Source organism: Cygnus atratus, chromosome Z (assembly GCF_013377495.2).
Source record: "Cygnus atratus isolate AKBS03 ecotype Queensland, Australia chromosome Z, CAtr_DNAZoo_HiC_assembly, whole genome shotgun sequence".
Classification (NCBI taxonomy): Eukaryota; Metazoa; Chordata; class Aves; order Anseriformes; family Anatidae; genus Cygnus; species Cygnus atratus.
In genome coordinates, this window is record NC_066396.1 from 64,636,126 (window position 1) to 64,749,646 (window position 113,521).

The 113,521-nt window shown below is 39.0% G+C and overlaps 2 protein-coding genes across 3 annotated transcripts; one reads left to right on the plus strand and one right to left on the minus strand.

The window, feature by feature from the left end:
• The first annotated feature begins 201 nt into the window (after window positions 1-201).
• PPIC (peptidylprolyl isomerase C) lies at window positions 202-7,900 on the plus strand. The gene is made up of 5 exons (XM_035567029.2): window positions 202-432; window positions 3,494-3,607; window positions 4,062-4,155; window positions 5,773-5,957; window positions 7,333-7,900. The coding sequence occupies exons 1-5, from the start codon at window positions 238-240 to the stop codon at window positions 7,459-7,461; spliced, it is 717 nt and encodes a 238-aa protein (XP_035422922.1). The 5' UTR covers window positions 202-237; the 3' UTR covers window positions 7,462-7,900.
• A 4,421-nt stretch (window positions 7,901-12,321) lies between these two features.
• SNX24 (sorting nexin 24) lies at window positions 12,322-106,958 on the minus strand. Of its 2 annotated transcripts, none has more exons than XM_035567019.2 (7): window positions 106,797-106,958; window positions 57,181-57,264; window positions 51,729-51,833; window positions 20,747-20,841; window positions 18,917-18,949; window positions 17,954-18,018; window positions 12,322-12,885 (listed from the first exon to the last, which is right to left on the minus strand). In XM_035567019.2, the coding sequence occupies exons 1-7, from the start codon at window positions 106,854-106,856 to the stop codon at window positions 12,824-12,826; spliced, it is 504 nt and encodes a 167-aa protein (XP_035422912.1). In that variant the 5' UTR covers window positions 106,857-106,958; the 3' UTR covers window positions 12,322-12,823. The 2 variants fall into 2 exon arrangements, with proteins under 2 accessions (XP_035422912.1, XP_035422911.1); XM_035567018.2 differs by having other exon boundaries at window positions 12,322-13,324.
• Between the last annotated feature and the right edge of the window lie 6,563 nt (window positions 106,959-113,521).

A 113,521-nucleotide genomic window follows, 5' to 3' on the forward strand; every position in this document is an offset into this window, starting at 1 on the left:
GATCCCCATCTTGGTGGGTGAGACATTGAGGTCCCTGACATCAGTTTGCTGAACTTGTTCTGGTGCGTCTCCTCAGCGCTGGGGCCGCTCACAGGGGTGCCCAGCAGAGCCCCTAAACCCAAAGGGCACCACCAAATCCACCCCCTAGCGCCACCATCTCCTCACAGCCCTGTGCCGCCCCGCCCCTCCCCTACACACCCCAGAAGCTAAGGAGGGCCACCGCCGGCCGCAAGGCAGATGGGTGACCCTCACCCCCCCCGCCACATGGCTCAGGAGGAGCCGCCCGGCGGCGAGCGCAGGCGCCGCAGCGCTCCCCTCAGCGCCATGGCTGGCGGGGGGCCGGCTGCGGTGCTCGGCGCCATCGCCTGCCTCTGCTTCCTGGCCCCGGCGGCTGCGGGATTCAGGAGGAGGGGGCCCAGCGTGACAGCCAAGGTGAGCAGCCGGGCGGCAGGCGAGGCCGATCGGGTGGCCCCGGGGCTGCGGCGGCGCCTCCCTCCCTCCCTTCTCCTTCCCTGCACCGCGGGGATTTCCCTGCTAGCCCCGTGCCCATCCCGTCCCGGCGGGGTTGGGGCGGTGAGGCCGGGGGGGTCGAGCCTGGCCGCAGCCCCCGGGGCTGTGCTGCGGGGCTGGGCCCCGGCGCCTGGCTGCTCCCGGGCTGCGGGGGGGGGGAGGCCGCTGGAGAAGGGGGGGAGGGATAAATGGTGTAACTTTCTCCTTTCACCAGTTGGTTTGTTTTAATTATTGGTCCTGGAGAGCCCTCAGCCGCCGGCACGCCTCAGGTTGACGAGTGGGGCGGCACGGTGGTGGCCGGGGGGTCGCACTCGCTGTGAGGGGACAGGGACTGCTTCCCCCGCCCTTCCTCTCCCCCCTCCCCCCCCCTCCCCCCGCAAGTTATCTTCAATTAATGCCTTGCACGATTTGGTCTCACATAAAGTACTTTGCTTCTACCCACCGCCCCCTGGGGTCTCGCCGTATGCCTCTCTCGGTTCCTGCGCTGAGGGACGTGGAGGATTGTCACCTTCAGAGCCTCACAGAGCTCCTTGTACTGTGCCAGTTCTCTCTCTTCCAGGATTTTATTTAATCTTCCCCCTGTGGAAGGCACTCCAGATCTGCGAGCATCCCTGCTGCCCTCTTCTCTGCCTTTTCTAGGTTGGTGGTGTCACTCTGCGACAGGAGCCGGCGTTACGTGCAGCACCCAGGGTGCGAAGGCGCAGTGCGGACGTGTGCCATTGCACCATCGTGTCCTTCTCTTGCCCTCTTCCGCCTTTAATGATTTCTAACATGCATTTCTTTCTCTGATTTTCATGAGCCCAGGGTCAAACTTACTATCAAATGCATTTTCTGAGTGGAAGCCTTTTTAGCTCCCCTCACTGCGGCCATACAGTCGTTTTTCCACATGCAATATGCTGCATTTATCAGGAGCTTGTTTCATTTGTCATCATGTTACCTGGTCAGCAGAAATCATGAGACCTTTCTTCAACAGTCAACTTTTTTTTTCTCAAATTTTTCCCCTCTTATTTAACACTATTTGTCTTTTTTTCATTTTGATGTAAATCCTTTTCTCCCAGTCATGTATGGGTATGTACACCATAACCAGCCTGCAAACAATTTTTATTTAAACAATTTATTTAATTAACAATTTATTTAAACAATTTATTTAAACAATTTTTATTGTAAACAATATTAAATATTTATATAAATATTAATCAGACACATCATGTTTGTTTTCTGAGAGTTTTCAGTGAAGATTCTGGCCATGTGTTTTTGGAAATTTGGGACTGCTGTGCTAACTCACTAAGTGTGCCATCGATTTTTCAGGGAACTGAAGGAGATTTGCTTAGGAGAACATGGCTTCTCAACGCAAACATGACATACTGGAGATATGCACAGGCACATTTTGCAGTGTGTAATTAGGAAGCGCAGTGCTTTCCAAATACCAAGCAGGTAGAACAGGTGTGTGGGGTGTGAATGGGAAGCCAGGAACTTGCTGTTCACAAATGCAGAATAAGCTGAAGCAATGCGATGTGGAAGTACGGGGCTTGCTGCTTGGCCAAGAAGCACTGCCATCTGTGAGGCCTCCTGCCTGGGTTAGGTTTAAGATACATCTTTGGGCTCTGTGGAAGCGTTTGATATTGCTCCTACCTGAGGGCATCGTTCTGTAGCCTTGGTTGTGTTGCCAGATGCTCACGTATTTCAGGCAGCCTTGTACCTGGACAACATCTCCATGGAAAATGAGGTGTGCTTAGAACACCTACACAGGCGGTAGATAACCCGTAGCTAGGGAGTCCTGATGGTAGAATTCAGAGGGGTATACTTATAAGGATGTCAAGAAATCAGTGAAAGTTTGTTGTTAATACTTCGGGAGCCACACATCTAAGAACTATGTTATTTAGTGCCAAGTGCCAAGGAAATGAATGAGGTGTACCAGAAGGAATTTTATTTTATTTTTGTATGTAGCTTTTATAATGTTAGCCAAAAGTTAAACAGTCAAAACCACATGGAAGATCAAGAAACAGTAGAAATGTTTAGTAGGGGAGCATGAAAGAGACATTCACATTGGAGAGCCTCTGGTCATTTATTATCATTATTGAACTAATTTCTTAGAGTTGCAGACAAGTAATATTTGGTCGAGTGCCACAAGGAACAGCAAATACCACATCATAGGAATACACATTGCCATTTCCTAGAAGTTGTAATAGTTTTTATGTAACTTTTTCAGAACTTCAAAATGCCTCATTTCCTGACAGCTGTTCCTGTTTTCAGTAATTGTTGGAACATTTTTGCACGTTCAGTGATGCCTTCAGATATTCTGAACTATATTAAAATGCCTTTTAAGTCTTTTGTCTGTTCCAAGTATGCTTTTTTAGCAACATGTACATAGAAGACTTTAGGCAGTCAGCTACCTAGTGTAGCCTGGTTATTTCTCTGGGCAGCTTTGAATTCTTATGTGGCAAAGTGACATGTTGCTGCAGCAGTAGGGTTTTCTTCCCGCTGTTTGTCAATTTAATGAGTTGTAGGCTTTCCCCTCTACTTAATCACATACATACAAATGCCTAAAACAGTGAAGATTGCGAGTGGATGGCAAACTATCATCTGTGGGACACGTTGGCACTATAGTTCTTTGTCACTATGACACTGGAATGGCAGCATTTTTCTTCTTACCTCCTTTCTTATTTCACGTTTTCCATATGTCTTTAAACACATGCATGTCTGGGAAAAAGCTTCCTGAGTCTTACCTTCAAACCTGTGATATAACAATGCCATTGAGCCCTTAAAAACAATTAGAAATGAAATGTGTAGTCACCAGTTCTCGGACAGTTTGCCTAATCTAGTTTTGGTAGCTAGAAGGAAAACAGCACCCTCAGGGACTGAAGGATGCTATTAATATAGATCCGCCAGAGGCTGTTTCTTACTGTTGTGCACTTTGAAAAGCTTGGTCTTTTTGCTGCACTCATGTTTGTGTCTCTTGTGTTCTCTTCACAAAAACGTCTAGGTCTTCTTTGACGTGAAGATTGGAGACAGAGATGTTGGCAGAATTACAATTGGATTGTTCGGAAAGGTTGTCCCCAAAACTGTGGAGAACTTCATTGTACTGGCAACTGGAGAAGTAGGTTTGCAGTTTTTTTCACCGTGTGCTAAAGTTTGGATATGGGAAATAAACACTTGTTAAATGCCAGTTCAGCTGTGAACTGTCTGTTTTAACTCAGTGGGGTCAGTGCAGGAGAGCCATCCCTGAGGCTGTGCTCTGCTGCGTAAGGCACAAAAGTCCTTGCAGGATGTTTCACAAGATGTAATTATGAGAAGTTGGGTATCAGCATCTCAGTTTGTCCCTACCATGCAGATCTAGCATATGGAGGCACTGTGGTCAGGTGAAGATACCTGCTCTGTGGCACTGCACCCCAGCTGCATTCACCAGCATCTCACTTCAATTTGTTTCTTGCCAATATTTCTCTCAGGTGGTGGTGTATTCTCTGACGGGATGATTCACCATACGCTTATTTCCATATGATCATATAGAACTGTATGTTATAGTCATTAAAAGATTTATTTCATTTTCTTAGAGAGGATATGGATACAAAGGAAGTAAATTTCATCGTGTGATCAAAGACTTCATGATTCAAGGAGGGGACTTCACAGCTGGAGATGGATCAGGAGGTAACACACTCAGTATCTGTCAGTTTCCCTCTCCTTTCTTCAAATGCCTACAGAAAAGATGGGCAAAACAACATTTTCTTTCTTTCTTTCAACTCCCATAAATGAAGAAAACATTTGTTTTGGAAGCATCTAGTACTTTTCCAAGCATCTTGGAGCATAAGCTGAAACTATTTGGATTACCAGATTACATGTAGAGCTTCCTTTGTCCTAAAATTTTGCAGATAGCTCTCTTCTGTCTGACTTGTCCCCGTTCAAGCAGCATGGCTTTGCGTGGTGGGTTGGAGCCCCCTGAGCAGCTGAGCAGCTCTCACAGCATCCTGTCTCCAAAAGATGAACATCTCTACCTTCCCCTGCTCTGGCTTTGCGGCAGTGCTTCTTCCCTGAGGCAGTCACTGCATGTATACATGAACCAGTTCAAGTCAACCTGCAGAAAACTAATCTGTGATGAAAGAGTGGAAGCGCATAGAGAGAAGGCAGGTAGGGGAGGCATAGTTTGTCCTCTCTGTCCTTAGCTCAGCCATTTCTGTGGAACTTTCTGAAATGTGCTGTGGGAGGGAATTTCAAAGCAGGGATAGAGAAATTAGGAAATGAGGGTCTTGCTCTCTCTTTTTTTTTCTTCTGAAATTAAAACTTCTGCCTCCTGAGCCTCTGGAAGAGCAGTTCAGCCAGCCCACTGAGGGCAGTCCTAGTGCAGCATCTCTTGCATTGCATGCATTCTGGCTTCTGATTTCTTCTCTTCCTTTACACACATATTCTTCAGGCGCTACGATTTGAACTGTCTGCATACAGTGTTAGTGATTTCCCCGCTGGGACAGAATGGAAAACACACATTCCTTTTCCTTGCAGCGAACAATGGGGAAGGCTAAAATACCAAAGACACAGTTTTAGCATTAAAGGTAGGCAATGTTTGTTTGCCTGCTAATACTGTTTATTGGGATAGCATCTGGCAGTTTGTTGGGAGCAGTGCCCCTACTGTGCAAGGCACTGTACAAATAAAGAATGCAACAGAGTTCTCTTTTCAAAGCGGTGGTGGTTTAAACATGACTAACGCTTTTTATTCTAAACTATTTTAAAACATCAAAATCCTTACGTAATGTTTGTACAAGTACACACCGAGTCTTTTAGGCTAGCTTCCCTTTGGTCTCTATACATTCCCAAACATGTCTGAAGTAATTTTGTATATTAGGAGGAAAATCTTGTAAAAGGAAATACTAAAATTGTCACAAAATATGGCGACTTTATTTTTAGTGGCTATAATTATGTAATTTAAATTTGTGGAAGAGGTTGAAGTATGCTGTTGTTCAGTGCTGTATGTTAGGAGGACCTTTGAAGATACTGAGTTTGCTTGTTAAATTCAGAGGCATGGTCAGCTTTAAATATTCTCTCCTTATATCTGGTGTTTTATCTTACCTTACTTTTTACACATAAAATGCTTTCAGTTTACGGAATCACTGATGATGCAACAGTGATGTTGCTGGACTTACTCAAATTCATTAATTCATTAATCTTTATATTTTGTATCTTAGATCTTTTAATCTTGAGATCTTGAATTTGTACTTTGCTTTCCCCATTCTTGGAGATTTTTTTTTATATTTATTTTTTATTTTTTTATCACAGGAAGAAGCATCTATGGAAAAAAATTTCCAGATGAGAACTTCAAGCTCAAACACTATGGAATTGGATGGGTTAGCATGGCTAATTCTGGCCCAGATACCAACGGATCCCAGTTTTTCATCAGTGTGACAAAGCCTTCTTGGTTAGATGGAAAACATGTAGTATTTGGCAAAGTCCTTGATGGAATGGTAAGTTAAAGTAATGGTAAGATTAATTGAGGAATATCTGCACAATATCTGTGTTAGCATAACTTGCCCTCAATTGTTCAAGACAGCTTGTTGTTAATCTAATGTGCACATGGTAGAAAACAATGTGAAGAGCTTGAAGCCGGGAGATTTAGAATTGAAAGAAATAGCAGAAGATGATTACAGAAATGGAAACTTAAATCATCCCTTTGGCTTTCACATCTCTTGTTTCAGACCACAAATCACTGAAATCAGCACTGACACCTTTGCAGATTACGAACAGAGTAAGCGAGGTCCCCCTTGTAGTAATGCTGCTAGCCATGAAATAATCGTACTTCTACAAGCTAAAATCTAATTTTGTAGCATGTGCTAATTATGGATAACACTTTCATTGATAGAGTTTTTAGAAGCATGTGCATGTAAAGTATACAAACATATATTCAGATCTATTTAGAAAGGAAGAAATCTATGGTTAATATCCTCAAAATGTACGTAGCAGCAAAACCGATCAAATATATCATTGCAAATAAAATATTTAAGTTTAAAAATATTATTTCCAACTGATTACGCTTCTCCTTTTGAGTTGCTCCATTTAATCTATGTTTTGAAATAAATGGGGAAACATGACCTGCTGCACTGATCAGTTCTGTGGGGAGTTTGAAAATCTCATCAGAACACTTTCCTCCATCCCCTCCTGCGTATTGAATTCAGTCCTCATGAGCTACAGTAGTAGCTGAAAAATTTTGAGGAGAGATTTAGACTAAGTTTTAGTTTAGTTAGATTAATGGGCAGATATCCAAAGACAGATAGTCAATATTTCTAACTGAATTTTGTCCTTTAAAAATACTACTTTAATTAGTTACCTAACATGAGGCCTCTGCCTGTCTGACTGGCAGGCATGGTATACTGCACTTAAAATCTGTGTGTCAGTTACACTGAAGGTAAAAGTAGCCATCAGATTTCTGTAAGCCCAGTTGTGATGTAGGATCAGAAGAACATTTACCACTCATCCTTTATGATCTCTGGATTCAGTTTCTGCTCATAGACCTCAGATAAGACTCTGTATGCTCTAGGCTGATCAGCTGAAAGGATATTTTTAGCTGCTCCTTCGTAATATTTTGTTGGCTTTTTTTTTTTTTTTATAGAAGGGCAAACAGCCTTCCATGTGCTTCTGCCAACTTTGTGTGGGTTCCAGAGTGGCACAACTGGTAATGTGGAAAAAAGTGTCAGTGGGAACTAAACAGGGGAAAGGTCTCAGTTCAGATGTTGCTTAATAAACAGTAATGCTAGGAGCCCTCGGGTGCTTACCTGGTGCCAGACTTGAGCCATTGGCATTTCTGTGACTAAACAGAACTTCTTATTTTTATTTTTCACACAGTCTGTGGTGCACTCAATAGAACTTCAGCAGACAGATGAACATGACCGCCCCCTTCAAGACTGTGTGATTGTGAACAGCGGCAAAATAGCTGTAAAAGAGCCATTTGTAGTTGAAGTAGATGGCTGGTGAGACCAACAGTTGAAATGGAAAGTAAAATTTAATTCTTCGGGGCCCAAATTTTTGACTGACCTCGATTATGCATTGAGTTTTCTCCTTAAAACACATGAGGCTATGTGTAGACAATGCTTATCATTTGCCACGTATATAATAGATAGGGCTGTTTCTGTAATAATTTGATGGACCTGTTACACCTTGAAAATCAAGACATATTCAGCTAAATCCTAAATCTTGCAGAAAAGGTCTCTCATGAAAATTTTAGAAGTACCTCTGTTTTTTTTTCAAGGTTTGAAACAGTCATTTTGTTTTCTTTGGAAATTTTTGCAATTTTTGTTTCCACCTTTTCAACTGAAAATGTTATTTTCTGTAAAAGTATCAGCTTCTTTTAAATACATTTCTTGGGGTGGGGGAATAAAATGTTTTGAATAAATAAACTTGGATTTCAAATGAATACTGAAGAGGGTTTTGTTAATTTTGTTGGTGTTGGTGTTGATGTTGTTTGTTTTTTCCACCAGAGACCTTTTTTTTCCACTTCAGTTGATTCTACAAACTGTGAAGGGGTGCTGCTTCTCAGATGAGGTTGTAAGATTTGAGCAGGGTGGTAAATTTCTCTAATCTTAACTTGTCAGATAATGTCGCTACTGTCTTTCAAAAAAGCACTGTATTCAGATACAATCCTATACTCAAGGAAGAACAGTTCTTTCTATTGTTAAGTAAGATCATCAGTTAAACACTGATAAAAACAGAAGAGTCCATGGTTCTACAGCATGGTGGATTTTGTATCATAGCTAATTATGTTATCTATGGTAAGGCTCAAACACTTTCTTTCAGTTTTATTGTATGTCAGAGATGAAACTTCAGATTCATTATTTTTGTAACGCTTCTTAAATACTCTTACAAGCTGACAGCTTAACTGGTAGCATTTGAACAAGGTTAGCATAAGGTTCCACTTTGGGACAGTTGTGTTAGGCTTTTTAATGCGTTAGACAGTGTTTTCCATCAGAGATACGGACTTCTTTTCTCTTGAGATTTGCAGTATTTTAGAACTTACTTGAGACATAAGAGCTGGCTCCAAGATCTGGTGAAGGATTCACCCATCTGCACCCAAGGTAGCACGCCACTTAACTTAGAAGCGCCTGTTTTCCTGGAAGATGTCCTGCAGCCCATGCGAGGTGTTCAGACTTTGCATGGTGTAGGGTAGGAGTGAGCACTATGCTTGCAGAGCTGCCTACTGGCACCCTCTGCACTTGCAAGTGATCAGGAAAACTCTGTGCAGGGACTTATCAAAGGTCCTCCTAATGTCAATAATGTCAATTGTTGTTACAAAGCTAATTCTGCTGGTTCATCACCGACAGTCCTGGGGCCTCTCCTGAAGGTAAATACTGATGCTTTTTTTCAAGACCTGTGAAGGATTGCTCTCTCTAAAACAGGGCTAGAGGAAAGCTTGAACAGGACCTCCAGATTTGCCTAGTATTATGCAATCAGACTTCCATCTTAACACTGTTCAGTTTGTGCTGTGGATTTGTTTTTTTGTACTAAAATGTTCCAGGTAAGACTCCAGAAAGCATCACTAGGAAGCAGTGTTTGGAAATAAGAGCAAGAACATTTTGTACTCCCTTAGCCAAATAGCTCTCCACTGCTAGCTTTCCTGGAGGTTAATCCTTCAGACAGGAAAGAGAGCTCTACCACCTGAACAAGTCCTGCAGCCACAGTGTTGTGGTTTAGCCCGGCTGGCAGCCAAACACCACACCGCCGTTTGCTCACCCTCCCCCCTCCCTCTCTGGGATGGGGGAGAGAAACGGGAAAGTGAAGCCTGTGAGTTGAGATAAAGACAGTTTATTAAGACAGGAAAATAATAATAACAATAATAATAATAATAGTATTAATAATAATAATGTGTCTTCTTTGCACGGATGAACGTTTACCCCTAATAGTCGAGACACTGGTTTGTACAGGTGGGGAAGAAAATACACTCTCTTTAAGTTGGTGGACCTCTTCGGAAAGTTTCTCCAAAGTATTCTCTTTTAGTTGGTGGCCACTGGTTCGTTCAGGTGGGGGGGAAGATAAATTCTCTTTAAGTTGGTGGAACTCTTCAGAGAGTTTCTCCACAGCCGAGACACAGGCCTGTAGGGAAGAGGAGAGATTTCCTTCGTACTCCCGGAGTTGTTTAGCCATGTCACCCACTGTGGGTTCCTCATCCTCTTTCTAGGTCATTATTGCCAATGAGCTGGCATATGATGATGGTGCACTCCGTACAAACTTCTGCCACATGGGTCGTGTACATTGGACTTCATCTGGATCTGTGGATATTTATGCGTCGTCTAGGTCCTTATAAATTACCTCCCGTACGGCTAATTCCCTCAGGTACTGGATTCCCTTCTCCATGGTGGTCCACTTGACTGGTAGACATACAAGTTCTTCCTTGTAGGGATACCTTTCCTTCACAGCTAACAGGAGACGCCTCCAGAGGCTGTGAGATCGTGCTCCATCTCCAATTGCTTTGTCAATGCTTGCATCTCTAGCAAGGGATCCCAACCGCTTGGCTTCCCTGCCCTCTAATTCCACACCATTGGCTCCAGTGTCCCAGCACCGGAGCAGCCAGGTGACAAGCTGTTCACCTATACAGCGACCAAAATCTTTTCGCACATCTCGTAGCTCACGCTGGTATAGGGTTCGGGTAGTTACTGTTGATTTTTCGGCATCCTCATCCTCATCTTCATCCTCCTGCACATTTGATGGCCCAGCCCCGTCTTCTCCATACCTAGACCTAGCAGAAGACTTCCTGCGTTCTAAACGACCTGAGTCTCTATACCATTTTTTCACCTTTTCTACAGGGGCAACTTGCACTGCTACAGTTCGTTTCTCCGACCCAGCCACAGGGTCTGCCACAGGGGTTGGAGTACCCTCTGCAGGGGCAACTTGCACTGCTACAGTTCGTTTCTCTGACCCAGCCACAGGAATGGGAGCGGCTGCAGGAGCTGGAGTGGCTGCGGGAGCTGGAGCTGGAACGGCCGCAGGGTCTGTCACCAGGTTGATAGTAGCATCAATTGCAGCTCGATAGGCACAGGCCAGACCCCAGCACGCCACAGTGATTTGTGTCACTTTGGAACTGCCAGAGTCATGACACCTTTTTTTCAAGCATTCTACCAGTTTTTTAGGATTTTGCAGTTGTTCAGGGGTGAATGTCCAAAACACTGGAGGTGCCCACTGCCCTAGAAACCTGCCCATATCCTCCCACACTCCCTGCCACTCGCAACTATCCCGCCTCAAGACAGATCTCTGGATGAGATTCCTAAGTAGTTGTTTAACCTTAAACAAAACCTGAAGCGCATTCAGGAGACATAACAACAGGAACATGCTGGTCTGAGTATCCCAAGGATATTCAACATCTTGGAGAGCTACCGTAACTAGCTCGGGGGATAAGAGGGTGGTGAAGGAGGAAGGGAGAGTGAACAGGTAGGAGAAAATATCTTCCCCTGTCCCCTCCAGAGATTGACTCCCTGATGAAAAAAGGCAATAGGTGTAATTGCTAATAGTTTCTGAGATATGGTTTCCGAAGTATAGAGTCGACAACAGTGCTGAGTACAAATACCAGGTTAGAGTCATGACCAGATATCTCATCATTTCATAAGCCATCGTTGCACCACACAGTACCATAACAATCTTAAACCAGGGCCCGGAGAGGATAAACAGCACGACAGGGAGCACATACAGAAAGTAACTTGCTATAAAACTCAGTTTGGGAAACAGGCACAGCAGACTTGAGATTAAGGCAATCAACATTGTGACTAGCAACTATTAAGCAGGTCGAATACTTATACCTATTTTAGTTTAACACACTCTGGTCAAATCTGTCGATATCTCAACCCTTTGGGCCCCACGTTGGGCGCCAAATGGACTGTTGTGGTTTAGCCCGGCTGGCAGCCAAACACCACACAGCCGTTCGCTCACCCTCCCCCCTCCCTCTCTGGGATGGGGGAGAGAAACGGGAAAGTGAAGCCTGTGAGTTGAGATAAAGACAGTTTATTAAGACAGGAAAATAATAACAACAACAACAACAACAACAACAACAATAATAATAATAATAATAATAATAATAATAATAATAATAGTATTACTAATAATAATGTGTACGAAATAAGTGATGCACAACGCAATTGCTCACCACCCGTTGACCGATGCCCAGCCTATCCCCGAGCAGCCGGCCCCCCACCCCGGCTAGCCACCCCTATATATTGTTCAGCATGACGTCAGATGGTATGGAATACCCCTTTGGCCAATTTGGGTCAGCTGTCCTGGGTCTGTCCCCTCCCAGCTCCTGCTGCATCCCCAGCCTGCTCCCTAGCAGGACAGAGCGAGAAGCTGAAAAGTCCTTGGCTTGGTGTAAGCACTGCTCTGCAACAATTAAAACATCAGCATGTTATCAGCGCTCTTCTCATCCTAATCCAAAACATAACACCCTGCCAGCTACTAGGAGGAAAATTAACTCTGTCCTAGCTGAAACCAGGACACACAGGCTTACCTCTTAAGCAAGTCCCAACTTTTCACCATTTCCAAGCAGCTTTAAAACAGATTCAATAGCAGAAGGCAACCCATGTCTCCAAGATCAGACTTCTGTTAGTGCCTAGCTTAGCTGCTACTGCTTTTCTGCAACACTATTTCTCTGATTAGCCCAAGGACTTTACTAGCAGTGTTCAGTCACACCGTTTTATAAGTGCAGCATATTTGGATAGTGTGGTGCTGGGAATATTAGATGAACAGGCAACCAAGTATTTTCTCATGCTTTGTGTGGCGATGTCAGAACCATCTCTGATAAGTTCAGAAATGTCTTGTTTGAACAGAAATGCACAAAAAATACACTGAAGCAGTACATTCAAGTTCTAAGTAATTTATTTGGTAAACTCCAGTATCACACATACAATTTCCAGTTAAATCTGAACAAATACATATATACACAAGTAAATGTATATATATGTTTTATCATGTTACTAATTAATCATAGTCTTGCATTAGCTTACCACAGAGCTGCACGCTTTGTGACTCATAAAATGTTAAGATATGGAATACAGTCTGCAAGTCAACTCAAAGAGTAAACATACATACGTTATTTGTTATAACGAAATGAGATGCATAAATGCCATGTAAAATCACCTGGTCAATAAAATCATTTTGACTAAAATCTAGACAATTTCCTGAAAGAGAGCTATGCATTACAGAATTGGAAGCGTGTTTTCTAATAGAAACTCTCCATACACCTGCATTGGCTCTTTTCCAACCTAATATTAAGGAGCAGATTCAAAATAAGTTAAGAAAAATGAACAAAATAAGATGTTTTCAATTTTTTCTTGCCTTTTTTTTTTGCCCCTCCACTTTCTCATGCGCTCTCTTCAGTGCCAGCACTTTCAATCCATCCACTGCCAGCAATGGGTACATGTGCTGGGAAAAATCCAGGTACAAAAAAGTTTAGTGTAATTTATGATAGAAATGATTAAAAAGTAATTATTTTCAAAGGGTAGTGTAATTCAGTGTATGACTTTCAGCTTTTAGTGTTAAATAGTTAGAGCATGTCTACATATAAGGTATAAATAACTTCTATACTGTTGTTTCCGTATCTTTTTTTTTCCTTAAAAGCAGCAACTGTAGTGACATTGATTTTATTTAAAGAGATATAATGCTTGAACTGAAGCTGAGGTTGTGCCTCTTGATTTTGAATGTAATTATCACATTACAGAACCTTATTCTTACTAGTATCATTAAGCATGACTCGGAGACTTGATTCAGCTTCTTCTAGCCACGTATCCCTTCTACCTTGGCAGTAAATGAGGATAAAATATTCCATGTAGGATGCCTTCTATAACTACATTAGGAAAGTCATCTGAAAGAAAAGAAAATACCTTGCTTTATTATCTATGTCAGTGCAATAGGTGTTCTTGTGAAACTTCACTACGTAAGGCCTAGTATAATCTGGGTTACTACATCGCTCAACTGTTTATCCATGTTGGGGATGTGCTATTAGTAATGCTGTTTCAGCACTAAAGCCACTTTAGTGTAGCACTGGGTATTGCATGAATGCGCTGCCAGATTTGTAGCTTATTGATTTAAAGGGATGTTCTAATACTTAATGCTGCTAGGCTCCAGCTCTTTATCTGAATCTTTTCTCACAAGGAAGATGGATTACACTGGCAATTCAATTTCTAACAAAATCTCAATATACTTGAAGGAATTCCAAGATTGCTACTGGGAATACTTCAAAGCTGTTTTTCCATTGTGGTTTACAGCAATGTTTAGACTGAGAAGACTTGGGGATGCCTACACCATCAGAGATGATTATTTGAGGCAGAAAAATTTCAGGCTGACTAATCAACATGAAATGTCACATGTTACAAAAAGTCATCCTATATTATATGAAGGAGAAAAAAAAAAAACTCACCACAGCTGCAGAGGAAACTGGCACTTAAATTTTCATGTTAAATTTAACATGAAGGAATTATGTGATAAAAGACAATATATCCACACAGGGGAATGGCAGCATGTACATTACTGAAGTGAAAACATTTTTCAACCAGCTCCTGCCTTCTTAATGAAGGGTTGACTTAAATCACTGGGCATTAGAAGTAAGAATTTCTGATCACATTTTATGATCTCAAAATTGAAAGAATGGTTCTAATACAGAACTTTCCACTCTAATCATTTTTTTTCCTTCAGCTATGAGCCTGCAGGATATTAAAAAATGGGCAGATGCAGCTTTCATAGAGACCATCAGATACTCGATAAATTAAATTACTAATGTGGGTGGGAATTAGGTTTTGCCCCCTAGTTGTGTTGCTAATATCATTTTAGAGCTAAAAACAGCGAGCAAAAAGTAGATTTGGACTGAGTTAAAAAAAGAAATCCTTATTAGCTTAAAGGAGTTAACTCATCAGGTATTAATAAGGTGATTCAAATTTACTAAAGACTTTACAAACAGGTATTTTAGGACGTTGTCATGAACCACAACCTCCACCTTAAACAATACAGGCATCATTTTTCCTAACTTCTCATAGTAAGTTGTCATTATACATTTCCTGTTAGTGCTTTGAATCCAATAATGATTTCTCAGGTTGTGCACGCTCTGCTATCCCAAATCACCCTGATAGGGTAACTCTACACTGTTATCATTAATGTTATTAAAAAATACACTGGTAAGAGCAGTCTGATGTTTTCCTTCTAAATTAAATGCTGAAGCTCCAGCAACCTGCATTTACTCGTTCTGTTACCGTATGTAATACAGGATGTACAGCAAAACAAATATTTAATAAAAAGAGATACAACTTTACAGCATCAGATGTACGGTGAGGCCTTGTTGCCTTAAAAATCAAGCATATTAATTTATGTTAAACATAATACTACACTGAAACACTGTCTTGCATGCAGTTCTATGATACTTAGATAACTTCAGGAATTGTTAGAATAATTTTCAAGCAAGTGACAATAAATCTGAGATTCTATTTTTCAGCCATTTTAGTTTTGCAGCATTTTAGATTTTTCCCTCCATTGTTCTTCAGAATAGGCGCTCATGCACTGCTGTGTTAGGTACATCATGAAAAAGTCAGTCTGAAAACCAATGATGTTTGTAATCGTAAATCTAATTTTTGGAAAGTTGTCTAGGAATATAACAATGCCTAAAATTCAGTCATTAAAAAATAATAGCAACATTGTTCTTTATAAAAACAAATAACAGTACAACAGGGAAAAAATAGATTGCTATGTTCCAGAAACAGCTATTTATTTCATGAAAAATCCACAAATACACAATTTCCTATTTTATCAAAAGATGTTAGCACAGGCGTTTCTGTACCCAGGAAAGACTAACTCCACGTCTGATCTAAACAACTGTCATAGTTGACCTTCTTCAAAGAGTGAACGCAATGAATAGTTATTTGCTAATGGACACTCACTTTTCATCATAGAACAACCTTGGCTGCTTTTTACAAAGGAATCTATCAAAGTGGGAACTGAGCAGAGACAAAATTTTAGAAAGCTCATTCTGTATTTTCTCTGTGGTACAAAGAAAGAAGATTTAAATGCAACAGTAGATGTGTAAAAACTGTTTTCTTTCTGACTAGGCTGAGCCAACTCAGAAGAGCCTCTAGACCTAGTGGTTGTTTTTTTTTCTCCCCTCTTGTAAAACTAGAGCACACATTCTACTTTGTGTTTTAATTCATTAAATACTAAGGTAAAGAATAATTTGCAAGTGAATTTGATATTTTAGGGTCTTCAAATATGGCAAACCTGCCATATAAAATTCTAAATATTGTATGTCAAAGCCAAAAAAAGTTTGCATTGGCAAAAGCCTTAAAAGTCCTTTGTCTCAGCTGTCACTAACAAAGTCTACTTAATATTTAAACATGTCATGCAACAGAAGAGGCATTTATCTTCATCCAAAATAGAGCAATACTTAAAATATGTAGATACAAAATTCACTGTAAAGCTACTGATGATTTCAAGAAATGGAAGCTCAGCCTTACTCACAGTACACATTAGGGAAGGAAGATAAATACCCTCACAGAACTGCAAAATCTTGAGTACAAGTCTTAGAGCAAACCCTTACATGTGGGCTGGAAACACTAAGCACTATCTTAATGTTTCAAGATAACTGTACATAAAGTCCATTTTCTCTCTTGGGAATAATGTGGAATTAAATGACATTCGTAATTTACACACTGTTCTAGACGAGTCCAAGTTTGCAATTAAGCAGAGTGTTAAACACTAAGATTACGATAAGCAATGCATCTCTCTCTAAATATTAGCGTAAGTAGCATCTGAAACAATTTTAGACAGAGGTAACTCTGTGGGTGCCTCTGCATTAGTGTTGTCATTTTGGGTCAGGAATGACTCTGTCAAGTGACTCTTCTAACACCTTCCACTTGATGTTGGTTCTTCAGTTTTGTGCTCTGTACTCCAGCCTCCCGCCTCAAATTGACATTCAGTCCATGTAACCAGGCAGCACTAACCCAAGAGGAAACAAAACCACCCTACAATGTGTCTATTGTGGACCTCAGTGACACAGGACTTCTGCACCCGCTCTTTCACTCTGGAGCTGTGGCTTTATATTAAGACTCCATGGGGTCAGTCCTCTTGGGCCACACTACTTGCTTAAGTGGACACAGGCTGCAAAACAGACTGTTAACTATGTAACTATATATATAACTGTTACCTGCTGAAAATACATGAGCCTCCACCCAATGGTTTTGAAGGACAGCTTGAAAATCAACAGAATGACAACATGGCTGAGGCTGAGGGGGACCTCTGGGGGTGCTGGGTCCAAGCACAGCAGAGTGCCCAGCACCACGTCTGGGGGGCTTTTGGAGGTCCCCAAGGAGGGTGACCCCACAGCCTCTGGGCAGCATGTGCCAGTGCTCGGTCACCTGCAGCCTCCTGTGTCCAGGAGGATGAGAGGCACTGGGCACCACTGACAAGAGCCTGGCTCTGTCTTCTTTATACCTTGCTGTCAACTATTTATATGTGTATCTTGAGAAAATCTCAAGGAAGTACACTTGACTGGCTAAGAAACTACAAGCAAACACTTGTTTTCTTCTATACTTACTCTTTAAAATTTCGTGATTTTCAAGGTAGCTCAAGAACCTGACTTTTGTATTTCATAAAATCAAAGAGACTACCACGTTTAAAATAATCTTAATTTAGAGCTCTGGGAGAAAGTTATTCCTTGAAAGTGTATTCATACCCATAATAAAAAAGGATGAAAAATCAAAACATGTATTTTAATACAAAATTTAGTAGAAATAACAGTTCTAACAAGTAAAATGACAAATCCAGGTGTAACAGAGTACTAAAAATATCATTTTTTTTCCCTGCACATATATAATTCTAGAAAGAAGACAGAGGATAAGCTCTCTAAATTAATAATGCAAAGAACTTTAAAAAAAAATGAAAGGGAAAAAGGTTTATAACAAGCTATTTCAAACACTCTTTTGAACCATGTATTAAGAGATGAAGGCTAACATAAATGTCCTGTGAACACATCAATTACGCTTAAAAGTATACATTCTTTTTTCTTTTTTTTCCCCTAAAGAGCTCTAGAGGTTATAAATGATAAGAAATAGTAATAATCCAAATGGAAATACAAACATGCTCACAGTAGATCGACTGGTGTTTAGGGAAAAAGCACTTATAAAGGACCGGGCCTCAAGTTCAAATCCTTCAGGCAAAACAGCTCAAAGGGTCAACAACAAAAAAAAGAAAAACAATGTTCTTAGTCTCCTGATTTTAATTCTCAGTAGATTTGTCTCAGAGAACAACTAGGAGAGAAAAATACACCCTTTTATAAATCACCCACCCCACTCAGTGTTCTAATGGTTTCTTACACAAGAACTATTGTTTTATTGGCAGGTTATTAGATTTTGGACCAGTGACATTTGACTACGCCTGTATTAATAATAACGTGGTTTATGCGGTGCAGGGTCAGATCAGTAAAGCACTGTTAACAGATGACAGGTTTGATTACCGTTGGCTTTAGGCAAGACATATGGATCCCTTAGGAACAGCAGCACAGGCTGGTGGGACAGTTTGCTGGAAAGGTCAAGAATAGGGATGTCAGTATCAAGGGACAGTAAACAGAATATTCTACAAACTAGCTTTGATAAAGTGAGGTGATCAAGCTGCTCAGGACTTGCGCTGGAGCGTTTCTGCACACCACCACTGTCCAGGAGGGCAGACGCCATCTCCCAGGAGCAAGGCTCGCTGCTCCGCCGCCACAAAGTGAAACCATTAATTTGAAATTGGAGGTGTACAGGTCACATCCAGGAGGGGTGGTGTGCAGCCAGCCTGAGTCTTCCCGATCCTGCTCTGCTCTCTGTAATGCAGACAAGAACATCTCAGCCAGGTTCCGCTGCCTGTAGGCTCTTCTGGCCACTGAGCAGGCTCAAAATTTCACCGTGTTTTTCCAGCCTCCTTAGAGGCTGCTGTACGCCTTACCTGGGCAGAGTGACCGGCATCCCAGGACTGTTTCCCACCCTGCTCACACAACCCACATCCTTCTCCAGCCAGTGCCAGCCCTGCCTGGTCTGCTCTATGCATATGCTTGCAAGGTGGTGCAACCAGATACACAAAGCTCTAACAAATGCTTAGGGAAGAACCCAAGCCTCTAATTAACTTCTGTTAAATCTTCTTGCTACAAAAAATACACTTCAATGGGTAAAAACACTCCTAGAAATATTTCACAGCTAACAGTATTCTGTTAGGGTTTTGTAAGGAATTTCTATATATAAGCATAAGGCATGCTCAATTCACAACACAAAGACATGGAGCTAACACAGCTGATGAAATTAGCTGTGAGATTTAACAAATAAATTAATTTTAGTGCTAAACTACTTTTATTTTGACAACTGTGAGAAAAATACAGGAAATGCCAATAATTGCAAGTAGCTTATTAATCTGACATCCTAGAAAGATTAGAAATCGAGCTTACCTTGATTCTTCAGATTCTGTTTCATCAAAAGAGCTGCAATTAAAGTTAGAAGAAACTTTAGTTACAATAAAATTAACACACAATCAAAAAAAAAAAAGAATATCAACAACACAAAAATAACAACATATACACACACAAAAACCCCACCAATCATCCAACCAAAAAAATAAACTATCACCAAATCCTTCAGGAACTATAAAAGGGAGCAACATTTCTCTGGTGAGTAGCTGCATAATGCAGTGAGAGAAACAAACATGGGAGACAATATTATTTTACAACCACCACTACCTGGAAATCACAGAATCCACTTTACTCCAACAGATTCACAAGCACACCTACCTATAAAGTGATGGGTGCACTGTCCTACTCTGGGTATTGGCTGATGTCATTAACTACAAGTGAAAACTGCAAGTCTCCTGGCTTTTGTCTGCATCACTGAAGGCTGCTTATTTATTTATTTCTGGACAACATGGTTGGACCATACATAGTTTTACGTATCTGTTGTGGGTAGCATGACTGCTAATATCACACTGACTGCATATGGAGCATATTTGCTATGACACAATCATCCTCAAAACCACTGTATGTGTTGTAGCTGAATAATCCCTGTGGATTCATATTCAATATTAGGCGCACCATTGGTGAACCATAATTTCAAATTTTCCTACTCACTTTTGGAATAACAATTCCATGATTCTCTGGGAAAATCATGGCTTGTGATGCAGACCTAAAATAATTTACATACAAATGCCCATTTAGGGAGGTAGGTAATAATTTAAAGCTCTACTTAAAGGTTTCAAAGCAGTAGCATATTTACTACCATGCAGAAGAAACTAGGGACCATCCCTTTCTCTCCAACTCCATTTTGGATCTCCATTTGCCAGCTGTGGTTTGGGTTTGGCTCCACAATTCAATGGTGTAGTTGGCTGGACAACCCGTCTGCTTTCATAGAGACAACAAGTTTATCAGGGTTTAGGAGACTGAATGCTGCAGATCACTCTGTGCCGTTGACACCTCTGACTCTAAGAGGGCCTCACAATTATCTGTATGCTTTTCAACCCACCCCTCTGGAACAGAGGACATTCTGTGCATCTGTAGTGGAGAGGGGTGGGTTGAGAGTGGAACAGGGACACAGTGGGGAGTGGAACAGGGACGCGGCTTTCTAGGGTTCAAACAATGTGGCTGGACCTTCCAACCACGTCAGGCTACATAGTGAAAGAAATTATTCTCCCTACAGACAATAAAAGAACTTCCAGATACACTGTTCTAGGATTTCCATAGTCATTACATTCACCATAATCACACCAAGAGTCTCTTTTTCTACACTAGTCAAAAACCCTTCCCAAGGGGAGGGCAATGGGGCTATTGGGGTAGATGTCATCAGAGAGATGAAAGACCCCGTTTTCAAACACAGACAGGGTGAACATAAAAATGATCACAGAATAAATTTCTGCTTTGTCCAAATATTAATAATAACCATAAATCACACACACACAAATTCTTTCTATGCAGTGAGTGTTTATGAATATCTTTTAATATTCTTTTCACTAGATACTTCAAGATCTATGAGAAAATCGTATTTTTCTCATCCAAACCCTCCTTTGCTTTCCAAGAATATTACATTTAACTTCATTTCTGTCTTTGAACAGGCTGGATTTATTTTACCACCTTTTGGGGATATATAAACATACTTAACTTGAACCTAATGCCCATTTATTTTACAGTGTTAGAGTTGGCAGCAAGACCATTTTAAGTCAATGGAATTGCATCAGCACTGAGTGGATATGGGCCTTCTGGCCTCCATGTATTTTTCAATAAATGAGAGCTTACCCACAACTTTCTGCTTTTGGCAGGGTAGGTACATGTCGAACGTTCAGGAAATCAAGAAATATTTTAGGAAGCTCTTCATTTTCTAAAATGACTGTCTGTAATAAATAAATAAATAAATGAAAGGTATAATAGAAAACCAAAATTTATATATATATATATATATATATATATATTTAAATATTGCACACTTTTACTCAAGCTACCAAAACATTTTCCATTTGCAACACTGTTCAATTCTTCTCCACTTTTTAGCACCTATTTTGGCATGCTTCACTTCAATAGGAAAACCAAAGTTTTTAATGAATCACATATAAACACTTCCAGCTTCTGCTACTACATTGTTTTTCACTTGCTACCACTGGTGCCAAGCTAGAAGCCTCTCAAACAGAGATGTCCAACTCTGAAACTAAGTTACAGGCACATTCATTTGTGAATAAAACTTTATTTGTTTAAAACATAAAATAAAACAGCTACAGCTCAGTGCTTCAATGTTCACCTCTCAGAAGATCCCTGCCTGGCACAACAGTGGAAAAAGAAAGTCTCAACTTTGTTGAACTTTATTAATGTATGCCTTACTAATTAATGCATGCAAACAAGGTAAACTCTTTGCTTGTCTTGACAGATCAGCTTACAGCGTACTCTTCATATTTGCATGGTGATTCCTAAAGACAAAGCTCTGACCAAAGACCTGCTGGTCTCTCACCAAAGACCTGCCACGTTCTTCCATGGCAATGACATAATGGCTGGACGGACTCCATCCTCCTTTGTTTTTGCACAGATGATGTGACTTACAATTTTTATTAAATTGATTAAAAGTACACTTAAAAATACATAGCAAATAAATGAAATGTTTACATGCACATTCATCATGAAAGAATGACTTTTAAAGAAAACAGAAGACCTCTACCAGTTTCACAAATGCAGACCAAAAAAAAAAAAAAAAAAACACCAAAAAAGTTGATTTTCACAAGGCAAACAAACCAGTTCATATATTCAACCAATGTCTCATCTGAAAGATTAACTCTTATTTATTTACTGTTCACACTGCCACACATCTATATAGATGTTAGAGTACAGTACTTCACATACAAATGAAAGTCACAAGCTCTTCTCTAAAGAGCTTTGCTTCACAAAGGCCTGACCCAGAGCGAATATATGCATGGAAGAAACTTCTCCAGATTTATAAATAAATGGTTAAATAAAATCACTTGTGCAAGTAAAGCTCTCCACTTTCACACCCCGTGTTAGAAGAAATGAAACTAGAGAAGAAATAACAATGATGATGGGAGGAAAAAATACTCTGCTTATACACAGGAGATAACTTATTGCTGTGGACATATTCTTCTACATTGCAATATTAGTAGGAAGACAATAGCACGCAGAGGAGAACAGGCACACACACACAAAAAAAAAAAAAAAAAAAGAGGTTGGAAAAGACATATAGAGGTCATCTACTCCAGACTCAGAGCAGTTTGGACTAAGGTTTTATAGCAAAAAATTTTGGTTATTTGTGTAATGAAAAAATCCAGTTGATGTAAAAACTACATAGTGTACAAAGACTCAAAGAGAGAAACACATTTAAAAACAAAGACATTTGGTAAATGGTTGTTTTTATGTTACATCTGCAAATCTGAATTCAGAGTCTACATTTCTTCAACAGTTGAAGCTACCACAAAGAAGTTAAAAAAATAACAAGGAAAAATACAGCTTTTGGACTTTTCTGTCCTAGATTGTAATGGATATAACAACTTTTACAGAAGAAACAGAAAGATCTGAAATGTTGACAAGTGTTAAGCCTTTCAGTTCACCTTTATATGAAGATGCTGCATTAAAAAATGCTACTTCATTTGCATTCAGTAAAATCAGCACTCCACTGCTGCAAAATTTATCTTGTTCTGCATTCAGGTTATGCACAGAAGGAGGAGTGGAGGTGGATGCATATTCAGAGGCTGTGTGAATTGCATAACAATGTGTATGACGTGCTCAAATAAAACCATCTTACTAATTAGATGCAATGGAGAACTACAAGAAGTTGTGTAAAGATACTTAAGGGCATCCAGTGCTTCCATGCAACCTCATGCTTGCACTTCCTGTTCCCAGCTTTTTCCAAAAGAAGAGTTGCCTGCTGAGGCTGCTGAACAGAGCAGTGATTGTTAGGGATGTGCTGTTGTGTAAAAATAAAAGCTCTCAACAGCTCTTACAAACCGATTTGCTGCTATTCCCACTCACTCCAGATTAATATCTCATTCTGTTTCTTTCAATTTTTTTTTCACAACATGCATCAAGTCACTCAAACCCTGATAAACTGCCCCAACCAAATGTAGTTCACAAAAGAGATGTGAGGAAATAGAATTTGTTTTAGTGTCTTTTTCCAAAAAGTTTGTTAATTGTCAATAACTCTACTTTTCAATAAGCTCTTCAATAAATTTCAAGAAGCAGAATTTGTAGAGAAACAAAGGCAATTTTGCACTGTACTATATTTGGATACTGCCTCTGCTGACTGTGAATTTTATCATTTCCAGAATTTTATGAAGAAAAATATGACTGTATTGAAAAAAAATAAGGGTTTTCCAATTAATGTAATGCAACAGACATTTTAAGGAATCACAAAATAATGTAATGTTTACTTATTTAAATAATGACCAGCAAGTGAACAAATTATCTTCTGGTTTGACTTTAACGCCAAAAATGGACAGCACACAATCTAACTGTTTAATATACATGGTAGAAACTGTGCTTTCAGAAAGTACTATGCCTTCAAAAAAGACCTTGGGAACAACAAAAAACTAGCCCATGCTGAATGAGGTGCATCTCTTTATCTGTATTTTCTGTATTTGGTGGTGGCCAGTGGATATTCAGAGAAATATATGAGTGTATTCTTAACTTTGCATTTAAGTTGTTCAAAAATATTCTTAAATCTGAAGTAAGTGTTTTTGTAATTGGCTTAATATACCTGGAATAACCCATAATACAACGGATTTTTGACTTCTGATTGAAAACTATTTTGCAAACTTGATCTTTAGGTAAGAGCTGAGTAGAAAAGTTTCCAGTAAGTAAAATCTCTAAACCACAATCTATAATTTGTGATGTAAAATACTCAAATGTTGCTTGCATTCAAGTGAATATAAGACAGTGGCTTGTAAACATGACTACATCTCATTTGCTCAGCAATCAAACAGTTAAAGATATATATTTTCAAAGAAATAAAACTTTACAATTATTTTATTAGTAACATTCGAATTCTACCAAGATCATAGTAATGATTGTCAAATATGGACCCCACCAAATTAATTAGACTGATTTAAAACAAAAATCAGAATGTGTATTTCCTTACTAAAAACAAAACAAAAAACAACAAGAAGGAAAAAAAAACACAAAGAACTAAAAGAACTAAAACACCTAACACAAACAACCTCTGGCAGATTTGGGCAGTGACCCCAAAATACATTTTTCAAACTCATTGATTTCAGCTGAACTAAGCGCATAAATGCCATATTTTCTTAAAAAAACGTAAAGGGTGTTTATCCGTTACTGTCATACTTTAATGAACTACTCCATGCTCCAGAAAAACAACAACAACAAAAAATCACACTCACACAAGGGAAAGCTTGATGTTTATATCAGCAGAAATGTCTTTTTTCTTCAAAAGGGTGTAATTATTATTATGTAACACAAATCACAAAAATCCCAATTTTTCTACCTTATCAGTTTTATAAAATCATGTTCCCTGAGGATGTCATTGATTAGTTGCACATGTTCTTTCAGTGACATATCCAAAATACTTAATTGTCAGTTATCTTTTCTCCTTCAGCAAGTAAAATATAGTCACAAAATTGCAAAGGGACTTGTTCTGCCTTAACCTTCGCTAGATGCCATCATGCAGTGGAAAACAGTGCTAAAATATCACAGGATAATGCTCTCCAACAAGGGAGACATATAAACAGCATAATGATTTCCCACGAGTTTTCTTTTTAGAAAATTGTCACTAAAGCCAGGGTAAATGGTGACATATCTTCACAGAGGACACTGAAATCGAACACTGGCATTCTAGTTAGGTCCAAACCTACTCATCAGCCAATTATAACAGTAACTGAACAGCCTGCTGAAAACCTCAACAAGACCACTTTGCTAACCTTAGGAGATCATACGACAGGAATGTACTATTTTCACAGATTTTATTATTATTATTATTGTTGGTTTTGTTTTTAATGAAAAAGACTTAAAAATAATTTCTTACAAGCATGTCTCATACTTTCACAAGGTTACTGGAACAGCCATTAGAGAGGGAGAAATGAAAATGGGGAGCTGAGTTACAAGGTTTTTAAGAGTCCTTACAGACTTTTCCATTCAATCGGGTTTAGTTTGAAATGCTGTGCTGTTAGGGTGAAAAAGTTCATGACAGTTTTTCCTCTCTTCACAGGGAAAGATGCTTCACAATACCTAATTCAGTGGTGCAGCTAAAAAGGGGGAGAAGAAAATCAATACTTTCCAGCTACAGTAAGTAGGCTGGAGTGTCAGTCTCCACTGGGACCAAAACCCACATCTTTTAGAATACTTTAGAGTCTATATTCTTCTATTAACCTCCTTTTCCTGAACTGCTTTATACAGTCCCATGAAATGATAAAAAGGTTACCAAAAAATGTATTAACTAAAAACCAAGTAGACAGAGAAACCAGACTTCTAAGAGAAATGTTCCTTTTCTTTTTTTTTTTTAAATAGCAGATACAATAGTGCTTTGTATTACCCATTGTGAAGACCTACAAAAAATTTACTTCTTTCTTCAGTGAGAATGTTGTTGCATGCTATCAACAAGAATTATCTCTAAGTATATCACTTAAGTTGTCATAGTAAGGAATCACCACTTTTCAGTACCACCAGAAATGGTGGTACCACTGATGGGCAGTTTTGTTAGAGCAGGAGGTATCAACCTTGCTTAAAATTCTGTATAAAGACATAAGAAGCACAAAACCACAAATACAACAACACTGAAGTGATGCTCTATACAAAGCACCATCTAGCCAACGCTCCTAGACTGCCTATCAAATGGAAATCATCAGCAGAGGTGTGCATCTATACAGTAGAGCTTGGAAGTAAACAAGATGTTGACTGTAGGTATTATATGCCAACAAAGACCCATAAAATAATATCTGAAAGTTAATGTAAAAGGTTTTACAGCAAAAGTTTATTTTTTTTAAAGAATGAATGAAAGAACAAACAAAAGAACGAAGGAAAGAAGGAATGAAAAAAGCACTGGGAGAAATTGCACCTCTGAACCTCAAGACTGGAGAAGAGTAAAAAATAAATAAATAAATTCCTGCACCAACTTACAGATCTATTTACTATACTTCTGAGGAATTTAAAAGTCACTAGGTATCTCCTGAGTGACGAAATCATCTATCACAAAGCTTTCACGCTTCAGAGAGGAAAAATGAACTACATAGAAGCAATAGGTTAAACAACTGCTGGATCATCATTGAAGATCTATATGCAGAAAGCTTCATGAGAGTCTATAGGCTATTAACATTTTCACTTATGTCTTACCTAATTTTAACACATTTTACTCATTTTGATTAAAAATACTACCAAATAAGTTTTAAGTTAATGAGTACTTTAGTTAAACGGTTAGTTAATTACACATTTACAGTTCCAATTAATGCTTAAGTACTAAGTGGAGAACAGACTGATGAGGTTAAGTGTATAAATACAACCCATTTGATGTGAAAAATACAATATTGAATTATTTTTTTTTTGGAAGACTGCAAACATAATGTAGTAAGCGCATACAGTGAATTTCTCTTCATGGCGAAATAGAAGACTAGCCCTTGAAAGATTAGAAACAAAGTGCAACAGACTACAGTTCCTTTGAAAAATAAAATTGAAAGGAAGCAGTCAATATTATTTCCTGAGACACTGCTCAAAGGATTGAAGGTTAAGACAAAGCTGGATGAGAAATGAAGAAATCAACAGAGCAAAAGGAAAAGAAGCTGAAAGGCAGGTTGATATTCAAAAAAGGTAGTAGGAACAAGAAAGGCTTTTAAAAACAAATAAAAGGAAAAGGTAGTACAAAAGAGAAAGCAGATCCATAATGACAAAGAAAGACACCAAAATAAACGTTGATTTAAAAATGGCTGAACCAAAGTGTTTTTTAAAAGTCAATGGACCACTAAGACAATGAACAATTAACAAGTAATTAAGACCATGTCAATAATGCTGCTGAAAACAAACAGATGCAGAAATACTTTAGACAATAATATATATATAAATCAGAATATCCAGAAAACACACGTTCCAGGATGCTATAGAATTTAGGTATTTTTGCTTGAAAAGTTGTCTTAAGAGACTTCTTAAGAGCACAGGGACAGAAGGCTCAGGAAAAGCAATGCTGCATTAACGATGCACAATACAAACGCTACAATACCAGAATTGTTAAAAGCAGAAGATGTTTACACTTACAATAGTGCATACTGAAAACTTAAAGGAACTAAATACAAACAAGTTGCAATGAATAAAAAAACATTCAAGCCGCAAATAGCAACACCTGGAAAGTTTGGAAATTACATTTTTTTTGTTTTCCTTGTATAACCAGACACTCTCCTCCTACGTTGATCTTTGTGCCTTCATGCTCTGAAAAGGAATCCGAGAAAACATGGTAGCAAAACCTACAGCAGTATCTGGACAGGTAAGTAAAGACTGCCATAAATACATCCTCTAGCAGTGAATAAGGCTGGTACTGAAAATGTCAGTTCCAGATATTCCAAATTTGCAATGCTTTTGTCAATCATAACAGCGTTCCTCTACATTTCGGGTTTAGTACCTTTTCCTGCCTTCTTCATACGTGATAACCCTTCCAGAATTCATCACTGCCAGATTTAAACAATGAAACCTCTGCATTAAATAGTAAACATCTGTGGTTTTGGGGGGGGTGAGAGGGTGGGGATCCTCATCAAAGTATGCCTCTAATTGATGTCATAAAATGCACAGAAGAGTATTTGCTTGTTGTAATAAAAAGTCAGCAGGAACACACAGTATTCCACCAAAACACCTATAGGAACTCCCAGATGAAATTTCTGAATTAATAGTGGTGTATACTGCATAGTGTATGGCTGCTTTGCACATGAGGACTGAAAAATGGCAAACAATCTAAGGCAAAGTAAAACAAAATACAAAAGTACCAGGAGAGATCTGAAAATTTATAAAGTTATAAGCCTGTAACAGGCAAGTTAGAAACAATTACAATATAATTACAATATGGAATAGAGTTACTGGTCACGCGGATAAACATGTTTGAATGGAGAAGGATGGCAGTACTGTAGCAAAGGGAGATCCCATTTCAAAACTTACTGCAACCCCTGAAAGGATCAAAAACCACAGAGATAGAGGCGGCCATATCAATAGAACCTAATTTCATTTCCAAAAGATTATTGACAAAGAATCCTACCAAAAGCTTTAAGGCAAACCCCAAACCTAGACCTGCAATCCTTGCGAAGGTAAATAATTAGTTAAATGTCATCAAACAGAGGTTAGGAGAATACAGCCCATGGTGAGGTATATAGGGAAAAAAATATCAGTGTGATGGGCTTTAGGCTGACCATTTGTGACCACAGGAGTAAGATGCTGGGGACTACAATATGTCCCTCAAAAGGTAAGCTCACTACCCTGCAACAATTAAAAAAGGCAAATTAAAAGATTATTAAAAAGTATTAGAAGAAAAAGTAGTGTTATTAACTATTAATACATAATATTGTTAGGAAAAAAAAAGGAGGTACTTCTTCATGGGACAGGTAGTTATTTAAACCTTGTGCCACAGGATGTTGCAGATGCTGAAATTCTAGTATTTAATGAGAGACTAAACAGTTTGATTGAAGAGAAATTCAATGAACTGAAAATGCATGGAAACAGTGTAATAAGGGGGAGGTGTCAAAGAATGTTCTTGTGTTCTCCCTCATGTATCTGCTTCTGACCACTGTCAAAGGCAGGCTGCTCTCCCAGAGGAACCTGTGGTCTAGTCTGCTCCCTATACTACTTTATGCTACACCAGCTGAGTTACAATCAAGTGTACTTGTCAGCAGTAGCGGATGGCCCTGTCAGAGAAGGAAGATGGAGCATGGCTGGTGGATAGCTCACTCTTCTACCTTCTTTCACTCAAAAACCACCGTTCAGGTGGTGGCAAGAGGCTGCTTCCACCTGCCAGTCCCCACCAGCAAATCCCCATGGTGAAAAGTAGTTTCTTGGCTTTTCGCACCCACAAACCCTCTGCCTCCTTCCTCTCCCAGCTTTAGAGAGGGTGCAGATTTGCTGAGGAGATACAGGAGCTCTGCTCTGCATTGCAGATCCTACATGAAGGCCATGGACAGAAGACCAAGTTGGAGGCTGATGGACACTGTCCCCACTTGCAGGAAGTGAAGACGATGGGGTGATTTTGGAACAATAATCTAACACTTCTTTCTCCCTCTCTACTGTGAGTAGTTTTATTTCAGAAACGTGCACATTACTTAAAGATGTGAAAAGCCATATAACACTAGGGCAAAACAAAGATAAAACAGAAAGGAGTTAATGGAACACAACAAATGTTTTAAGAAATCTTAAAAGATCACCTTCAACCAAATGCTGCTTGCTTTGTTTTCCTGTATTATATACAAACTAAGAGAAATACATTTCTGAATGTGAAGTGAAAGTGAAGTGAATGATATTTCAATTAACTAGAAGTTTTACATAGACAGGCTGTACAATATATTGAAAATAATTCATACTTTATTAAAAATACTTTGAAAGAAAATATAATTTTAGCTGCAGAGTAGCTGCAGTACCTGTAAGTATTTTCATGTTTAATTTCTAGACATAACAAAATACATCAAAATGGTTTTTTTTCTCTTGTTAATATGTTTCATTTCTAAGGGGAGTTAAAAATTGTCACCAATTTCTGCACAGAATAGTTTTTCTTTTTTCCTATATTGACATATTTTCTATATACTACATTTACTACTCAATACTTACTAATAAGGAGGAAACCTATGAGCAAGTCAGAAAAAAGGCCAGAATTAAAAAATTAAGCCATACTTCGTTCTTCAGGGACAAATGCAACAGAATGATACCCCAGCAATCACAGACACAGAGAAGCAACCCTGCAGCATGATTTTTTCTTAATCTCCCCATGAACACCCTGTGGGTGAGCCCTATCTGAATGTGTTACAGACTATTCTGTTAAGATGCAGATGTTGGATTGGATCTTAGAGTTTTTTTGGTCAGATAATGTGGTTTTGATCAAATAACACAGCTTTGAATGAACTGAAAAAGCCCAAAAAAACACTGAAACTCTTAAAGACCCTCAAAAGACTTGAAATAGTATTATTCTTTGCTTTTTGCCTCATAAGAAACACCCCACCGCACTAACTCATAATATTGGCTTTGCTGGGAAAGGAGGTGGTTGATTAAAACTGATGGAGTTAGCTATGAAAACAAGTCTTGCACTCCACAAAACTGACAATTTCATGTAAATGTCATCAAAAATCTAAAAATCACCAGAGGAAAAATCCCCCATTTAAACTGCTTGCACGAGGTGGCGTAACAAAAATGCTATTCGACTCTAAGGTAACTTCTTATTTTGTCTCCCTGATATTTTCTTGTCACAGGTTTTGGGTCAGAGTAAACTCTTGAGAAATGATTCGACATTCCCTTTGAAACTAATTAGACTAAGCAGCAGGTACCCACTCCAAAGTCCAAACAAGAGAATGTAGAAAGCACAGGGAATTCACTGCACTTGGGGTTAATGAACTCATTGTGTCATTTTTGCAGAGGTAAAGAAGGGGTAACATAACTGACCAAATGCATTTATATATATATATATTTTTAGTTTTGAGAGTTGGCAGTCTTTTCAGCAGAAAATGTGGTGTTAAATAAGGACTCTAAGCTATTTTGTTAGAGTTTGCAATGTTGGAAGAGTAACTGTAAGAAGAATGTTAAACTAAGTTTTAAAATATCAGATGCTTACATTAAATTTTAATCAGCTTAAAAAGAAAACACCATGTTGCATTTGCAAGACATTTACTCATCTTCAGCAGCAAACACAAGGCAAAAATCAGTTTTATCTTTTGCTGAATAATTAATACAACAATTTACTTTGATACCCTAATTCTGGAGCTAATGAAGTGGTTGCTTATACAAGAGCAAATAAGCACAAAGTAAATGTTGACCACTTATAAACTCAGAAATGAAAGAAAGAGAAAAACAGAAAAAAAAAACTATAACAGAAGTCAGCACTAACAGCATGAATAGATATCACAGTAATATAATAACAATATATTTGTTTTAATTTGTGACAGCAACTCGGTTTCACTTAGAACCACTGTACACAGGAAATTCCATTTAAAAACACACAGCTTTTCCAGGTCACATTGTTAACTTCTGTTTGTAATAATTCTTATGTTTAAAATATTTCCCTAGCCCCATCAGAGAGCAAGATACAATCAACGTACAACAATGAGGTAACTGCTATGCTGACAACTGTAGTCATTGATTCAAAAACATGTTTTCTGAGAAAAAAAAAAAAAAACACCCTCATGAAAGTTTGTTCTCTTTGAAAAAAAATCTTAGAGTTTTCTAATCTGGGTGCAAACCAACAGGTTAAAGTGGAAGATTCAGGCAACATCTTCTTACCTCTTTATACTACAGAAGTATTCTGAAACAAATGGTCAAGATTTAGATACACCTAACCGTATGGACACTAGAAAAACAGCATTTCATAAATGACACAAGCAAGTTGGAATCCATGTCGGAGAACAACAGAAGCTTGAACAGATAAGGACAAGATTTTTTTAACAGCCACTAATAAGCTTATTGAAATTAAATTATTGGTAAATAACTAGCACTAATTATTCTGTGAGAATTTTTTTGTCAAGGGTCAAAACTGATTAATTATTTTCATTAAAAATGAAAGACAATGTAAATGACATGAATGATAGCAGGGCAGTCAGAACTGAGTAAATTATTTTATTTTCCCAAACACCATCAGAGCAGGTTGATGCTCAAGACTTCAAAAATGAACAGTAAACACTTCCAGCAGTAAGAGCCACTGCAGAACAGGCATGCAAGGAAGACTTTAATATATAGCAGTCATGTTCTCATAATATTTAACTGGTCCATCAAGAGGCTAAGTTTGTTAATCCTCATACTAACTCACTTGTGGATCTTGACAGCTGGGTTCCTTCTATGTTGAAAGACTGGGGACTGCATCCCTGTTCTCAGCAGCACACACCATAGTACTCTTCCTGAAAAAAGCCTCTTAATTACACACAATGTTTTGTTCCAGAACAACCATTCCTGTGCTCTATTTACTCTGTTTTATGAGTATATATCTGTATTTCATTAAAATCTGTCAAACATAGATCTTGCTTGTTAATACATTAGTGCCAAAATGCTGGATTAAAAACCCTTTCAAATAAACTTTCAGAAAAAACTCGTTTTGTCCCCATTCCCTATTTCTCCACCACCACCACCGTTACAGGAGAGATCTGACAACAAGTTATCAAATTCCTATCTTAGCTGTGAAATCAACTGTTCGCAGGATCAAGCCCAGCGTATTGCAGAGTGATTTTGTGTTGTGAGGGAGTCAACAGTCTTTACACAAGCAGGGTAAAACATATAAATAAAAATACACCAGCAAAGAAGTTAGGTGTAGATTTTATGATGCTAAGTTCTGCATGCTTTTTACAATTTTAGGTACTTGCTTGCTTGTGGATTCAATCTGCTGTGGGGTATAGCCCTTAGCAGAAATTAGTGTTATTAGAAGTGCTAGAAATAGAAAGTAACTCTCCCTTTTTCTGCAACCATGCAAACCTTGCTTTTTGTTTTTGTGGAGCTGCTAACAGAAGTTACAAGGTTTTCTGTTTTTTCTTATTCACTTCGCACCCCCTTAAGAAAAAACATGAAAAAGAAAAAAAAGAAAAAAAAAAGCCAAGGGAAAAAAAGCCAAGAAAAAAAAACTGTCCTTCCTTTTTCACTCCCACCACCCTGGCAAAAAAACCCTCACCTCTCTTTCAGTGAAATGAGCATGCCTTGTTACATGCTGCTCTGTAACTATAGGAGCAAATCAATAGCAGCTGAATGCCATCTGCTTCGGGCAGCAGAACAGCACCAAAAGTGTGAGCAATGCATCTTCCCTTATTGAAAGGTTATTTTATGCAAGTAAACAATTCATCGTCTTCTTGCACGCTTGATGCTCATTTACCACTTCTGATCAATAAAATATGCAAAACAACAAAAAAATTGAATCCTAAGAGTAGTTCTGATGCCACTGTGATAGTTAATCAATATCAGGTCTCTGTTCAGTAAGGCAGGCGGTAGGGTAACTCCTTTATTGTATGAACCCAGGAAAATGTGTGGAAATATGTCTTGTTGCCTCTAATATACAGTATGAGGGAGAAACACAACTTCTACCCGGCAAATTAAAAAAAAAAAAAAAGAAGAAGAATGAAACAGGAAGCACTATTTTAATTTTAATTTTTTGCCCTACTATGTAAAGGTTACTTATGTCAGCCTGCCTGATGATTTGTTGCAAAGAACCTGCTGTTATGCTGTTAATAGAGCTATACTATGATTAACATAGATATTTGGTTAAATCACAGCCATTGCAAGACATGCTTTGGACAGCAACCCACTCTGCTTCCTTCTAAAGCTGCTCTGCCTTATTAAGTCTTGGTTTTCAATGTATTTATGTTTCAGGTGAACTCAGTTTTTCTGTTAAAAACAAACTGCTATGGGAATTTCTTTTGCACAGGGTTTCTTTTAGTCAGACCACAAACTGCCTTATTACATTAAGCCTCCTGACAATTGATGCAAGTAGAATACTTCTCTCCCAACAAAGAAAACGACATCATTTTTACACATATTGCAGAACAAACTCTCCAATTTAGACTGTTTCCTAAAAGAACATAAAGTACTTGAAATAACAGTTGTTACTCACAAAGGCTGTTCTCTAGTGAGCTATATACCCTAACATTAAAAAAATTAAGCACTCTTTCATTTGAACAGTAATTTTGCAGAATATGTCACAAAGATAAAGCCACAAATTCAATTCCACGCTGCATGTTCAGATCGGCACTTATTATCACAAACAGGAAAGAGTAACGAAGAAAATGTGTATAGGAACACAATTATTCAAGTGCACAGTCTTTACTTACTTTTGCTTATTTCAACAGTAGGAAAGCTTGGGTACACTTCTATAAAAGAATATCTTGCTTCCATTTAAAAGAACAACTGAGTACAAATCTTAAAAACAAACACAACAACAAAAAAGCAAAAAATATTTTCTAGGTATTTTCAATGCAGACGCTTCCCAGTGCACTGGCCATTATTAAAATGAATCCAAACAACGCTGCATAAAAATGAATTTATGACCAAAAATAAAGTATCAGTACCAAACAGTAACTTGCAGTCAAGCAGCATCACTTGTACACTGGAGAGAAAAAAATCACTTCCTCATTGTTCACTTCTCATAGCTCTTAAAAAACAAGACAACTGCATGAACATATCTGTAAACCAACTTATATAGAATTTTTAAGACAATTACTGGTAATTAATATAGCACACATTCACACATATGAAAAAAGTCCTTCTAATCAACCAATGAAACTTATAAAATAAGATGCATTTGGCGTTTGAGTTTATTTATACCTGTGAACAAGAGGATAATTTATAAGCAACACTATACTTTTTTTTTCTTTTATAATCTTGTAAGAACCCAAACATTTAGTTTTAACAGACAGCTAACTCTCCTACATACAAGCTGTCCCTCCTACAAGCTTGGAACAAGCTCATTCTGCATGTCTTCTTCAAAAACACATATGAGTTTGTATGCACTCCAATATACAGTTTGATCACATTTATGGAAACCCAAACAATTCTGATCAAATTAATAATACAGAACATAGCAGTGAAAGTGCAGTAGCTTTGAGTCAATGACCCAACTAGCAGCAAGGGTATAATTTAAAGTCAGAAATTTCCAGTGCATGCACCGTTAGCCACAGTGAACCTGTTACTGCTCTAAAGGGAATTGTTTGCCTCTTATTAGATTTTCTACAGCACAGCCATAAGTGATAAATGTACTGCTGTACTCACTGTCAAGTTAATCAATGCTGCCAAAGTTTTGTTGACCTAACAGTAATCCATAAAGTGAGCGGCATTTTCTCTATCCCTATGACATCTCGGTCCTCAGTGGGGATACAAATCTTACAACAGCATCTTAAAAAAATGAAAAAAAAAAAACAAAGCAAAGCAAAGGGTGGTGGGGGGGAGGTATTTCAAAAATTCTGTCTTTAAATTAACAGACTGAGAATTCCTTGTCTCTCTGAGAAATCGCTTAAAAATGAAGGCCTCACAATGTGTTGAGTTTGATGGTTAAAATATAAGCAAATGGATAACTTCACAGAGGAAAATGCCTTTTGTACTGAAAGGAAAGTAAAAAACCGCATCAGGATTCTTCCAAGGAAATAGTTGTGAACACGATTTACTTGTGACTATAGATTAGTGCACTGGTTCAAACACAGCACGGCGCAGCAATTCTGAAGACAGTAATGTGAAAACAATAATAAAAAATTGCCACCAATAAAACTTGTCTATTGCTGCATCTGGCTGTAATTCACAATCCATGTGAGGCATCACCACTGAAAAGAAGAAAAAGTCAGGAAACAATCCCTGGTAGAACAAGCTGCTCTATAAACAAAATGCTGCCATGCTCTCACAAGCAATTATAGACATATGAAATATGAATTGCCATTGATTTTTCTTCTAGAGGTCACTCTGTTCCATGTTTTACGCACTCTAGGCATTTATTTGGGTGGCAAACTGACAAGTTTTTACAGAATTAACGGAGCAATGTAATCCTTGCTCAATCACAGGTACTTCATTATGGTTCTGTTCCTTGACACTTGTCCCTCCCAAAACTCACCAGCAAGGGATTCCTTGATAAAGGTGAAGAACAGTGCAATTACTTGTGAAAAGAGACGATCCTAACTTGGTCAGTGAATGCTTATTTACCTCTTCTGTGCTGATGGAAGATGAGCAGCATCAGCAGAAGGTTGCATTTATCAGAGTGTAGCAACTCTACAGATAATGTTCTGATTTTGCTAAAGCTCTCCACATTCTTGCTATTCAAGGAGGGACAAGTTCTCCCAAAAGGAGAAATAAGATTGCAAGCGAGCCCCCTAACAGAAGTAACATAACTACCTGTATTTCTGTTAAAAATTCCCAGAACATTAACACAGTGTGAGGATGACAAGCTGTTCTCTATAAATCTCATGGTTTTGCTGTTATCTCTACATTTTGCAACTGCTTTAAGTTCCTCGACCAGCAACCAGAGGACTACTTAATTTTGGCCAGTAATTTTGGCCAATGAGTTGGAAACTGGGACTCATGAGCTCATGAATCACATATTCTGTATTTTCAGAAACTTTCTTTACCACTACTACTCATTTTTGGCCCAATTTTTTTGTTCTCTGTGTTTCCCATGCAAGAATAACTTGCAAGAAAGGCTGTGTTGCTCCCTTCCTAGTGTTACTCTGTCCCTGTAGGTTCTTGCTTACCCTACAAGTAAGCCTTGGCATCTGAAGCTAAGGTTACATTGATATTTTAAATCACCTTTCCTACTGCCTCAATTAAAGGACAAAAGCAAGCTAAAATACCATGGTACAGAGAGCTTAATTAGACTCTGGACTCCACGATAAGCAAATAAAAGTGGAGTATGCCATCAGTGTAAGTATGTCTGGAGAACTGGTGCCCAGAAATCAAAGTGGGATGTGGATACAGTATATGAGTTCAGAGGGGGTTTATAGTAGAATTTATGTCTACGATTGTCTGCGGGACACAGAAGTGACTGCACTTGATCATTAGAAGACAACACTATGACTAATATTTAGACTGAATGAACCAGTCATGGGGACTGTCACAGAATCAAATTTACACAACTTTAATGTAATGTAATGAAATTAAATTAAAAAATGAAAAAAAACCAACAACCCAGAAAAACTGGGTAGTGACGTGAAACCAAATGACTCTGATACACATACAAAAATGGTAACGGCAAATACAATAAAAGAAAAATAATTTAGATGTCTCCATCCACACATTAACGATCTTGTCTTCTCCACCCATCCACTACCACAGAAACTAAGTGGTTCAATGCTGGACTCCTCTTTGATTTCTTCAGTGAATATCACCCCTCTCTAAAAACTGGGCAAAAATAATTGCCCAAACTAGAGCAATTGGAATTATTTATTTATTTATTTATTTTTGTCCACTGTCAATCTGTTTTGAGATGCCAAACCTGGCTGCTAGAACAGACTGAAATATCGTCTCTGCTTTTACATGATTAAGACTGCTCCTTAGTATCTGCATTTGAGCACAATTGTTGAGAGCCACCTGCATCATTAGAGCACAAATTCATCATAAAACCCAGTAACCTTTATTTCTGATACTAAAAAAGACCCCAATATGCTGTGGTAACTTACTCTTCCAGTACACATCCTCATCATTCCAGTGTTTAAAGTTGGATCACTAACTAAGGTTGTATGATTAAACTTGCATGGCTCTGAATGCAAGTTAGTAATAAAGATATCTACTTGTAAAGCCAATAAACATCACTGCACAGCATATAAGTACAATGACCTTATTAAAAAAAAAAAAAACTGCTTTCTAATCACGAAGTTATATAACTGCTGCTGCTCAAAAGTATTAGCATGTATTGCTGCATGACCTTGGTTAAGAGTCCAAATACACAGAGGAACATTTGATGGGATAACATAGAGACAATTGCTAAAATGCTGATGGCTACAGGACTGTTGACTGTGAATTCTGTGCATAGACTTAGCTCCACTGCAGCTTTACTATGACGTCTTGTTGCTTAATAAGTGTTTTTAAAATGCTAAATTACTAATCTTCACCCCTGAACCTCGTCTGAGAGCTGGATCCCGTGCTGAAAAGCACACTTGGAAATCTGGATGTCCTGGCATCTGGGGAAACTGGGAGAGCTTTCACTCTTCTAAATTCCTCGTGCTTTTTTGGGGACATTCTAAGAATTTTGCAGAAACCAATGTTACAGCCAACTGCTCATAAATCCAGTTACTCAGAATAAAAAATACAACTGTGATCACTTAGTGACTTGCCAGAGAAGATATTAAAGAAAAATACTGGAAATATCTGGTTCAAGGCACTATGTCTGTTGCTGCATGCTAGTTATTACCAATACATGAGCTGATATGACACCACACTATCACAATTATGAATACTTTATTTTCCTAGTGATGATTATATTCCAGAAGTAATAACTAAAAAGACCCTAAAAAATGGAGGATGAACTCACCCAGTCTGCTACATGTAACTGGAGTGACATTTTCTCGGAATGTTTATCAGGAAAGTTACCATTGACCTTTTCATTTTCCTAGGATAGACATGCCCAGTGGGTTGCAACAGCATAAGAAATAAGATTTTTATCCAACCATTTTAAAACTGTAATTCCACAAAAGCGGGCTCCAGCCACACAGCTGCTTTAAAGGCCACGGATGCACCCCTGAATCTGCTGGTCTGGGAGAGCAGTCTTACGAGCTCTGGCAGTTGGTATGTTTGTACTTATCAGTTTACATGAGTCATGCCAACATGAAGAGCAGCGATACCACTGATTAAGGCTAAGGTAGTTCTCTAAAACTGACCAAGGCTAAGGTAGTTCTCTAAAACTGTCTTGGAAATTAAGTCTGATTAGTGTGGAACAGACTATGTGTATAGCCCAACTCTTTCTTCTTGGTGGAATAAATCTGGGAGCATGTTACTCTAATGCCTTACATACACAGCTAACACCATCAATTGAACCAACTTTCAATACTTTCTTTGAGCATACTAACACTCGAAGTCAATAAATTTATTTCTGAGATGACAGGGAAGCTCTCTTCACAAGCAGACGATTCTCAACAATCAAAAGGCTGGCCCTTCAGTTGAACATCCAGGCAGCTCTCCTGCAGTTTATCATTAAAGGAAATATCCAGACCATGTGCAGAATGCAGCTTACAGCATGTGGGCCAATACAAACTGATGTGCAGAGATATTTGGAAGAAAGAGCCACCATTCAACACTGTGTAGGTATGCATCAGTAGGGAGACCCACCTGCATTAAAGAGGAATCAAACTCTAACATTCTAGGCTTAAGTCTCTACCAAACACAAGTGCTACTGGTTATTGACATTAACAAACCACACTTAGACATTCCCTTGTCTACCAGACAGTTACAAACACAAGTCTGGTAGCATAAGTAGGGCTTTCATGAGTTTTAAGTATAATTAGAATAAGTCCAGTGATCAGTTCTGAATTGTGGGATCTGTGATTTTCCTATGCCTTTATTTCTTGCACCACGTTGTAAGAGAAATGTATGTAGCAAATGTGTCAAATACAATTTGACACCTCATTAACAGAGGTCTTCAAAATAAATGGTAATTAATGCTTCTGCTGTGAGGAGAAGCAAGGCTAATTGCTGTATCACAGATGAAATTTTCTTTTGTGTTCAGTGGTTACTCTCAACTCCATTTTGCTGCAACAGTGTTTCTTAGTGCTTTATTTGAAATTTGCATTCATTGATAACGTTGGTTTACTCTGACTTTTATACTGAGCTTTGAACTAATTGCTCTCAATTAATCTGTTCCACTCTTTGATAGCTTATTTATCAGATTGGGAAAGATAGATTTAATGGTCCTTGCTGGAAACAAGTTCTTTAATTGGAAATACCAGACTGTTTAGTTCACTTTGTGCTCTAGCAATTAAGGACAATTTGGAAAAGCGTTTTTCCCCCTACTATTGTCTCCTTGATTAGATTTCCAAAGAAGCAGACAAAACAAATGACAATACCACCTAGCAATATTGGTTCAAATAAAAGCCCAGCAGCCAAATTACTTACTATGAGAAATGTGAACCATCCCCATCAATTCCAATGCTGTGTTACATTCATTTTGCTGTATCTTTGCTTCCCATGTAGGTAAACGGCAACATTTCTTTCAAAATGCATAGCTCTATGCCTGCCTCTATACAATTACTCCTTTCCACAAATAAGCCAAATCAACAGAAGAAATTATTTTTCTTGATTAAGCTCCCACATTTCTCTTGGGATGAAACAAAACAAACAATTAATCTTTTCTTATTTGTTCTCAGAAGAACCTGCATCCCTTAAATGTACGATAACCAGGGTACCTGTGGCAGGCAGTCGGCAGCAATTAGGCTTGTGCTGAAAATGAATGGACTAGAGTCAGAATGCCTAATCTGCTGAGAGTTTCTACCAGAGGGCAAGGTTACACCAGGAAAATTCCCTTGCTGTGGAAATACTGTTAAAAATTACCACTTGACTTCAGAATAATTAACAAGGTTTGGGAATTTATATGAACTGAGTAATTGAAAAGAATTAGCAAGAGATATATGCATTAATCTTCACCAGTTACAACGTGCCTAATGAAATTAAGGTTCTACTTCTACTCCACACTTTGTTTCTGTAAACTTTTTCACCTCCAGAAGAAAAAGTATATTAGATAAAGACAATAACAATAGATAAATATAATAACAATAGTTATGAACAATTTTAAAAAAGAAACTGCATTGCAAACCTCAATTTCATATCAATATTTTTGATTTTTTTTTTAATGTAGAATTCATAGTATTTATCACAACTAGAAGTTCTATGAAAGTTTCTGGCATTAATGTCAATGGGAAAAATCTGTAACAGAATTATAAATCTAGCATTATTTCATAATGCAGATTTATTTGTACATGCACTTAAATTCAAGTCTGTTTCAGTCAAGATATTCTACAGTCAACAGCTTCAATAAAATGAGCTTTTTTACTCTTAACTAAATCCATATTATATTCTGATTACAGAGATAATGAGCTGGTGAGAAGAAAAAATAAAGGCAAGCAATGCTGACGTGCGTGAAGATAGTGTTAGAAGAAGATAACAGGCATTTGTTATTCTACCAGGCTACCCCTTGTCCCCCTTAGCTCACTCTGAAATCCTTCAACATGTCCTTCAAAGGAGATATGCAAGATACTATAAAAGACATGAAACGACAACACATAAAACAGAATTTTATCTGAGGTAGGAGAGTGCATTTTACTGCAGGAACAAATCAGAACGCTCACTGATTACCGTCCCACAACCTAACTGAGGAATTCTAGTTGTGTCTTCCTCTGCTCACTTCTGTCAGACCAGTTCCTATCTCTTGTTTTCGTGCCCTTCTTGCAAAGATTTTTTTTAATTTTTTTTTTGTGCCTATGCTCTTTCTATACAATATCCTTAAAACAGAAGCTCAAGAACTACTGCCCACTTAATTCAGTATATTTCCAGTAAAACCCTGCAGTTAGTTCTATAGGTGTGTATGTTTGTTTTTCCTTCAGAGTGGTCTACACTGAATCGTAGAATCATTGAATGATTTTGGTTGGAAAAGACCCGTAAGTCCAACCATCACCTAACATGACCAAATCCACCTCTAAACCATGTCCCTACGTGTCACACCCACGCATCTCTCAAACGCTTCCAGGGATGGCAACTCCACCACTTCCCTGTGCAGCCTGCTCCAGTGCCTAACCGCCCTTTCCATGAAGAAATTCTTCCTGATGACCAATCAAAACCTCCCCTGGCACAACCTGGGGATGTTTCCTTGTGCCCTATCACTTCTCACCTGAGAAAAGAGACTGACACCCTCCTCACTGCAGCCTTCCTTCAGGTAGCTGTAGAGAGCCATAAGGTCTCACCTCAGCCTCTTTTACTCAAGACTATCCAACCCCTGTTCTCTCAGCTGCTCTTCATATGTCTTGTTTTCCAGTCCCTTCACCAGATACAAACAATGTTAGATAAAAATTTGGAAGTTCTTGATTAAGCACACATCTTTTTGCGGGACATAAAGACCCTTTTGATATTTCAGCATCTCCTTGTTGCAGCCTCACTTGACCCTACATGAAAGAGTAGGAACGGGAGTTAATCCTCCGTCTTTACCAGGCTCAGTAGACTCTTTGTGATATTGTGAATGTGGTGCCTCTGGCAGCCAAACTTCTCTAGAGAGATTGTCTGGATGGCAAATGGGAGCCTCAGTGCCTCTCATTGAGAAATTGCCAATTACTAACAACCTTTGTGCTTTTCTGGTGGCACTGGTTCTAGCCCAGGTGGTTGGTTGGACCAACTTTGTATGGTTGTCGTTTCCTGGGTCTTGATGATTACTCACACACTCTCCCTGTTCCAGCCCCAGAGCACCATATCTGTTGTTTAGGGGCACTTTTGAGTGCATGGGGAACACTCCTCCTTCTGCTCCAAGCAGAGACAAGGGTTCAGTCTCCCTTGTCTTGTCAGTCAAGTCCATCAGATGAGGGTTGGAAGCCAGCTTACCTTCCCCATGCAAGGACTTAAGGCAGGGCTGTTGCTTAGCCCATGCCAGTTCCCAATACCATCCTTCAATCTCTCACTCCAGTTCCTGGATCCTATGCTGGCTGCTGAGCTCCTCCTGCAAATTGCTCAAAAAGTTTGTCCATCTGGGCACGCTTGCACCCACAACACTCACCTCTGCCTTCAGGCCCTAGGGGGACTTCCAGATTCTGGAGTTCCCTCCCTGAAACTGAAGGTCTGGGCAGCTCTTTCAGTTCTCATGAGGTCTGTTTGGGCCATGATAGAGACCATTTCTCACTCTATGTATAATATGCAATAACTACAATTTGATGTTCATCTTAATTTGGGTTATAGTGATACTATAGCATGATAATATACAGCACAGTGAAAAGAGAATGAACATTTAGACATGGTTTCTAAACCTGTCATGACTTCTAATATAAATTTTGCTTTTAACTGAGTAAAATTTACTTTGATCAGCTCCGACATGTAAGAGCAAAATGAGAGATAAATTCATGCAGCAGAGTTCTAGACAGAAAAAAAAAAACACCCACTGCACCATCAACAACAAACAAATACAGATTACGGAAGGAAAAAATATGTACTTTTAAAACATAAATCAGGTAATTTTCCCAAGCATGTTTGAAAAAGCTTGGAACATTTCTGTAGGAAACACATTTGCAAGCAGAAAGTGTTATTAAAAAGCTCACCTTTAAATTATCTGCAAAATTATTTTGCTTTCCTCTTATTTTACACCTCTTCTTAGCCAATATGCAACTATGCATGTCAAGCACACTTCCTTAAAACCCACAGCCATCTAAAACCAGCTAAGTATCCATACCACCAAAAAAACATGTATGCACAACAGAATCTTAAAAGAGCTGGTCTTAGCAATGATGGATTTAAGTTATTAACCGATCAAAAAAAGATGGATGGTGGTCTGCTTTTCTTAATCTACATCATCATCTAGATCTATTTAAAGATATGTGGTACACTAACAAACTTAGTTAAGGTTTCGATAAAATCAGTAGAATAATCTGCCCTGTTACATTGAGACTGTATCGATCAATAAAATCACTTGTACTAGGAAAGTACTGTTAAGTACTGACAATCCCAGCCATTAATATTATTTAACACTCTGCTCACAATCTTTAATAAGGACAAAGAAACATTTTGCCTTTTTATACTTTATACCATTGCTTTTATAGCTCCTTACAGGTAGAGTTCAACCTTGATTACTGCAGACTAAATGGCATTAGAGAAGCACGACACTGATTAATTTTGCATAATGGAGAGAATTTTCAATGTGATTAATGGATGGGGGTGATTCAACAGCCTCTGCAGCAGGACATCAGTTAAATCTTATTTCATTGTTTCCAACTTCTACTTGCAACTTTCTAAAACTAGATTCTTTCATCCCGGTGTATTCATCTGCTTTTAAAATAACACTGCTTTCCGGAAACAGCAATCAGGAAGATAAGTATCTGTTCTAGACTTGATAGGATTTTTTATTTTTATTTTTCTGCAAATAAGCCAATTTGCTGTTAAATTAGTTAGAAATAGATCCCAACAGAGAACGTGTACAAAGGTCAAAGGGAAGTACAGAAAGCTTTGTGGTGGCTAATGAATGACACAAGGAAGTCAAAGTGAATTCTATGCAGCTCTTGCTCTCAGATATGGTGAATGGTTAAAGAGAAGTCTAGAGAGAAAAGGCCCACAGGTAAGGCACGCACAGAATAAGGTGGAGAAGAACAAAATTTGGCCCACATTTTGCACGGAAGCTTTAATGTTTAAAATTTCTTTCGGTGAGTTCACTTTTCATGAGTTTCATGAGTTCAGCTTTTAAATACAAAGCCAATTACCTCACATGTGTAAAGTAAATCATTTAATCCCAAAAGGCATTACTCTTTTCCTCTTCATTATATCAGTATGATTCAACCATATCTTACCAACCATATGATTCAACATTTCTTTCTTTTAAGAATAGTGTTCGTGATACAGGCAGGGTTTAATTCATGAAAACACAGTGATGTTTCATCAAATTCAATAGCAAGCTGAAAAATAATGTGTTACCAAAGGTCCATTTAGCGCTGCATCCTGTTTCCAAAAACGGCTGTGATAAGTGGGTATCAAGAAAGAGTATAAATGACCAGGACTAACACATGAAATGTTTCCTTCGATACTTCAGCAGCCTCAGAAGTTATTTCTACAGACTTTCTATGCAAACGTGAACTCTTCTGTGAGCTTTTCCAGTGTTCCCTTGAAACAGTTTAGACTTTTGGCATTCAGCATACACTTTGGTAACAACACACAGGTATTCAGCAATAACTTAACTCTTGATACAGAGCACATTTCTGAGAATACAAAAGAAGGACAATTATCATGAATATTAACATTGACAGAATAGATAAATGCCATAAACGAAGTATACAGAGTTAAAATTTGAATAGCTGAATGATCATTGAGTAGTTCAATGATCCTTCTGCCATTACCCTTACAGAATTAATTAGTAGCCAGTGATTTATTTTCATTGGGCAAAAGCAACAGAATGTCTCATAGAAGTGCACATACCACATACAGAGATCTCAGTATTTCTAAAAAGCTCCAACAGCACAGGTTCAAAGCCATCTACGTCTACAGACATTACCTTTCTTTCTTCTTTAATACTGATAATGCAAAGTCAAGAACTGTTTCAGTTATTAAACACTTACAGAATGCTTCTGATTCTAGTTTTCTATGTCAGTTTCAAGTAATCCACAAACCAAGACCCGCTTTCTTCATACGACAACCTAGCTTTTATTCTGCCTAGCAGAGCTCAGGCTGATTTTTATGTACTACTGTAAGACATTTTTTCCTCCACTTTATGAAGAGAAACGAGTGAAAAGTCCTGTGCATCATTAAAAGCTTGTGTTCCTCACTTTCACACATCTTCTGACCCTCCTCCAACCAAGACAGCTCTGAAGCAGTATTTCAGCTATAGTTACAGAGAAGTGTTATTTAGCTATTAAAAGGCAAAATTCTAGCCAAAGTACGCTGTGTAGCACTTGCAGACTGGCGTCAAGAGTCTAGACGACTTTTCTTAGAGAAGAGACCTCTCCAATCTTCTTGAGGATGGACAAGATTATAAGTGATGGGGTTCACATTCCTCCTTGTTAGACCAACAAGAGGCCAACAGAAATTGAATCAATTAAGCAGTGAGAAACTAATGAAACTCCCCACAAGGTGATGTAAAACTCCATTTCTCCAACACTGAAAGATCAAATCATCTAACTCCTCAGCATGATAGTGAAAAGGAGCAAAGACTGAGAAAGCTGAACCTTACTTACATTATGAAACACTGTATTAGATGAGCAACACTGCAACAGTTTCCAAATCATCAAAAAGGTCTTTTCAATACTTTAATTTCTTTTAACTGAATCTAAAACTTTTATGAAGCAACAGCACAGAACTAGATCAACATAACTGAGGATATCTCAACAGCTTCAGAATATGAACAATTGAGATTGGTGACTAAAGTCAGAGATTTTGTTTTTGTTTTTGTTTTTCCCCTGGGGCTAGAGGAGGTTATTTAATATTTTGAAAATTATAAATCTTTCATACCCATTGTCCAGCTAGAGAAGACTTTATTTATAGTTTATTTATTTTAACTTTACCACAATGAATTTAGTAACAATACTTACTGAAGTAATTAAAGAAAAGCATCATGGCCCATGAAGAAATGACATTTTAGGAAAAATACTCCATAAGGTAGATTTTTTTTCTGCAGTCATCCACCTCAGAAATATCTCATTTATCTTCATTTTTGCATATGCTATTGAACTGTTCCCCAAAACAGAGTAAAAAATGCAATATAATAATGAGTGATTTTCTCCTTTATATTTCTGATGAACTTACACATAAAGCAATTGGACATTATTCGTCACTATAGCCACAGTTTTCCTAGCTCCACCCTGCTGTAAGCTAAGACAGTTAAGGAGGATAGGATTGTGTTCTACTTTTGAAAAGCAAAATCGTAACAGATTCAGTTTTATTTATCTTCTTCAGGAAGGATTGGTAGTTAAAATATTTTTAAGAGAACTGCATTTTGAAGAATACTGAAATATAGGTCAAAGCGCTTCTCAGATCTCCAGATTATTTCCTTAAATGGAAAACAAATCTCTAGTCCAGTTTCATAAACTCCATAATTCATTTTGCAGATTTGGACTTCTGAAACTCTGGAATGTTGAAGTTCATCAAGTCTTCAAGTCTCACAGCCAAGCAGCACTTTAACCAATCTTATCTCCAGGAATCAGGATGGTTCTCTTCTTATGAAGTTCAAGAGTAAATAAAAGGCAAGTACGTTTTCTTGACCTCAACTGAGAGAGAAATATTAGCTCTATGTACTATCTCTGGTTAGAAATGTATGTACATACAGACTGTACATACATACAGACTAGTTCAGAAGGTTTACAGCCTTCAGTTTTATAGTAGGTTCCTGTCAGTCACAAGAAGAATCTCCTCAGGTCACCTAGACCCCAAGTTAGTATCCTCAAGCACATCACAAATATGGGTCTTCTTCAAAATCTCCATCACCAAATCATTTCAGTGAAGACTACTAGCTACATATTCTCATGTTGAGGTGTGGGTACCACTTCACAGTGAATTCTGTTAACAATGTCTGTTATCTTGTTGGGCTGATGATATCAGCAAATGATGAGATTTCTTCTGCCCAAGGGGGTTAGAAAATATCTATTCCATTGAACTTTAAAAGGAAGGTGTGTCAAAGGGCAAGTCCCTAGGGCAGAGAGACTGGATGGCAATAACATCCAGTGTCAGCTTACTGGGACAAGGATATGACCTAACTCCAAATCAGTAGAGGGCAGGTGGTTAGATCAAATTCTTCCCCATTACCAATTTACTGGAAATAAGCTCCATAAAAACTGCTCCTCCCAGAGTACATCATACAAAATCTAATTGTAACAAATACCGATCAGATTGACAACACAGCTGCAGTTGCTTCAATATCCAATTAGATAAGGTCCCTAGGTGCTGCCCTTAGGAATCTCAACAATGTCTTCAATGTCTCCAAAATAAAAACCCAACTACTGGTGCAGTTGGCCCATCCAAAAGATGACTTACTGAACTCATACACAAACAATGGTGTGCAAGAGGGAACATTTCAAGCAGTCTGTATTTCCTTTAAATACACTATCAAAGCATAACATATTTCTGTATTGCTTTGTGATAAGTGGTCACTCCAAGGTTATGGAGCAGATGAAAAATAAAAAATAAAAAATAAAACCACCCAGAAGCTACAATGCCAATTAGCAGTCTGTCCTATTATCTTCAACACTTACCTTTAACTACTGGTACATTCAAGCAAGCACTTCTTCAAACTATCAGCAGTCACGGACTTTTAATGAAAGTCCAATTGGCTGCCCCTCTCAAATTAGAGACTACATAACCAGCTACATGAAATTTATGTTCTATCTTTTCTCAATATCAAACTCTTCAGGAAATGTCTCAAGAGAAGACATATTAACGTCTGCATTTAGCTAAGTGCAAATCTTTGTGCAATCTAACAGTACTTTCAGAGAGATTTTTGTCAGCAATAATGTAATCCAATTATTTTTTTTATAATTTTTAAATTTAAACAACTGGATTCTAATCTCTGCTGTATTGCAAGCTACAAGCTCAGATGCCTATATAATTTACTGTCAAGTCAGAATTTATATCACACACTAACTGATTTGTGGTAACTGTGAGAATGTCCTTAGCTGATAACCAGCACAAGCTAGTTAGAGTTGGTTTAATCCTCTTTCACTGTCAGTAACATGCACTTTCTATTTTAGCAAAGACGAAACCAGCTCAACGTAAATCTTGTGTGCTGTAGGCTAAACTCGTGCACACCGACGGTTATCACGGATCAGCAGAGGAGCACTTGCTTATTGCTTCGTACTCATTTGCTTGAATGTTTAGGGCCATGTTCACTTCACTTAGGGCCATTCACTTATCTTTGCATCTGTTTCCTCATTAACAGATTAAATATAATCCTTCCTTTCACTTGTCAGTCAGTTGATTGTTCTCAGCATTCACGAGGGCTTTGAATTATTATTATGCATATTGCTGAATTACTATACATACTCTTGAATAAATACAATAGTATTTACCAGTCAGTTGTTCCATAGTACTAAAAAGAAAAAAGTTGTAAATTCCAGGCAAGCTTGTAGAATATGAAAGCCACTTAAAATAATTGACATAAATCAATCTTTCAGGACTCCATGAAAATCAGACCATTATAATAAGTGCAAATCCTCACCTAGCTTTCAAAACCAAAGAAAACAAGACAGTTAATGAGTATTAGCTGACAATGGATGTTGTTAAATTTAAGAAAATAAACATTTGGACATCACAATCTAATAATATTTGGTTTATTCATGATGTTGCTATTCTTCACAAAAATCTACTGCTCTTCTGTCCATCTACTCCAAGAAAAAAACCAGTATACACTGAAAGGATTTAAAATGGAGGTTTCATCACGGAAAGATGTGGTGGTTTAATACTGTTAGGTAGCTAAGCACCACCAGGCCACTCTCTCACCACCCTTATTCAGATGGACAGGGGGAGAAAATATAACAGAAAAAGCTCATGGGTTGAGATAAGGACAGGGAGATAACTAACCAATTACCATCACAGGCAAAACAGACTCAAGGTAAGGAAGATTAATGTAATTTATTGCCAATTAATAAAGGACTAGAGCAGTGAGAACTAAAAACACCTTCCCACCTTCAAACACTTCTCTATGTCCTCCCCCTGCCTGGCACAGAGGAATGGGGAATGGGAGCTGCAGTCAGTCCCTGACGCTTCGTCTCCGCCGCTCCTTCATGGTCACTCTCTGCCATTGCTCCACGTGGGGTCCCTCCCACGGGATGCCGTCCTTCCCAAACTGAGCCTGTGGGGGCTGCCCACAGGCAGCAGCTCTTCAAGAACTGCTCCCACATGGCTCCGTACAGGGTCCATCCATTCATCCATTCCTCAGGAGCAAACTGCTCCAGCACGGGTCCCCCACGGGTGGGCGGCAGCTCCCCCCAGATCCCCTGCACCTGCGTGGGCTCCTCTCCACAGGCTGCTGCTCCGGCCCAGGGCCTGCTCCTGGGGGGGCTCTCCATGGGCCGCAGCCTCCTCCAGGCCACATCCACCTGCTCCACCGGGGGCTCCTCCACGGGCTGCAGCATGGAGATCTGCACCATGTGGGACCCATGGGCTGCAGGGGACAGCCTGACCCACCAGGGGCCTCTCCACAGGCCACAGGGGAACTGCTGCTGTGTGCCTGGAGCACCTCCTGCCCTCCTGCTGCACTTACCTTGGGGGCTGCAGGGCTGCTTCTCACTCCTCTCCCTCTCCCAGCTGTACAGCAGTTTTTGTTTTTTCCCTCCCTTAACCCAGCTCTCTCAGAGGCCCACCCAGCATCGCTCACTGGCTCAGCTCTGGCCAGCAGCAGGTCCCTTTTGGAGCAGCTGGAGCTGGCTCTGCTCTGACATGGGGCAGCTGCTGGGCTCTGCTCACAGAGGTCACCCCTGCAAACCCTCCTGCCACCAAAACTTTGCCATGTAAACCCAATACAAAAGATCACAAAGAAGTAAGAGTGTAAATTTTCAACCTCAGACAACGAAATTCCTTGCTTTCTTTACTAGTTGATACAGACCATTTCAAATAGTCAAATTTCACCTCATTTTTATCCAGATTTCAATCATAGATTCATTATTTTAATTATTTTTAATGATTTTAATTAATTAAACTATTTATTATTAATTATTTTAATTTGGTATGCACATTAATATGGTTGGCCTTGTTTTCATCAGCTGTCCACTTCAACCTTACCCTGTGTGTTCTTATGATAGCCACTAGCAACAGATGAGGGGAAAAGTCAATTAAATGTACAAGAATGTAGAAGAGCAAAAGTTGACTAACTCTTCCAGTAGAGGGAGATGTTCTTCTAAAGTTTATCAGCAATTAGAAGTGCTAAGCAATTTACCCCTGTATCTTTTTAACAAAATCAACTTCATAACAGGAATGGGTACATGTGCCTTAGCAGTGGTGTTCTACAAAAGACAGCTTCATGAAAATAATAAAAAAAGCAAGTCATAGCAAATATCCACAAAAGAAAAACAAACTGATGATTGCGCAAGCTGTGCTGATAGCCACCAAAAACAGAAAGACCCTTTTCTTTTTCAAAATTAAACTCTCTCCAACAGCAATGTTTTCTCACCCACAACAATAAATTTTAGATGCAGATTAATTAAAATTAATTTTTAGATGCCGATGGTACTATAAATCACGTGGAGCAGTAAGAAAAAAGGGATTATATGTTTCAATTTAGCAATTAATAACTAAATACTTAAATTAAAAAATAAAAATAAACTATGTTGCCTGAAACTCTTCCTACATCTCAGAATAAAATTTAAGTTGTATCTTCCTCCTTTCCAAACTTGTTTTTAAAAGTGTAATGTCAGAATTAATACTCTCTTGCATCACACCGTAATTATTTCCTCCTCCTTAAGGAGTTTTCTCTTACAAACCTTCCTGAAAATCAGGCACGTTCCTGAGCAGTGCAGGTTAATGTCCATTTTCTTTGATGGCAGCTCACTGTACATTATGTTGCAGTCCACCACTCTTCCAGTTGTGCCAGTGCAACTGAGGATGATGACATAAATCAGATCTCTGAAATTATCTGAGTAAAAATAGAATATGTCACTCTTGCCATCCTCCCAGAAATGTTATCTTTTCACTCAGATTATTTCTATGGTCACCTTTAATAAAAGAGCTGAAGGTGCAGTGAACTGGGACGACATGTTGAGGAACAACTTAATCTGGTTTTGTCACCATAGAAATGGCTGTGGAATTACACCATTGGGCATTTTCAACTTAAAAGAGAATAACCTTTGAAGCAATCATGGTGAGAGTAGAAATTCCATCTATTTAAAAAGCACAAGATTTATCACCCATATATTTAGATGTCTGTACGTCCAAATCATTCCTCAAGACTCTCTTTACAGTATGTAGCAAAATCTATGCCCAAGTAGGTATAAACTAGGTCTCTGAATCAACTGCCCAGAGTGAAATGAATATGAGATGACGTGCCTATTTCAACTAGATGAACAATTCAGATATATGCATGTACAGTAGATAATATAAATTTGATGAGCTGCTTCTTCCCTAGTCCATCTAAGCAGAGGTTGGTTAAATAAAGCCTCTTTTTTTTTTTTCTCTTCCATACTATTTTTCATTGGTACAACAAAAACAACTTTGTAAAGAATGATTATTATTTTATGCACAGGAAAATGTAGTACTAGTAGGTTACCCAAAGTCAGTCAGAAGCCTATGTCAGAATAAGAAACAAAATGCAAACAGTCCGGATTTCCAGCTGCTAGTCATGCTAACTGAACAGAAATCATCACTGCTAGTAAGGATGCAACTCATTTCCCACATTTAAAATTGCCTGTCAGTAAAACAGCCCACTTCGTGCCTGCAGTGTCTACAAAAGTTTTGGATACTACCACTCTGAAAAGGTATGCTGCTTTTACTTTCACACCAATGAGAGAAGACTTACCTGCAAGTACAACTCTAAGCCTTGCCGCCTCTGCTCCAGGACCTTTGGGACCCAGTTCCTCACATGCTTTGAAGGGATCTCTGGAGTCCTTATGAACTTCTTGAGCTGAACAAAAAGAAATTCAGACAAAAAGGAAGGATAATAGTGACCCTTTAAAGTACACACATTTATGTTAGAGATGAGAGAGTACAGGTAAAATAACCATAAACAAAGGAAAGTAGCATGACAACTGTCTCATCATCAACTCACTGAAATAACAATTGACTTTTTAAAAACTCTTCACACCTATAGGCTGCATGGTAAAAATCTCTATTCCAAGCCCTTCTCAGTGAACAGAAACCCTATCAATTTTTTGTCACTAATAAAGCACTAACTAGCACAACAAAAGAGCAGCAACTACATGAAATGAGGATCCGTGTCACCCTTGATTACATACCCCAGCCAGTCAGCTGAGCAGTGTACAAGAGGGGGCTCAATGATAACTAAAGCATAGCAGTGGCAATCTCAAACTCCCAATGACTGACTGACAAATCTGAGCCTCAGGAAACTGTGCAAGAGGTCCAGAAACCATGGAGCAAGGGGTTAACCTAGCTCACAGCCCCACTGCAGTTACAACTGAGGAGGTAGCAGCTTCTAAAGCACCCAAGAGATGGACTCAGTACGCAGCTCAGCCTTAAACACCCAACGTTAGCCCCACACAACAGCAGAGACACAAGGAAAGACATCAGGAGACACAACATAAGCCTCTCTTATGCTTCGTTTCCCCATTAGTTAACCTGGCATGACATCTTATAACATCACTGCAACATACACAGGTTTGCTTTGCTATGTATGGTGACAAAACACCACAATAATTTCTAACTCCAGATTTAGGCATTTATGAACAGGTGGGAGAAGGAAAAGGAGCAGAGAACCATTTTTCTGGAATCAAGACAGCAAATTATCTGTGCCCTCAAATTGTACAAACTGATTGACAGCTGTTTAATAGCTTATACAAAGAAACGGCAAAACTGCCACTGAACAGATTTTCAAGAGAGCTCCATAACTGTTCCTCTGAAGATTCCCATAGGAAATCTTTTATAGATATATACATACACATGTCTGTCTGTATGCATACACAAGTGCATACAGATAGACACGAATAATCTATTCTGATAGCACTAAGAATTGTCTTTCTGGAGCAATGTGTTTTGTTTTTTTTTTCAAAACCAACCAATATTAACATTTTCTTCAAAACTACAGACCAAAACCAATAACTGCAATAGGCGCCACTGCATTTTAATAGAAGGTGACATTAGACATTCTTTCTGTTGGATATTGCCTCTGAGTAAATCTGAGGCAAGGAATGCAAGGAAAGAAACTCAAAATTGACTTTGACATGCATACCCATGGGAGACTGAAAATTTACATTTCATCTTTGAGCTTGCTGAGATGTCACTATAGGAAAAAGCAGTGCCAACATATCAACATCCCTACAATCACAAGTAACGAAGCTCCAGCACAGAAACCTCAATTGCTCTGGAAACATTCTGCAACTTCCTGGTTTCTTAACAGTGCTAGATTACAATTAAACATGAAATGAAAAAGAAACCCTGCCCAAACCCATGTACTTTTACTGACTGATCTTAAAGGCAAAATATAAAACCTGATTTTTTCCTCTAAATTGTTCAAGAGTGTTGAAGAAGCCATGATCACAGCTGGGGCAAACTGATAGCACTTGCAGATGAGTAAAAAATGAGGAGAACGCTCCAGATGAGGAGAGACAAATAGGAAACAGTACAAGATTCCACTAAAGCTTAGATGCTTACAAGATAAACACACTGTGGCTGGTTCATCTCAGCTACTCTAATCTGTGTCTAATCTCAGCTAGTGATTAACAATCCATTTGTGCTCTGTGCTCGTGTTACATACAGCATCCAATAAACAATTGCTAAAATGTGAAAGCACGGGTACACTGCGTAGGTATAAAGTACATGCTATACAGATGTACAAAGGATAAATGATAAGCCCACTCTGTTATGCTTAGAATAATCCATTAACATATTGTAACAAATAATGATTACTATGACAAAGAATATTAAGCACATCTGCCTATATATTAGTTATGTTGCTTCAGACCTGACCCCTACAAAAGTAATATTTATCTGAGGACAATTAGTGTCTGTAATACCTTCCTGTTCACAACACTGGCCTTGTGCTGATTTCACATACTGTAGTCCCAATTTACCTCAAGACTAAAAGATGTCTCAGCTAATCAATTAAAGAATTATTTGTCCAAGTATGAAAAGTCATAACTATTCTAGAATTATAAACAATTTGCAAAAGTGGATGCATAGAACTTAAGATTTTTGCAGATTTCACTGCAGTAGTTGTAACATTGTCAATTCCTAACATTTTCATACTAAAAAAGAACTAGCAAGGATTTTAAGAAAAAAGAGCATAAAAAGGAAATAGGGAATAAATATGAGAATATAGTTGTATTTTTAATGTTATATGGGCAGAAAGATTTTAATTCTTTCTAAAAATCTCTCGATACAAAAATAACAAAACGTTTGTTCAGACTTGAAGTCAATTCTTTAATGTGAATGGTGAGTAGCCTGAAAGGCCTAGCTTGTCATTCATACTCTGGTCAAATTATAATGGTCAATGCAAACGATTTCAAAAAAGCCAAAAGTAGTTCAAGTTTCCCATCAAAGAAATAATTTGTACTCCTGGTGTATCACAGCAGGCTTGAAAAGATTTTAATTTTTTTATAATTTTGCATTTTTTTTATATTTTCATAATTTTTTCCATTACAGCCAGATTGCAGAGGAAGCAGGGCTTCACTATTTTTACAAAATATAAAATAAAATAAAATAAAATAAATAATATAAATAATAATAATAATAATAAAATAGATAAAATAAAAATATTATTAATAGTAATAACAGAATCAAAACATTAATTGGTATTTTGCTGAATGAATGACTTATCTTGTGAAGCAAAGGAGTCCTTCCTCCTCATGATTCTAGTGCAGCATGTCCTTCTCAGGATGTGAATCTCCCCCCTTAAGCACCTATTCCCATTTTCTACCCTGGTTGTTCTCAACAGGAGCTTTATTTCTACTGCTATTTCTACTGCTCACTACAGACATCTCCAGCACTAAGGGCACCTTGCATATGCAGTACATTTGAAGATACCTTTCCAATTGTCGTGCGCTTACAGCAGTTTAGAGTGGAACTTGCCTTTAAATTAAAGGGGATGAAAAGAACCAAAAATAAAATGCTATTTGTATGCTGAAAGCAAACTGGTAACTCGATGTGTGTGTAAGTAGTCATGGGATGCAAACAAACCGTTCACAAAGAATGAGATACAAGTTCAAAATACTCTTCTTTATAAAACCTTTTCAAATACACACCCCACACAACTGAAGAAAACATAAGTGTACTTTCTTAAGAGTTCTGAGATTTTCTGCTTTTTCTAGCACAAAATAGACAGGAAGAAAGGGTGATGTTACATCCATGTAACGTATTGCTAGAGAACACTTTCTCCAGGATTTCTGCAATACCGAAAGCACTGAAGCAGGCTCATAGCAGGAGCTGCTCAACTACTCTGTTTATGACAAATTTAAACACAACTGAAAAAAAATATATATGCATATAAATATAAATATTTAAGAAAAGAGGTATGTTGTGCCAAAATACGCCGGGTGCTTTGCATCTGTACAGGAAAAAAATATGAAAGTCACTATCAAGTTTGCAGAGTAATTTATACAGACAGCAAGTAGATGAGGAGTAGGATGTAACAAACTGAAAGGTGGTGCAAAGTGTCTTGTCTATATACCTGTTTTACAGGTGTGTTTATTTTGCTGCTATATTTGGATAGAGAGAAAAGGACTATCATGTGTGGGTTTTCTGGTGTTCTAAGGATAATTCTCTACAAAGCAAGTTGCTGCAGAGGAATTGGTGTGCAAGGAGACAAAGCTGAGAGTAAGACTCATTCAAGAGAGTAAGTCATTCAAGACATCTGTGTAGAGCAATGAGGGGAAATGTACGAGTAAACCAAGAGACAAACTGAAAATAAACTGTGCAACTCCAGAAATTACAGTGGAATTAGACATCAACTACTGGACACAGTCTACTTGGGTAGATGCATTTTAAGCAAATAAGTCCTGTTTTTCCCCTCTTAATGTTTCCTAGCTTAATTAGTCATGCAATCTCTACTCAATCTATACTGTTTTACTTTCAGTTGTAGGATTATTCTTGCATAAAGTAAAGCACACATACTGCAGGACTTGGTGGTAGCACAGTGAGTTGTACTACTGATTCTGCCACTGTTGCTCACGTAGTATCATATTGAATGGGAACACAAGGGAGAAAATATGTGTCAGACACCTCAATAAAAACTATAAACAAGAAAATGCATATTAAAAAGTTGCAGCCAATCACCACAACTGGGGCAAGAAGCAAAGAAATACTAGCACATACCAATTACTTGTGCAGTAAAGCCAAATATATTCTTGCTCTTCAGACTTTTGAGGGCCAACACACAAATGGTTCAATAGTTTCTTTTTGTGGCCTCAAATTGGCTTGCATCCACACACCATATAAAGTTGCCACTTACTCCATTGCCACTGAGCGCTATAAACCAACGAAAGTTCGGTTGACCCAGGTCTTAGGAAAGGACTGCAGCCCCATGACTAGCAGGCTATCACTTTTCCAGAATTCTCCTTCACAGTAAGTGTCCTCCACAAGGCAGAAAAAATCAAAACTTGCCTTTGAGCAGCAAAACTGTAATAGAAGCATCCAGTTCAGCCCAGGGAGGAGAAATTGTACCTTCCCTTTAATAGTGATCTAAACAATTTTAAGAACAATTACTGGATACCCACTCTTGAAAGCACCGAGTTCCATTCTACATACTAGTGAGAAGACACAGTAGGCAAGCTTAGCTGATATTTTATAACATATTCACTATATGAAGAACAACAGAGTGAGACAGTCTATTCAGTCTTTTTCATGCTTAGTTTGCTGATGTATACTAACAGTTTCCTTAGCTCAGCATGTTAACAATTCAATTTATAGATCTAATATAAATTATTCGCATAATAGGATAAAAAACAAAACCATATTCATTTGCTATAGGAATGTGCTATATTTCATGACTTTGCAAGAAAAAAAAAATCAGAGAGCATTTTAGCAATACAGCACGTAAACAGTAATAAAAACAGAGAGAACGTAAACAGTAATAAAAACAGAGAGTTAGAAACATCTCAGAAGTCATTGGCCTCCCTCTTTCTTCTCCCTCCATGGCTTCCAAGAAATAGAGAAGAAACTGAGTAGATTGAGAACTCTTTTCCAGAGACATGAATCACAAGATGTATTTAAGATAAGCCATGAATGTTAACAATTTCAAGTGAGGGTAAACATAACTAAGGCAAAATACAGACACATCTTATAGAGAAAGAGATAATTACCTTTTTATGAAGGGCATGGAATTCACTATACCTCTTCTCCACAAAATGTTTCCTTCCACTCACTAGCACCTCTATTTTAAAGACCTGAAAAAGTATAAATAATAAAAAGGAAATTAATGTTGTTTGCACAAACAGATCTATGACATGGCTGTGACTGCACATTATGCCCAAAACAGTGGTTCCAAAAACACATGATGACTCAAGAGATGCAGAAGTATAACAATAATTAAGGGGTATTATGGCTTAATTTCCTATTAACAAGTTTGTTCATAGATAAAAGACAGTTCAGTTTGGATTTTATACTGTATATTAAAAACTAAATGTTAAAATCTTTCCTTTCAGAAATATTTAACACAATTGGAAGTATTAAAAATAAATAAAAAGATGGTAAGAACAATAACAACAAAATAGAATGAAAGGAAATAACGATTCCTTCTCTTTCCCTACTACAATGCTAACACGTATTCAGTAAGAGCCAGGCAACAGAAGCTGTATGTTATACTTGAAATAAGAGATATAATGCAAACATTATACCGTAAGTTAATTGTCTCCTAACCTACAAATTCAGATATAGTCTCAATTGAGCTTGTGCTACTATCTATATAACCTAGGGGGGTGGGGGGGGAAAAAGCACATACAAAAAACCATGGCCAATGCTTGTTTTCTTTGTATGATACATGTGACAGCTTTTGTTGCTGCTTCTGGAAGGTTGAAAGGCCAGGAGAAGAAGCTCCCTGGATCCACTAATTAGTAGTCACTAACATGACACTTTCTTGATTCTCAGGCCACAAGGTCATTTCTGAGGGCAAGTGATGAGAAATATTTTGAAGTACTCAAGAAAACACGGTCTATTAAATGAAGACAAGAGCAGCAGAAAAGCAACACAAAAAAAGTGCCTAGTCTATCCAGGAGGTTTTTGTTGTTGTTGTTTTCAGTTTTGCTCATAAAATGCTGGAAATAATTATTTCCAGGAGAAATTAGAGACAATGTTCAGGACAGATGATTACATCAAGACCCAAGACTTAGGCCAAATGAAAGCACTTTGAAATAAATTTGCAAACAGTGTTTATGCCTGAATGCAGAAAAAAAAAAGGGGGGGGGGCTCTGTCACAATATGTCCAGCTAGCATTGATCAGAGCAAACACACAGAAATCATGCTGGATAAACACTTTCTGTTGTCCACTAGAAACTGCCTTTCAAACACAGGTCAAAATGCTATGGTTCTCACTGGCTAGCCCAACCACATTAGAAACAGACAGCACTATCTAATCCAGACTGAAATGCATCTACCTTTGTTTGAACATGGTATGGATGGGACTGGAGTCATTCCACACCGATGTTTACATTACCAAAATTAGTTCAGATCTTTGTAATCCATCAAAATAACTTGTGCTACATTCTACCTCCTTGAAAAGGACTATTTCTGTGTCCTAATCACTGAGAGCAAATGACCTTATTTGGGTGCATTGATTTTTTTTTCTTTATCTATTTAGACTATTTTGGGAGAACAGCTATTGGCTATTTAACAATTTTCCTCTACACATGAAAAAACTCCAAGGCACCCTTAGGAATACATTGTAAGTTCAGAGTTGTAAAGAGAATCACATGTAAAGAAAAATCAATGCAAACTTTTTTATTTAGTTCAGACTTAATACCCTAATTATATAAGAAGAAAACATTATTTACATCTTATATTCTACACATATTGCATGAAAGAAATAGTTCTACAAGGAGCAAAATGCTTTCAATTGCACAGGAAATATATTGCACTGAAAGAATTTCAAGGATAATTTGTGGGAAGAACGGATAACAGAATATGAACAGTTAAATAGTCATGATCAAATGCCTAGTTAAGGTGTCACAGTGGTTTTGTATTAACTTGATACTAAAACTCCAGCAATTGTTAGCCACTCATAACACCCAATTACACCTCAGTCAGCTACGAACCTCAGCACCAATGTTATTTAAGTACTTCCATTTGCTACAGGGCTTGCTGAGCAACCTGAAGAAGTCTAAGAGGCTCCCGCCTCAGCTGTAAGCACTCCCTCGGCAGGTAACTGCCTTGTGAATCACAGTCTGTCTTGTGCAGTCCCACTCTGATTTTAGTTACGTGGGTGCAACTTCAGAGAAATGTCATTCCATCTGGAGACAATAAATCTGTCATTTTATAAAGGAGAACAGTTGGAATATGGGGTAAAAGGGAAATAAAAATTCCCTAGCTGGTCTTCTTTTCAAAGCATCTATTTTGTCCTGGGTGTCACCACTGGTTAATGAAATAAAGAAATGGTTTCAAAACAGCAAAAAGTATGCAGCATTTATTCAGCTTCCTTTTATATCTTAGCGATGTTTCAAGTACTGCTTGCAATATTTTTTGCCAGAAAGAAGACATACATACTTGCTGGTCATTTTCATAGAAGACATGCTTTTTTTACACAATGATGCCACCTTTACAGCCACAAATCTACTAGCTTTATACCCTCAATTAAGAGGCTTCAACTTTGCCTCCTAAAGCACACAGCCCTTGGATTCAGCTTTAGCAGCCACCCAAAACTTACAAAGATTGACAGCAGATCTATCATGAATCAAGTCGAAAATTGCTATTTCAAAAAAAACCCAACCAACCAACCAACCAAACAAAAACCCTGCAAATTATGCTTGTAATTTACTCATGGTGGCACCTAAATTTCAGAAATGTAAAGCAATTAGCAATAAATGTATCAAGCAGACAATCCGTAAATGTTTTAATTTAAGATGAATTTAAATACTAAATTGATTTACAAAAAAACTTACAAAGCACAACTGCAAGTAAGTGAGATACCACATACTGTGCTTAAGAACTTTATATTATTAAATGACTGCATTTAGACTGCATAAATTCCAGGTTTGCCTCCTCACTGTTTACCAGGTTTCAATTCACAAGAGTAAACTAAATGCACAGAAATAAGTTTGTGTCGCAATTTCATATAAGGACAAGACAGTGTGTAAGAGGCAGCAAGATACATTAGTTTACAACAGAGAGAGAATCTTTTCATGGATTCAAAATAGCTATAGACAAATTTCACATATTTAATTGAGCAATTGCAGGCCCTGACAGAAAAACAATGTAAGGAAACGGGTGAACATAGATGAAAGTGCCAAAATAAAGACGGAAGAACTATGGGAAAAAAATGCAACACTGCAAGGAAATTACTCTTCTTGTAAAAATGTCCATGTTCTGTGAACAGATAACTCTGAAAAGACATACGACGTTTTATAAGTGACAGTTCGTTAAATGAAAAATGCAATAATTAATCACTGAATAAGACAAGTAAAATGGTTTTCCCATAGTCAGTGATATACCAGAAATTACACTGCACTGAAAGATTTGCAGTTCATCCCAACTAGCACACAAAAGTCCATAGACATGAATATACCAATTAGAAAACTTTTTTACAAGTATGCTAAAACAAGAAATGACTCACCTTTCTTGGTTATTCCCACAACAGCTATTAATTATGTTTGCACAAAGCCACAAGATCATTGAAAGTGTTCCTCTATCAGAATTTAACCTACATAAATGATGTACAGGGTAAGCAATGTTAGGTTAGAAATCAGTATGAATAATGTTGATCTTCTGCTTACCAAAATTGCAGAACTGCCATTAAAATTCATAATTATCAAAACCACGAAGGAAACTCCTGAAGAAGAATTCTTTAGTTTTGTTTTGTTTTGTTTTGTTTTTTTAATAAGATAGTCAAAACGTTCAGGTCCAACTACAAAACAGATTTAAATATGACTGGGCAGGAGGAGGGGGTGGAACCATTTTGGCTCTCTTTTTTGCCTCCACTTTGTTCCAATGAAATGGAATACATTCAGATACTGGAAACCATTTACGTCATTTCTTATTGGCAGCAAATATGCCTGATTTTGCCATTTTCCTGTATTTATCAGGTTTTGATCATTAACAAACCTCCAAGTGAATGATTCTTTTCCAATGTTTTCATGAGGAATAACTTACATTTCTCCTCTTGATGCAAAAACTGCAGCACTTGAGCAGTATTACATAATAACTAAAATCTATTTTATAAGAACAAATAATTGGTATTGCGTCACTGTGAATTTCTGAGATAGCTTAAATGGAAGAAAATACGAGCAAATCATACAAGAGCCATTCGTGCCTTCCTCTAAGTCCATAGGTATTCTAAAAACATGTAGAGAACTGCATAGAGTCAAACTGATACTACCCTCCTTCAGTTTTTATGTATGTTAAATGCTTACGTGATATAAATGGCCATCTCTTATAATGTGATGCAAAAATATGCAGTCCTAGTAATTTTGTCTCAAAAAAAAAAGTCCAAACAAACAAACATAGAAAGATGAGTTTAACAAAAACCAGACAGGAATGACAAACATGTCCAGGATTAGGGAGGAAAACTAACTAGCATGGCAATACCTCATTTTGGTTTTTCTATTACATAAGAAATACACAGATGATATCTTTACCTTCACTCAAGGAAATCAGATTATCTAAATAGTTTATTGCAAATTAACACTATCATAATGTGTACATATATGGAAAAATTAATTACAGGTTATATAAATTTCTGAAAAATTACAGTTGAGAGAGTTTTGGGGCAATCTTCTTTAGAATGAGAAGATAGAAAAACCAGAAGCAGAAAAAGAGAAGTTTACAGAAAACAGATACATTGTCTAATGTTCACTGGGAAAGAAAAACCCAGAAAATTCTAGTACTGCGCCCTTCCCTCTCAATACCAAGCTTACCAACACTAATTCTTTTAAATATATTGCTTACAGAAATAAATACATCCCTTTAGATGCTTCAGTATGGTTGACAGACTTTTGTCTGAGGAACAGCTAATGCATTCAAAGTGTCAAGAAACTCAGCCTCAAACCTTTGTCATGGCCATATGGAAGGAATTCCAGGACAAACGAAATGACAGCTACGGTTCATGAAACACTAATAGGATTTCCACATGTTTAATGTTTCATTACTGTTAGACAATGGCACATTTTCTGTCTCAGTTGTGCTATGACTAGAACAAGACCACAGCATATTGTAAAGATCAAAAGATGACTTTAAATCTCTTTCCATCTACTGATCAAGGGCCAACTGATGGTCCTCAGTACCAGTAAGAGCACCTGGTCGACAGCCATGACCACAGCTGCATGTTGATGGAGCAGCAGTTTGGTATCTCTGGGGTGCAAGCTCCTCGTGGCAATGCTCCATACTCCCTGAATGCCTCCAGTGCAGGGGCGGAGATGAGGACTGTGTGCAGAGCCAACTCAAACTTCATAGCAGCCTTGATAAAATTGAACCTTGCTACCCCTCAAATGAAAACAAATGAACTTATTCTGACTTCATCCTCGTGAGGGAGGGAGGGGCAGCAAAATCCAATTCTGTGGTGGGTGCCGGGCAACTGTAGGGCACGCAGTCAGGCTGGCATGGGTCCCAGAGACCTGAGGACAGGGAAATCTCCCTTTTTTCTCTCCAGCCACAATCCCCCAGCTGTAGTTTTCTTCCTTCCCGCATCCACTGTCTAATTTTTGGTTATCCACTCCACACTCACTTTTTGAGACTGAAGACTTTATATGCCTTAGGTAAGTCACTTCCAGACACAACTCCTCCTTCTCCCTGTAATGACTGCTGCTCCCATCCTAAACAAGCAGCCCATACCCAAGCTCCTGCACTATTCTCCTGTCGGAAAAGGGCCCCCTTCCTGCTGCAGAACTGGGAAACAAGCTGGGAGAGTAAAGAAAGAGCAGAATAGCCCTGAAGACCTGAGTTTGCTGCTCTCAGTTCTGCTGGTGCCCTAAGGATGGATGAAGATATCTGTTGGAGGCAGTAAAAGAGAGAATGATCAGATATTAGGAACTGAGAGTAACCAGAGTGCTGGGGAAGGGGGAGTGATGAACAGGGACAGAGCTGAGGGTCTTCTCTCCTTCCTAGAAGTAGCCCTCACACATGCAGACCATGTTTTCCTGACAGCTACCAGCAGGCAGAAAGCAGCAGCTGATGACCGGCAGTTCATCTGCACAGATGCTGGAAGCACTGGTCCTCACCAGCAGGTGATGGGCCCACAGGTACCTCCCCTCTCTGCTGACCCAGGTAACTGCTCCTTGTGCCCTGCTCCCATCTTCACTGGCACAGCTCGACACAACGTAGGTGTTCCACTGATAGGGAAGGGCCCCAAGAGATTCAGAGCCATCACATTTCCAGACAGCAGTCTTACCCCAGGTCTGCTCAAAAGCTGTATTAGACCTACAGGCTGCCCCTTTCCTGCACCCTGAACACTGTGATGTCTGTTACCTGAAATCAAACTGCTTCAGACCCAATTACAATGTAAAGTGCTAGTTACAGCCCAAGAAAGAAGTAACTGGTTTTATAAACTACAGAAATCAAGGCCTGGCACCATGAAATTAAGACACTCCTTTTCCAGAGTCTGTGAAGAGGAAGACCATCACAGAGAAGCGAACGATCATTAAAGTATTTCAGGTGTGCATTCCACACAACCATATGAAGAAGTTAACTGACCCCATCTGGTCTTGGGAAGCAGCCTTATTGTTATCGTAATTCAATAAAGAGATTTCCTCCTGTTACATAAACATGCTGAGAAGATATGTACATTACTGAATTACAACTCCTGTTAAATCTCAACGCTTACGGAAAAAAGCTTTCTCTTCACTAACGCTAGCGTTACTGTACCCTACCTAAACCAGACTGCAGTCTCTTCAACAACCTTTAGCATGTAGTTTGTCTTTCCCACTAATGCTACAAAATAACTATACTCCCTATTCTACCCACTTTTGCAGTACCCGCCTTCCCCACTCACAAAATGGCACACTGTTGGTACAAATCACGTGAAAAAAAAAGAGTACATAGGACTCTGGGGTATTCTTTCTGAAGATGGCCTTTGAGAAGTGTATGTCATATTTCTTAGGGTTTAGAGGTAGAGGTAGTAAAACAATTTATACCACGACCCAGTGCAACTAACTCCTACAAAATGGGAAGCTCAAGGGAGGCCTCTGCAGAACTGTCACTGTTGAATGAAAGAGTAGCTGACATACAAGAGTAAGTAGTTTTCTGATTTTTTCAACCCACTTTAAACCAATCTTTTCCAAACACATGGTTCATAAAATCCCATAGGAACTTCTCTGTCATTTCCTGAAAAATAACTTACTTGGCTTTCCAAGGTAAAAAGCGTCTCCCTTGCCAGCGAAACACTGACTATGGAAATCTAATTTGTAACCAAACCAAGAAGCCACAAGATCTGACCTGCTTTTAATATTTTTCTTTATTAGTCCTGCAGAGCACAACTGTTATGCAGATGACATCCTTTTAAAATCTAGTTGTCACTGTGGTCACCTATTTGACTAACATCCTTTGAATCAAACTTAAAGAAAAATGTCTTGATCTTTTACTGAAAAAGGAAAAAGTTCCTAACATATTCTAACGCTTACAGTTACATAGACAAAAATTAGCCTGCTCTGCTCCATTTGTTCATCTGGATCATCTCAATGTCTCTTATCAGAAGTATTCTACTAATAGAACAACCATGAGCCTTTTTATGGAAGAGAGATTAACTTTCTAGTAGAAGTAATACATTGGGATAAAATATTTGAATATCAAAAAAGCCCCACCCTGATGACAAAAATATATATACATAAAACAGAAGAACTCAAAGATTAAATATAAGGACCCTTCCACAAAATACTTTGCCATTTTATCTGTAGATTCTATAAAGAATCCTCATACTTTTCAAGGAAAAACAGAGCTGCTAGCTACAATGAAAATGCCCCTCTTTTGCAGCCAACTAGCTGCAAGAAACTTGATTTTCATAGAATCACAGAATGGTTTGGATTGGAAGGGACCTAGAAGACTATCTCATTCCAACCCCCCTGCCATGGGCAGGGACACCTCCCACTAGATCAGGTTGCCCAAAACCCCATCCAGCCTGGCCTTGAACACCTCTAGGGATGGGGCATCCACAGCTTCTCTGGGCAGCCTGTGCCAGTGCCTCACCGCCCTCTGAGTGAAGAATTTCCTCCTAACATCTAATCTAAATCTCTTTCAGTTTAAAACCATTCCCCCTTGTTCTATCACCATCTGCCCATGCAAAAAGTTGCTCTACATCTTTTTTTAAGTCTCCTTTAAGTACTGAAAGGCTGCCAGGAGGTGTCCCCAGAGCTTTCTCTTCTGAACAACCCCAGCTCCCCCCGTCTTCATAGCAGAGGTGTTCCAGCCCTCTGATCATCTTCATGGCCCTCCTCTGGACCTGCTCTAACAGCTCCACATCCTTCTTGTGCTGACGGCCCCAGACCTGGATGCAGCACTCCAGGTGGGGCCTCATGAAGACAAAAGAGGGGGACAATCCCCTCCCTCGACGTGCTGGCCACCCCTCTGTTGGTGCAGCCCAGGATGCAGTTGGCTTTCTGGGCTGCAAGCACGCACTGCTGGCGCATGTTGGGCTTTTTGTCCAGCAGAACCCCCAGGTCCTTCTCTGCAGGGCTGCTCCCAATGTGTTCTTCTTACAGACTCTACGCACAGAATCACAGTATGGTTGAGGTTGTCAGGGACCTCTGGAGATCATCTGGTACAACCCCCCTGCCAAGCAGGGTCACCCACAGCACGTTGCACAGGACCACATCCAGGCAGGTTTTGAATATCTCCCGAGGAGGAGACTGCATAGCCTCTCTGGGCAACATGTTCCAGAGCTCTGTCACCCTCTCAGTAAAGAAGTGTTTCCTCATATTCAGCTGGAATTTCTGTGTTTCAGTTTACACCCGTTGTCTCTTGTCCTGTCCCTGGGCACCACTGAAAACAGTCTGGTCCCATCCTCTTGGCATCCTCTCTTCAGATATTTATACAGATTGACAAGATCCTACCTCAGTCTTCTCTTCTCTGGAGAAACAGCTATGTCAAGCTCTTCATCCATCAGAATCCCAGGTCCTTCTCCACAGAGCTGCTCTCAGTGAGTTCTTCTCCCAGTCTGTGCTCATGCCTGGATTGCCCGGACCCAGGTGCAGCACCTTGCACTTGGACTTGTTGAACCTCATTAGATTCACGTGGGCCCCCTTGTCCAGCTTGTCCAGGTCCCTTTGGATGGCATCCCTTCCTTCTGGTGTATCGGCTGCACCACTCAGCTTGGTGTCACCTGCAAACTTGCTGAGGGTTCACTCGACCTCACTGTCTATGTCACTGATAAAGATATTAAACAGTAGTGGTTCCAGAGAGTACAGATCCCAGAGTACAGATCCCTGAGGGACACCATTTGTCACTGGCCTCCACACAGAGACATTGACCACAACTCTCTGGGTGCAGCTTTCAAGCCTTATACACCAAATGGTCCACCCTTCAGATCCATCTCTTTCGAATCTGGAGATCAGGATGTCATGTGGGACCGTGTCAAAGGCCTTACACAAGTCCACACAGATGACATCAGCTGGTCTTCCCTTGTTGACTGTTGCAGTCACTCCATCATAGAAGGCCACCAGACTGGTCAGGCACAATTTGCCCTTGGTGAAGCCATGCTGGCTGTCTCAGATCACCTCCTTGTCCTGCATGTGCCTTGACATTGCTTCCAGAAGGATCTGTGACATTGCTTCCAGAAGGATCTGTTCCATGATCTTGCCAGGCACAGAGGTGAGGCTCACCGGTCTGTAGTTCCCCAGGTCCTCCTTTCTACCCTTTTTAAAAATGGGAGTGGTGTGTCTCTTTTCCCAGTCATTGTGGACTCCACCTGACTGCCAGGACTTTTCAAATATGATGGAGTGGCTTGGTAACTACATTAGCCAGTTCCTTCAGGACCCTGGGATGCATGGCATCGGGCCCCATTTTACAAGAATCCAGAAACAAGACTTCTTTTTTTTTTTTTTTTTCATGAAGCTAGAAACAAGACAAGACCCAGTATGCACAATCTATTAAAAATCAACTCCACATTCTTCATGGTAAGTAAACACCAGGGCAAAGAAATACTGTACACCCAGTCCTTGCTTCTTTTCTTATTCAGATCTCTGCAGTAATCCATCTCTGAATTCTCTACTCTTTATCTGACAACAGGAGTAGCTCGTCCAAATTTTTTTTTTTTCAAGAGCAGCAGCCAAAGTCATCAAAGGAGGTTGCTTTTCTACATTTATGTGCAGCTTAGCAAAGATCTTCCATATACTACATTTAAATATTGTGATTTGCCTGTCTTCAGCTGCAAAATGGAGGATTCCTGTGCTATTCTGTCTATAACAAAGAAGAGCAGACAGGATGTACTTCCTTTCAAGAAGCTAAGTCACCCGAACTTTAACTAAACTAGCATTGTTCTGCCTTGCAAAATAGAACCCTAATTATTTACACTACAATGTGCTATCTGTATTATTCTTACATACAACTGACAACTCTATTTCAAACATCAGCACTCACTTCTGGAGTCAATTTATCAAAGAATGCCACCCTGCTCATCAAGGGTTTCCTTTGCTAAGTTAAATCTTTTTTGAACAGCAATTCAAAGTGGGATGAAGACATAAACTCAAAAAGTTGCAAGGCAGTTTCATTTCTTATAGTAGCCTGCTGCTACTGAGAAAAGATGTGAAACCGGCTACCATGATGTGGTTATCAATGCATCCAACTACAGAAAACAAGATGATTCCTCAAGTGTCAGGAAAGTGGAGAGAATGGAAATGAAAATGTTGGCACAACTACTTAAGAAATGCCAAAAGCCATCACAAACAGTGCCAAACAAATAATAAAACTTGGGCCAAACTAAAATTCAAATTATTAAGCTTCTGAACCTACATACTGGGGCTAATAGCATTTATGTTGCAGTGAGTCTTGCGGTCACAATGAATGCAGATATTCCTGAGCCAGAATTAGCTCAGGTAGCAGAACAGTAGCAGCAGCCAAGACTGCACAATCTGCAAAACTCCTGGCAAAGTCAGGACAAACTTCAGTGCCATGGGGGCCAGGCTAGCTCTGTCCCAGGTATGTCTGCAGGAGCTGCAGTTTGTGAAGTGTAGAAATCCCACAAAGGGAGCAGTATGAGTGTCAAGTTCAGAGGGATGCAAGGACATCACTCTTGACTTGATACAGGCACAAGTCTTGACTTGAGTACATTGTAAGAACACAGGGAAGAAAGAAAAACATTTCCTAATTTGCTTTCCTTGGAGTTACAGTATAAACACAGCAAGTAGCTGAATCACAGACCCTTCAGACAGAACTGCATTGGCATTAGAGGAAGAGTTAAGGCAGTGCAGAATTCGACTCAAACACTGATGTCTGAGAAAAGACAACATCTGAACCACTTATACAGACCACATCTAGTGCAATTATGTCAATGTATTGTATAGATTCAAAGGCAGTGGAAATACTAATACAAACCAATATTCAGGACAATATATAAAATTAAAGTATCCTCTCAGCAATTTCGCAATACAAGATTGAATAACCTATCAGAGAACACTGGGTGTACAATTAAATATTTATAATTCCAAAGACAATGAAAATTGATTCAGTGAGGATTATGTTAATTTGTAACTAGCCTCTCAATCACTTGAAAGATAGTAAGGCAAACACTGAGTAATTACATGCCTGCACATGTATCAGCCAGATAAAGTATTATGTTTACAACAAATTTCAGAAAGATTTTAAGTAAGTTATAAATTGAGTCTGATACTGGAAACGTGCAAATACTGCACACTGCAAACAAAGTGACAGGAAACAGATGACTGAAAGTTGTGCTAAATGTTTCATTGCTGACTGTTGTTTGAACTGAAGATAATACAACATACCAGTCTCTTCAAATGCTAACTAGAAGCATCAGTCATAAAGTATCATTCACAGGTCTAAAAATCGGTAACTGTCTTTTTCTCAAAAAAAGGAAAAAAAAATGATGACATAACCATGCATAGACTACAGAACTAACTTGGCTTGAATATTTCAGCAATAAAAGCTAGAAGATTCCTAAACACAGCACTATGAGAAAACGCCCACGAACTAACTTCAAGCTGAAATGTGAGTCACCTTTCAAGCACTGATTCTTGGGTGTCAAAGATATCTTTGTTTCACTCTTCTAGAAAAATCTGGATGTTCACCACCTGCAGATACCAAGTCACCTATTTAAATACAGCCCCTAAATCCTGTTGCACAAATTCAGAAGTACTGTCAAAAAAAAAAATAAGGACAAATAACAATAAGAAGTCATTACACAGACTCAGTGTGGTACAGATGTCATTCATTCCCTCATTCTGAGGCTTCAGATATTCTTTTTGCCTTATTATGAACTTAATCACAAACTGGCCCCCAGTGTAAAACTCATTGAATCTTGGTATTTTCCTGGTTCTCACCTTTTGTAAAGAATAGACAAACTCTTGCAATTTCTATCCACATAAAACATTGCCATAAATAACTTTAAATGCTTTTTTTTGGTTCAAAGGTTGTGTTACTTTGAGTATCTGGTGCCTTCCTGCAGAAAGAATGTAAACTTTGCTTGGTTTACTTAAAGCTTTTAGTTGCAGTGAAAGTTGTTTTTTCTACATATTTACAGGAAGTTCCACTTCTCTGTTTATGGGGCAGAGAAAATGCAACCTACCTTACTTTGTATGAGGTGCCATTTTATCTCCCGCTGCCTCAGGCAGCAACTGCTCATCATTCTGTACAGTCTCTATCCCTGCTTACCTTTTCTTCCACTCATGTTTTTCACAAATAAGAAATATGGAGAGGTGCAGAAGGGACATTCACTTTGCATCAGCTGATTCCTCACCTTCCTGTTTCATACAGCAGTTCACACACAATAGTGCTATTTTTAATTAGCAGCTCAATCACATATCAAGAGGGCCTGAGATGGAATTTATTTAATAAAATATATTACAGGAGTTACTGGCAGTGCTATGAGTAGTTAGAACAATCTAATACTTTCCATTACAAGACTGTTCTCAGTTACTTATACTTTTGCCAACTTTTAATTTTTGGGCTTAGATTTTCCATACCAGGTATGTGATTCAGACAGAAAATATTTTTAGAAAGTTTCAACTAAGACAGTCCAGTTTCTTTAAGTCCTTTACTTAGAGAAAAGCATATTTTTTCATTAAAAAAAAAAAAGAAACAAAGAAACAAAACAACAAAACAAACCATTTTACAGTAAGTTCCCCAAGATGTGGACAAGAAGACCGGGAATACAGCTAGGAGGCAATTTTGGCCAACCTATACCTTTCTGAAAAAACTCTAGCTCCTAACAAAACACAGGGTATGTACATAATGCAGGTTTTCTAATGGCATCAGTACTGCCAGTGCTCTGTTGTTTTTTAGTACCTACACACTTACTGAAAGTATATGGCATCTCCACAACAAACCTATGGCAAATTTCAAACCTACAGAAAAATTTTCTGTGGTTCATCCAAAAAGAGGAGCCATTATGGTACTAGGTAGCAGGAAAAAAAAGAGTGGAGGATATTTTTAATTTTTTAAAGAGACACTGGGCAGGAATTTACGCTACGGCACATGGAAACAATACCTGAAAAGACTACAGTACATTACCGTTAAAATAAACAGACCAAAGAATAGCAGCAAAAAGGGGCTTTTAATCTAAAGTATTAAATCCCCTGTAACCTTGAAGGGAATGTGAGATTTTGTTGTGTATGAATCAGAAATGTAAGTCACTGCATCCGCTTGCTGTGAAAACCTACTGGTAACATAACATATGGTTGTCCCTCTCTGTCCCTCCTCTGCTGGTAGGACAGCTTGGATTAAAACCCTGGGCACTTATTATTCGAGGGGTCTATGCTAGGGACCTGACAGCTTCCTGTCCACCAGCCATACATCTGGGGCAGTACCTATCCAAATGATATATTCCCTCCCCTTCAACATCAGTGGCCTTCTCAGGGGTAAAAATGTAAAAAAAAAGGGGAAACCCTTCAGAAACGATGGTTGCAAATTTAAGTACTCAAACATCACAGGTGTCTGTTAAGCTTTCCACACAACTGCAATCCATCTTCTCTGAACATACACATTTGCGTTTAGTTTCACACTACTTTTCTTCACTGCATGTCCACTTTGCTCACACACAGGACTGGAGGTGCTGTGGGAACAAGTGAGCAAAGCACAATGTCTTTCAGGCTTTTTCAGAAATAAGAACTAAAAAATATAAGAGAAGACATGAAAACTCTGTGTACGGATAGTATGGCCTCAAGATTAACGTGAATGGTAACACCATGGACTGTTTGGGAATTTTGCTTCTGCAATGCTAAACAATTTAAGTTATGATTTTCCCTAGGAAAACCTACTTCAAGCATCCCACTTGGGCATGATTCAGAGGCCCAAGGTTAAAAGCTCAAGCCCTCAGAGAACCAGGAGTCCCAGAACAGAAAGAGACAATAAGCTTACACAGATGCAGACAGCAGAAACACACCACTGTGCACACTATTTCATTGGTCCCTATTTCAGGACACGAGAAACTGTAACTTTTGTAACTCCTCGCTTCTTATTTTGTCACTTCAACATTATTCTGGAAGGCTACTTAATAAGGATTGCATGTAAAATCTGGAAGAAAAAAAGAAAAGCAAAACCCCTTCCAAGTGCACACACAAGCCCAAATATCCCCTGAAGTCATCTCCTCCACACACTGCCAGTGCTGGTATCTAGCTAATTTCACATTACAAGTCATGCTGCAGCAGGGACCACTGTTGTTCTACACATAGATTCGACACTTCTCAACTCTTCCTTCTAGGGTATATTACAAAGGAGGAGAAGGAAATAGAAGAGCTATTCCACAAAGTGTGGTATTGATTTTTCTACCTGAGGAAGGAGACTCTTCAGTGAAAAATATCTCTTTGCTCCTCTACCTCATGAGAGAAAAAAGTCTCGAAAAGACATTAACGTCCAGAACGATGAACCAATGGAGTATTTTGCAGCAGCCAATGTTTTTGGGATATGTTGACACTGCATACCTGGCAAATCAACATTCTTGAAGTACATATAGGAAAAAAGTTATTTTTCTCAAACTTCTGAATCACTGCAATTACTAACAAATACGCAATGAACCCAGTGGAAGATTTTTAAGTAGAACAAACTCCTCTAATTATTCTTTAAGCCCTGATAAAATAAAGAAAACCAATTCAACAAGACGTATAAGTAAAAAACCTGCTACAGTTTTAACAGGATGACACTTTCTTACTCCCTATTACATGTTGGCTTTGCAAGGTCTTGACCATTAACTTTACATACAATTGCAATGTCCTACTGAAGCTGAACATAATATTTCTGACAGTAAAGATTAGCAGCACTTCTAATGGTCTTAAAGGAAGATAAGATGTATTACTGTAGTCTACAACGAGAAGATAATAGCTATAAAATTATTCCAGGAAAACACACACACACACACAAAACAAAAAAACACCCTAGGACTAGAATGCTTTTGGACGGTTATTGCTTTGTGTAACTATTACCCAGTATGCTGGGTTTTGAAAATGTCTTTCCAAAAGACAAGTCAACCCATCACACTGCAAAATAAATAGCTTGTAAAATTCTACCAATCTGAAATAGAAATAAGGATTGTAAAGTGTATAATCTTATTTTTAGATCTTTCTTTGCACTGAGGACAACATTTTATATCAAATCTAATTCTATATATGTTTTTTCTTTTTTACTAAAGAAGCAATTGACAATTACTGCATACAAAACTCACTCAGTTTTTCTAGGGAAAAAAAAAGGCTATCACCAGATCTAGTGCCAAATCTGGCCAATTTAATAATTTCATCAGGAAGCCTATGTTAGATAACCACTGGAGCAGACGCCTGTAGAGGTTGTGGAGAAAGAAAAAAAAACAACAGGACAAGACCCTGAGCAATCTGATCTATGTTGGCTCTGCTTTGAGCAGGGGTGGTGGGCATACCTGGACCTCTTTGGGCCCCCGTCCACACAGATGACTATGGTTGTATGAAAGCTCCTTCCAAATAAAGAGACAAAGTGAAAGGATTAAAAACTGTTGCTTTTTTTGTGCTTATGTGTTGGTTTGTTTAATTTTTTATTTAAAGACTGAGAGAGGATCCACTTATACATTCAAGACCTTTTTTTTACCTTTATCACAAATCTGTAGTTTTGTGTTATTGAGAAGGTCTTTACACTTCAGCTATACAATTAATATGAAAAAATAAATTTATTGTTATCCATTAATCAATATCCTGAATCTGTTGTATCTGTGAAGATCCTGTTGCAATATCTTGAAGAAGGTAGGATGGGTGGCCGTCCTGCTTTTGGTTGAGATGTGATGAAAACAGTGGTGACAGCACACGGATGTGTCAGTTGTTGGAGAGCAGTGCTCACACAGCGCCAAGGACGTTTCAGCTTCTGGTGCTGCCCTGCCAGCAGGAGGCTGGGGACGTACCAGGAGCTGGGAGGGGACACAGTCAGGACAGCTGGCCCAAACGGACCAAGGGGATATTCCATATATCGTCACGCTCAGCAATACAGTCTGGGGTAAAGAAGGAAGAAAGGGGGAACGTTCAGAGTGATGGTGTTTGTCTGCCCGAGGAACCATTGTGCATGCTCGGCCCTGCTTTTCCTGGGAGTGCCCGCCGATGGGAAGCAGCGAATGGATTCCTTGCTTTGCTTCACTTGTGCATGCAGCTGTTGCTTTACCCAGTGAACTGTCTTTATCCCAACCATGGAGTTCTTGCGCTTTCACATTTCTGATCCTCTCCCCCATCCCACCTGGGAGGGTGAGCGAGCAGCTGGGTGGTGCTGAGCTGTTTGCTGGTGTTAAACCATGGAGATAACAGATATTCCCATTAGTTTCAACATCATTTTTCTTTCTAAGAACCTTTCATCTTTGCTACTAGGTACAGAAAAAGAAGACACATCCAGAAGTCACTGTTCATAGAGTAGTTTACTCACATTCTACAAAATCCTTTCTTAATTACAAATAACACTGGTTTGCTCAAATGGCAACTCAACACAATCACAAGGAAATTGCAGACATGCCTCACTTTTGTGGTTCTTCCCATCTCTTCTGTAACTGGTACTGCTTTCTTACACGTTCATTATTTCCATTCTGGATGAGGATAACATTAACATACCATTTTAAGGGTTTTATAAACAAGGGAGAAATTTCTCAGATTGGAGGTTATCTAACAATACTTTCTTTGTTGTTCACAGAATCACAGAAGTTGGAAGGGACCCACAAGGATCACCAAGTCCAACTCTTGGCTCCACACAGCACCACCCAAAAATCAGACCCTGTGTCTGAGAGCACTATCCAAACACTTCTTGAACTCCGGCAGCTTGGTGCCCCGACCACTGCCCTGGGGAGCCTGTCCCAGTGCCTGACCACTCTGGGTGAAGAACCTTTTCCTAACACTGCCATGAGGCCTCCCCTTAGTCTGCTCTGCTCTAGGTTTAACAAACCAAGGGACCTCAGGCACTCCTCCTATGTCTTGCCCTCTGGACTCTTCTCCAACTTCATAGCCCTCCTTTGGACACTCTCTAATAGTTTTATGTGGTGCCCAAAACTGCACTCAGTGCTTGAGGTGAGGCTGCAGCAGCGCAGAGCAGAGCAGGACAGCCCCTTCCCCCGACCCGCTGGCAGTGCTGGGCCTGATGCACCCCAAGGTACAGCGGCCTCCTGGCTGCCAGGGCAAGCTGCTGGCTCATGGTCAACTTGCTGTCAACCAGAACCCCAGATTCCTTTCCTTGGGGCTGCTCTCCAGCTCCTCATCCACCAGTCTGTATGTACAGACAGGGTTGGCTGGCCCAAGAATCTGGCCCTTGTTCTTGTTCCACTTCATATTACTGGTTATTGCTCAGCTTTCTAATTTGTCAAGATTTCTCTGCAAGGCCTTTCTGCCCTCAATAGAGTCAACAGATCCTCCTGATTTAGTGTCGTTTGCAAACTCACCTAGTGTGCATTTGAGTCCTGCATCCAAGTAATTTATGAGAATATGGAAGAGAGTTGGCCCTAAAATGGAGGTTCCTGGGGAACCCCACTAGTGACTGGCCACCAGCCTAATGTAACCCCATTTACTAGAACCTGCCAGCCAACTTTTCATCCATTACATTGTTATCATTGAACGGTATAGCACATTGCCAATTATTGCTAGTTATCTTTTGAACCTTTGTTAAGGTATTCTCAGTGTTATAAAAGCTACTGGGCTGAGAAGCTTCTTGGATTACCAATACATATTAATCAGCTGACAACACCAAGCTGAGTGGTGAGGTGAACACATCAAAAGGGAGACGCCATCTTACATCTCGACCCAGATGAGCTCGAAGAGTGGTGCCCTGGTTTCAGCTGGGATAGAGTTAATTTTTATCATAGTAGCTGGTATTGTGCTGCATTCTGGATTTAAGATGAGAATAATGCTGATAACACACTGATGTTACAGTTGTTGCAGAGCAGTGCTTGCACTAAGCTGAGGACCTTTCAGCTTCTGGTGCTGCACTGCCAGCGAGGAGGCTGGGGGTGTAAAAAAGTAACTGATCGTGAATGTTTGGTAACTTTGACAAGGGAAAAAAGGGGAGAGAGAAAATGCTTTCATGCAAATTTGATTTCCCTATAATAATCTAGAGCTATTCTGCTAGAAGGAATTATCTCTGCAGGCTGGCAGCTGCAGTAGGCAGTAGATGTCCCATGCTATGTGGTGTCATGCTGGATAATGAAACTGGGAGAGCTGGCTGGGTAGGGAGGACCACTGCTCGGCCTGTGGCTGGCTACTGGTCAGCAGGTGGTGAGCAATTGCAGCATTGTACATAACTTGCTTTATATTTTCTTTTATCATTATTATTCTCCCTTCCTTTTCTGTCTTATTAAACTGTCTTTATCTCAACCCACAAGTTTTTACCCTTTTTTGTCACCAATTCTCTCCCCCATCCCACTATGGGTGCAGGAGAGTGAGTGAATGAACAGCTGTGTGGTGCTTAGCTGCCTTCTGGGTTAAACCACAAGTGGGCAACCAAGAACTGCCTGAAGCTGAACAAAGACAACTGCAAGGTCTTCCTTCACCTGGGATGACACAACCAAAGGTCCCAGTACAGGCTAACAGCTGTGTGGCCTTGCTGAAAGGGACCTGGGGATCCTGGTGGGCAGCAAGATGAACACAAGTCAGCATTGCACTGCTGCAGCAACAAAGGCAAATTGGATGCTGGGCTGCACCTGCAGAGGTGTTACAGGTAGAGATAGATACGTGATCATCCCACACTACTCAGTGCTTGTCAGGCAGCACCTGGACTACTGAGTCCAGTTCTGGTCCCCACAATTCAAAACAGACAGACAGACTGGAGAGGGTCCAAAGGAGGGCCACGAGGATGATCAAAATACCACAGAACCTGCTCTGTGAAAACAGACTGAAGGAGTTAGGTCTTTTCACCCTGGAGAAGAGGAGGTCCAGGGGAAGCTCATCACTTTATTCCAGTACTTAAAGGTTGGCCACAAAGAGGACAGAGGCTTTCTCTTCACAAGGATTTATGCTGCAAAGACAAGGGAAACCAAGTATGAGCTGCACCAGAAGTGGTTTTGTCTTGATATAAGAAAGAAATTATTTACAGTGAGAACAATCCATCACTGGAACAAAGTCCTCAGGGATGTTGTGGAGTCATCACTGGCAATTTTCAAGATGTGACCAGACAGGGTGTTAGATAATCTCATCCAGGCCCCCTTTTCCCACAAAAGATGGGACCTGATGATCTTTCAAGTTCTCTTCCAACCTGAGCTGTTCTAGTTCTATGACTATACAATGACAGTTTTTATTCAAGTTCTATATTATGTGATTGGGATTTAAGGCAAAGTTAAATGTATATCATGTAAATGTCCTGTTGGGTAGAAATAAGGGTCTCCAGAAACACTGAAGATGTAAAAATAACCTTCACTAGGTAGGGTCTATTAAGAGGATAACTGAAGTAATGCATGGTCAAAACACCACAGAAGATGCAAAGACACCTCAATGACCTTTATCAACACAACAGCTCAGATACCTCCATGGAAAAGGAAAGCTTTTGGTGACAGAGCAGAAAAGAAACCTCTCTTAAAATACAAATCTTGTAAACACAAGCTTTTAAATCCAACTAATAATACTACAGGATGATTTATTTACAGTGCAAGATCTGTATACATTGTAAAGAGTGTTCCCCCAGTTCTTAAATTTCGAAGTAGCACTATAACCACAAGCATCCAGTTATTACTGAAAACACTGCGCTTAATAAAAAAGTAAATAAATTGCTTGCTTGTAACAATAAGAAGCATCTAAAATATTAAACTTATCAGGAATAGAGCCTGAAAACAGTTCTAATGTTTTTGCTTCTTCTTAACAGAGGAATTCAAATGCCTTAATTTTTTGGTGAGAAGTCTCAGTAATGACTAAACAATGACCAAATACCTTTTCTCTTCTACCCCCTTCATACAGACTGGCTCATAGTGCTGTCATAACAACCTCTACAAACATTCTTCTGCAGATTGTGGTCCAGTCTAAAATAAGAACTTCAAACATGTTTCCTCTGCCCCCTACTTCATGTTTCAAGGTGTTTCAATCAGTGCAAAGTTGTACTTTCTTGACTTTTTGTTAGTGCTAAGAAAAAAGAACTTTGACTAAAAAAAACCTCAAGTGACTTGCTTCCAAATCAGATTTGTACTGTCCCCTCTCAAGACACCTATTTACATGAAATCTCTTATAGTTTCTCTGGCTGTATAAAATGCAGATGCCACTGCACATCAGGCCTGTGTTTGCCTCTTTGCACAGACAGTCCAAAACAGTTTTCCTGATCTGTTTCAACTTGAAATGTTGTCAATATATGGATTGTCTTGCTTTCTAATTCAGTGAAAAATCTAGTTTTCCATTAGTCTCTGCCTTTCTAATTTTCGATACAGCTTTACTAAATGTAATTATTAAAGGCAGATTCAAGAAAGCAATTACTGAGCTACTGGTTTGTATCTCTGAAGTCTTAATAAGGAACAAGAAGTTGAAGTGACAGAAACACTGCAAAATCTGTAAATAAAAAATATATCTGACCATATGTTTATTTTGATACATACAATACACAGAGAAAAAACAGAAGGATATGGAAAATTGATATAATCAGAACATACCTGGGGCAACTACACAATTGCCTGTTATCCCAAATCTTTGTGTCACTGCAGTATATTTAGGATTGCAAGAGTATTTCAGAACTGTTGCAGAAAAAGGTCTAGAAAAAATTTAAAAGCATAATAAATTGAGAGTGAGACTGTGAACAATGGGAAAGTAGAATTTTACAATATTCATTTGGGGATTTTCAAGGTATTCTGGAGGTTACAATATTTAGAGGGGTTATACTGGATTATGATATCTGTAATCTTACTTGCCAGTACTAGTTGCCAAATATTCCAAATAAAATAAAGGTGATTTTGTAAAATAAATTAAAAAAAAATAATAATACACAGTAGACTCATTTAAAATCTACTAAAAAGTATCTTAAAGCACTAAGTTGCATCACAGACCTCGTGCTAGCTTCTAGAGATCGTCAACCACCATTTTCAAGATATGAGTCCAGACACACAAGACTGAAGCTAAAATAATTTCCTTCTACGTAATGATTTCCTTCCCCACCCAAGTCAATCTTCTCCCTTTCTTCCCCACAAAAAGTGGCCACTATGAGATCAGACAAAAAAGTCTCGTTTAGTAGCTGTACTACTATGTTTTTGTAGCAATATTCTGTGCACCCTAGCATTGTTTACATCATTTTGGTCATTTCATGTGCTGGAAACAGGAATGTTTCTCATTTGCAAAGCAACAATACTGCCCCTGAGTGAGCTGATGAGCCAGATAAAGATAAGAAGTCAACTTAAAATCATTTTTCTGTTTTAAAATAAACGGCCTACATAGAAAACTTGTAGCAGCCTCCTTTCCATCTCAAGACTCATAGGTTTGTCATATTCAGCAAATGAATTTAGCCATGCTGGCAGAGTAGCAATTACTGATTTAACAACACCTACTTTACTTTCCATTGCACTTCTTGCAAACAATCTGTAATGGCAGATGAGCACATAGCCATTCCTTGCATATAACAAAAAGGTAAGTCACACCAAATAATTAACAATATAAAGGACAGGCAGAGGTAAGACCTGGCATATGAGAAAATAGGGATGCAGTTAATTTACGGTGTTTCTCCTTGACTATTTTAAAATCTAGATTCATGCCTCTCTCAGAAGACCCACCGTAGGTTTCCCAGCTGAGGAGAGCTACTGTTGGGAAGTCCTGTAAGAAAACCCATGGAGATGTGGAGCTGATACATGTCCTGAAAGGCTAAACCAAGGACTACAGAAGTCAATGGGAATTCTAACTCACGTCAGCCGAAACATGGTACACACAGGGCAGTACAGTAAGTGACTGGTGAAGATCGAATCTCCAGTGTAAAAGAACCGGCCACATGACAAACACTCAAAGCCTGCTGCAGATCTGAATTCACAAGCTTTTCTTCACACAACTCATGCTCTAGTGTCATGGGTAAGAACATTGAAAAAATTACAATACCATGCAGGCAGTGAAACCTAAACTAGTTAGGACAGGTAGTTCATTATAGACACACATACACATGCATGCTATGACACAAAGAAAACACCCTTGTATTCTAAGCAGCTTTACCAGCGGCCAGGAGCAGAAGAGTGGAAGGATATATCAGTAAGATTAGTATTACAAATACCTTAGAACTACTACATCAAAGTTTTTGTTTGTTTGTTTTTTAAGCAGATCTCATTTTACTAATGTATTTGCTTTCCCTTTAAAATCACAACTTCCATGTTTGCCTTTTTATGCAGAAGCAAAAATGGTAAATATAAGACATCTATGCTACTTAAGAATAATCAAATCAATGCTCAAGACAAAAAGTCAAATACTATGCTCTTACTTAAATTTCTATCTAGCTCCAACCATAAAACTTCCCCTCCTTCCAGAAAACTGGGGTCTGGAATTTGTGTTGTAAATTTCTTACGTTAAAATTGGAACAACCCATGAACCCACTATTCATGAATTATATATGTAATACAGAGTAGTACTAAGCTCATTTCTCTTTTTATTAACACCTACAACAGCTGATCTGCTGTTGGAATCACGAAGTATGACCAAAAATTTCAAATAAGAATTAAATTGCACAGTTCACCTACAATTCAACACAGTGATACATATATATTTTCATTACTACTCTACTATCAGTTTTGAAAACTACTTTAAAAATATTTCAAAATTAAAACAAAAACAAAACACCACCAACAACAAACAAAAAACAACCAAACAAAAACTCAACACAACACAAAAACACGCTCAGGTTTTTGATCCTGTAGTTCAGTAACAAAAACCTGAATTCTCTGATGGAAGTGAATTCTTTGAGGAAAGAGTATGTCACCATGACTAGAGATCACACCATACTGTCCAGGAGAAAAAATTCAGCACTTATTAAACTTGCCTTTATTTTATCAGCAGTTAGGACCCAAGACTTACTGTCAAAAGACAAGAATAAAATAGAAGTAACTTGTAAGTGGGCCATTTAAACATTGTGTCCTGTGATACAAAAAGCCCTTTTTTTCCTCTTCAGTCTTTTTGAATGATTGACTCATGTAAAAGCCACAAGCATTTTGTTGCATGCTTATGGAAAATGAAAAATCTTGTCTACAGCAATACCATATCATTTATACACAGCAGACATCAGCTGTCATTTCTGTCTATCCCAGCAGTACACCACCTCCCGCACTTCTCTCTTTAGTCTAGGTGAGCTGTCAAGTTTCTAGTTTCTGACGTGTATTTACATCATTCAATGACATCTGACAGTAGTGAAAGGCCACAGAAAACTGCTTATTGATCAGAGCAAAACTAGTTGACGGAACAGATGAGGTTGTATCCCAGAAATGCAGCCATACTCAGGTGATGACATTTTGCTCCCTTGTATACAAGTGCTTAATGGAATACAACTTCATTATATCATGCCACTAGTGCTTAAAGAATTGCAGTTCTCATGAGTGTTTCTTCTATGCGGTGATGAGGACAATCTATTTGTACTGGTATCAATGTATTACTAACCTGATTTGTTCATGAACACTTGCAAACTACCAGCCAATGTGTCCTGATGAATATACTAAGAGACACTGAAGACTCAATCTTGCCAAAATCTAATTGAGCTGACCTTTTTAAAAAAGATGGAATTACCATTTAGGGAGTGAGAACTACTCAAGATTTACTTCTGTAGAATTCTGTACTGCTTAGTAAAGACATTTTAAATGACCATTTTTGTGCTTGGGACTGGTACAGTTTCCCAATGGAAGTGATAACTGATCATTAGTATTTCAGAGGTTATTATATCAACTTGTATGAGAGTCTTTCAAACTGTATTGATTTAAATGCTGAAGAGTTCTTGGGTAGAGTCTCTCCATACACACTGTCCTAAAACTAAAACATTCATTTTCTTAATTTTATTACTTTCCTCTTTTTGTTACCTTGAATAGAAAATCATGTCAGTGTAAACTCATTTTCCACATAGCAACCTGTAAGGATGTAACTACATAACCATTCCTTACAGAATCTACATTTACATTAGCAGTCTAAATGAAAGACTCAGAGTAGTCTTAGCACAAAGTAAACAGAAAAGACTCAAAAAAGCCAGCATGTTAACTGAATAACTTTAAATCATAAAACTCTAGGGGTGCACTGACAACAGAACAGTCCTCAGAAGATCTTGCTCTTCATGTTATATCTTAGAGTAGAAAGAAGCAAGTAAGTCTTTGAAACAAAGAAGAAAATCTAGAGGGGAAAAAGATGGTCCAAGAGTCACTCTTCACGATTGGTAAGTGTCGCTCAGCCTAAGAAGTTAAGACATGCACATAATTTAGCTACTTATAATTTAAAACAGTTTTCAGATTCAAAACAAATCTATTGGCCACCTCAGACACTCATAAAATTCTTTCCATTTCAAAGGGGAAGAGATAAAAGACTCTTAGAGAAGGCATTTCCCTTGATTTAGACAAGCAGCATGAGACCAAAGGTTGACTAAATCCATGTCCTACATAACTAAAGAAATCTATGCTTTAAAAATATCAGAGAAATGCAACTGAATATTGTAAATTAGTATATCTTCTGCTATTTCTCAGTAGAAACAATGTGGACAATCCCATATACCACATATAAACAAAGTGAAAAGATGGCAACAGTCCTGCTATTTTCATCTCTCTTGAATCACTGAAACTTTTCTCAGACAAAAATACTAACAGTTAGAAAAGTCTTCTTTTCTTGGTGTTCTTGTAACACACTTACTGCAAAAAATCTAGAAGAATTTTGCTTTGATACTGAAAAAAGTCTTGGGGTAAGGTAAGATTTTGGATACTATCTGGATAATTTTGGATAAAATTTCAGGTAGAGAACAACTACTTTTCCTGCTGTAATGAAACTTCCCAATTTCTTCTCAAAAGGAGATAACCCCCCGCTACACACACACACAGAGCAACTGCAAGACTATTTATTCTATTAACCTTGGCAGAACACTTTTTTTGCCTGTTCCCCTCCCCCCAACCCCACCCTGAAGCAAGTGAATTGATCTCACTGAAAATCAGTAAGAATTTCAATGTGCATTACCTGTAACTGAACATTTCAGCCCAGAAGCTGATATTTACAATGACTCAGAAAAATGAAATCAAAGACTTAATCTTACCAAATGGTTTTCAAATATATCTTCAACATTTTCACACAGTTAGTTCTGCATAGGTCTAGTAGTAATTCCATCATCTCAGATACTATGGTTAGCTGTCAGCATTTGTTTGCACATACACAAAAACAAACATATTTAATATGTAGAGATCTAAGGGGAAAATGAAAGAAAAAAACAGTCACCTTCAATATACGTGATGCCAAATGTCTAAAAAGCAAACTCTGTAATCTTCTTGAAGTTGGTGGGAAGGGAAGAGGAAGTATTTCAGACAATGGACAGTATAGATAGGATGCTATTTTATGTATATTTAAGAAGCTTATTTTATCAGTGACTTTTTTTTTAAACAAAGAAAAAAGAGGCAAAGAAGTTTTCTGCATTTCTGCCATAAAATCCCCTGCTACATAAACTTTTATTCATAAGAACTCTAAAATTATCAGGAAGAATATCTTTAGACAAGAAGTTGCAGACAAATTACATTTCGTCCTTTCCAAGTCTCGTTCTTGTACATCGTGCTTATACAGAAAACAGGAAATTCTCTTCATCTCAGTTGTCTGATACGCATAAATATCTGGGCTCAAAGCCTTGACACTGATACTGATGATGGCAGCAATTCATAACCAATTATGAAAAAAAAAAAACACCCAAACCAAAGCAAACCTACTTTAAAATTAACCCTGGATCTAGAACTGTCTGTTTTATTGGAAGTACAAAGCGTCTATACAAAGCACAAGAAACATCTCTCTTCATTTAGTAATTTACTTTGAGTTGCCCTGAAAATCAGGGATACGCTTAGTATTTATTCCCAACTTTTGTTTGACATACCTTGAAGAGAGTTCTCTCAGGAAAAGCAAGAAGCTATGTATTTCTACTGTAATAGAATAGGAGCTAAGAGGACTGGAAACACAGACTGTATGACAGGCTGTTGACATGGATACATGAAGACATGCAGAATTTGAAAGAGAATTACAATAAACACACTTTGCTATTTCAGTCTTTAGATAACATACACCAACTTTCACATGTGATAGCTACAACTTAATTCCTTTTAGGTCCAGCTCTTATTTTTCTAAAGCAATTACCAGCTCCTAACTGCAGCATGCAACAATCTAAATGATTTGCTCATATTTAGGACATTACTTTAATATTCCTTTATTTTATTACAGGAAAACATCCATCACAGGCATGTTTCTGCTTCAGAAGAGACAGAAGACTTTTTCTTCCCTGTGAATGATTCACAGAAAGCCTACATCACTGCATCTGACTTCAAAAGAACAGAAACTGACTCTTCATGACAGGGATATATGAACAGGGTAAATGCCCAAGCCATTGCTCAAAGCATGCCTGTAGCAGTATCATCACTTCTTTCCAGACAGGCACACTAAGCTGAAGCAATGACTTTTGTTTTCCTGGTTAAACTCAATGGAGTTAAAGTCAAAGTCAAAAGAAAAACTAATACTTGGATTCATTATGCATCAGAGGCATCTTTCTTTGCTAGTGTAAAAGTATAGATTTTAGTGCCATAGGCTGTTGTCTTTAAAAAGGTTTACAATAAGCCAAGAACCTAACATTCTTAAAAGGAATCCTGAAAGACTAAGAAAAACATGTGCATGTGGTCACAAACACTTACAATGTTTACTAATTTACGGTAATTTACAGTTCTCTCTGCTGTTTTGAATCCCAAAGCATTAGTCACTACAGCATGTATCACAATGAGATCTTTCCATTGCAAAACATGCCACTCAGAGAAGGTCCCGTCTTTACACTGAGGGCACATAATTCTTGAGGCTCTACGACAACTTCTGCAGTGTACTTCCATGGTTTTTTTCGCTCCTTCTTCCAGCTTCAACATTACTCTGTTCCTTGCCAAAATTACTGATTTGTCTTCCGTACAGGGCACAAGCAGGAACATCTAAAACCAGTACAACATTTTCTACTCTACGATGTAGAAAAATCTTTCCTCCCTGGTGGGTGGCTTCAATGTTGTCAACACTCAGTTCTATTACTGTTTGGGATTCTTTTTTTGTTTATTTTTGTTCGTTCATTTTAACTTTTTTTTTTTTAAGTTAAGATAGGTGGGTGTACACATACACCTGAAAATCAGATTAAGTTTTTAAAAAAGGCATGTAACAACAACTGTGACTGAAGAAAAAAGCCTGAATATAACCAAAACTTGTATGTGTAGAAAACCAGGTAAACCAAAAGAATAACACATTCATTTAAAACCATAGCAACACTGCTGCAAGCAATAAAGTGATAAAATATTTTTATCCTTCCAGAATCCTGGAAACAATTTCCTTTGACTGGTCCGAACACACGAATTTGGCGCTCTTGTCAAAATACTTAAAAAAAAAACAAAAAAAAAAACATTATTTGGGTATATTTTGGAGAGAGATGATACTATTTCTAACATGGACAAAAAAGCAAAATTACTCTGTTTTCCTGGTTATCTGGTTCACCAAGTTGTTGTTTGAAAGTATAGTTCAGTATGCTGATATTTTGTCATACTACTAATTTGTGTTGGACCTCTGAACTCTCATTGAAAGCCTTATTTCAATCCTTGGAACAGATAGGTTTTTTTTGAAGAAAGAATTGCAACTGCAAGAAGTAATACAATCAATCATTTGCTCTAACAAAATATTCCTTATTAAAAGAACATACATTACTCTCCTAATTATCACTACTCAATTATCATTAACCATCAGAATAAATCATGTGTAGGTCAGGTTTAGTACTATGTACAACTGTAACTATTAGAATTACCTAAGTGAAACTAATAACCTCAGTTTCTAGCATGTCAGCAACATATCACTAACATGAACCACTGCAGATTATCACTATGTACTCATCTGCTGGAGAGGCAAAAATATTCAATTTTTTTTTTTTTGATAAATATAATGAAAGTTAATAGTGTTTGAAATGAAAATGGCAGCGGGTTTTTGTTTCAAAGACCAGTTCTGATGAAATAAAGGTGTTAAAATGTTAAGCTTAAATGACCAGAACAACCAGTATTCTTGGGGGCAGGTGAAAACAAGAAAAGCTGTCATTCCTTTAAGCTATAATGACTTCACTGGAGATGCAGTGAACAAACATTACAAGAAGGAAAAAACAAATAATCTCATGCTACGCTACGAAATTCTTACTGTGGAGTTGAACTCGTCTTATTAATTCAAGTAACAGTTGCTGAAAAGTTGGTTATAGCATTTTGTTACAGGATTGTTAATTTTTTTATTCTACGCTAATCAAATATTTATCAGCCATTCTAAAACATTTCTGTGCTTGTGAGATATCACTCTTTAGAATGCTTAATCAACCAAAATACCGGTTTTGTAAAATAAATATACTATGTAAAGAACGATGCTCTTTTCTACCACTTTGTTTATCCCACCCCTCAATGCTATATAATGCCTGGAAAAGGGAAGATGGTTAAGGAAAGGAAGAAGCAAAGATATTCCTCATTGTAATGCACAAATTACCGAAATCACTAAAATTTCAACCTGATTATGGAAAAAGATGATGCTTGTGCAGACCTTTGGTTCTGTTGTCAGAGTGCAATGCATTTAAAAGTGATCAGCACAAGTTTTCAGATACTGCTTATCAATCAATTTAAACATACTTCAGCAGGCACAGAAAAACAAGCAATGCTACCACTTCATACCTTCCTATCTCCTTCTGCTCCCATCTGCTGTTGTACCAGTATTACAGAAATTAACCAGTTTAATCCTGACAGGCAGAGAGTATGAGGATTATTGTTGCAAAGAAAAGTAAAAAGATGTTCTTACTCTTTATCTCAGTTTCAACCAACTCTACATGGTTCTTTATGCTTTTCTGAAGCAAATTGCCAGACCACTGTGACCTGCCCAAATCCAGGAACTGAGACATTAGTTTTGGAACTCACTGGGGTGATTTTCCTGGAAAACAGGAATTTCTCCACAGACCATTTAATATGAAGATTCCTTCTGGCTTCAACATTGAGATAAGACTCAAGATAACACATGTAAGCACCTACTGGCACAACTGTGGCACAGAATAATGCGCGTACAGAAACTACTGCAATAAGTCTGGAAAAAGAGATTAGGTGGAGGACATGAAAATTAACAGACAAGCTAGCTCCATATAATTATGTGCAATGTATCCCTCATTAAGAAATTCCAGTAAGTAATACAAATAACAAATCTTAGTCTTCCTATTTCACTTAAAACTTGATAAATGAGAAGATCAGGTTGTTCATATTCTTTCATCCCTATCCACCCTTATACAGAAAATATTTCAAATCCTTAGATATAGATTTTATGGAAGGAAGAGGGATATTTCTCAGCATTGCCATTACAGAAAAACTAGAAACAGATGGATCTTATATATTGGTTTGATGTGACCACATTGATTATCAACTAGTTGCATGATTAACCACCAGACTTGGGCATGATATTATCAACCATCTATTTCTCTTTAGAGACACACACTTTAGAAGGAAAAACATGCTTGGTATCTTTCCACTGAACTTGTCAAAAATGGCCTTAAAGTTCGCTTTTTGAGTGAAATAGAAGAAAACATCACTGAATCATTTATGTGGTCCATTGATCTGTCTCACCAGACTTTACCAGCCTCTTTTCAGAATTTTAGGGAACAGAAGTGCAGCAGCTCCAACCAGAGCTGCTTTCAAACCACTCAGCTTTTCTTCAAGATGTTAAGATTGACTCTCTCAAAGTCAACTCTGAAGCTGTATCAAGTTAGACATCCAGTATCTGACATATGCAACTCTTTTCAGTTAGCTTATGAAATGTTAAAATGCATGTCATGACATGCATTTGAATGTCATAATATGCATTTGAATGTCATAACATGAAATGTTCTTTATGTTTGGTACAGACAGCCCCAACTCAAATATAATAGAATCATATAATAAATAACAAGTACAATTCTTCTCTAGAATTTACTCTTTTCAAGTATGTTAGCATATGCAATTTAAAAAAAAAGTAATTCAAGTGACTTACCTACTTCCTAAATTCAATGCATACATAGAGTGACCCCTACCGGTCTGCTAGGCACCCGAGCAAAGATAAAAACCGAAAGAAACCATCACTCCTGGGAATGAATCTGCCCTAATTTACAGGGGCAAACATCAGGTAAAGAATTTACATATTTCATTCAAGTTACAGCATGACTGATACTAATAATTCAGAGGCAAAAATACTCCAGTCATCCTATGGACTCTTAAAAATTAATTCCTCCTTTTAATACAAGTAACAAAATAAACAAGCAGAGGGCTTGTAAAGAATGCTTACCATACATATACCTCTTTCTGTGGCTGACAGACATTATTATTAAGAGTTTAAATGTTTCCCCAAAAATTTCTTTAAAAACACCTAGGAGAAATAAACTTCAGTCTACTAGTTTTTAAATGAGAAAAATATATACTTACCATGCTTTCCCAATTAAACATGAGTAGTAATTACTACAATAAGCCCCCATGAATCAGACTAATTTTGCTACTGTTTATATTATACATAACACACAAAGTCATGGAATTATCTAACTATTTGTCTAAATGCTATCTGGTTTCATACACAACTATCTAATAAGCCAGGAGACCAATAATGTGCTCTGACATTGATCACCTAATCAATGTCACACGTATCACCTAATATACCATATATTAATTTAAACAAAGTCTTAAAAATATGTCTGTTTATTTGAAGTGCTGAATGTTCACTTTTTTTTAAATAAATTATATATTAGACACACACTATGTGAAGTCATTACCCAGCTAGGCTCAAAACTAACTTGAAAACAGTAAAGCTTGCACTAAATGTGAATTCTCAGTGCATTTCTTTGACCATCAAGCTTTTTAATAACAAACACATATAATTACAACATAAAGCACGCAGGAGATTCACCAAACAAGAGGAACATTTGCCTTTGACTTCATTTCAGCCAGTATTCATTTCAAGAATCTAGTACTAGAAAGCAATGTTAATTGCCACTCCTAAAGGAAACCTTTGCTCAGAAAGCTTAAGAGACAAAAATTCAACATTCTCTCCCTGCTTAAAAATTCCTGCAAATTAAGAGAAATATTCTGTAGCTTTTGAAAATTTCTACTGCATCTTAACCAAGTCAGCCCACTGCTGCACAATACTTATTCATACCAGGAGCTCACAAAAAACACCACTAGTTCTGGATGCTCAGGGGTAGCTGGAACCTGGGGGCAAAATCTGGACCTCTGAACTCTCAGCAGTCACGTGCAGTCTAGCCTACACCCTGACTCTTCATTTCTGACTACTCAAGGCTGTTGAAGTGAACAATCACAGCCCAAAGTTGTTTTTGAAATGCATTCAGCCAGTGCTAATTTAGCACACCAAATCCCTAGGGCCTTCAACAGGATCTCCACATGTTATAGAGATTTTTTTTTTGGAGAGCCATATTTAAATATTTACAATGTTACACAAAGAAGAATAAAAAAAAAAAACAAGGACATGCTATGAAATATTTAAGAAGACTGTAACTTCACATTTTTTTCAAAACCAAACAGTGAACTTTGCTATTATTTCCGCTGAAATACACAGAGCACTACAACATCCTCTGTGAAAGTATAAAATTTAGACATTATTATGTTGAAAAAAACAAAAACGAAATAACATTGAGGTTAAAAGTCATGCATTCCAAAGACACGAACATCAAGAAATAACATATAATTTAATCAATCCCTTAGTGCTTAATGCCTCAGAGATAATTAAAAACTTACTTCTCATGATCTTGGTGCCTTTCAGTGAGCAAGTGCTCCAACTTTGTCGTGGTCTGCCTTGCTCATCATATTTGATCACAGGCCTGGCAAGTGCCACGTTAAACGTGAACTGAACCAAGCATTACCAACTTCCTTATCACCCTTTTTTCTGCTGTATCCTTACTGGACTATGCCAGCTCTTCACAAAAATCAAATACAAGTAATACTACTGTCATCTTTTGTGAATGTGGACATAACACACTGAAACACTTAATTCAAAAAACTTTAGAAACATTTGCTAATTCCAGACATCCAATTTGTGATACCAAGGAGTAAATCTGGCAGAAAGCTTCTCTAGGAAATGATTTACCAAACCTGTGCAGTTCAACTAAGAATCCGCTGCCATCCAGGTGTCTTCAGAGAGAGTGTCAAAAGTCATCAGAGGAGTTGCCAGGGCAAGGGAAAATCATGTGCACAGCTTTGAGACAAACCTAAGAGACAGATCTCAAGAGGGCCAAGCACTGTTAGAAGTTTAGCCTGAGGTGAGCCTGGTCCTTCCCACAACCTGTCAAAAAGTTGAAGAACTTAAATTTTCAAAACCTTTGTCCCCTGTAGTCTGCTTGGTGAAACAGGGAGTCTGTAGCTTTGTATTACATCAAAAATGTGACTGTTTCCAAGCTGTTTGCACTAACAGAAGGGGCATAAGCCTATTAAAAACCATTACTCCCTTTTTATGGTAGTAGAAAGTAACGTAATGCCAAAGCTGTTGCCAAGCCGGCTCCGGTACCAGACATGTAACTGCATCAGTAGTCTGCTCTGATCAAACTACAGCTTTTTGCCTGTACCAGGTTCCAAGACCTGATCTCTGTTCAGCAGTGCAAAGCCATGCAGTGACTGCAGGGATGTAAGAGCATATTTGGCTGGTTTGGGAATTTCCACAAACTCCTTTTCAGAGCGTGCTCTCATGGTACCTTGTTTCTCCTGCAGATTTGAGTGTCCAAAGGACCTCTCCAGCAACGCGTGGGCAGTCTGTGCATGCACTGAGCTCTTGGGGAAAAAACCACTCATGGAGGCCTGGACATTAACCAGTAACCAAAATCAAATCTTCTGTCTTGTGTTAGATCTCTCCAAACACGCTTGTGCTGAAACTGTTCTTAAGAGAAAAAAAAAAAATAATATTTTGTACTTCTAGTTAAGTGCCTCGATGATCCAGCATTGAGGCCTCCAGTCAAAGGCTGTCAGCCACTACACAAATTGCCTGGCTACTCACTTGCCTCCCCTGATAAATCGATCAATCAGTCCCCAACACTCCTCTGCAAATCTGCTGATGATTTGTAAATGGAATCATGTTTCACTGTCTACAAAATAAGAATTAAGAACTGTTATAATGCAGGAGGCAGAAAGGGGCTTCCGTCATTAAAATTTTGCAACCTCAGCCTGAGTAAATGTTGACTCTTATTGCCTACTTATCACACTGCCCCCATAATCTCACCCTGTTTCCTTAAGAAATACAGAAATTGCCTGCAAGGCAATGTGCTACAAGGAATAAAGATCTTTCATCTTAGTCACCTTCTTTGTTAATAACTGTGATCCTTGCGTACTAAGGATTTCTAATTCAGTCAGCACCAAACAGCTGCTATGCCAAGGACAGCAGTGAAATACAAGGGTCTTATTTAGTGCTCAGGCCAGAAGCACATTGCCACAGTGCTGTACACCCAATGTTCTGCACCAAGCCTTCTTTTTTAAAGTATTAGTCTTGCAGGAACTGCTGAAGATTTTTGGTTGTTTCCTTGGTGTTAAAGGCAAAAAGCTATATCTACATATAAACAATAAATTAACTACAGACATTGAGAATAAAATGAAACTAAGCAACCTGTGGATGTGTCTAAGAGCAGCAAAAGGGAACCGGAATGGCAGGTGGCATAACACTGCTTTATTGCCTTGCTCTACCTGTGACTTCTGGCAAAACATATGGTCTGAGATGCAACAGAGCGTGTTAGAGCTCAACAGAACACACATAGGACCAAGCACACAAGAACTTTCCGAAAATCCATTACATAATGGTAGCAGCTCCTTCATTAGGCCAGGGGCAAGGTCTGCACTAGCAGGGAACATGCAAGAAATGTCAGGCAAAGACGATAGCACTAATCTTTAAGCACCAAAGTCCACATTGGCAAGGAAGAGCATACCCATGAAGTTAAAAACAGGTACTTAACGCATTAACTAAATACAAGATTAGCTGTTATCTTCAGTAAGCTCTGCAGGTAGTCAGTGCAGCAACAACAGCCACTATACAAATCCCCCTGGAATATTCTGTTACTCTTTAAAACAGAGATCTCTGATCAGCACCTGAAAACTCTTGATGGTAACTGGTACAAATTGCTTGGTTTTTGTTCTTTGATTTCTGTCATCAGGAAATGTGAAGACTCTTCTAACTTTCCGAACTTGTATAAGCTGCCTTCAAGTCTCTTCAGATCAGACAGGATTGAGGTGGAACACATCTGTGCTTTCAGCTGTTAACTCTGGGAAAGGCTCCTGCAGGGCCTTCCCCTCTTATAACAACCTACCTGTATCTTTTTTTTTTTTTTTTTTTTTTACCAGACAGGTGAGAATCATAGAATGGTTTGGATTGGAAGGGACTTTAAAGATCGTCTAATTCCAACGCCTCTGCCATGGACAGGAACAAAGGGATGGACAACCAGAGCTCTGATCAGCCCTACTGCCATTCCTGTCCCTGTGCTGCTTTCTGCTTCACAGGTAAAACACCAGTCTAGGCATCTCTTCATAATCCAGCCATCTAGCAATTTAAACATTTGAAGAGCTTACATTTTATGGCAGAAACTGTATACAGGAAGAGGTGCACTGAGGTAAGAGTCAAAACAAATATTTTTCATTTCTTTACTAGCTTATAGAGTCAGATGTTTCCACCCACCCCCGCCCCTGCCCCGGGTCTGCACCTCCCTTCATTGCTATGTACATGTACAGTTATAGAAACAGATACACTTGGTCCAGTTCTGCACTGTTACTGTTAGTAAGTCTGAAGTACTAAACAAATAAGCACCAGGGTCAGTGTAAACACTGAACAAAATGCTTTACTGAATAGTATTAGCAGTGTTTAAACAAGGCGCAAAAAAAATAATCTAATGCGACAAGTCTGCCCCAATCACTGCACTCGCCTCAAAATTTAATGCTACTTGGGAACAGGAAAGAACTACCTCCAGGAAGACCTTGCAAAAGGCTAAGAAAAGAAAAGATGTTTCTTCTCTACCTGGAGAGGTAGCAGCTCATGATTGTTTCCGTGACCATTCCACTATGAGAACCTCTAATACTTCCAAGGGGAAGAGAACACAGCTACTCCAGGTGAACTCTCAGGAACTGTAGAAAGCCACAGAATTTGTAAGTGATAAGAGGCTAGGGACTGGATAGAGGTTAAATTGTTGAAATAATGCAAGGAATGATTACTGAGTTTTTGCTAGAGGCTTACAATACTGAGAGACCTCAGGCAGATCTATTCTAGTCCTGTATCTCTGTGAGTTACCTAGCTCACGCTGCTGTCTCAAAGCAGGACCAACTATACTTCTTAGTCTTGGCAGAAACATTTAAACCTCATGCAAACAGAGTTTCCATACTCTACTGCTGAAAGTTACTCTCATGCTGCAGTATCTTCATTATTCAACACCATTTCATAATAAATCTTTCTCACTTCTAGTGGAGAGGACAAGAAACTGCCCAGAAGAGGATTACAGCATCTCCAATCTGCAGGCTGATTTGCCTCCTTTCTCTTTCTAACAGCCTTTACGTTACTGAGAATTGGTAAAAAGTTCCTGCCCAATGCTCTTTCCTTTCACAGTAAAATAAAAAAAAAAAAAAAGTGCATTTCATTCTTCACAACAATCATCAGTCCAGAAAGTAGTGTAATAGTCATATGCCCTTCTACATTGCTTTCTCTTAAGGACACTCTTCCCCACAAGTTCCCATGCTTCTTAGAGTGCAGTACTTACACTGGTGTCCAGCTTAGTATACACTCCACTCATCATTGGTAAGGACTACTCCTTCTCATATTTGTCTTCCAAAACCCCGGCAGGTACGGCTAACATTAGCATCATGGCCACCTTGTGATGTAAAAGCCCCACGTCTGTTCAGGAGACATGTTACCTAATCTATTGGATCCTATGCTGTGTTACTGATTATTTTTTGTTAAAATCAGCACTTGGCATCAGTTCCTGTTGAATTATCACCCTATTTTCCTTTCCTGAATAATATTTCCAATTCAAATTTATTTTTGATTCTACTCTTGTTCTCCAGAATGTTCACTGTTACTTCTACCTTGCTGTTGATGGCAAGTTTAAATAAGGACACTATCCCATCATCCAGGTCATTAAAACATCAGCTCGTACCAGACCACAAACAGCTCTCTGCAATACCACTCAATAAATCCTTCCAGTGTTGGCATATGCATGTGCTTCTGAATACCTGTAGCCACATATGTGCAACATGTGTGTGTGCATGCATGCCCACCTTCTGCCCCTGTGCAAATATAATGAGTTTGGCTTTGGTCTTTGCTTAGCAACAACTGATGTAGCTTGCAACAGTACAAATAAAACTCAAATGTTAAGAGCATCTGCACTGGATTCAACTAACTTGTACTTTCCACAACTCACGGCATTTTTTAACTAGAAAATATGGCAGAGCTCTTTTAGTGATGCATGTATAACACATGCTAAGCACCCTGCAAAAATGTACAGTAAGTTTCAAAGAAATTGTACTACACAAAACTCCACCCAGGAATAAAAGCAAAACATTTTCAAAAGTTGGTCTACCTCAAGCTTGAAAAGAAATTTTCCTTCTTTCTTTTCATGCACAATAATGCAACAGTGGGTTCTGACCCTAGCCCAGAGTTTCTCTGAGGAACTGTATAATGCAATAGTATTTTTCTGAAAATATTTAGAACAGAGAGCGAAAAAATGCAGGCTCATTTGAGCATTTAGCTTAGCTAAACAAAACTGCTAAGCAAATGTGGAAGCTGAAGAGGAAAGGAAAGTGGCAGACTTGCACAGACTTGCTAGCGGGGTGCTCAGAGTTACATTGCTGTCAGAAATTCCCTAGGTAAAATTAAAAAGAAATGCATTGTGCTCAGGCATTTTTATAAATTCCTGAGAGATACCATGAATATTAATAAGAACATTTTTTAAAACAGTCTGTTAAATATTAAAGTATGTGCATGTATGCCATAGAGACGTACAACAATTGAATAAAAATTTGCTCTTCCCACAGGACTAACTAATACATATTTTTCTGCACTTCAGAGAAATTCTTGTTAACCCAAACTAACATGTTCAAAATAAGAAGATTCAATGATCTGGCAGTTTTTAAGAACAGATTACTGACATGGTTTTGAATGTTTCTTAGATGAAATCACTAACATTAACACCTTCACATTAATCGATTGGTGTCAGCAGAATTCTGGAGAGCTATGCTGCAGACTCCAACACCAAAGTAGTAATCAATTAAGGAAGTCAGCTGAAAAAAAATGATGCAAAGATCAGAGTTGTCAATGGCGAAATAATCTCATCTCAGTGGTGTCAAAGGAAGAGTAAAAAAAATGTCATACACTTATTTCATAACAAAAGAAAACTACTGTAAACAAAGATCTAATTAAACAACAATACACAGATAACTAATGAAAATCTATGAATAAATTCCTCAGAAATCTGTACTATAGGGCATATTTATGTAATTCAATGCAAGATACATTTAGGCAGAAATTGTACAAGCTTTTCTCTCCTTTTTAAAAAATACTACTGAAGAACATACTTGCTAAAAAATGCAGTGATTTTATTTAGAGAGTACTAAAGCTCCAAATAACAGAGTTAAACACCAAGAAAATAATAATCATATATATTCAGTTTAGTCCGTGGAAATCACTTAACATTTTTACATCTGAAGCACTTTTTTCCCCAAAAGGGAGAAACAAAGCCACTGAATTTTGTCGGCATGTTCCATCCATAAACAACACTTAAGCACAAACAATGTCGCATTGTTAAGCTGCAAATTCTTGTATCTGCTGAGTTAGCAAAGATGTCCACAGCAGGGTGTTGAGAAGGGGGGCATTAAATACCACTCAAAATAGGGTTCTCATTTCTCCGTACTCTTTGTTTGGCTATCACCATCATGAGGGCCTCTTCCACATTACATGCCATAGAAAGCTACCTGACACAATCTGTTGTGCATTCTTTACCTTCCACAGGCAAACCATCAGAATCTATTAAAATTACTTTACGCCGATAGCACTAGAGACATGACAAATCACAGGCCAAGAGTCAGATACCAAAGAATGTGTCTTAGGGCATTGAGGCCAGGCGGATTTGCAAGCAAATGATATTGTGTGAAGCTGGCATGCTCAGTGCATGACAAACTGATGCAATTTCAGTACTGTCGGAGAAGCTGGCTGAGATTTCTCTGATGCTGGCTATGGTTAGTGTACAGAATTGTGCAGAGTTCCCAGATTTGAATCACTTGGGGCCTGAGAGGGCTTCACTTGACAAGCCACAAATAATTACACTACACTCTTTCTATTATACTCTATTATTTTGCCTCTTATCAGTAAGCTTTGAGCACTCATGAACAAGCAAGGTCGCTTCTATTTTGACCATGATGCAACAAAACATTGTTCTTTCGTGATATGATAAATAAAATGCAGCCCTGCAGACTAAACATTTTTATCAGGTCCATTTTCCACTTTTATAAGCAACAACAACTTTGGGAGCTTGTTAGCACAGTAGAGGTTGGAAATAACCATGTAGGCAGGTTCATGAGCTTTTCACTTAGGAGTGTGATACAGCTATCTCGTTACTGCAAAAACTCATTTGAGAAATGGGGCATTAAGTTCTTAGCCCTTAACAGATAACAGTTATATCTGTGATTACTTTAAGCAGGTTTTTACCCCCTTTCAAATCAGCAATTTTTGACAATTTAGTTGGTGAGTAGCAAAAAATAGTTTTAAATGTACACTAGATTGCCACTTCTTACCTAGACACCAAATGCATTTCTAAACTAAAGTTAACTGCATTTTCCTGTGTTAGCTCACAAAATGTACTATTCAAACACCCAAGCAGATTGAAAGTTTTGCTTTACTAGTATTGTCTTGGCCACTGAATTTAAGAACAATAATGACATTCATAGCATTCACAAAAAAAAAAAAAAAAAAAAAGGAGGATCAAAAGAAGAAGCAGTGGCATTCATGGCTTAGGCAACTAAATTCTAGTCACCTTTTCCTAGTTCACAGAACATTCAACTTTCAGAAAAAAATGTCTTCCTTCTCCCATGGACTAGGTAAAAATCAGGCTTATAATTTAGGGTTCTGTGCTACAAACCAGATGCTACTCCTACTTTTCAGTCTTAGAACTAGGTTTAGAGATTTTCCAAAGCTGCAATTAGCCACAAACCATCTAGTAGCAAAGGAAAAACTCAAACATGAATACTAAATGCATGTAGGAATAAAATGATTCTTAAAACCATTCCTGATTGCTATTAGCGTACTCCCTTTACACTTACTTTTTGGATAGATATATAGTAGAAATTATGCACCAGAAGGAAAAGAGAAAGTGTTAAAAGATTTCTTAACTGAAAACAATGAACTTAAAATATATTATCCTACTTCATCTCTAATTCAGGCCAACACAAAGATTGTCTTATCTGAGAGAAGACAATTACTATCCTTTCTAGAACTCCTGATAAGTTCTTACGAAGTTCTGTTTTAAAAGGGAAGAATATTCGTTCCATTTTCCTAACTCGTATGAAGAATTTATGACAAAGCCTAGAAGTCTGACATCATATTTCTGCCAAGGGAAGGCAAAATTGAAAAAAACAAAGAACCAGATTGTGATGTATAGGAAAAATACAGCAGGAAAAATACAGCATACTCAGCCACACTTCAGAATCTACTTGAGCTTTGTAATCTGTGTCAAAACAGATTTTTTAAAACACTCACTCAATGGTGAAAAGAATGAATTGCTACCAGTCACGCATCCACATTTTAAGCGCTCAGCAAAATGGAAGGCCTCTGATATTTTCTATTCAATACCAAAAGTGGATGCTTTTTTTTTTTTTTACTGCCCTTTTATGCTCTCTCATTATGATTTGAAAACAGAAGCTAGGTCTTTGTATTTTAGAGGTAGAATGGATCTTTTATTAAAATATAGCTTTTAAATGTTCTCTAACATACTTTTAAAAATGGAATGGTTTGGAATTTCATGTAGCTTATGTCACTGCAGAACATATTTTTTCTTAAAATTTGGCAAAACTCAGAAAAGCAACAGGCTAATACATTTTCTGATCCTATAATGGCATTGGACTGAACTCCAAATCTGTTTTACAGTTACATAGCATTCAACTCCAAATACGTTTTGTTTTTTCTTCACAGGTTTCAAGCAAAGTAAATGTTGTTATAACATTCTTTGACATTCCTGTAAATCTATTAGTTCTTTAATTTGTGATTAAAATGAAGACATGTTCCTTATATTTTCACATCTCAAGAGTACATGAAAGTTAGAGTGTAATTACCATCACAGCTTGACTGCAAGGCAGACACATGACCAGGTAGTTCTCTTCCTGGACAGAGCTTGATCACTTAGTAACAAGAAAGGAATCTAAATGCAAAGAAACTGAGACCTATGTGAGGCCACAGGTAAAGGCAGTTCACTGAGGTACGTAGTATGGTCACTTTTCATAAAAGCAGTTCACTGTAATCAATACAAACTTGCTGCTAAACAATTGATTGTTTCACTGCACAATCAAGACTTTGTTTGTCCTTATGGAAGAGATGGTAGGACGGCTTTAGATTTCATTATTTTCCAATTTGGAAATACTGCAACACATGAATACCTTCTGCTCCAGTACAAAAACAGAATCCATTTTTAAAAAGTGAATCAATTGCAGGATGAGACAAGGAATACATAAAATAAAATAATGGAGATCAGTAATTCCTTTCTCACAATTCTCAAGGTACACTAGTGGGAAAAAAGACTACCACGGAAGTCCCATACCATTTTCACTATACTAAAGCATTAAGTAGTCTTGCAATAATGATGCTATAACATTGCAGTAACGATGCAGGGTAAGGACAGACGTTACTTATCACAGCATCTCATCGGGAAACAGCTATTATCAGTGTAAGCAAGAGTGAGTTTTGAAACTCTCTGTACCATGCAGACAGTTTAACAACTGTTGCCTAGAGGCCCTGGTCTTAACTGTGACCCACAAACACTGTGATTCACAAATAAATAATCTACTAAATGGAAGATGCTGTGGAGGCTTGAGGGTCATTCGTGATACACTACCAACCCTACCTGCACTGGTTGCAGCTTGGGACTTGGTGGATGAGGGAAGGGCTGTGGATGTGGTTTACCTTGACCTCAGTAAGGCTTTTGACACCGTTCCCCACAACATTCTCCTCAAGAAACTGGCTGCTCGGGGCTTGGACTGGCGTACGCTTCGCTGGGTTAGAAACTGGCTGGATAGCCGGGCCCAGAGAGTTGTGGTGAATGGAGTCAAATCTGGTTGGAGGCCGGTCACAAGTGGTGTCCCCCAGGGCTCGGTACTGGGGCCGGTCCTCTTTAATATCTTTATCGATGATCTGGATGAGGGCGTCCAGTGCACCCTCAGTAAGTTTGCAGATGACACCAAGCTAAGTGCGTGTGTCGATCTGCTCGAGGGCAGGAAGGCTCTGCAGGAGGATCTGGATAGGCTGGAGCGATGGGCTGAGGCCAACTGTATGAAGTTCAACAAGGCCAAGTGCCGGGTCCTGCACCTGGGGCGCAACAACCCCAAGCAGAGCTACAGGCTGGGAGATGAGTGGTTGGAAAGCTGCCTGGCCGAGAAGGACCTGGGAGTATTGGTTGATAGTCGGCTGAATATGAGCCAGCAGTGTGCTCAGGTGGCCAAGAAGGCCAACAGCATCCTGGCCTGTATAAGAAGCAGTGTGGCCAGCAGGTCTAGGGAAGTGATTGTGCCCCTGTACTCGGCTCTGGTGAGGCCGCACCTTGAGTACTGTGTTCAGTTTTGGGCCCCTCGCTACAGGAAGGACATGGACGTGCTCGAGCGAGTCCAGAGAAGGGCGACCAAGCTGGTGAGGGGTCTGGAGAACAAGTCTTACGAGGAGCGGCTGAGGGAGCTGGGCTTGTTCAGCCTGGAGAAGAGGAGGCTCAGGGGCGACCTTATCGCTCTCTACAGTTACCTTAAAGGAGGCTGTAGCGAGGTGGGGGTTGGTCTGTTCTCCCACATGCCTGGTGACAGGACGAGGGGGAATGGGCGAAAGTTGCGACAGGGGAGGTTTAGGTTGGATGTTAGGAAGTACTTCTTTACCGAAAGGGTTATTAAGCATTGGAACGGGCTGCCCAGGGAGGTGGTGGAGTCGCCATCCCTGAAGGTCTTTAAAAGACGTTTAGATGTAGAGCTTAGCGATATGGTTTAGTGGAGTACTTAGTGTTAGGTCGGAGGTTGGACTCGATGATCTTGAGGTCTCTTCCAACCTAGAAATCTGTGTCTGTGTCTGTGTCTGACTCAAAAGCATCTTCACAGATTTCCTACACACACATTTCTAGAGCTGAAGGTTGTTACGAACAGGAGGGGGAGCTCTCACCGCACCGGCAGTGGAGGAAGGGGAGGAAAAGTGGTGTTTCGATGAGCACCTGGAACGCAGATGGTGCCCCTTTCTCGTATGCTCTTTCCTTCCCATCTTATTCCAACACCCAGAGGTACCCAAGCACTGCTGTAGTGCACCAGATAACTTCATTTAAAACATAACATACAATGTTTATTGGTTTACAAAATGTGAAATGCTTGTTGCATTGTACTTAGGTAGAAGTGACAGTAGTAATAATAATAATAATAATAACAACAATAACAACAACAATAATAATAATAATAATAATAATAAAGGCCATTCCAGGGAAGAGAGTATCCATGTTTTAGCTACAAGGTACTCGTCATCAGGAAGTCCTTTTATTTCCTATAAAGGACGCAATGACACTTTCAAAGTAAATGACAACACTTCTGCTTTGCCATCAAAATCCTCTGTCAGAGGACCCTAACAAAACGCTATTTTAGCCTTCCCCAAGCCGCAGAAATCTAAGGCTTACCAAAAAGTGAAAATGAAAAGTTGATACATGTCTTCCCACAATTCTTGTAAAAACATAATGCAAAATGATGGTTGCTGACAGTAATAATGATCAAAATGCACTAACTGCTTAGCAGCCTGCCCAGGGACACGGAACAACAGGAGCACTTCCAGCAGGCTCAGGGGCAGCACTGTGGTCCAACCGCCTAGCGCCCTGCCAGGCCAGCCGCCTGTGCTGGGGTCTCCTCATTCCCAGCACGTCAGGGAACGCACGCCTCTCCACGCCTCAGCAAAGCTGGGTCCAGGCTGGCTAAACTTTGTCCTCAACTGCCTATTGAGTAAGAAACACAACCAGGTCACCAAGCTGTAGTACAAAGTTCCATCGATTTCTTTCCTATTTTTTTCTGTATTCCAAGAACAACCAAGACTTAAAGACCATTATTCAAGATCCACTAAGATTTGAATGTATATTCAGCCTCCACATAAGCTACCCTTTAAATTCCTCCATATTAAACTTTCAAAAATGGACTTAAAAAGCGAGATAGCTAAGGTTGAGAATGAAGCATTCATGCAAATTATTAGCAAATTCTCATAAAGTCTGCAAAAATTAGAATTAGAATGGGTGGATATCTGTTAGTGTTTTCCAGCTGATAGTTTTGAATTGTAATGGTCTGAAGAGTAGACGTGTAAGATTTCCTGTTATCCTAAAAATAAATATCTATTATTAAAAAGACAGTTTTCTAAAACTGTTCCTTCAATATGAATTTAATATGATAGCCTAGTCACTGCTGTAGATGAAAAACACATCTTCAACTTTTTAAGGACTCAGCAGCCACCTACCAAAAATGGTATCATTACAAACTGAAATTCCAAGATAATAAATGACATTACAATGATAACTAATGAACAGTTAAACCTGAAATGAATTGCATTGGACATTAAAAAGTTCAAAGGCCAATTAAAATCTGCATTACCATAATAAAAAATAGAGCGATCAATTACATCTTCCCTCATGTTGGATTTCTAAGCCTGGTATGTTTTCACTCCTCCAGGGAAGTGAAGAATGTATTAATGCTATCTTTGTTGACAAGATTTTATAAGTAGCATAACTTGATGTTATATAGACAGAAAACACCAGCACAAGCAGTTAAGCATGAATCCCTCTGATGAAATAATTCCACTGGTAGCATTGTATTATTAACAAAGTTTTACCACTACTACCTCTCAAAGATTCAATGAAATTCAAATACATCTTTACTGTGATGCATGTTTGAATGCTCAGCTATCTCCTATCTTTCTGAAAACATAACTTCCTCATCAAAACCACAAATCAGTAATCTTGTGAGAGAACTGTGGAATGGACGCTCAGCAGTTATGGTTTACTGTCAGAAAGTGTCAACTCTTGGTCTTTCAGATGGTAAATTGATACAGGTCATCATTCTACTACTTCTCTATTTTACTGCTGAACTCCCTAAAGAGCACATTGAGAGTGATTTCTTGCTCTAAGAAATGTTACATGGCCCTTTCCACTGACATGGCGCTTTTCGTGACTGTGAATCAGTGGTTTTGAACAACTGCACAACAATTAGAGAGATCACCGGAACTATATGTCTCTGTCAAATCTGCCTACATCCCCAAACTGATTAAACACAAAACCAGAAACAGTTCTAACTGATCGTTATGTACACGATCAGTCTGTTTTTTCACTTTGGTTTTACTTTTTTTCCAGTTTCTGCCTTAGCTGCCTTCAAGTGCACTGCACAATTATCTTTTGACTTGCTTTATACCCTTCAAGTTCCCACTGCATACAAAGCAGTCAGTTTCATATCACTGATTCAAAGTCTGTCAACAGGAAAACTGACTGGAGGAAAGAAAATTAATCACCAGATCTGCCAAATGCACAAGTTAACCAAAAAAGAAATTTTGATCTTTGTCCTAAATTATTGGTTCTATATCATCTGCTAATTCATTCTCCTCCACTGGAACTGAAGAAAGCAATGGTCTCCCACCTCATTTTTCTGACATTACAGAATCATTGGTATCTCTCAAATCAACTTTATTCTCTTCTTCTTCTGATGTAGGAGAGAGAATATGTGTACACACCTGCCATGACTCCCTTGTACATACACCACAACATTTAAAAGCTCTCTGTTTAGATATTGTGACAAAAAGAATATCTAACTTGCTACAACAGACCCAACATTTCTACTTATCTCCCCTGAACTTGGTTGTAGTTACTGCTTTTCAGAAGGACTTGTGATTCAAAGTAAAACTTGGTGAGCTTGCACAAGGCAGACTGGTGAGAACGAAGTCTTCATCCTCACCAGTATCGTCCTCAAGGCATGCAGACTCAGTTCAGATTTTTTAAACTACAAAATTCACATGGTCCAGAGGCTCAGAGAAAGACTTGGAACAGTAATGCTTGAAGTTTCTAAAGTAAACGCATTCACATAATTACTCCATGCTTTACAACAACAATACTTACAAATATTCCCCCTTTATCACTCGCTACAGTGGCCTAGTCTTGGGCTACCTATAGAAGAACACCTAACAGATTCGCTTTTTGACTCTGTGCATACCTACATTAAGAACAAAGAATGCTGAAGTACATAATCTATACCAAACTTCAAGCCTGTGCAATTTTATACTTCATAAGCAAGAGTATAGCCTAGTAATTAAACTGCTGCTTCTGTGAAGATAAAGTCTACATACTTTCAAAAAAATCTATGGCACTCACTGTCTTACAGGTCATATCTTGCTTCCACAACATTTGCAACTCCAAGAGCAATTTTGGGAGTAGTATTGAAGTGTTAATTAAAAACGTAGTAAGCACATGTGTCAGTCAAGTATGCCCTCTGCTCTATAACACATTTAAATGTATGTCACCTTGACCTGCAATATACCACTGTAAAAAATTTTTGGTCAATATAAATCAAACATACACTAATTTATTCAGCAAGTTCCCTAGCATCAGAATCAACATTAGAAATCTAACTAGTATTTATTATTCTGTTATTGACAAAGGGAGCATATTTAAATGATAACAAGAACACATGGGTGTCATTTTGAAGTTAAATTGTTCCCTAGAGATATCCTTAGTAAGCGTCTACATTTAAAGGTCATTCACTGCCAAATTATGAACAACTGTTGCATTTATTAGCACAGGCTCAATAGTTTGGAAGGTAGTGTCATCAATTTAAACTGACAATGAAATCTAGTTGTCCACAAGGAAAACAGACATTTTCCTTATTCTGTATTTCACTGTTTTACATATGCCCCAAATAAAACTGGAACAAGTGCAAGTCTACTCAAGATTTTTTTTTTTTTTTTTTTTTGGGGGGGGGGGGGGGTTGAGGGTGGAAGGTTTTAGGCTTTTATATCTGAGAAGAGTGCTTTAGTAAAGCTGAGCTCCTGAAACAAAGACAGAAGGGAGAGAGCTCCCCATTTACTTTGTTGACTGAGCACTATCTAAAGTGTGGCACTACAGATTTTTGCCTCATTTTTCTTTCTAATCTTTTCTCTCCTGAGCTGACCTTTTCATTGGCCAAGACCCCACCCCTTCTACTTCTTGATTTCTCCCTGGTTTTCCCTTTGAAGACGGGAAGCAGTTTCCAGTTTCTGTAATCTTCACCCTCTCCAGAACTCCACTCTGCTTCTGCAGCTGATGCCTGACAGGTCTCTCCCCATGCTGTCTTCCCAGTGCTGCCCAGTGGTACCAAGCAGAGAAAGAAAACCACCAGGTTTCAGGAAAGCAAGCTGAAAGTAAACCAGCCAGTTGGTAACAACCTTCCTTACAGAAAAGGGCAAACACTCTTTCCATCTCTCCTTTCCAGGCAGTGAGATGGTGGCAGGATGAGTGTATCCTGTTCTGACAAAGAAGGAACCAGAAGCCCAGAGATGTCAAGAAAGCATATCTTGTTACATGCAGAGACTCTGCAGAGAGAAGGGGGTCCCTTACAGTCTGCCATTTCACGCAGGAGGTTACCACCATCACCACTTGTAGCAAAGAAATGAGGACAACCATCAATACTCTTCTCAAAAACCACTTTTTCAGACCCATTTCTCTGTCATGGCCTCTGACAACCACAGCACAGAAGTCACACTCTGAGACCTCCTGGCACATTCATTACCAGCCTGGTAGGGAACCAACGCACACCAAGCTGCATCATCCTCTACATCATTAATCACATCATCTCTGGTATCCCTTTGTTTCAGCCATGTTTGAAAGCACTGTCATTCTGAGCAAGCTAGCACTTGTGGGAAAGAGAGTGGTAGAAGATCAGCTGGGTTGAGCAGTACTTCTAGGATCATCATCATACTGTTTTGGAGGTTAATACTGTACATAAGCCTGATGATGTAAGATAACCAATTGAATTACCCATACCCTTAAGGGGAAGATGTATGAGGAGCGGCTGAGGTCACTTGGCCTGTTCAGCCTGTTCAGCCTGGAGAAGAGGAGGCTGAGGGGAGACCTCATCATGGTCTACAGCTTCTTCATGAGAGGGAGTGGACGGCAGGCACTGATCTATTCTCTTTAGTGACCATTGATAGGACCTGAGGGAATGGTGTCAACCTGCGACATGGGAGGTTCAGGCTGGATGTCAGGAATAGGTTCTTCACTGAGAAGGTTGTCGCACACTGGAACAGGCTCCCTAGGGACACAGTCATGGCACCAAACCTGCTGGAGTTTAAGAAGCGTTTGGACGGTGCACTTCATCATATGGTCTGAATTTTTGGGTAGACCTGTGTGGTGCCAGGAGTTGGACTCGATGATCCTTGTGGGTCCCTTCCAACTCGGGATATTATATGATTTCATTTCATAGAAAAAACATACTCTGTTCATATACTTCATGGTACTCCAGCATGGCACCCATTCCCTTTAATCTGAAAGGCTGCGTTTCAAAGAGAGTCAGTATGTCACAGCGCCACTTTCACCTCTTACCTATCTTTTCTAATTCATCAGACTCAGGTAGCCCAGAACTGGCGAAACATCTACTTAATCACAAGAAGTCTTCAATACCCTGCAACCTCCATATTTTAGAGCAGTATCTACTAAAACCACAGCCTCTGACTATGAATCCTGCATTGGCCCCCCAAAAAATGAGAGCTGATGTGGTCTGGACACTGACACATTTCCATGCTCCAAGTCTCCAGGTGAAGTCACCTTTTTTTTCAATGCGAAATGATTGCTGTTATTGTTTCCTTTTAGGTAAATCTCTCTTCCTGCACAGTACCTTTCTACCCAGCACAGAGCAACAGTAAGCTCTCACCAACCTCAGTTTTGCTGGAGGGCGGGCTTACAGTAGGCTCACATGCACTGGCTGTGATTTTCAGTCCTTGATACAACACTTATGCAAACTACGTAGTAGAGTAGCAAATTTACAATTACATGAGAGTAAGTCTTGCTCATGTATAGTCAATAAGCTCTTTAAGGCATAAAGGAAAACCACTGTGCTGTTATCAGAACAGACGTCTACATCCTCTCCCACAAGTATGCCTGGCCCAGAGAAACTTTAGCTATGACTTCTAGTACAGCTTCACTCACGGTCAGGGAAACCCTAGAACTGATGCATCAGACAGCTTAAAGAACCACGTTTTTGAATGGGATGCAGTACAGAAATTCACACCCCTGACTGAAGAGGCAAAGTAATTACATGAAAAATTATTAAGTTTCTATTGCGCTACAGCAGGCTTCAGATGGATGCGCGCCACTCATCACCAGTGACCAGAGCGGACCACTGCTGTAACAACCAGACCATTTCCACTTTCAAGATTATTCGTGTGATTTCTAGAAATACAGCTTCGTTTCAGATTTGGATGATGCTCACGCACCTTGACCCAAGCCAGAAAGGCAGTTACGCTCTCACAACCATGCTCCCAAAGCATCCCACACGGCTGAGCCGGGCCGGGGCAGCTCGCTGGGCTGTCGTTCCCCACTCGTGCCCAACCCACCTTCCCTCGCGGCTGCAGGCCCCACACCGCTCCCGCAGCACCCTCCGCGAGCAGCAGCCCGGCGAGGAAGGCCACCGCCGCTCGCCCTCCCCGCAGCCCCCGCGCCCCGCTGCCGTTACCCCTAACGGCTCGGCAAGATTTAAAAACCAAACCGGGGGCTGCGGGGACGGGGCCCCGCTGAGCTCCCCCGGCTCCCTCACCGTGTACCCCCGCTCCAGCTCGCTCTCCTCGTGGCGGAAGGAGGGGATGTACACCTCCATGGCCCCGTCCCCGCCGCCGCCGCTGCCACCCCTCACCGGCGCCGCCGGCCGTTGAACGGCGCCGCCGCCGCCATCGCCCCGCCGCACGTGACGCCGCGCACGTGACGCGGGGCTGGGCGGCCGTTGGGACGCGGCCGTTGAGCGGCCGGTGGAGGCGCTGAGGGGCGGCCTCGTACAGGCAGAGATCGGTGCTGCGGCACCGCACAGGGCCTAAGGGAGACTCGTACAGATCTAACGGTGTATTCGTACAGACCTAAATCCACACAGCGCAAAGCCCTCACTGCCCTTCCTCGGCCAACAGGCTCCCGACAGCGGTGCGAGTACCTGTCTGTGACAATGCCCGCTCCGGATGGATAGGGGAAGTTAAACAAATAAAAAGAGATCCGCACTGAGGAAAGTTGCCTGAACTCTTAATTATTTACTTACCAGAGCACTCTGAACCATTGCAGATAAGTGTGGGTGATTTTTATCTACTGGGCAAGTCAACTAAGGTCTCCTACTGCAGCCGTACTGATGACAAAAAGCAATGGATGCAGGAAGAAATGGGTGCAGAGGGATATGAGACCTGCCCAGCAGGCTGCGTAGCATTCTCACCTCACTCACAACTGCTAACTTGGCACCTCAAACCATAGAATCACAGAATCATTAAGGTTGGAAAAGACCTCCAAGATCATCTGGTCCAACCATCCCCCCACCACCAATGTCAACCACTAAACCATGTCCCTAAGCACCATGTCCAACCTCTCCTTGAACACCCCAGGGACGGTGACTCCATCGCCTCCCTGGACAACCCATCCCAATGCCTGAGTGCTCTTTCTGAAAAGAAATGTCTCCCCATTTCCAACCTAAACCTACCCCGGCGCAGCTTGAGGCCATTCCCTCTAGTCCTATCAGGAGTTCCCTGTGAGAATAGGCCGACCCCCAGCTCCCCACACCTTCCTTTCAGGTAGTATGCAGAAGCTCTGTCAGGTGGCCACAAACTGCACCTCACTCTGTATGCCTTTATGAATGCTGGAGAGCCCCAGTGGCTACACAGTCAGATGGGAAACTTCACCATCTCTCACTCTTTAAGAAGTAGCTACCATTATAAATTCTTGCATGCGCAGGGGTTGATTTTGCATAAACAGAATCAAAAACTACCTTAAAAGTGGACACAAATGATAAATGATTGCTGTTGTCTGGCATATGGCTACACTAGCTCAGTGTTTCTAGGACCAGCTTTCAGAAGCATCTTCTGAAAACTAATTGGCTTCATTCTAGACAAGAAACATTAAGGAGAAAAAAAAAAGTTACAAGCTCTTTTCCCTCCATTTCTCTTTGTTTTACTGCCAGCTAAATTTAATTGTATTTTGCTCTAAGCAAAGACCTATGACCTGAAGAATTCAATACAAAATAGAATGCTTTGACTAAAAACAAGTGGGGGGGGGGGATGGGAAACACAGCTTAAGCAAAGTAAGAGCCATACATAATAAAAAATGGCCTGAAATCAAAGCTAGCTAGTCCTCGGACATTTATTTCTGCATAATGCTGCTCCTTGTGCTGGTGACCTCAGCTGCTGATGACCAGCAGACAGTCCTAGTGATGCTCTGTGGTAGCGGTGACACAAGCAAACAGATTTCATTCCCAGTCCCAGTACGCCATTTGACATTGCCTGTGTTGTAGGCGTCAAATTCTTGGAACACAATGGAGACTAAAGACATTGAATAAGGCATCTGACTTTTCCCCAAAACGAACTCTGGTGAATACATTATTACAATCATCCCAAGGGAAGATATGTTACATATTAATAGTCTAATTAGTCCAATAAACATGGGCATGCTAGAGTATAACTCTATCATACTTGGTATTTCTGGTTAAAACTCCAATCTTTTAATCTTAGTTTCTGTTCTCCAAGTACAAAATGGATGAACCATTTGAATGCTGTAATGCATTGATACTGATGAGAAGCTAGTAGAAGAATTTCACAGGGGGAATATTTGTGGTTGTTTGCCATCTAATAACCAATAACTTCAAAAAGCTACTTTTTGCCCTAATACCATATAACTTATTAACAAAGAAAAGTTTGAGACATTAATCTGGCTTCAAATTCAATAGTACTTAATGGAACTTTTGACTGTGCATCAGCCAAGAGGAACAAGGAAGATTACATGGTGAGCTGAATTCAAATACATCAATATGTTTTGGAATGTTAAATACTTAATTTGCACAATATATCATCATTAGTTTGTTAATCTCTAAAGTTACTGCCGAGGGAAAAATAGGATTTCTCCGCATGGCTGACAGACCAAGGACCGTCTTTGTCTCACACGTTGAGGAATAAAAATTTAAGAAACATTAATTCATAAAATGCTATCAACATATTGAAAACCACCCAGAATTCTTGCTTTTGAAAGTTAATTGCACAAACAATATATGGTGATTATCCCCCTCTTCCCTCCCACACACACACACAAAAGGAGAATGTATTCTAAATGTAACATGATTTGAACTGGGGTAACTTCTATTAAAACCACATCAGTAACCTTAAAAGGAAAACAGTAAAAATGGTTGAGCTCTACTGGTAACAATTATGTAGGCAGCCTTCAAATTCCACTGTTGAGCAGGCCCTAGGAGGTCCTCTAGACACTGTAGCTTTTGGTATTCCCAGAATTACTAACACTGCATTTTATTGCAGGTCATGCTGCAACCTTGGGTTATATTCTTAAGCTAACTTGACCCAGAATGTAAAATAAATGGATAAATACACTACTGTTTCAACCGTTACCTGTCACTAGACTTTTCCATGATCACAGAGGCTATGAATCATCATTTAGCATGTCCAATCCATGAAGCACGCCACACTTTCAGTAGGTAAATGAATGCAAATGTGGCATTTTCACAATCATCTTTTCACAGTACGTAAAAATTAAACATTTTTGAATTAAAAAAAAAAAAGAAAAAGACTTGTTGGCTACTTTTTTTTTTTTCTCCTCCAAAATAGTTTCTGTGCAATTCCTCCTATGGAGACAATTCCATGTTCCTTACTCTGGAATAAATCCATGAGGGAGATTGGGGAGAGAGACGGACGGACAGAGACACCTCTCAAAGATCTGTTTCCACTAAGTAATGCTCTCCTTTTAGAGACTTTCTGAACAACTAGTTTCCTGATTAGAAATAGGTATGTATGAATTTTAATCAAAATGATAAGTACAAGTCAGATCAAAAGACCAGATTAAAAAGACAATCCTTAATATGATCAGAACATCAGTTTACTGATTTTTCAGTTGCTACCACAAAGATTGTTTCTAAGTAAGCCTGCACCTCAGCGTAGTTCTACAGATACTGGTCTCCTGCATAAATAGTAGCAAATTTCAACATACTTCATAAAACTTTGGGTAGAACAGCAAAATTTGCTTATTAAGGAGTTCACACTCTCCTCACTTCTCAAAAGATCTAGCTTTACTGTGGTGGCAGTGTATTTGTTTCTGAAGAGTTACAAAGGACTTTCAGCAACCAGTGAGTGCAAAGACCACACTGGAAAGAAGATGCAGAAAAGGCTAAACCTGGAAAGCTGTCAGTCAGTTTTCCGCACAAACTCATTGCACCAAACAAGAAACTTGCTCTTCCTCCTAAATGGCCACAATGTTTGGAGCCAACAAGTAAGTAATTTTCTGAACAGCATAAGCGCACGTGTGAGAAGGGTGGTGGGGCAGGGGGGAATTGAGTTGCTATAAGGTAACGACAGACTTTCATATGGTGCAGTGCTCCTCTAACCTGCTGAGACTTCCCCTGGAGTACCACATCGGATGTGAAAGTTAAGATAAAAGCATTTCCTTTCTTGTGATCTGTGCCATCTTCCTTCCTTGTGCTCTTCCTATCTTAATATCTCTAAACCACAGATATGTGGTTTAAACCACAGATATGTGGTTTACCTCAAGCATTCTCTCCCCTTCCCATTCTCATTGCGTATTTCTTTTACCCTAGTTTTCATACAAATATCCTTTTGCCCAAGCTGCCTCCCATACTCTTCTGAGACACTTTTTCCCAATTTTCTTAATGACAGTAGACAGATCTTGATTTTTTTTTTCCTGCCTTCCCTACATTAGTGATTTCCTTGTTGATTTTGAGAAAAAAAAAAAAAAAAAAAAAAAAAAAACACAAAAAGCTATTTTAGTAGTACAGTCAGAAGTTACTTTGTCAAAAGTTACTTTGCTTATTAGCAACTTCACTTCCCATTCAACTATGGAAGGCAGAAGATTAAAGACAAAAAACAAAAACAAACCAAAGAATTGCCTTAGTAATATAGCATATCATTTTGAATAAGCCTGAAACCTCAGTTCCTCATGTTTCAGTATTGTAACTGTACAAGGAAACAAAGTTCAATAAACTCGTATTTTGCCAAAGATTTGAATTATTACAGTCTGTTCTAGCCTACAAATGAAATACCATATAACAAATATATTTAAAGAGAAACCTTTCAGTGTAGACATAATTTTAGTGGATGCTGATTGTTCAGTTAAATGCACAGAATATACTAGCCAGCAGATCATCTCCACCAGAATTTGAAAGAAACTGACGTATCTAGGGCACAAACCTAAGAGATGACAGAACACAAAATCCCTTATGCAGCCTTTAGAGAACAATAATACAGGAGAGGTAGAAGACTGTTAAAAAAAGCAGATTATTCAATTTTAAAATAGACAGTGACTAAATCAGAGACTTACTGTAGACTGAACATAAGTATAAGAAAGGTAACAATGTCTTGAATTTAACCTACATCACATCATCATTCAGTAACCATATATTTTTAATTCAAAAAGCAACAGACGAGAACGGGCATGATTTAAAATTTGTGCTGTAACCTAAAAAACTAAATTAGACCAAAAAATTAAATTTGACAAAGTAGTACTTTGTCTTTTATTCAACATTCCAAATGTTAGTTACTTCGACAGCAGTAATTAAGTATTTTGCAAACATTCGTTGTGTTCATACTAATGATGGTGGTACCTGGGTTTGGAGATTCAGGGAAATAATGCTTACAACGCGTACAATACAGTATGGTGAACTCCTCACGGAAAATATTTTCGCAATATCTCCATTCTCTTGGTTTGAATAACAACTGCTAATAAAGACGTTAATCATACTTGGAAAGATGTCTTTAATCTTCATAATCATAGAATCACAGAATGGTTTGGGTTGGAAGAGACCTTCAAGACCATCCAGTTCCAACCCCCTGCCATGAGCAAGGACACCTCCCACCAGACCAGGTTGCCCAAAGCCCCATCCAGTCTGGCCTTGAACACCTCCAGGGATGGGGCACCCACAGCTTCTCTGGGCAACTTGGTCCAGTGCCTCACACCACCCTCACAGTAGATAATTTCTTCCTTATACCTAATCTAAACCTACCCTCTTTCAGTTTAAAACCATTACTCCTTGTCCTATCACCACACCCACCCCCTGACAAAGTGTCCCTCCCCAGCTTTCCTGCATGCTCCCTTTAGGTACTGGAAGACTGCAATGAGGCCTTCCCAGAGCCTTCTCTTCTCCAGGCAGAATATCCCCAGCTCTCTCAGCCTTTCTTCACAGGAGAGGTGCTCCAGACCTCTCTGATCATCTTTTTGGGTATTCTCTGGACCCGCTCCAACAGTTCAATGACTCTCTCATGCTGGGAGCACCAGTGCTAGATACAGTACTGTAAGTGGGGTCTCATAAGTGGACTAGAGGGGGGAATATAAACAAAGTAAATGATCAAATTCTTGAAACACAAGAGTTTTATGCAAGCCACGTGAGATTTCACTACTGTATTGTGATGCAAAAAAGACTACACATTTTTTATATTAGTAACCCTCTGTGACACTGAAGTCCAGAAATGCTGTTATACTTTTGCTCTCCCACAGGCTTCTGGTTTTGGTTTTAAGAAAAAAAGCCTACACAACTTTCTTGTTTTCAGCTGTCTAGTGTGGATAAAATGTCACACTATTCCCTCCTAGAAGACTACCGTGAAAACTATTCCTTCTCTCATCTGAGAGAAAAGAAATTGGATCCTGAAATCAACTGAATTCTAATTCTGATACCGTGGGAAGTGAGGGAAGACTCAGCACTAAGAAAGCTGGAGAAAACACTTCAAGAGAAAATATCCAGAATGTGTAAGTTTACCCATTTTGAGACTTGCATATCCAATCTGAGCGTAGTTGAGTAATTCTAGAAGTGTTCACCTTGGAACAAATTTCAAGCTGCTTGTCAATTTTCATTAGCACCCTGCAAGCTAACTTATATCATAACACTTAGTAGAGTTATGCCTGGATTAGTTTCTTCACTATATACTTGATGCTTGTTAAAAGCTTGACAAATATTTTTTCAAAGTGTTTCTGTGCAACCTTCCTTGAAAATTCCCAGAAATAGTCATCAGAATTCTGTACAGACAAAATGGAAGATGGTATTCTTGAAAAGTTCTCACTAATTTTGTTGCATATGTCAGACTATATGATCTTACAGCAGATGTTAAGATGTTAAGTTCCCACCTGTTCAGAAATAGTATTGGTTGGTTCTTTATGTTTGACTATTAGCAATACACATTCATGTGCTTATCCTCTTATGATTAGCTGAAAGCAACAGCCTCTCTCACTACATGAGTAACAGTTAATATTAGTTAATATTGTTAATATTGTTGATACATGCCATTGATG

Bases quoted from the DNA above. Each gene is read 5' to 3' on its own strand.
- SNX24 (XM_035567018.2), bottom strand. From the start codon at position 106,856: ATGGAGGTGTACATCCCCTCCTTCCGCCACGAGGAGAGCGAGCTGGAG. The intron at 18,019-18,916 runs GTAAGCTCGATT...TGACCTTTCCAG, and splicing joins ACAGAATCTGAAGAATCAAG to CAAACTGTCCCACCAGCCTG. The intron at 13,325-17,953 runs GTAATCAAACCT...CTTTTCTTTCAG, and splicing joins TGTCTTGCCTAAAGCCAACG to ATGACTTTCCTAATGTAGTT.
- PPIC (XM_035567029.2), top strand. From the start codon at position 238: ATGGGTGACCCTCACCCCCCCCGCCACATGGCTCAGGAGGAGCCGCCC. The intron at 433-3,493 runs GTGAGCAGCCGG...AAAAACGTCTAG, and splicing joins GGCCCAGCGTGACAGCCAAG to GTCTTCTTTGACGTGAAGAT. The intron at 5,958-7,332 runs GTAAGTTAAAGT...TTTTTCACACAG, and splicing joins GCAAAGTCCTTGATGGAATG to TCTGTGGTGCACTCAATAGA.